General features: G+C 42.0%; 3 protein-coding genes across 3 annotated transcripts; 1 reads left to right on the top strand and 2 right to left on the bottom strand.

The window, feature by feature from the left end:
• Nucleotides 1-6,067: 6,067 nt before the first annotated feature.
• SPX (spexin hormone) lies at nt 6,068-11,144 on the top strand. Its single transcript, XM_086610767.1, has 6 exons — nt 6,068-6,073; nt 7,018-7,098; nt 7,230-7,287; nt 8,065-8,127; nt 8,782-8,868; nt 11,086-11,144. The coding sequence occupies exons 1-6, from the start codon at nt 6,068-6,070 to the stop codon at nt 11,142-11,144; spliced, it is 354 nt and encodes a 117-aa protein (XP_086466893.1).
• A 4,739-nt stretch (nt 11,145-15,883) lies between these two features.
• Nucleotides 15,884-63,046, bottom strand: GYS2 (glycogen synthase 2). Its single transcript, XM_009990865.2, has 16 exons — nt 62,907-63,046; nt 53,519-53,700; nt 50,532-50,723; nt 49,517-49,702; nt 38,255-38,399; nt 32,963-33,080; nt 32,430-32,550; nt 29,892-29,998; nt 26,568-26,627; nt 25,850-25,928; nt 25,076-25,189; nt 22,738-22,864; nt 20,816-20,911; nt 18,160-18,323; nt 17,175-17,255; nt 15,884-16,105 (listed from the first exon to the last, which is right to left on the bottom strand). The coding sequence occupies exons 1-16, from the start codon at nt 63,025-63,027 to the stop codon at nt 15,884-15,886; spliced, it is 2,115 nt and encodes a 704-aa protein (XP_009989167.1). The 5' UTR covers nt 63,028-63,046.
• Nucleotides 63,047-75,468: 12,422 nt separating this feature from the next.
• LDHB (lactate dehydrogenase B) lies at nt 75,469-90,205 on the bottom strand. The gene is made up of 8 exons (XM_086610554.1): nt 90,151-90,205; nt 89,098-89,229; nt 85,742-85,859; nt 85,034-85,207; nt 82,685-82,858; nt 77,507-77,624; nt 76,511-76,634; nt 75,469-75,811 (listed from the first exon to the last, which is right to left on the bottom strand). The coding sequence occupies exons 2-8, from the start codon at nt 89,221-89,223 to the stop codon at nt 75,644-75,646; spliced, it is 1,002 nt and encodes a 333-aa protein (XP_086466680.1). The 5' UTR covers nt 89,224-89,229; nt 90,151-90,205; the 3' UTR covers nt 75,469-75,643.
• Between the last annotated feature and the right edge of the window lie 53,974 nt (nt 90,206-144,179).

Here is a 144,179-nt window from a genome sequence, read left to right on the forward strand (position 1 = left end):
AGGCAGGTAAGCGTTGACAGACCTGGTTAAAGTGTTTGTGCACCCCCTTTGGGAATATCTGAAATGCCTGCCAGTTCTGATGACCTGGTGCATCAGGTAGAGCTATTTATTCTCCCCTAAACTGGACTTCTGCCTCTAGAACCAAGCTTTGTTTCAAATGATGACAGTGTTTGTTGTTACAACAGTGTAATACAAGAAAATACCCTTATTTTAGCAGGATTCCCGTTCTCTGCATGGTGGGATTAAAATATATGCTATTTAAGGGTAAAGCGTACCTCATGTTCAGTGTGCATAGGCAAATATTGAGGACAAATGTTTTCAAAGTTTAACAAATGTTAGTGCAGCAGACTTCCCAAGTTACTTGGTTTGCCTTGAAAATACTCCCCAGGGTTTCCTGTTTGGCCTCTAGCAACATTTTCCTTTACATAAGTTGTGTATTTTGTATATAAATATGTGTATTTCTATATAGATGTATCGACTCTTCCTCATCCTCACAGAGTGCATGGGTAAGGAACACCAGCCCAAGAGGCTGCACCATTTGTAGACCATACTCGCAAAGGTTGGGTGCTTTGTCTCTCAAGAACACGGAGCAGGCTGATCCAGTCTCTGACACCGGACTGCCTGGTTATCACGCAGTTTCTCAGCGTAACTTGCCTTTTTTCCTCTCTCACAATCCTGTCCGCTGTTTACAACAAAACGTTGGCATCCAGCTGCAGTGTGTATTTCTTGCCCAGCTCCATGGGTGAGACTGTGACAATCGTACTTCTCAGCCAAGAGGAGACGACTGCATGCATAATACTCAGCATAGTTTGTAGCCTGCTAGGTAGCTTCTTGACAAAGACAAAAATCCTCTTTGCCAAGTTCATGGGGGTGGAAGAAAAGGTCAGATGACTCGTTGGCCTTTGCTTCTTCTGTCATTACAGAAAGGTATGTTCCACAAGATACGTCCAGCAGTACTTGCCTGTCTGAAGAGCTGTACAGCTTCTGCTAACGTACTTTGTAAATGCTTATACTTAGATGGTCAGGTCTCTTTTCCAGCTTGCAAACTGAAGAAAACTGTTTTTCACCTGGTCTTTTTTACCTAGTGTTTGCCCAGACTTGTCCATTACTGAAAAAAGTGTCGTACCATCCTAGGGTTCACTGAACTTCAGAAGTACTACCTTTTTCTGTGATGTTTACACCTTTGAAATATTTGTGGATTTTTACCTCTTTCCTGATACTGTTAAACATCCCTCGCCCCACATAATGTATTTAACTTTTATTTATGATTATCCCTCGAAGTTTCTTCTCTTTCACCAATACGCTTCTGAGAACAGTAGTGCCTGGACCTGAATGTAGCATTGATCACACTGCAGATCTCAGCAAAGGCTCTATTATCTCTGTTGTGTGAGGCATTTACACAATCCCTAGCAGACTGGCTTTTCTACAGCTTGTTCTATACCTCAGCTAGTTTTTACTACAGTTCTCATACAGTCTAGAGAAGAGAAGAAAAGCAACGCTAGTAACTGCAGTAGAGCTGGAATCAGGCCCACAGACATTATGGTGCTGAATGAGGAGAGTAGTTAGGATAAATTCTGGGCCAGCAACTGTAATCATGCACCTGGCTTATATCAGAGAAGACCTCTTCCCTTCAGAGCTACACCATGAAAGTACAACTTCCTAGAGAATTAGGGCCTGTTCTGAAAAATAATACTGAAAACTTGTTCATCTGGCATAAAATGGCTGACATAAAATGTACTGATGGATTCCAGATAAGGTTTGCTCAGTCAACGGGTTTTACAAGGCAAATATGGAACTTGGACACAAAGCTCCCCCTAGTCTGCGTGGGATGAGTGGGGTTAAAGACCAGAGTCAGCTTTGAAAGATCACAGAAACACAAAAAACAGGCCAAAAAGATGTTAAGAGGTCATACGGTTCATCACCATGTTTCTGGGCAGGATCAGTTTACCAATGCGTCCTGAGAAGGAGTTGGCTAATCTGTTCTCTAAGTTTCTCAGTGATAATAGATCCACAGCCTTCCAAGGCAATTTATTTATATTTCACTGAGCTACTGTTAGAAAGCTTGTCTAACTGTATAAATTCAATCCCCTTGCTGCAAATTAGATATAAAATTGTTTGCCATTTCCTACTCTGCAGACTCTCCTGTGACAGTTCATAGCCTCTTAAGATGCTACGATTAGCATCTACAAGCCAGAACGACACTGTGCTAGGTGCTGTCCAGATGCCAGACAGAAGTGAGATGTATTTCCCAAAAAGTTAACAAACTAACAAGAAAGCACAAAGGAAATGAGAAGCACAAGAGACAAAGGTCATAAATCTTAGGAGATTTATACCCTGACATTGTCAGAATACCACATTTGCTGACGTACCTACTGGCCACCTACACACAACAGCTACACCTTTTACTCAAGAGCAAGCAACAGATCACCGATGTCCTTACCAGCAGTTTATAAATAGATAGGCACAATGATTGTAGCCTATATTTTTAGGGAAAGATTTGGGAAAGTACACGGTCATGACGCAAGTCTGATGTATGTTTGACCCCCCTAGGTAAAACTCCACCGCACGAGAACTCTTTCGCCCACCTCAGCACTGAACTTCAATGCCATAAATTGGCTTTTTATCATTTACAGTGTCAGCATAAGCAGACTCTGCCCTTTAGATTGTCTTTAAGAATAAGTATAGGTTATGTTCTTCCTAATAAGGGGCCCTGCTGCTACAGCAAGCTTCTCTCTACTTCCCTCACTTAGGGTATTGATTACATGCCAAAGCCACTTCCTCATTTGTGTGAATCAGCTGAGAAATGGCAGGACTGACAATGAGTGTTTCATGTACAGCTCATCGTCCCGAAGCGCTGTAGCTTTTTAGTGTGTTATGATCCATAACCCAATTACAGGCTACTTCATTTTTCAAGAGTACAAGCTTACATATGCCCATACATATCCACGTGGGTTTTTTTGTGAATGCAAACACTCTCAGTACATGCATTTCCTTCCCAAAGTATTATCTCCTGTTGCTGTTTGCAAATAAATTGTGTCCCGTACAACATCCTAGAAGCAGTTAGATTTCTGGGAAGAGTAAGATGACCATCTTCTCTCAGGATGATGACGAGAAAGAGCTATGAAGGGAGAAGATGACTCTTTTAAATTTTAATCACAAAAGTAGAATTGACAAACCTGGAGTTCTTCGTTCTGCATGCAGACTTCTTACAGATTTCCAGGGAGGTGTTTTTGAAAAATGGGTTTTTTTGAAACACCAGAGCAACTTAGAATAGCTGATCATAGTAAAAGTAAATTGATTTAGGGCCCTAAGTCACAAAGGCACAAAGAATTTAAGCGAAAAATAAAAACCTTTTGGAAAAAAAGTACACAAACATTATGGAAATTCAGTTTGGGATTGGGCTTGTTTCACCTGATGTTGTCTGTGTAAAATGCTGTTGGAAGCCCATGAAGAAACACAGACATCTCCAGAGGGAAATTCAGTCCTTCCCTCTTCATGCTCTAAATTCTGGGGCCAGAGGGTGCTCTCTGAAGTCCTGTTTCCCTCCACTCTGTAGGACTGACTCAGTTCCTAGTCAAAAGCAATTAGTGATGTTTTAAGTGCACTAAGGATCCTGCCTGCCCTTCAGCTGCTTCTCCACAAGTCTCAGGTCTCTTGCAGGCCCTGTGTCACAGCTGGCTGTCCCATCTGTGTATCTCAGGTGCCCTGGATGGTGTTCCAGCAAGGTAGCCTGTCTCTTGCTACTGGTTGAAACTAAACACTTCACTCTTGGACAGCCTGGTGCCATTGAAACATCTGATGGCACAGCATTAAAGCTACTTAATTGAAGAGGATGCTGTGAAGACCCTGCATTTTCTCCGGAGCTGATGGTCACCTGATCTCACAATAAGTCAGTTCAGGTTTTGACCTGCCCCTTTCAGCTCCCTGCGGCCCTCCAGGCAGCCTCAAACAAGCCCAGTCCCCACAAGCAGGCGAGTGGGACTCTGGCAATATAGCCAGGTTTGGAAGCAAGAGTGAGACTCCAGCAACACCAACTAGGAGCAGTTCAGACTTTGCAAAGTGATCAAAAGATAAAAAAAGCCAAAGTTGTTTTTCTACAGTGTGATGACAACATAAATCTTTCTCCATGCCTCCCATTCTCTTCCCCTTCTCCCCAGTTCCAACAGAAGGGGCAGAGCTGGTTGTCTTCACAGTTTATTTTGTGTTAACTTGTCTCATTCCAGCAGCAGGAGAACCAGGGCTTATTTTCAGTGCCAAACACGTTTGTTTTTTTTCTATCACAAGGAGAACCGTTGTGAAGAGAATATACTTTACATTGGCCAATACCAAAGGTGGAAGATTAATTTTCACAGACTCAGTTGTATGTTTTGATTATAGCCCAGTGGTCTGTGCAAAAAGAGAGACTCTGAAGTCACTACAGAAGGGAACAGGCACTAGCTTTATCTTTTCCAAGTCTCTGCTTGTTAAATGTCTTCTGAATGCAATGCATAGCCCCTTTCTAAGGCTAAGGGTTAAACATCATCAAGAAATGTCTCTGGTCTGTCAGAGCAAGAGGAAAAGAGCAGGGAAAATGTAAACTTCACATTGAAGTAGATGCAAGTAGAATCCTTCTGCTGGCTAGGGTGCATCATGGCATGGCCTTTTTAAAGGATAGAGGTATAATAGTAGCTCCCAGCCATCGTGAGAGCTGCATGAGGCCAAAACCTGAACTTCTCTCTCATTTCTTACATCTATACCAGAGTGAGCTTCAGCTAATGCCAGTTCTGTATATTCGATAAACAATTTTTTCTGGCAGAAGCACAGAACAGAGCAATATCCACCCCCCCAAAAGCAAAAGAGCAGTTGCACTTTCACTAACAGTGTGCTTCAGAGTAGTATCCACAGGCACATCATGTCAAGGAAAAGCTGCTAACAAGCCTTAGCAGTGCCTATCTGCACACTCCTCGCTCAGACTCCATACATACGAGCATGTGTTCGCCACACATATGGCTGACCTGTATTTTTGTTACACCACAGGCTGGTCTTGCTTATGAGGCTGCTGCAGTAAACTTTCTTTTGGCTGATCTTCTAATCAGCAAATTTCTAGCTCCCTGTTTGCTTTGCTTCCCCTTTTGCTTCCCTCTCCCATTTTATGAAGGAAAAAATGAAGGAGGAGAGATACAAACCCTAGCTACAGAACCAGCAAGCCTAGGCATCAAGCGTGATTAGCTCTTTGCCTGAGGACCAAACTACCAAACCAAACTACCACTACCCATGACTGCAATGAGTCCATCACTTAGAAGAAGCTTGTAGAAATGATTTCTCGGATTCCTGCTTCCTGCCTTTTTTCTATTTACTGCTCCACTGGTTGTCCTGTTCAATCCCATAATCTGGGTTTCTACTTCAACCAATCCATGAGACAGAAAAGTGTTCCTGAGTGTTAGGGGTTGGGTTTTTTTATTGGTATTGATTTATTCAGCTTTATTTTTTACTTCTGTGTAAGAAAACTAGATGCAAGAGATGGTTAGAGAATCAAACAAGAGACTGCATCCTCTAAATGTACCCTAGGAATAACCTCAAGTTAGTGACACTGGAAAAAATCACGTTTTTCTTGATGTTGGCATTACTGGATAGTAATTTACTAACTTTTCCAGCTCCCACAATGGACAGTAGTCTGATACATGTTAGATTATCCTAGGTAAACACTCATCATCCATATTAATACCTGCTTCTGGCTGTGGTTATCAATCATCTAGCAAGAAGATGACGTATTGCAAATGCACAGGACTGTTGCTGATGTATTCAGAAAGTATTCACCTGGCTAATGGGGTGCATCTCCAAGTGTATCCATCTTTCAATCATTTCTCTGACTTCCTGCAAGACTACAGGTTTCCCTCAGGAGTCATCAGACGTTCTACTCCTCCATCTACAGGGCTGACAAGAGATCCCTTTAGACTCCTCCGCCCTGCCACAGAAGGGGAGGATACCTTCACTCCGAAGATTTAAAAAGGGATCCTCAAACCTGTCAGAGATCTTGTGACACGTTAACCCAAGAAAAGAAGACTGAAGATTTGCCACTGAACTGAGTATGAAGGTGAGTGAGACTCTTTTGGTGTGTGGGAAACCTTTAGTTTGCAATTTATGCCTTTTCTTCTGAGTATAATATTTTGGAACTGCAGGGGCACTTAATAATTTTAACTTAAAAATAACTTGAGAGAAATATACACAGATATATTCAGTGTGCTTGAAACAAAAAAAAACATTAATAGCACTATGTGCTCTCAAAACCAGGATTAAATAAACCACTGTGAATCTTAATGTTAGATGCTCTCTGTTGCCTGTCACCGTGATCAATGCATGAACAACAACGCGCTCTGTGCGAACGGGCAGAGACGCAACTTGTTCGCAGAGGATTCATGCTCAACGCTTTCATTTGCATGTGCTGCATCAGCGAACAAACTCCAAGAATCGTACAAGTCTCTCTCGTGACATGTGTGTAATCACAGCTGATGCAAACAGGATGCTAAGTTTAAAAACTTTCTTTTCCTGAGGAGGTAGTCATCCACGCTCCTGGTTGGTTGGTTGGTTGGTTGGTTGGTTGGTTGGTTGGTTGGTTGGTTTGGAATGGCAAGCCCCCTACATTTACTTGTTGTCTAAACTCTGTCATTCAAAGTTTGGTAAAACCAAGATTTACTTTATATAGTCTTTTCCCCTTAGTTTGTACATTATTCTCATTTCTGGAGGATCTAATGTCCTTGTAAATAGAAGCACAAAAGGTGCTTGCCTCGATGGCAGTTCTCACTGGTATGGAACCTTTAAAATGAATATGAGTAAAGACAATAAAGTATGTTTGATCTAACAGTCATCCTCACATCAGATCGCTGTGAAGCTGAAATAGCCACTGAGCAAGAGGAGGTTGGGCAGAAAGACAGAGAGAAAGGAGGGACTGGAAATACCCTCACATATAAATTTGAAGTTGAGAGGATCTACAGATCTAAAAGGCTTTTCCTGTATGTCGTGGTTCTTTGTTGTGCACAGGGACTGCGCAAACTGACAGCGTCTGCAACGGCATTGTTCCTGGCAGTGTCCTTCCTATCTTTCTCCTGGAGCGCGCCTCAGGTAAACAGCTCGCTCAGGCTGAATGTGCAGCATCCATGAATCTCACAGGTTGGTGCCGTTCAAGTATTTGTATTAATTACTAATGGCATGCAATCTTGACATGTCTCTTTTGTCTTTTTTTTGGCATAAAGGCTCATTTCCAAAGGAGGAACTGGACTCCTCAGGCTATGCTCTATTTGAAGGGTGCACGTAAGTCCCAGGCTCTTTCTGTTTTGAGGAGGTAACTTTCTCTACCACTAGATTATTCCTAATCTGCTTGGCTCCACGCAAGCAGTAAATCCCCGAGATGCTGTGGATGTAGAAGTTCTGAGGCCTGCAGGGATGTGCTAATTATTATTTCTTCTTATCTCTGAAACAGTGACATTGCCAGTATTATTATTATTTTTTTAAAGAAATCAAATTGAAGAGAGCAAGTGTTGGAAGAAGAAACACAAAATAAAGTACTGAAAATTTAGAGTTTGAAGCTTGATTGTAAAACCTACTAGAAAAGAAGTTTCCTTATCTAAAATTATCTCAAAGGGGGTTTAAGATACACTGAACATAGTTATCGTTCCTTATTCTCACACAGGCTTTACGAAAACATCTTCTCAAGCAACATGAGAACACACATTCCTATTACAAGCCTCTTGCATTAAAGTTGGTATTAAGACCACAAGCAACCTCTTCTAAAGAGAACTTGGATGTCAGTGTTATCGATATGGTGGCGTTAAGGCTGTGCAAATGACCTTTTGAGTTTCTATTGTTAGTCCAAAGTTAAAGAAGCTTTAAGTATAAAGATAAAATTTAAAGCCAAAGAGAGATTTTGTCCTTTGATGCAACGACCCAGAGATGAACTTATGCCTCTCATTTTATGTTTCTGGTAGTGCTGTAATTTTGTATTTTGAAAAGATTACTTTAGGGATTGTAAAGTGGGAATTACAACAGATTTGGGAGGCTGTTTTCACCCTTTTCCCACTGCTTTTGTAGAGGGACGCCGATTCATCTCAGATGAAAGCCAGCGAAAGGATCTGTATGACAGAATGCAGCTTGGTAAGTACATGTGCACAGGTGTATGTAACACATCAGTCTTGTCTCTGATTATGTGAGCAATCTGTGGAAAGGAGGGGATTTGCTTTCCTGGAATTATATTCAAGGAAGCCATTAAACTCCCTTTTGTTAGTTCCTTCATTCGAAAAAGCACACGATAAAGACCCTCTCCTCCTCTCTTGTGTACTGTGTGACTCCATTTACGTAAGTGATGTTCCGGACTGGCCTGGCTGTTAAGTGGGATTATCATCAATATCTTTCACTTCCTTTTTCCACGGGGGAAAAAATCAAATCAAGTCATTAACTGTGTTGAACTGGCAAATGACAAAAGTAGATAACATTAATCCATGCTAGACAATATTTCTGGAGGAAAGAGAATGTTGTAGCAAAGTAAGGAACATATGAAGAAAGAAAATGTTCTTTTAACTTTCTAAGGGACTTTAAAACAGCCTCCTTTTTAAAAAGATTGCTAGTCTCTTTTCTGGGTTATATATTTATATCAGGCTGGCTTTGAGCAGAGAGTGTTACAGAGCGAAGGAGACAACAGTATCTTTTTCTGTTTGGGTTTCTAGTCATAGGGGTAAAAAAGCAAAGAACAGAATAAATAAATGCCAGTAAATATTAACAAACCATGCATCTCTAATTTTATAATTCTAGAAACACGCAGCCAAAACACAAATCCTTTACCTCTTTCTGAAGCTGCAGCACTGTTCTTTAGTTCCTTACGGAAAGTACAAGAAGAAGGTAAATGCATGTTTTGTCTTACCCTGACTTTTTAAAAAGAGGTTTATCAGTATTTCATTTACTAACAATTTAGTAAATTGATCTTAAAGGCCTGGTTTGAAGTGAGATAGTATTCCACAGAGTACATTGTAATAGAGTGTACATTTACAGAGTGTATTGTATTAGGATGTACATTTACACAGTTTAGAACAAGAATTAGATAAATGATAGTATATAAACTTTTGTATGTTCTGCTTTTAATTTGCTTTTCAGATTTTTATTGGTTTAGGTTCAAGGGAATGACAATTTTGAATTGAATTTTCCAAAACAAAACTCTACTGGGGCTCCTTTTTCTGCAGAATATTGTTTGCTTGTGAAGTTTTCATTCCTCCATTGGCTCCTGATGGAAATGCTTAAAAGAATCCCAAAAAGCCCCAGCAGAGGAGCTGTGGGATTCACATCTGGCTCCTGAGAGCTCTGTTGCTGGCACAGCTGACAAGGGGTCTCAATGACATTCAGAGGCAGAGCCCTGAAACATCCTGAAAAATCCTGTAATCCACTCATATGTTCCCAGCCTCCCAGAGATATCATCTAACCCTCTCAATCTCTGTTTCCTCACCACCTGCTACATGCCTCCATTTGTCACTTGAAAACCTCAGAACACACTTCTCCCTTCCATAACATCCCCCAGGAAAACCCAGCTACTGAGTCAGGCTTAAACAACTTGTGTTTCCTCATCTCCTTCACGCATATTGCACCCCCTTAGATGAGGACCCCTATCCTATGTTCCCCAGTTCCCTCATCCTGCTATAGTTCACCTTCCCTCCCCAGACCAGCTTTCCTGCAAAGCCATTATCCTGAACCCCTCATTGTCTGATGCATACATACATCTCACCATGCTGAGATCCTAAATCTATGCTCTCCTTGTCCTCTGTCTTTCTACCTTTCACCTCTTCAGGTACAGAGACTATTTTTTGGAAATGGATGTGAAGACAGAGAGGCTGTAATAGGAGAATTCACCCTACAGTGCTGTGGAGAGTCTGTGCTGTGCTCTGGCCTCTGGGTGCCGGGGAGGCTGTTGTAGCATATAGAAGCCCAGGAGTTTGTCTAAGTTGTGCTCTTCCCCTCTGGTTCAGGACAGGGAGGAACAGAAGGTGGCTAGAAGCTACCTTTGTTTCTTACTGTCCTGGTTGTGAGTTCCTTATTCAGACTCTTAATTTGTGTCATCATGACAGGAAGAAAAAGCACTTTACTTGAACTAGGAAATGTCAAGTAAAACCCTAGTAAAATATGAGGTAATTTTGTACCTTTCACATAGCTGAGTGGTAAGACAGGCCTGTTACTGCCTTTGACATCATCAACAGTGTATAACGCATTACGGCCCCACCATCACTGTGACATCACCTCTCTTTGGTTATCTAAAGTATGCAGCTTCCCTGAAAAGAAAAGAGGGTGTGAGAAACATCTGGCAGAATTTACCTGGTGTATGTGTAGATACGCTGGGATCACTCCTGTCTTCTCCACTTCCTAAAATCTCCCACTGTATGTCACGTAGCGCTGGGGCTCTGTGCTCAGCTCTTTCCTCCCTGCCCTGGCAGAATTCTGCTAACCAAAAAAATTCAGTGGCTTGTTGACTGAGAGAGAAAGACAGAATTAAAAATGAGCATAGTGCTTTGAACAAAAATATATGAGAAGTTCTAAAAATAAATCAGTGAAAGTGTCATTGGTGTGCTAACAAACAGAGAAAATCTCTGAAGTTCACAATTCATAAATTTTAGTGGCGTTTTCCTGCCTGCTGTTACTATTCCAGAGGAGACAGTGGAATACTATGCAGAATAACATTGTCATCATTGCAGTAGAGAATAAGAGCACAGTCAAACCTGGATAAGCCCTGCACTTCCAGAAGATCACTTTCCAGTGATTTTAGAATCCTCTTGACTGAGAGAAACGTACAGATAAAGAACAAATACATTATCTTCTTCTGCATGAAAATTTGTGCCTTGTACTAAGATATCCCTCTGGACGTGGTTTGTGTCTTTGCTTTTCAGCAAACTGAAAAGTTCCTAAATTTAAAATGAGAGAAGATACGACTATTTCTACAGATGCCTGCATCTCTTAGCTAAGCAGTTGCATTACACTAGACCTGTGCGTGAGGCATGTCTATCTCATGAGAACTTTGGCTGACTGAACTTTCCTTTATCTATAGCTCATTTTTCCCTATTGTGTCTTGTCTTACAGTTGAAGAAGAAAACAGTAATCACCCTGGCTACTTGACAGAGAATCTATCAAATTGGTGAAATATTTAAAATTTATTTAATATTCGTATTGCATATACCTTGGTGTCATGATTTGTGTAAAGAGAATATCTCATCCATCCTCACTTGGGTTCCCAAAGGGAAGTCATTGCAACATTTTGAACGCAAACTGATTAAAAGTTACTAGTTGAGATAAGGAAATTATTTATAAAGTTCTTGCCTTGTTTAGACCATTTTGTATGTCCCACCCAAAATTTTAAAAAAGCTATACTGTCTTACCTGGAAAGATGATTAAAACTGTGGGTTTGGACAACTACTTCATTAAAAATATTTTTTCAATAGTCTTCAGGAAACCTTTTACCACCTTCCACCCAGCTGTATATTGAAGCCTTCCTATTTCTGATAAAGGTAGATTCCTTCACCACTTCACTCCTGGCCCTATAAGTTGCTGACGGTCAATAAAATCAGTGAGATATTAAAACAACGCAATTATTTTTGACTGCAGAGCAAGTGATTTGTTTTGCAGATACCTGTCACCACAGAGAATAGGCAACAGCTCTTAACCTAGACCTCAGTGCTGCCCCAGTTACACGCATGCAGAAACGTAAACTCTGAGCAAGTCCCACCACATAAAGATAGTATGGGGATGGGTCTTACAGGACCACGGCCTCATTAATGACTACGGCATGCAGCCACTACTGCTGCCGGAGGTGCACTACGAGTCACAAATCCAGTGTCGTGCATTGCAACAGGCACACAGAATATTAATTGCATCATTATTGTACTTTTTTGTTGGCCTGGTTTTTAAGTTGCAAATCTGGAATTATGCATAAATCAGTTAATTATCATTCCACGACGATAAGGATACATCTAACGTTATTTATGTAGTGATGTGGTCTTACTGGAAAGCCTGCTGTAGTTCTCATGTAATTAAAAAGTAGCCACATGATTCTTGTGTCCAAGCAACTGTGTTTTATTTTTTTAACCTTTAACCCTAGTCGTGCTCTTCATCTTTTAGTGCTGCTTTCCTCTGATCTTTCTCACGACACTGCTAATTAATTTTGTTAACTTACACTGACTTTGATGCTGTTTCTCCTCCACACAAAGAAACACAGCTGAAGGAACAGAGGAATTTCTATCATGGGGCTATGGGCACTTTCAGTAATTGTTTATCATCTATATAATTTCACAGAATCACAGAATCACAGAATGTTAGGGATTGGAAGGGACCTCAAAGGATCATCTAGTCCAATCCCCCTGCCGCAGCAGGACCACCTAGATCAGATCACACGAGAACATGTCCAGGCGGGTTTTGAACATCTCCAGAGAAGGAGACTCCACAACCTCTCTGGGCAGCCTGTTCCAGTGTTCTGTTACCCTTACTGTGAAGAAGTTCTTCCTCATGTTCAAGCGGAACCTCCTATGTTCCAACTTATATCCATTTCCCCTTGTCCTATCATTGGATGCCACTGAGAAGAGCCTGGCTCCATCCTCATGACAGTCACTCTTTACATATTTATAAACATGAATGAGGTCCCCCCTCAGCCTCCTCTTCTCCAAGCTAAAGAGACCCAGCTCCCTCAGCCTTTCCTCATAAGGGAGATGCTCCACTCCCTTCATCATCTTTGTGGCCCTGCGCTGGACTCTCTCCAGCAGTTCCCCGTCCTTCCTGAACTGAGGGGCCATTTCATGGAGGAACATAACTGTTGAAATCAAAATGTTCTGTTTGTTCATTTTTAAGCACTAATGTATCTTTCAACAGCATTATATGTTGTATTCATGAGGAACTTCATCTAAAGACCAATGGTATCCACCAGAATCTTTTCTTTAACTGCTCTTTGTTTCAAGCATACTCTGAATATTTCCAGCGCATTCAAGTTATTTTTCAGCATATTTTGTAGTATGATCAACCACTGCTCAGACAAAAAGTAGGCGGCTTCTACACCCCTTGGTGTATTAGTATCATGAAATTCATATGCCTCTAAATGTCCCGGATATATAAAAACTGTCATAATCACACTCCCAGTTGACTGATTTTTGTATGTATTCCTGATCTAAACTCACTAGCTTAAACAATGCTTTACAAATATCATGAAACTTAATAAATGTTCTGCCTTGTTGGTGAGCTGTTTATGAAACTCTAGTATTTTCAATCTGGCAGATGACTGCTTATGTAATAGACAGCTGCCACCAAGCTTGTTAGATGTCAGTAACTGTTCGAAACGTGTGGCATTTAAGTTGGGCAATCTGTCGCCTTGACGGAGGGAAAAGCCATTCCCTCCAACACTGCACATTCCAAAGACAGAGATATTTTGCAGTAGCTAAATCACCTTGCTGCTGACAGCTAGTCCTAACATCCAAGGCAGAACTAAAATAAGCCTAGAGGCATAAGGCAGGGGTCAGTTTGGCCACTTCTGAGACGGGCCCATTCCTGAGAAGAACGGGCACAGCATTCACATTAGTCACACCTCAAGAGCTGGGCACTCCCTGCCACTGGGCAGCAGTTCAAAGCACGTAAGCACGCCGAAACACACGCAGCTGGATTTGTGCGAGATGTCACGCCAGCTCTCTGCTCTTCCCAGGGAACCCACGCACCGTAAGAACATCTAAGAGAACCTGCAACATGTATCATACATGTTGCATATTTTTCTCCTCTGGGACTTGTCCAGGAAGAACAAATTTAGCTGTCTTAATGCAACCCTAGCAAAACCTTTCCACTCTCCATACTGTCTACACTGCACCTCCACCATTTAGCAATACCTACAATATGTGTGTAGCGATAACATCTTTCACAACGGCAATGAAGCAGGGTCTGGAATGATGATGGACAAATGTTCTCCAGCCTGTGGCTACTAGAATATTTTTAGGGAGCAAAGGAAGTGCTGGATCACTCTCAGATGATGCTAATGCAATTTTGATGACAGGGAATTTGGGGTGAAATGCTTTTTCTTCAGTACAACAGTGCATTGAAATACAAGCAATAATATCAGATTTCCTAAAATTTCTTTTTTATTAAGAGATCACTAACTTTCAGTCAATATGCCCTTTAAATGTTCTTTTCTTGGGACTCAGTCATTATATTCTCCACTTAGTAAAATGTATGAAGGAAAATATTTGCAGTATCTTTGCTTTCACCACTTTCACATGAAAAATAACTACTCGTTGTTTTAATTACTTTTAAAATGGCTAAAAAATAGTGACTCCTTTTAAATCCAATTCAGTTTTTGCTAAAAAAGCCTGAACCTGTCTTCTCAGAATAGTTATTCTTTCAGATATCCAAATCAACTTAAGAATGAAAGTCCAATTTTAAAACTGACTTTAGGTGGCCAAAAATACAAATAGGCACCTGATCACTTTTACTCTATGTGGCCTGTAGTAAGAACCACATCACCAAATGTTGGTTAAGTGTTTAAAAGGCAGGTTTCTAACCAAAGCTGGACATCCACGCTCCCCCTGGGATTGACAGTGCAAGTAAATACCTTCAAAGGTTACATTGCCCTACCTGCAGAATAACAGGCTGAATCAATTCCTGGAAATGTCTTTTCTTGAACAGCATGAGAAATTCTTGATTTCACAAATTTCTAAAATAAAAGATGAATTTCCTTCTTAATATCTTCATGTCAAGATCTACGTCTGAAAAGCGTGTTCAGGCACTCTCTGCATCTCTAGGAACTGAAATATTTTTGAAAGCTTTCTGTAAGGCAAACGAAATGTCTAGTTCTCATTGTGAGGTTCAATTATTCCCCAAGCACTTTTGAAGTTTCAGGTGCTTCAAAATTATGTCTGTGGGGAAGATGTATTCTTGGAATTTTTAGCATTATCTGTTATGATTAGCTTCTTCTAGAAGAAGTGAAACAGGCCAGGGACTAATGGGGCAATTGGAAGAACGAGAGTTACTCATCTTTGAATGTTATCACATTGCTCTATGGCATGTAGCTTTGAGTGCAGGGGAAAGTGTTACTTAAGGAAATTTTGTCATGCTCTTTAGACAAGTCACATTAATTTCCACCCAAACTAGTTTGTTAACAAACTTAGAATCTAAGACAAGATGAAAACAATGAAACAGACACACCAGAGAAACTGGAAAATAAACGGTCTGCTGTTTATTGTGGGTCTAAATGACTGCAGAAAGACGACTTCATTTGTCTCTAAAATCCAAATGCCCACTGTGTAAGACTTTATATTGTTCCACAGGAAGTATGTTTTACCATTGGACCAAGACACTTCAGTGTGCTGTAAAAAATGTTTTAAATGATGTAAGCTTACAATAAACAGCATAAGGAAAAAGAAAGACCATTTTCTTTTCAGTGTATCTTTTATAACCCTGCCGAGGTTTCCCCAGTGTAACACTTTTTTCTCTAAATTTTTTGAGCTCTGGCTTACAGTTCATGTTAGTTTAGGAGGGGAAAAGGGGGAACATAAAGAAAGCAGGAATTCATTTGGGACATCCAAAATGGAGCTATCAGCCTAGACTATGATTAATATAGATGATTATGTAGACAAAGGTATAATCTGCAGTTTGTATAAGGTCCTGAGGGGACTGTCACATTCTCTAGGTTTATTAAGCTTGAGAAATCTCTCCTATCTCAAAGGGGCACAGAAGAATTGTCATTTAAACTACTTTCAAGGTGGCATAATATTAAGCTTTCCAATAGTGTAGCTCACGCAACATTTAAGATTCCCCTAATTATATCACACTGTCCTTAACACTAAGCTTGCCAAGCCTACAGCAGAAACTGTTGAAGTGATGGAAAGATCCTGCCAGGCTGAGAACAACGAATTCAGTTCCTATATTCTCCATGCAGCTTCTTTTTTCCTTGCGGCAATACTCCAAGGGAAAAGGGAGACTTGATGTTTTGCCTATCCCTTTCGGCTTCCTCATCCTCATCATATCTTTCATCCTCATCTTCATCTTCATCTTCGCTATGGTGAGGGCTGGAATGCTGAGAGACAGAAGGTGACGGTGGCACTGATGAAGGCCTGGGGTACCTGAAACCTTCCGTCTGGCAGGGAAAGAAGTAAGTTGTTTGTATTATCACTGTGTTCTTCAATTAGTTGTATACAGCAATGTAAAGTTATCAACACTTCAAAGAAAACCAGTGATGGGACGTAACGTAGAACTACTCTGCACTCTAAAATTAAAACCCCTTAAACCCAGATCTCCTCAGTCCTTCTCTGCCAGTAAGTACAAACTTGTATGGCAGTGATCTTTAGCCTGTGCCATAAACAATACGCTGCCCTTCCAGCACTGCTTTTTGCAAAATATGACTATATTTATTGAGCCTTAGAACCATCAACACAACACAAAATCCTTCTGTGCTCTGTAGCCAGAATGTGCTTATTGAAATTCAGAATTTACGCCGAAGTTTTAAACCAGTTTTCTAGTTATAATGTCAACACCTGCAAAAGCAGAACCAAGCAAGGGGGTTCAGCCTGAGCCTCCTTCCTCCTTCTTATTTAAAAAAATAAGTTGCTCTCTGGAGGTGTCTGGAGGTTTGTTTTTAAATAACATGGTTCTTACATTGGATCTGAGCAGACTCCCTTCTGAAATTGGTGCTAATAGGAACTATGCAAGAACTGTTTGAAGGTGTGCCTTTAAACTGACTCCTTCCAGTTCCAGCCACAGCCTCCTCCTCACATAGCATGTTTAGGTGAAGGCAATACTTCTCCACACTTTCCCTAACATCTTTTCCCAGCTCACCTTCTATTCGGTTTAAGCAGAACATCTCCATGGCATTTATCAGAAGCAAAATTAGAAGCTGCCACTCTTCCACTAGGAATTTCAAAGGCCAGTTCCTCAGCTGGTCTAAAGTGGCACAGTCACATCCAGGCCACTCTAAATGACCTGAAGAACTGTATTACACTTGGTACTCCTAATGTTTGCATCTGATACCATTACAACTCCTGACTGGAGCTTGGGTCTACAACTTGTTGAGCTTTTAACTATGAGTCCCTACTTCCCTTTGGTTAAAACAAAACTTGCTAACTCTCTTCTCTCTTTTTGTCACACACACACGCTGTTTGTAAAGTAGCTAAAACGTAGATGAACTGATCTCCAAAAGCCGTCTTTACCTTTGGTGGAGCACTTGGTTCCATCTCGAATTTATCTGGAAATGTTCTACTGAGGGCCAAGTGTCTGGCATGCATGTAATACTGCAACATAAAAGAGAAGCCTTTACAACTCCAGGAAGTCTTAGATAGATTTAAGCAGGGAAAAAAAAGGAACATAAACGGAGTATCTTCTGAAAGATGATGCTGAACAAAGGCTAAACATGTTTTCGGCTAAGGAGAATTCAACTGATATGGCTGCTTGTAATGAACACATTGCTGTGAAGTCGTGAGTCATTCACGTTACATTCCCACTGAAGCAGAGCCTGAAACAGGAGCTGAATAAAGTTTCTGTAAGACCAAGATGTGTCAAGATAGACACTAATGCGTGTCTCAGTCACTGTAGTTCTTATTGAGTGATGGGTATTCTTCATCCCTCAAGACAGAACTGGGTCTTCTTTAACCAGGAAAATTTATATCTTTAAGTGTGCACGTGTATACACATAAACTTTGGACTCATCCTCGCAAAGGAAGCATGTGTAACAGTTACAGAAAAGAAATGTTTATGAGTTTACTGGGGCCTGGTATTTAAGAATTTGGCAAAAATACTTATGGATCCACTATATTCCTGAATTTCCATCACATGCATGGCAAAAATAGCTGCTTGTGTCAGGGTCTTACGCTGTGTTGGGAACCATATAAACAGAAAGGTTCTCACACAGATATCAGACCAGGACAAGGTCCAAACTAGTTACAAAACTGTTATATGTGCAACCACTTTTTTGCTCCTGTGGACTTGAGAACACTGCTTTGCTACTGTCCTCTTAGTAGGTGGTGTGTTTTCTACGTCAAATTAAACCACTGTTCTACCTTTAAAGCACAGAGGTAGTTTAGGAGTGTTGAGGAGCTACAAGGCCCAATAGGATTTTAGGAAGAAGAGGTAGGATTTTTGAAAGAGTCCAGATGACTTTGGAGCACAAAACCTACTTAGTTACGTAGTTTCACGCACCCTGCCTAGGTATCTCCAGTCCAACAGATCTGAGAGCCTCTCAGTTCGGTTTCGTTGGATGATCCTCTGGCGACGGGACTGCTGACAAAATCCGTACAGGAACTGAGTCAGCTGGTTGCATGATTCATCAGGTGAGCGGAACCTCCTGTCAACTATATAGATGCCTGAAAGACACAAGAAAGGTGAGGATGAGTGGAACTGAAAACGCAATCTGACCTCTTACATTTCCATTCTACGTTCCGTCACATAGTCTTACAAACATTACATGTATTATATGCTCTTTTTAATGTTAGAAGGCAGATATTTCTTGGAATATTTGTTACTATTCTGATGGAATGGAAAACTGCAGAGAAATATGTATTTCTTATTTTAATTTTCTTTACATTTCAGGCTGAAACTCAGCAAATTCTTCAAAACTCAGAGGCTTTGTTGTTATTGTTATGGGTTATTGTGTCCAAAAGGATTCAAGAGTTTCTGGATGAAGACATAAAATTTTTATCCCACGTATTTTTTAAAATACTGACTGCTTTAAAAAAAAAATCTAGTGCTTTCCTAGTTTGCAGCAGAATTTAGAAGTGTGTATGGTCAGAATCAGCCTGTAGGACAGAGGCTGTATTTTCTGAAAAAATACAAGTGTTTCCACAGGGATGGCTAACTCACATACATTAGTTGATAGACAATCCCAGCAGAGAGAGTGCCGAGGTAAACTTTATCTCTATGTAGTTCGTTGAGATCATTCTTACCACCTTCCTCACACCAGGGTGTTGGGAAGAAGAGCGTACTAGATCTCAGCTACCTTAATGGACAAGACAGACGTACGAAGTGCCCAGTGTCCCCTAGGAATGTACCGTAAGTTATGTCAATGCTCACATCTATGTTTTGGCAGAGAAGAGCAAGTGACCCGTGCTCTTGATCAGCGACCTTTTTGAAGGATCTCAAAGACATGTCTACCCAGGCAAGCGTAACTATATTTTGCAACTGGCTCTAACCCTGCCCCTAGGTCAGGGCATTGTTGGTAGTAGTGTGGAGCTGTCGTTGCCTGATTGTGCAGATAAGCCAAGGTACTCAGAAAGAGGCCCCAGTTTGAGCACATTTTCAATATTGTCTTGACACACCAGGAGGTGGCTACCCTCCTCCTTACCACACTCCAATCTTGAACCATTTCTAAACCTTTATGAGCAGATTCTTATTTGTACGTAGGTTCCTTTTATTTTCACAGGTTTATTTTTTAATGTACATGATAGAATCATAGGATCACAGAACGGTTTGGGTTGGAAGCGACCTCAGAGATCATCTAGTTCCAATCCCCCTGCCATGGGCAGGAAACCCTCCACTACACCAGGCTGCCCAAAGCCTCATCCAACCTGGCTTTGAACACTTCCAGGGATGGGGCATCTACAACTTCTCTGGGCAACCTCTTCCAGTGCCTCACCACCGTCTGAGTGAAAAACTTCTTCCTTATCTCTGATCTAAATCTACCCTCTTTCAGTTTAAAGCCATTTTCCCTTGTCCTATCACTACACACCGTTGTAAATGTCCCTCTCCAGCTTTCCTGTAGGCCCCCTTTAAATACTGGAAGGCTGCAACAAGATCTCCCCGGAGCCTTCTCTTCTCCAAGCTGAACAGCCCCAACTCTCTCAGCCTGTCTTCATAGCAGAGGTGTTCCAGCCCTCGGATCATCTTCGTGGCCTTCCTCTGGACCCGCTCCAGCAGCTTCATGTCCTTCTTATGTTGGGGACTCCAGAGCTGAACACAGTATTCCAGGTGAGGTCTCACGAGAGCAGAGTAGAGAGGCAGAATCACCTCCCTCGACCTGCTGGCCACGCTTCTTTGGATGCAGCCCAGGATACGGTTGGCTTTCTGGGCTGCCAGCGCACATTGCTTGCTCATGTTGAGCTTCTCACCAACCAGCACCCCCAAGTCCTTCTCCTCAGGGCTGCTCTCAATCCATTCTCCGCCCAGCCTGTCCTTGTGCTTGGGATTGCCCTGACCCACGTACAGGACCTTGCACTTGGCCTTGTTGAACTTCATGAGGTTCTCCCAGGCCCACCTCTCCAGCCTGTCAAGGTCCCTCTGGATGGCATCCCTTCCCTCCAGTGTGTCCACAACACCACACAGTTGGTGTCGTCAGCAAACTTGCTGAGGGTGCACTCGATCCCACTGTCCATGTTGCCGACAAAGATGTTAATAAAATAATAATAATTTACTCTAATAAATAATAATTTACTCTTTGTTTGGTGGGAGCAAGTTTCGCTGGCCTTGAAGTCCCAGCACATTCTTCTTGGACTATTCGAAGAGAAGCAGATTTTCATTACTTCTTTTGAGGAGCAAAAAGTGTTACACCATAACCTGAGGCACTTAAGGGAAGTGCTAGGAGACTCTAGAGTACGTATGAGGCGCGCTGAGTTTGGAAGGATAAAGCAGACAAAAGGTTAAAGGGAGACAAAAGAGAGAGAACTTGGAAAGGGTTTGGATAAATATGAAAGCTTGAATGGCTTGTTCAACATAACGAGATATTCAGAGCTCTGAATATATTCCCCTACTGAACTCCATTGCATTAGTGAAAGCGCAAAATCGAGGAGTAACAGCATTGTTGCTGAACTGTTTGCTTTCCTAACGCAGAGGCAGTATTTTGATATGGCGTTAAAAATTTTACCATAAGCCGCTGGGTCAGCAACATGTTCCTGCATGAAACAGCCGAATCCAGAAAGGTTTGTGGTTACACTGGGAATACCCATCACGGTACATTCAGCTGCCAAAAGAAACAGACAAAAAGCGTTTCAGGGCAGTATGTTTTGAATGGTTTCACCTTGAGAGAATAAAGAAAAAGAAACAGGCAGACAAAGTCTCATAACACTAGAGCTGCTCTGAAAATGTTAAGTGAAAACTATTAGGCTTTGTTGTGGATTTGGAGAAGAAGAAAAAAGAAAGAAAGAAAAAGACATTTTAAAGAGAAGATTTCACACTGTTTTTTGGGAACATATGTTTGTGTTTCCTAGCAGCTAAACTGAAAATCTTCTGAGAGTCCAGTGTTGAAACAGAGAATGCCAATATATGGTCTGGACTATTTGCTTGGATTTTAAATTGAAGTCTGTTGTACATATATGTTAATTAGTTGCTCACAACTTTTACAAAACTGAATCTCTTAAGTGCAGGAGCATGTTAAACTTTGTATTTTGATATTCATTGTTTGTAAATCAGTCCTTACAGAAAAAAAACCAAACAATAAACCTTATCATTACCTCAGGACTGCATTCAAAGTAGATGTGGAGCTATTTTTATAAAATTAGAAAATGTATTCCTCTTTTGTAGTTATTGCTATCATTGCTGTGAACAAGGATAACTCTTTACTCAAGCTTAAAGAGTTTTTGCCAATGAACTTAAGCCTAACTTAAGACAGCATGCAGCAAAGACTCTAGTCTTTGAAATGCTGAAAGCCATCTACAGGGCCTTCATTCACATGACAATAAAACTGGTGTCTATAAAATAGAGCCATAAATCTACCTTTAAAATATCTCCTTTTGTTTCTGGGAGAATTAAAAGGGTATCAACAACAAGAATCACTTTTGCATTAGTAAAGAAAACCACCCTATTAACTACCGTAAATCACAGCTTTCCTCAAAACTGCTAAGTAACCATCTAAGTTTTCTGTCCAGGTTTACTTTAATGTTCACTTCAACATCATCCCTGGCTGTCACACCTTCTTTATACCTTAGCTGAGATTAGAAGAGAAAGAGAAATTGCTGGAATACAAGGCAGTTGTCTTACTTGGAATTGAATAGCTTTCTAACTTGGAGAGAAATAGCTCTGGGGAATGACTAGATTTGCAAAATTTCTATTCTGATTCATTGGCTTACAACCAATGCTCTTCAGGGGCGCACCCCAACTTTCAGATGTGTATCAAGACTACAGAAGGTATTTTGGAGGGCATGAAAAACCTGGGAACCTAGGCTTTGATCTTCATAGGTATTCCAGTTCATAGTTTGCACTGATTTCACCAGGTGTTAAGCACCTTTTGTAAACCTGGGCCACATGTCAGAAACGACATCCTCTCTGTACCTTTAGAAATTTCCATTCAATTCTGTGAGATTCTCTACCACTGCATGTATCTGTAGTAAATATCTTAGGTATGGTGATACATAATTCTATCAAACTTAATTGTTACCTTGAATTAAACCCACTGAAGTATGTCAGTTGGTAGCATCAGATTTCTTGCCCTACTTTTTTCAACATGTACATTACTCCAAATCTTCTTTTAAAATCCTTGAATCAAGTTAAGAATTAAGTTTTAAAATTATTTTTTATGTTCTAAAGCCACAGAAAATCAAAAGATTACACGTTAGTATGGAAAAGGGTCCAGCACAGGGACAAATGAGAGTAGTTGTCAGTCAGTAGATGCCATTTTATACCACCTGGCCCTCAAATTTTGCCAGCAGTAAGACCTTTACACTGCAGAGGAAAGAGAGCCAGAATAGTTTTTTCAGCACTCCAGAAGAAACTGGCTGCGAAGCTATTCTGCATTGAGAGAATGGGCATTCTTCTTTGGATATTAGTTAAGTGTACAGATAGATTGCTTACCTGGAGTGTAACCCCAGGGTTCATAGTATGATGGAAATACACCAAGGTGGCAGCCTCTAACAAACTCCTCATAGTCCAAGGGCAGCAACGGGCTTGTTGAAGAAAGAAACTCTGGATGTAGGATCACCTGGATATTCAAAACTTACATTAGAGGTGAACGAAAACCATCATCAATACATTTTAATTATCAGTAAACTTAGGCAATTTCTTCACTCTGGTCTTAGGTTCCTAAGTATCTAGACAACACTTTGCCTTTCTGTTATTTAATTCACTTCCCACACTGAAATGTATCCTGCCTGTGTGCAGTCTTGTCCTGGAAATAGTACTGATAATGAATCCTTTTTCTGGACAGGTCTTCAGTTTTATCCTTACTGATGAAGGAAGACCACGTGCATTGAGAATTATGCCTAAGGCATATGTGGCATTCAGCAATGCTAAGTTGGTTCTCTTTGTCTGTCGTACCAAGGTACAGAGTATCAAGGTGTCTTGTGCCACAGGAGGTCTCAGGAGGATACAGCACTTCTGAGCTTCGCAGCATCCAACTGAAATACAGAAACACTTAACCGAAATGCAGGAATACTTACTGTACTCAGTGGATCTCCCAAGAACCGAGAGAATGTTGAAACCAGACATGTTATAGCTTCACCATCACAATCCTGTGCCTAGGCTAACTAATCTTGTGGAAAGACAAAGCTTATTAACTCAGGCTAATGTCCCACTTTCAGGACCCAAGCTAATTTATGTGCATGACTCTGCAGTGCTTGGGGTCACTGCACCATATTACACTGCTAAGGAGACAAGCGCCTTGTGTATGCTGTCCAGTCAGCTTTGGGAGGAAGAAGTGTGAAGGAAGGTTTTAACCTTCTCTGGGCTTTTTCCCCCACATAAACATAATGTAGCCATTATTCCATGTCAAGGATATGCTTTTATTCTTTCTTAATAATATAGTCATGCTACTGACCTGAGTAAATCAACACATGAATGTATCCAACCAGTAAATAGGCTGTAAACTCATTATGCAAGCTTATTTGATCCCAGTGAATCAAACGAGATGTTCCATTAGCATCGCTGAGGCTACTTTTCAGATGCCAACTGCGTCTGCATGGGTATGTCATACATCTCTCAAAATTACTTTCCATTTGAAGTTCACAGACTTTTTGCCCATGACATTCAGCTCATTAAGTATTAAACCTGTTCATGCAGCCAGCAATTTTCCAGTGGTAATGAGTTCTGTACAAGCTTGACATGTAGCTAGCCAATCAAATCTGCTGAGAAGCAGGAAGAGTGTTTGCAGTCTTATATGCTATCTGCTTTCCAATTGCTTCAAGCAGTTAGTTCAGGGGAACGTTTTATTATATTTATACACAGTGTGTCCTTACACTGTACTTTTGTTACATCTTATTGTATATACTATATAATATACTAACACCTTATTGTTAGTATATTATTACCATACTGTGCTCTCAGAGCTCATTGGAGACACATGCTTAGCAGAGAATGCATTAAGCCAGGAAGAAGCAACTAGGAAGTTGAGGAAAATGTTTATTTACTCAGTCATGAGTTTAAAAGCGAAAACAGTGGGAACAGGTGATACGACATTGTCAGAGATACTATGAATCTGACATTAAAAAGAAGGTTTGGAAGAAAAACGATTCGCAATTTTAGGTGCTACTTTTAATAAACAGATGATGAGATAGTCATAGTTAACAAAGAGAATGCCAGTGATTGCCAGACCAAAAAAAGCTTTGGCAGACCTGTGAAAGTGGGAGCTGTTAATTTCTGTGGTCTGGCAAGATAGACATGGAAGTAAGGAAAGGATTTATTTATGTACATTTAGCTTCAACAGTTGATATAAACGTGAGCACAGCATGAACAGGAAGTATTTCTGCTCAGGATCAAAGCCCTGGTTACCTTCTACAGCAAATGCTGAGTGTCAGGGTGCTGTTCTTAAGAGATGAACCAATACTCCAGAAATGTCTGTGCTCAAACTCTGGACCTACAGTTTTAAGCAAATGAATCTATTACAGAGTTTTACAGCTGGGTGCAAACGGACTGTGGCACTTTCTGGATTTCAGGAGTAGTAGCTCTTCATTCAGTACAGGAGGTAGCAATGAAAACAATTTCCTAGCATCAGATTTCTAACTTGAAATTAACTTGGTCAAACAGCAACTGAGGATATCTGTGAAGTGACTAGTTGTTATTCCTGGAAAGGGAAGAAGTACTCTTAGCATAATACTGCCTATCAAGAATTTGACTGCACTCTCCATGCTAAAGACCCAGACTGAACCTGTGTAAAGAAATTCCATCTTATATCTAAAACGAAAATGAGAGGATGTACCTTTACTCTGTCTGTCCGGTTATTGAAAAGGCCAATGCGTCGGATGGTATTGAGGATTGGATCATTGCCATCGTCAATCATGTTGTGGGTGGTCACTGGAGGCAGGCAGTGTCGCTAAGGAGAGAAAAGGCAATCCATAAGCCAGACAAAACTGTTGGCAAAGAGTCCCAATACCATTTTCTAAGATTAGCGGAAGACAGTGGGAGATTTTGTCATCGATGTGGATAGGTTTTTATGATTTCATTTTAAGATAAGAAAGGAAAGTTATGATCATATAATGTTGTCTTCTATATAACTAAGGTGACAAATGAGACCATAAAATCAGTGACAAGACTTGTTTCATTCACCTAATAAATAAAAATAAATAAATGTGTACGTATCAACTTTTAGAAAGGTCTACCATTTAATTTTAAAGGTTTTTAGTCAATATGTTATGTCTTCTTAAAGAGATCGATTTTATATATTTAATAAAAATGGAAGAATGCAGGCTTCAGGAACAATGCAAAGTTCATACTTAGTGCAGAAGAAAAGAACTAGGAATTTTGGTGTCCTGCATGTCACTGGGGGAATATCCATGGATTCCCCAAAAGAATTAGTTTGGGTTGTACTCTCATTAAAAACCATCACAGCTGATCTTTAAATTTAGCAATGAGAAGTATATTTGCTGAAAACTTTTTCAGTGCATGCATATCACTATATGTCATACACGATCCTTGTACACAGCCATGTTTATTACTTATACTAGATGCTTGTGTAAATAATAAATTTTCTGACCTGAGTTGAAAAGATGGCTCTTTTCATAATGGTTATATCGTCTCGGTCAAGAATCTTGTTCAAGTCTGGAATTTCTCCTCTGCAGAGGCAACACAGAGCCTATTTTACCAAATGACTTATCATCAGTTGCATAAAGAAAACAAAGAAATGGCAAATAAGGTCTGATTTGAAGTCTGCTGATGTCAACATGAATCTTTCCTTTGTTTTCAGAGCCCTTCTATATTCCCTACATTTTCTTGTTCCGTACACTTGCTGACCTTCCAATTAGCTTCCAAAAAAGCTAGATAATTCTTTTTCTCTGTTTTTCAGACACACGTCGTTTTTGCTGAAGTTCCAGTCCTCTTATCTGCGCTTTGAGTCATTCACTTCCAACTGTCTTTTGAAAGGATATGACTAAAGCCAATAATACATACTACTTTGTCTCTGGTGCTTTTTAAAGCTGAGGTAGCTCATTTTTGACAGTGAGTGAGCCTTTGTGTTATTTAGACATCCCCCATGTCTCTTATGACTCTTTCCACGATGGGGTGCTAGTACTTTTAAATTTTTTCTCTGTCATTTATCTATTGAACAAGTAACCTGTATATGGAACAGAGGGTCTCATAACCTTCTCCTACAGCCTACCCATGGATGTAAAAACTTCTTACACAAAGAGTAGCATAGAAACACCACAGGTATGCTAGATAAATATATGGCTCTGCAAAGTAGCCTATACACTCACTTTAGCAGGGCATTGTAGAGTTTCTTTCCAAACTTTTCTTTCACAGATTGTGCAGTGTCCCTAGGAAAACAAATAAATGTATGTATAAAACAGGAGAATCCAGGACAAAGACAGAATAAAAAAAGATTTCTGCTGTTGGAAATTAAATTGTACTTTCATGTATACTGATGGAATCCACAGTGCAGCAGCAGACAGAGGTCTGGTTCTCAAAGTTCTTTTATACAGCCAGCAGCCACACTGACAGAGTTCAACACAACTGAGGATTTGACTTGTATCCAAAGACAAATGCATTGTGAAAGCCAGGAGCAGACCTCACTAGTGATTACTTCTAATATTTTGTTCTGATCAGTAGACAACACCTTCATCTCAGCTATGAAAAAGAGAGCGTATATATGAGTCTCCATAGAGAAACATGATCCTTAACATTGGACACTAATCAAGACTCAGAGGTCTTCAATTTACCTTGACCTAGTAGGAAGATTTAAGATAAAAGAGTTAAACAAATAGGGATTTTAAAGCAAGCTTCTCCCTTCACTTTCTGCCCTGTTTCCTAACTCAAAGACTTTTGAAAACAAGTGTTAAACTAAAAGGTAGTTTGTCATAAATTAGTTTGCAAACCAAAAAACTTTCCGGAAAGCTCAGGCCATGTTTTAAGCTAATAATAAAGCCTGTGTCACACAAATGCTGTATTTTAGCTAAGAAAGAACTCCAGTGAACAACTCCTCTAAATGCAAAGGGCTGTTTGTGTTATCCTGCCCCTAGTTGAAATAACTTGAATGTACAGCTGGAAGTGCTGTTGTCAAAATAGCAGATGCACCCTCAATTTAAGTGAAACACCCACCTCATGGAACATTTTCTGCCTTTCTGATTTCTAAAAATGACACTTTGGGCTGGGACAAAACTTGTTAAGTGAAATCCTAAACTTTACCAAGCTGAGAATCCACATATCTGTTAGTTGTTCTCTCCCAACTCACATAGACACAGTAGCCGATAAGTTAATTTTGGATGAGTTGTAAAGCAGCTAAATGTCAAACCAAAGTGATCCAAATCCCATCAAGCTAGTCCCTTCATCACTATATTTTCACAGACTCATGCCATAAGCTATATCCAAAACTTAGCCCAGATAGGATAGACTGCTTTTTGAGAAGCAGAGGAAACAAAGGATTTTTATATCCCAGATCAGCCATCATCTACTCCTTTGTAAGTTCCAGCCTCTTCTTGCATTTCATTTCTGTGGCATCCTTAAAATCATCTCATACTATTATGTAATACTGATATCAGGTTGTTTTATCCAGGAGCTCCATATTATGACCATGATAATGCTGCATATGATGATGCAGAGGGTCTTTTGCTTTTCACAGAGCACAGCGGGAAGAATAGCTGGAAGCAGCATTTTTTTCACGATTTCACATCTTTAGGTTTACCTTTACTGTTACTATCGTGCCTGCATTACTGGGTACCAGAGAAAAAACCATGTAGTAGAGATACAACAGGGAAAAAATCTTTGCATATTTCATTTAATTAAACTTTCCTAATATCCAAATATTGTTTATTTAATATGTACCTGTTGTATTATATTCAAACATCACGGACTTTGTATCAAAGACAAAGCAGAGACCAAAAGCACTTGTAGCAAGCATGGCTGTTTCCCACTGCACTCACATTATTTTCCTACAGTTCTTGCGTACAGAGTTGTCACTAAAAACTCTGGCTATGTTCCCCTGCTTTAGCCATCTACAGTTTAAGCTAGTTGTGCAGATCACCCACACATCCGCAGAGGGTGACACTCCATTTCAGATGATGATTCCCTTCGCTCATCTTAGACACTTCCTGAAGTGGTATAGGACAAAACATCATTTGGAGTGAACCACTCTCCACCGGCAGTGAAGTCAGCTCAGATGCATTACTTCTAGGAAGCCAGAGTTGGAAAATTAGTTCCAACCTCTACATTTGTGGTCCCTGTTTCCAGAATGGTAACCAGGTAGAATGTTTCCTGTAAGTCCCAAGAAGCTGCAGTGTGATGACTCCAGAGAAAATCTAGAGAGTAGATAGATTTCTCATATCTGTCTTTTCCAGATATGGCAAAAGCTAAATTATTTCAATGATCCATGTTAAACTATTTCTGTCACTTTTTTTTGTGCAGGTTTAGTATCTGTTAATCAAAGACTTCAACTTGATTACTGATATCCAGAAACTGAGCCAGAGACCACCTGCTGAAGGCGGTTAATGAGATAAGAAGAAAAATAGTATCCTTCTCTTACACAGTGCCTTTCATATACACGCCTCTAAGTCGTTTAGATTTCTATCATTTCGTAAATATAGAACTGGCATCAGAAAGAGGTTAAACACAGTGAGACACAGGCATAAAAGCCGAAGCTAGGTCTTGCGGGTTTCAGTCCCTCAGCTTTACGACGAGCTTCCTTACTTCTGCAGCAGAGTTTAGCTGCTCTAGATACCTGATAAGGTGCACGTTTCCATCTCCCTGCTTGGATAATTAATCTGTAAATATGTTGAGTGAAATGGCATATATCACTTTTAAACAAAACTCATCCCTGATAACCCACCATTGATTTTCTTTATGAACTTGAACCTTCAGTTTTGACATGTGTCTCAGTTCAGAAGTACCTCACAACACAGGTCTTTTCCTATTTGGAATCACACAGCAGTCAAAAGGAGGTGAAGATTAAGTCTGCCCCTGCTTTGCTTTTTTGTTTGGGAAGTTGTAAAATAGAAACTGTTAAACTAAGAAGGGCTGTGAATTTTCCCTTTCTAGCTGTAAGTTTCAATGCTTGAGTGTGACCATCACTTATTGTAGGCTGTATAGAAAATTACAGATAACTGTTATCAACTGTTATTCTGCTGGATTAGACAGTACAATTTCCATAACTGAAATAAAACAGGACATGTAATTAATTTCTTTATCCCACTGGTGGCAGAGAAGTTCCCTCTGATAAATTAGCAGGCCATCCTTATTTTGTGGGAGCTCAATGGCATGTCTAAAGCAAGTACCAGGAACAGTCAGAAGACATCCATAACACTGGATTTTCTAGAACTTTTGACTTTGTCACTGCAAAACAAGTACTATTTGCTAACTTGTTACAAAGAATGACACGGCAAGTTTACTAAATACAACCTAGGACAAAAAAAAGAGAAACATGTGCCCTTATTTACCATTCCCATCTCTTTCATCCCCACAAATACATTCTAGTTACCCACAATCCTCAGTTTTAGCAGAGCAAAAAGAAAGAGCATTATTCTTCATGAGAAACTTTTGCATGTATCCTCCATTTACCGTACAAGGCCCTCAGTGAGAATGGCAATTACCAGAGCTGCTTCCGGACTGCTTGTCCTTTCAGAGTTTCCACGTTGAAATTGTTTGTCTTTGCTGGCATGATGAAGAACACAACAACTGTAACATCAGTCTTATGGACCTACATGGACACAAGATGGAGAGGGGAAAAAAATGTCACTACAAGGTTATCACAGCCAACTTTAACACTAACAATTAAGTCACAGGAAAAGCCAATGCACCTTGATTGGTTGTCCAGGAAGGCTCTGATCTTATATCTCTCCCTTTAGCTATGAGGTTTTTGTCAAGTCAGAGATATAGCTGAGGGTACATACAGATAAACTGATGTCACCCAATTCCAAATTGGGCAACAGAGATGTTCCTGACTTCTCATGGTTTAGAGGCCATGGCTTAGGGTGTAAACATAAACTGCAAAAAATAAAAATCCTACACACACTTTTTCACCTGACGCAAACTATGTTGGCTCAAAGGAGTGTGCAATTTGTCTACTTGTTGAGGTATGCCCAGGCATGGGGTGAGGGATTCCGTACAGCAGCAAGCAGAACTACTTTCTACAGCAATAGTGCCCCAGATGTACGGGCAGAAAAGCTGCAAGCAACTTCTTGCTCATCTCTCACATTCATCTACTGCAAAGGCAAAAGCATTTGCTGTAAAATCTGACCCTTTACTTATAGATGGTTTCACTTGCTGGTTTCTCCTGTGCACTAACAAGGTTCAGAATAACAGGTCCCTGAGGGATTCCTTGTGTGGAGCAGAATGAGGTTGTACTCCTGTCAGCAATTATTTAAAGAAAAGCTAAGGGTGAACAATGTTCAGAGCTGTAAAATCTAAATTATTTTGAATTGCTTCCATTCTAAACTTCAGATACACAAACATGCTATTAGCATGAATTCCCTTAGATTGAGGTACAGGGAAATGTATAGTATAAAATAACCTATGGGAGTCATTTACCATTTAAAAATTCTTCCCTTCCTTCTCTTCGAGGCAGGTTCAAAGTCCATCATGCTACGATCTCAGTGTGTATTAACAATCTATCCCAACATTCATATTTTATTTCCAAAATGTTAGTACCATTTTCAAGTAGTGAAGGAAGAAAGACTCTATAAAATAAAATAATTCCATCCAATCTTATGTATTTTTTAGTTTCAGGTACATCACTGGGACTTGTTTAAGAAACACCATCATTCCTAGATTCACAAGTAGTACAGATATTCTGCTGTTCCCAATGGAATTACCTCTTGAAATAATTACAGAGCAACTGCTCTTTGAAGAACTAATCAGGTGCTGGCTTGTATGTCGGAACAGTAACGCAGTAAATTCAGGCTCAGTTTATGGGAGAAGCGAGTCCCAGTATGCTGTTCTAGAGAGCTTTAGAAAACAAGGCTGTTTCCTTTGACTTTCCATCAGCCTAGCTTGTCTTTGATGTCCTATAAATCATTAGATACAACATGGGATTGCTGCAATCATTGCTCAAGCAATTCTTTCCCTCTTATCACATAAGACCTTCCACATTATCAGCATTTATAGTTAATAGCTATCTAAATGACATTAACAAGTAGCTGATGTTGCACAGCATTGTCAAACAAGAAAAGTCAGTTGTTTAGCAAAGTTGTGGAGGAAATACTTAAGCTACGTGAGGTGACCTGTTGTGTGAGTGAATGGATTAAGTATTTCCAGAAAGTCCACAGACTCTAATGGTGTTTTATTAGAAGGTGGCAGTAGAACACGTGTACTTACGGCTTTGAAAATTAGTATTTGTTTCAGCCCTGCTGACAATATAGTATCAAGATTTTAATCCAGATTTTCCATATCATGTAAAGGACAGAGTACAAAAGAGAGAGTCTGGGACAACAGCCTATTGATTCTTGCTAGATTACTGAAAACTGATTCGCTTTTTTTTTTTTTTAATTTTAAATTTGTCAGTCTTAGGGACACATCTGGAACAATGTCAATGACCTCACTTGTAGGTGGTAAGTGCACTGGTATTATCTTCATTAAAGTACTCCATAAAGGCATTTAGAAACATTGCACTCATTTTTTACGTGAGGAAACAGAAGCATGGAGGAGTGAGTGGCTGCCCCGTGCTCAGTCATCAGGCCACTGCCCCAATGTGAATTTTAATGCAAGGTTTCTATCCAATTTGATAACAGTACTCAAAAATTTAAAAGCTCATCGTCAGGTCCTAACAAATTAAGCAATTTGCTTAAAATAATTTTTTTAATTGTATCATTAAAGGATTATTTTTATTTGCCTTCTAATATGTAAGCCTTCAGGGTAAATTCTTGAATCAAATTTTCAGTATTTGTATCTAAAACCAAGGGAGATAACTGTGGATTAACTTCTTGAACTACGTAATCAACTATTTTTAGACAACCTGAGATCGTTATATACTCTGATGATTGAGAGGCAGAGCTTTATGAAAACTGTGACTATCACATAATTGTTTTCCTATACATCAGAGTATAGTACGGAAATTCTTGCAGGTGTCTTCCATAGTACATTAAGCTTGAGCATAAGCTCTGAGTTATCTAGATGTGCAGAAGCTTTCTTACCCTCAGCAAAAAGTTTAATCTTGATAAGGCTTCTAGAAACATATCAGCTCCTTTGTTGGAAAACTCGTATCTCCCAGCAATGAAGAAAAATAAGGTATTGTCAAGATTGAAGTCAAGGTGGCTGAAACCAAGCAAACAAACAGACAAGCAGGAAGTATTTCTCAAGATATAATCAAACAAAACACACAACAGCTTTCTATTCTGGAAGAATATATTATCCCAAGAAAATAATGAAAGTGAGGCTTTTCTGCTGTTCTTTAAATTAAGATTATTATCTTAATCTGATAAACTGCATCTTGAGTAAACAATGAAAAAATCAAGACCTTCTGCCTGATCTCACAACCTGTTAAGCAGGGTTAGAATTGGTGTCTAAAATTCCTTCAGCTTCTGACTGATAAATGCCAGACAGATATTTGAATAAGTTGGTAACATTTCACCTCCTCTATGAAGTATCTGTTAGTCTTCCTGCTCTGGTTCTTAGCTTTAAAGAGTGTTGGACAATCATTGCTAGTTTTTGAAAAGTAAAAGCATACCCATAGAAATGACCTCGAATGAATTCTTGGATCCTAGCCTTGTACATGGAATGCAAATTCTGAAACTCATGCATTGCTGAAAATTTCTTAATGTTCAAGCCATTTGGGGTGACAACATCTGGAAAAGCAGAGAAAAGGCAGAGGTAGACATCTTCAGAGTCAGAGAAATCTTTAAGGAAAGAACGATGTGTCTTTCAGTTGTCAGTATGTGAACAGGTTATGTACTTTTACAACTCATGGATAGGAACAACACTGTCTAACACAATGGTCTCCACCAGCTTACTCCACCAAGCTGCTGCATGTGGCACTCTACTGGCTACAGCACTGAAGTGGCTTTGTGCCATTTTGACCTGTACTCAACATCAGCATAGACCCTGCTGAGTAGTGAGGTCTCCCCACGCCCTTTTGTCCTGTCAAGACTGAAGTAATGTCTCCATTTAGCCATAAGTTTTTTGTGCAATATGCCCTTTATCCCTTTATTCTTGATATCACTGTCGCCTGCTTTATCACTATAGATTGAAAGCTCTTGAAAGCAGCAACTCTGCTGTACTATGCACTTGTTTACTGCATGGCACAAGAGGGGTCTGTTCTGTCCAGACTTCTGAGGATTTACCAGGAAAGGAAGAATATAAGAAACCTTTTGAAAAAGACCACCTTTCCGAAATCTACTGGATTTCTCCTAAAAATAGTGACAGAACAGCATGCTTTACACTTTTATGGTTGCTCTCCTCCAACATTCCAGAGCATCTTACAATTAAAACGTGTTCATTTCCATTATCTTCTGTAGTAGCATTACAGGATACACACAGAGCTATAGGATAGACATGGCTTGTTCCAACCAACCCTGAAATTCAGTCACTCTTCACCTTTCTGGTAGAGCACAGCAGCTATTAACGGCTTGCCCTAAATCTAGTTGAAATAAATGGAAAGAATGCCATTTTTTTTTCTTTGAGTTGGCTTATGAAAGCCATGTATGGAAATGAAAAGAGAGGCCAGTTTCTCAGCAGATGTATTTCATAGTAATACAATTGACATCAATAGATCTGTATTAATTTATGATATCAGAAATTCTTCAAATATAAAGAATCTTCAAAGAAGCAAGAAGTACTAACTATTAGAGGATGCACTGGTGCCAATTTCATGCTTGTTCTCCTGACAAGTGTTATCAGGTGTCTAGTAACCACAGCCATTAACTGTAGTAATTTTAAAAGTTCTATGCATGATCCCAAGGACCTTCCATAAGATACCATTCCCTTCCACAAGTGGTTCATGCAAACAAAATAGCATCTTCTTTGATCTCAGTGCACATGGTTAACTCCTTCCATACATCAGGGTTACTGATGGGAGTACAATCTCTTGCTTGCCACCAACACAGGACTAGAACATTACTTCTGTCGTGGTCTTTCAGTCAAGGATGCCTGACGTTCAGGGTTTCCCGTCCCTTCCCCTAAAAGTAGAGGTTTGCATGTCTAGCATTAAGCATCTGACCTGATACGAAATGGTCTCTCATTTCTGGAGAGACTTATGAAGACATCTTTAAAACATCTATGGCTCCTTTGGTTGATTATGTATCAAGATGATCTTAAAAAAAGTACAACCAGTAGTCCAAACGCTGCCCAGTATACTCGCCTGACATTTTTCACACAAATGTCGTGGCCATTTTTAATGACTTCCTTGAAATACATTTACAGTCTACTCCAGCAGTATATGTATTTCCCTGCCAGGTGAGTGATCTCTGACTAAAGTGTTTTGAGACTCTCTAGGTTAAACAGCAGTAGATAAAAAAATAACCTTTATTAGTAGCCATGAAATACCAAAAATCTTGATGGATCTGTCTTGAAATACTACATTTGAAACTAAAGAGCAGCTTTTACCAGGAAATCTTTACTTGTTAAGTACTTAGGGTTTGGTTCTCAGTGACAAGAAAGGAGAGTCTTGGTGGACCTGACAAGAAAACTTGTATTCTTATTTTCTGCTGCCCAGCACTAGGAGCTGCTCTGAGCAAAGACCTATGTGGCCTCATATAAGTGGGGGGTCGACAGAGCAGAAACACCCTCCATTTCTCTTTGTCTTTACCAACAGTGTATCTTCTCCTTCCTCTGACCTACTTCTTGTTCAGCATGGAAGAACTGGCTCATGCAGGACACAGTTTTGAGACTGCAACCATTTCGATCTCTTCCCAACAAAGTAAGAATTTCTTGACTGGGTATTTCTGGCCAATTTCCATCCACTCTCTCGCATGTATGTATCAGGGAGTTTTGAACACTCTCTCTCATCATCATCAGCCTGTATATAACTTAATCTCACATTCTTTGATTCAACTGCAGCTTCCTTTACCTTTTCATCAGGATTGGCCTCAAACCATCTTTTATTTAAGCCTTTGAGATACAGAAGAGACATGGTGGCCCAAAGCACCCAGTTCACTACTTCTGCTCAACATACAATAATATTTCGAATACATATGAAGCAATATGCCCTTGCCCTAGGGAAGAAGTGATGAAAGAACATTTTGTTCCTATTCTAAGTGGTTTGGGGTTTTTTATTGTTTAATTAATTAATTATTTTTTTTAAAAAATTGTCCCAAGTAGGTCAAATCAGAATTATTTGACTTCTATATTTATTTAGAAGGCATTGATTTAAATAATAACAGCACAGTATGATGTTTTCTGTTAATAAGTCACTAAAATTCAGGGTTGACTCATACTTTTTCAGAGTTTGCTTCTATGATTTTGATAAAACATATACAGATATGAAGTCTAGATCTAGATCTAGATCTTAACTGATACCTAAGTCTCTTGGAATCTCGATTCAAAGTCTTCTCTACTGCTAATGAGAAATATGTTTCATGCCTGAATGAAAATACTAGAAATCCCATAACATCAGTTTTCGAATCACGGGAATATAACTTGGATCACTGACAGAATCTTGCACGATACGGCAAAGAAAACATGTTCAATACTAAAAACTCAAGCTTTTGACAAATACGGTTTGATAAATTATTGATCAAATAACAAGAGCAGCAAGTGAAATCAGCATAATGCGAGCAGTCATTCTGCCAGGTTTAGCCTGGCAAACCGGCCTTTGTCCTGGTGCGGAAGCTGTCTCTGTGATCATGTCTGCTGAATTGCAAAGGGGCTTTTCCAAGTGATGAGAGTTATAATTTAAATTAGAATCCAAGTTTAATGATAATGAGATGTAGCAGAGACTGCTTTACTTACCACATTTCCTCTGTTATTTTCAGTTGACAACTCTGTTATGAAGTTACTTCTCAATAAATTCAAATGCAAATAGAAGTTAATTGTGCCAATTCTGCATCTCCCTTTTACAAGTTTATTTTTAAAGCGGATCGAGAAGTGTACACATTCTTTCAATATTTACGTTCCTTTGCCGAATTCAAGCTTAATGATCTATTGAAGAACTGCTGACCTTTCTGAACAGCCAATGTCTACATTGATTTTGCAACTTGAGAGAGAACAAATAGTATGAGAATAGACTCCTACACAGTTTATTTGTGGCCTAAGATTCAAAGAAACTACTAAATTACTTATTCCCATCAGAACATATCTTCCACTTATAGCTTGTCTCCTAAGATTTGGGGTACCAATTCCTATTGAATTTCTTTTTAGCTCTGTCAACATAAAGCATGACATGTGTCAACATTTTTTTACCCAAACATTAAATATATTTACTTGATTTCATCAGTGTTGCAAGAATGATCAAAATAAGCTCAGGCCTGTGAATCAATGTGCATGGAGTTCTCTTCTTCAACTGACGTTCTATCTATGAGCAGTCTGCAGATTTTCTCTCCCAAATGAAACTGGATTCAGACTCATTTCAGTCTCCTAAAATCCCAAAACATAAACTATGATTTTTTAAGAGTAGCTGTTGTGGGGAGAAGCCTTGTGCCAATTCAAAACAGCTGTAAAAGTCTGATTTTCAGAGGTCAAGTGCTCTGCATCTGGTAAAAAACAAGACCTTTCAGGAGACCCCAGATTAGATGACTAAACACTTAAATCAGTTTTAAGACATGACTGTCATGATTAAAATAAAAATGAAAAGTCTTTTAAGTTCATCACACAATTGACAGTCAGGAATGAAGCAAAGGATCCAATGGACAACTCTTTTAACCTCATGCATGAACCACGATGTGCCTTGAAGCACTGAAGTTTACAGGGATAATGATCCTAAACTACGATTAGCACTGCAATTCAACTCAAAAAAATCCACAAAGAATAAGCAAACCAAAACAATCTAAAGTTATTTGAGCATCATTATACTTAAAATAACTAAGATGTGAATGCACTTGCTAAATAGTCTCAAAATTGTTGCACAGTTTTTCCCCCATGATGCTTACCTGCAGATGGAGTACTGAGGTTTGTCCTTATAAAGCACTGCTTTGATTTAAAGAGAACTTTAATAACACATCAAGCTGAGATCATGACCTTATTCAAACTCCATGCATGGAACACAACAAGGTTTGTTGGTAAGTTCCATATTTTATGAGACTGATACAAAGGGGAAAATCAGACAAACTGTTGGGCATATATCTCGGCCATTTTTTCAAACTCTACTGGTTGGTCTAACAGAAAATATTGTATCTATCTATGAAACTTATCATGATTAGGTCCTAAGATCATGATGACGACAACCACACTGCAATTCCTGGCTATGAGAGATACCGGGAAATGAACTGTATTGATTTACAGTTTGTTTTTTGCCTTCTCGTCTCTTTCAATATTGAGTAAAAAAAACCCAATGTTAGTACTGGAAAGCAAAACTCATCTAACATTCTGTTTTGCATATGAAACTTTTTGCTATGTTTCTAAAAGAATATATTATTCATCTCTAGCAACGCAACAAATCTCACACTGTAAAACCTGGTGAAATGTATTACAAAGGTTCCAGCTTCTGCTTTTATCAGTTGACCTGGATACATTACCATCACTGGAAACACTGCTATCGACAAAACTCCTGAAGCTGAGCCATCCTGGCAAAGAATGGCTAACATCCATGGAGTTAAACTAATGCTCTCCTGAAATGGTACTGAAAGCAGTTATTAAATAGTGCTGAACTTGATTTCTTCTGGATTACATATGCTACTAGAATGTGTTTCAAGTGACATTATCTGCACTTTTCTTTTGAAAATTGGTTATTCTCTGCAGTGTAGCCAGACATACCTATGCATGTATGCTTGCTCTTCATGTTTGTGTACCTGTCTCTATTATTTTCTTTCAGTCTGAGGGAATGTAGGTACTCAGAGGAAATATAATAAGGAAACAATTCGGGTCTTACCAGGACTTCTTTTCAGCATATGTTCCGCTTCTATAGCTGTTATCTGTGAGACTGTGGTGAACACATGGGCACAATGTACAGATGCCCGTTCCATACAGTACCGATGGTAAATCTGTCTCTCTCCTGCCTCCTTGTCAATGTCAAACTGTTAAATAATAAAACAAACAAAAAAGACACCTGTGTGATATGCTCATAAGAGTTATTAAGAAGGTCTCTCGTGTAGCTTGATTTCCCCAGGGAATAAGAATCGTGTGATTATGCTGTTAGTTTGTCTTTATGTTTTTTGGACCATTTTATCAACTTCAAAGAGTTTGAAGGAGCAAGAGAGGTCTCAGTTCCTGCATGTTCATCAAAAACTGGCAGCTCTGCAATGGAAGGAGATCTAGATTAATGATCCCATGAAAGGTAAGGATCTGTGCCCTTTGGCCTGCTGGCTGGAAATATGTTATGCTGCCCTTGCTCGAGCTTGTTGGAAAACCTGGGAGAGTAGGGAGGTTGTTGGTAACTGAAGGTATAGTGGAGAGAACTAAAAAGGAATGGGGATGAGGAGAGAACCTGGGGACTGTGTAGAATTGTAAGAATCACGGGTAGGAAAGAGAAAAATGGAGTTGTGGTGGAGAGGTAGGATGTTAGGACTCAGTCACAAATCCTGAGGGAACAATGAAAATAGAAAATGAGATATTTTCTGATACTCAGAGATGTTCTTCCTCCAACTCTATCACGGTTACTTGGTGCTCATTTTACTTCAATTTGAACTCCATTAATTTCTATAGGCAGATGTAAGTTAAACTGCTAGATAAGACCATCCCAAATACCAAAGTATTTCTAAATCACCTTCAAACCTTTCAGCTACCCTTAAACTGAGCTTATGTTATCCTGATAGGAAGAAAATGTACAATACCTATTGAGCCCATGCTTAACGGCTCGAATGTTCACTAATGATGTCCACTGCAAAGTCACTACAATGCAGTCTAAAAAAGAATAATGCTAATAGGGTGTCAATGATTACAATTAAATTACAATCCTCTTAGTCTCACATGACGTTTCACTTCTGGGAACAGAAGTGCTGACCTCCTAAGGTCAACAGCATGGGCACCCAATAGACTGTAGAGTTACATGGAGAGGGACAATGACTCTCAATGAGCTCTGTCATTGTCACCGCCTAATGGAAGGAGCACAGCCTGATTTTGATTGCATTTGACTCTCTAACTTCATTGACCATAATAGATTTAACCATTATTATGGGCTGGGCAGACAGCACTTTCTATACTTAGGACTATCTGACCTTACCCACAGCTAGTGGCTTTTAGTACTTTTGAACTCAGCTAGAAGTAAAGCTATTTAGAATGTGACTTTTCAAGTTGAGTACATGCTTAAGGTTGGCATAGAACATATTTTAAGAAATCTCAGCAAATGTGAACCATTTCAGGGAACAAGATTTAAGCAAATAATTTTTTTATTTTTACTTAGATAGGTATGGATATAGATGTAGATACAGATATCTTACAACTATTTTGCTAAGAAACTTCAGTGCTTTTATCCACTGAGTGCTCTAATTTTGCAGTGGTGCTACACTGCTGGTGGGAAAGTGACTTCCACAATATTAGTTGAAAACGCCACATTAACATGACCAAAAAAGGAGTGCCGAAAAATTTCAGCTGAAAAGTTCTAGAGAAACTAGATGCTTTCTTTTGATATCGATGATCCTGTACACCGAGTTTCTAATCTTGCCAAAAAGATTTTTTAGAAAAGCTAGGAAATATGCTTTACCACATATTATGCTGTATGTTATGATACCATTTTTCAGTTGTATCATCAGATATCGTATTTTCCACATTCCCCATGAGAATTTTGGTGCATGAAACACAACCATGTCACAAAAGATCTTTTCTCCAGAACATGCATCTCATTTGTCACAGAAGTTAGTGGCAGAAAATGCACAGGGCAGGAGGGTAGAGGAAGGGAAAAATAAAGGTGAATTAATTTGATTCCTTAGACTGGCACAGAGCTCTAGCATGATGCTTTGCTTACCCTAAACCAAATCTTTCACATGCAGTTCTTAACTGTGTGTTCCTCCTTTTCTGGGAGACTCCCTTGATATCTTTGAGTCTGATCTGTTGAAGTGTTGAGCATTCACACCTGTGTCTGAAATCCACTGGAGCTATGCTCTGTGGTTGTAAAGCACTTCATACTGCCAAGTCCAATAAAAGCTTTCCTAAGAAAATGTCAATTATATACCTACCTCCCCTCATACAGGTATAGTAAACTGATTAATTATTGTTTCTGAAGCATTCAGATACCACTGATGAATGCTGCAAGACAGCTTTTAAGAAAATCAGAGATGTTCTTCCGAGCAGAAATCTTAACTACACACCATAAATAAAGTAGGACGCTGCATATTGAACAAAGACAAAATCAAAAATCATTACGATTGTTCAATCATTCCGTGTACCAAAGATACAAAATGGGACAGTTCTTTAGCATGCTGGGCAAACACGCAAATGGGATGGGGTATCACTGCACAGTTGAAACTATGTGAGTTTTTTCAAATACATCTGACCTCGCATTAAAAATAATTTTAAAATTGCTAGCAAACAAATAGGTGGCCAAACCAAGAATGGGTTCTTTACAAAATGTAGTTAAAAACTAAATGTGGGGCATGTTCACTAATTGTAGATAAACACTCCCTCCAACACTCCTGGAAGAAAGATTCATAAAAGAATTGTTCAAAGCACTATGGCTTATTTCTTGCTAGTTGTTATTTCATTGATTGCATGAAAGCATTTAACACATTTAACACATATTGATGTTTATTTCTTCATTGCTATTCATTTTTTTTTCTCCTGGAAATAGGAAATATTTTATTTTATGCATGCTTGCATGATTTTTGGCAAGTTTTCTCTAAGGTACACAATTACATATCTATTAGCAAGTATAAAATGAGGTCACAGAATTCTCACATTTCTTTTGCTCTCACTCTCCAGCAGTTTCCTCCACCAATCAGTAAAGCAAGACCTTGACCTGTGACTTCACTTCTAGTGTGGAATACAAAACCTCACTGTGCACCTCTGAGGCCAGACAAGTGATTTCACAAAATAAGCCTCAGACAAGTTGAAGGGCAGGTTAAATGGAAGTTAATTGATGAGCCAGTGCAGGAGACAAATTTAGTCCATGCAGTACAGTGCAAAGACAGTTGAGCTTGCTGGGACAGTATTAGCTCCAGAATCAGAGGCAACATGGGGCATGGCACTGTATTGAGCCAACATTCCGAAATGAAGCAGAACATCAGTGCAGCTAGCTTGCTCTTCACCCCCAGACCAACGTTTCTGCTCAGCATTCAGCTCTCCTGTCTGAATGCTTCTCTGCGCTAGCTCAGGCACCTGGGAACTATGTTCCATGGCGAAGGCAAAGCTGAATATCTGTGAAATACATCATGCTTACTTTTGTTTGTTTGCTGTTATCAGCAAATGGAAACGCTAGCAAAGCCACAAATGAAAGCTGCATCAAGAGAAAAACTGATCCAAGTCAGATTAACTGTCTATAGAATCACTCAGGTTGGAAAAGACCCCTAAGATCGTAGAGTTCAACTGTTCCTTCCCTCAGTGATTTTTGAAGACTAAAGACCTCAACATTCATTTCCCTGTAAATATTCCACTGCTCACAGTGAGGATCCCCTATTACTCTGACTAATAGAAACCAAGCAGATTATCAGAATTTACATGATGGCAAGGATTAGAGGGGAAAACGCCTCCTTTATAAAGCCACTCTAATTTGAAGGTAAAACAGGAAGACGTTCCACAGGCATAATGGAGTAAAACTTGCATTTGATGCAATGCAATTCTGAGGAAAACTTTCAGCTGAATTCTGTCCTTTCTATGGATCCATGTGACAAGCATGACATTTCATTCATGTCTTAAAATTTAGCATGTTAGGGGGCACAGCAAGTATTCACTGAGCCTCCCAGCATGACATTCTGGTTAAAACAGCTAAGATGATCTTTGAATGCAAAAAGAAGAGATTATCAAGCAGTTATGGGATTCTGGCATTATGTTTCTCTTATAAACAGTGAACAATCACTGAAGTAATAAATCCAAATCAGACATTCCTACTTCAAAATAATAAAGACAAATTGCAAAGGATTTACAAAAGCCAAGAATGATTTGAGAGTGGAAAAGGAAGAAACACTATACTAGCTACGTAAATACTTTTCTGACAGACAGATAAATTATTTGTCACAGTCTGCATACTATCTCTAGATACTGATACTAGACTTTGCTTCCATAAAGAAAAAAAAAAAGTATGATGAAAGCCAATGGAAGTTAAACCAAGACAAATTCAAACTGGAATTAAAATATGTTGTTTTGATAATTGATAACTTTGTGACACCTTTGCATAAATAATATAGGTTCCCCTCACCACTTGAACCTTACCTCAAGGGTGGATAACGTTTTTGTAAGTAGTTTGCATCTCAAATAAAAGGCATAAATTTGATGCACGAATTTTTACCTGAGGATTTCAGGCAGAGAATGAAACAATCTCTCTGGACTTTAAAATCAGTGGCACACTCAAGTTCACAAGGTGACTCTGCAGTGGAATCAGGAACAGTCAGAGATGGGCCTAAGGTCAAATTCCTGATCTACCAAAGGTTACAATGGAGAGATCTTAACTTCTAGCATAATCTCACTGGCTACAATTGTCTGAATTACGTAAGAATTACTCTTTTTAAAATCCAGTTTACATCAAATTTAACTTCCGCTGATTGTTATCTTGTGCAAATAGAACTTCTACACTGCTATAGCTCTGCCATGCCAAAAAAGAATGAAATTTACACTTCCTGACTCAAGTCAGATTTCCATTACCTGCTCTACGACCAACGTGCATCAGCTTGGCATAACAGTGAGCTCAGTGACAGCCGTGACAGTACTGTACTAAGTGGAGTGACAGCTTGTGCTCCTATGTTGTCAGCATAAAAGCTGCTGACTATTCATTTTCATTGGGATTTTTAGTACTTTTCCTTTTAGACTTCTTGGGACAGAATCCTCCACCACTTTGCAAACTAGATTCAGCTGCACTTGTATGAGCTGAATGTAAAACATTGCTAGGTCTAAATAAAAGTGTTACACGTTGGCAGGGCAACCTCATATAAGGAAAAAGGCAATGAAGAATGAGACTAATCTTTTTTCTTCTCCTTAGAGCACTTTTTCCAATATAACTCAAGAGGATTTTTTTAGTAAGAAGCATCAGAGGCTGAAGCCTACAAACTCCTCCATTATGCCAGGCCAGTGGTCCACTAAGCCATTTCAGATGATCAACTCTCAGATGAAATTCCAGGTTAGATCATTTGCCAAAAAGACTGTTCCCAATACAGCTGTCTGTTCACCTATTAACTAGCCTGAATCAGCAGTGTCTCTCAGTCAATTTACAAAAGGTGTTGGTCTATTTAAAACCCAAGAGGGGTGAAATGGGACCAAAACACCCACCAACCAACCAAACCCCTAAATAAGCCAGTCCCCTTAAACAATGGAGAAAGCAATGAAATATTAACATTCTCGATCTTCAACTAAGAAGTCAGTTCCACCTGAAAAGAAAAAGGCTCCATAGACTTCCTGCCTATCTGGATTAGCCATTTGGGTTCAGTTTATCCTAGCAACAAACATAACCTTACCTTCATGTCTAGTGTAAAAGCTACACTGGACATGGGGGTAATGGGAAAAAACGCATTGCTGGTTGGACTAAGATCTGCAAAACTTCTTAGGCATAGTTAAATCTACGGTAATATCTCTGTTGGGAATCAAGCTCGTAACACACCCTGCTTGTTACTGAAATTTGAAAGTGTTGACTTTGGAGAGTTCAAGCCAGTGACCTGTAGGTAAGGTTAGTGATCTCTGACCCAGTCACTGACCCAAGGTTCTTCAGATGCTGAAAAGTAAATAAAAGTATCACACTCTACCAGTTACCTTGCAAGTCATCTTCTGCTTTGTTCTGTTTTCCCTCCCTCCCTTCCTTCCTCCAGAATCAGAGTGATTTAAATGTGAATCTAGGAACTAAAACGTACCCTGAATAGCTGCTATATGGTTATTGCCTCAGGGTTCCGTAGCTCAGACATAGCCCATCTCGTTTGTCACACGCTGCTGAGGACACAACACTTACTTCTGGTGTTCACTATGCTCCTGTGCACAGTGTTAAGGGTTTAAGATACAAGTTTCCACAGGAGCAGAGGCAGCTAAATTTCTCCCAGTCCAGACGAACTGAGTTAAGACTAGTAAGAATATAAGGGTTGTATAATCTCATACAGTAATGCTGTATAAGAACCAGGATCCTGTCTCTGATTGAGGCAAAGAGCAGATGGCTCAGGAAGAGCTCAGGAGTCAAGACAACAGTACAGTCATTACCTCCATAGTGCACGCTCCTATCTTCCAGCAAACTACAGCTCTAATCTGCTAGGCTGACTAGGTTTTCAGTCCCCCAGAAAACATATTCTTACAGCTCACAGGCTGACGTGTGCCCTCAGCTCACGAAACAAAGAGTTTTGGTAGCCTACAGTTCAGGCCTCTGTGATTCAGGCAGTCTGCAAAGAATCACACAACGCAGTGTGGCAACTAAGTCAGTCTTAAATTTTCTGCAAAAAGTAAGGCTGAAGGTCAAGTTTTCACAAGTCCAGTGTTTGTGAGGACTATCAGAAGACCACATGGAGCCTTCCCTTCCAGTTTTAGTGCCTGACAGGGGCTGGTGACTTGAGTTCTATGTTGATAGAAGCACTAGAGAAAATGTCAGCCACTCTGCACTGCATGGCCCTTTGCCTGATCATTCATACTGACATTCACTCCAAACGGGTTAGGACTTGGGCCAAAGTCTACTCTGGTCTAAAACTACTGACCTCACTGGCTTGCTTCAGAGTGTACATTTGTACCTTCTATACTTGTGCCAATTGGCACCTATTGAACTTTCCTAGGAAGCTGAATTAAAGTGGTATTTTCCACTACGGAATCCAGAGAAAGAAAGAAAATCTCAGTAATCCTTTATGTTTTTAAAAGAGATCTTTCAACTCATCTTGTATCTTCTGGTGCTGCTTATCTACAGAGGTGGTTTAAGTCTGAAGTGGATGAGGCTGCGCTGTGTGGGCATGTGCACGTGCGCGCGTGCATGTGTGCAGAGCAGGCAGGGCTGATGGACAGTGGAGGACAAACTGAGAGTGTGCTACAGTGTCAAGGTTAACAGGAGATATTACAGTGAGGAACAACACACTGGTCACACACCCACGGCACTGTGAAAGGAGAGAGAGAAAGGACTATGAAGATATCAGGTAAATATCTTTTATCAGCCATCAAACAACCATGTCATGGTTTTGCCTCTGGACCCCACTGTTAAATCCTTCAACGTTGCAGAAAAGCACTTTGTCGTGCTTTAACCCCAGCCGGTGACTGACCCCCACCCAGCCACTCGCTGACTCCCCCACCAGTGGGATGGGGGAGAAAACTGGAAGAGTAAAAGCGAGAAAACGCGTGAGTTGAGATAAAGACAGTTTAATAGGTAAAGGAAAAGCCACACACACAAGCAAAGCAAAAGAAGGAATTCATTCACTACTTCCCATTGGCAGGCTGGTGTTCAGCCATCTCCAGGAAAGCGGGGCTCCATCACACCTAATGGTTACTTGAGAAGATAAACACCATCACTCCAAATGCCCCCCTCTTCCTTCTTTTTCTCCCAGCTTTATGTTGCTGAGCATGATATCATGTAGTATGGAACACCCTTTTAGTCAGTTGGGGTCAGTTGTCCCAGATTTTTGTGCACCCCCAGCCTACTCATCAGCAGGGTAGTGTGAGAAGCAGAAAAGGCCTTGACTCTGTGTAAGCACTGCTCAGCAGTAACGAAAATATCCCTGTATTAGCAACACTGTTTTCAGCACAAATCCAAAATACAGCTCCATACTAGCTACTAAGAAGAAAATTATCCTAGCCAAAACCAGCACACACTTGGCCTGAGAGTGCTGAGTAGAGCTCTCTCTAGCAGGTGTTCTAAGCCAGCTTTTTGCGGACTGCACTGGGGACTAGAAATGGGAACATGAGGTTCCTCTTTTCTCTGCAGGAGCTGGGCAAGCCCGATTGTCTCTAGGCACAATTAAGCCATACCATTTTCATTTGTGCTGCAACTATTTTCCTGGGATATCTGGCACAGTACATACTACAGCTGCATCCTTCTCACCCATCTCAGCTGCTGTGCTTAAAGCCGGTGGAAATTGTGTTCTAACCATGAAACACTGATCAAAAGTGAGAACTTAAAGTCAATTTTATTATGCTTTAAAGAAAGAAAATTATGCAATAGCACTAAAACAGGAAAACCAGCTACTCTACTTTGGGATGGGAGGGCATGACACACCCTAAAAATATATTGTCTCATCCAAAGATTAAACATCAGGAAGCCCTGAATAATCTTCTCCACTGGACAAATTGCTTGTCTGACCTTAATAGTTCACTACTAGAAGACAGCAACAAGAATAGCCTCTGAAGACTTAGGTATCTGTATCATTTAATTACTGTACTTCAGATCAACCTCTCATGTTTCTCAACCGACTTTTGGGCCAGGTTGACCTTTTTACAGCCAAAGGAGCCCTCATTAAGACATCTGATCTCTTACTAAAAGTTAACTTTGTCAGGAAACGCTTTAGCACATTATAAGCATGTTAAACAGGGGTATAACAGCTTGGCATCATCTCCTCTGTTACTACCTTTAAATGTCAATCTCTCCACAGAGGGCATAAGCATGAAGGTCTAGAAATCCACAAGTTTCCTCCCTTAAATACTATTTACAGCAGTTTATAATAATACTTCAAACTGATACGTATGTTTCATTTAATATATTCTTAGAATAAAATCTGAATAGAAATTTCTGTATTTATCATGTGGCTCATAGTTACCAATGGGATTTGTGAAGCTTTGCAGAAGGATGGACAGTACCTTATCACATTAAGTTGGCCATGTCATGCATCAACAGTAAAAATGATATTAATACTGTGACTAGATGATAAATATATTAAAATTTGTAAGTCCGCTCAGACGTAAGATCATTATTTTTTGAGTACACAGACAAGGGTGAGGCTGAGGCCTCCAAAGCTATCATGAAGGGAAAAAAAGTTGCTTTTGAGAAAAGCAGAGTATTTTGCCAGACTACTTGTAGCTCACCAAATTAACCAGAATACAAAACAAATTTTTTTTAGAACTTCCTTTACAAAAGGAAAGCAAGGCTCTGACATAGTATTTTTACCATCAGTTTGTAAAACAATCAGCATTCTCTTTTTTTTAAAACTCTAATTTCTCATTTTAAATGCCCTTTCCCCCTTTCTTCCCCCTCCCCCCCCTTTTTTTTTTAAACTATGGTTTCCTCTAACAAATTATAAGTAAGAATGCAAGGCTGAATGAACAAAGTTACTGTTGAAAAGTCCCCACTTTCTCAAGTGCTAAACTTGAAACTGCATGGTTTTACTTCTTTCAATCCAGGTCTGTCCAGAGAAAAATAATTTAATGTGACTTTAAAGCTAGATTTTGCATATATACATAAGCAGAATATGAAGGAGTAGGAATATTTAGACCCTGAAACTTGGTCTGGCAGCATAACTGGGTTATTCATGCTGCCTCATTAATGCACCTAGCAAATGTATCTAATTTAGGAGACTAGTTTTCCTAGGTGATAGAATGGAGACAGATCTTTCCGACGGCAATTTGAGGATGTTTGCCTTACAGCGGTTGTGAAGAGGCCAGTGTAATTCCACTGATGATACAGAGAGCCTGGGAGGAGTAACCACCTATGTCAGTTACCTCGTAAAGGGCAGAGAGGATTCCCCCTAAACACTACCATGCTGCAACCTTTATGCATACAAATTAATGAGTGGACACGGTCTTTTCTGTGACCAGTAGACTCAGTAGTTGACTTTAGTGGGAAAGAAAAAAAAAAAAAAAGAGTAAGACGAATGATGGCTTCCTTGGAGTACAAGGGGATGTCAGACTATTCTGTGCTTCTGAATAAGGCCAGTAGCACACCAGTGCTTGAGCCTCGTCTTTGGAAAACACTGTTCCACAGTGTGTCAAGCTTCAAACATCCAACTGAAAATTGCCAGCTGAGTAGTTTTCTTCATTGATTTTAGCCAAGGAAATGCATGGACAGTGAACAAAGCAGTTGTTTTAGCCTTTTAACTACCTCTACCCTCAGTAAGTGCTGGAACGCAAAAATCTCTTTAACTGAGTTTGTCTATAACCGTATGAGAAACCCCAAATCACGTAATGTACCTCTGCTGAAGGCAGTGCCAAAGACATCTGGGTCCTTAAAATGTTGGTTTGTGCTGTGCTTTGAGTGGAAAGAGAACAGAGAAAAGCAAAACTACTAGATAGTTTACAAAAATTCCAAGAAACAGATGTGGCTCTTTTGAACTCAGAAAATACTTCCTACATTTGCCAGTTGCAAATTAAGCCCAACCTGAAAAGCTTGAAAGTAGAAGGACTTACTATGACTTGCAAGAATTAAGAAGTAGGCTGAGGAAAAATACATTTAGTGGCATTCCAGGTTAATTTCAGCAAGAGGAGGGCTACTGGCTATTTTTTCTACTGTCTTTCATTAAGAAAGGGTGTGCTGTGAGGCTGCACCTGAAGTGGCAGATGATGACTACAGCTGAATAGGTTTTACATTCACTGGTTACTCATGCTGCTAACAGTAACTCACAAACTATAGCAATCAACTCAAGCAATGGATGCCTTTCCTGAACAGAAAGGTGGAGACTTTCAAGGACACTTGACTTGCAGTGATGTCTGGACCCGTAACTCTCCCCTCGCGTTTGAAAAATGTGCCAAACCACTGAAAAGAAGGTAAGAATCTCTGTTGGCAATCCCATACTGCTGCAGTATTACTCCCTGTATCAGTGGATTGTACTAAGTCACTGACTTGCCTGGAGGATGAATGAGTTTCAGTACTCTGCAGTGCAAATTTGGTAAATCAAAGTCTACTGAAGGTAGTGCAAGTATTTTAGACTCCTCTGAGCTTTAGGACCCATCGGATGACCCCGAGACAAAGGCACTCATGCCTAGACACCTCATGGTGTTACAAATACCATTTCTTGTGCTCTGGAATTGACAACCTATCACTCAGCTACACGTCAATCATAAGTGATCACACAAGACAGAAAATACAATATATGGTGTAGCACAGTGAACAGAAAAGGAGCCAGGAGCTGATTAGCTGAAAAAAAAAAGAAGGAATTAGAAAAACATCTCTTACCTGGTCAAGATTGTTGTAAAAATCTATACTGGCTGCACAAAGGTATCTCCCAAGCAGAGTCGCATGGGTAGTAAAAATTGTGGCAACAGGAAGTTTCTGAGAGCGAGACAGTATTAAACCCACTCCTGCCTGCCACTCATGGAAGTGGGCAATTATGTTGGGCTTGTCATCAAACTGACAGGAAAGCTGAAAATAAGTAGAAAGAACATACATGAAACACACATTATCCTCTTCATCATCGCAGCCCCAGAAACCTCTCTTTTTCATGCCTTCTTCTGTGTGCTTGCTTTCTTTCATATGACAAAACAGTAGAGTGTTTTAAGTGGTCCTGTGTCTTGATTCCCATCAGCCCTACTCCTTAGCCCAGGAGCCCCTAGTGTCTCAGAACAGTATCCTTCCTATAGTGTTGGGGACCTCTGGTAAGCACAGTCACTCTCCTTTCTTTTAACTTGCTCTTCTGCTGTTGAAACTCTTCTTTGGATAAGCAAGTCAGGAGCACTATGGCAAACAGCTGATTCTGCAGATTAACAAAGCTTTCTCTTCAGGTAGGCTGTGGTAGAGTGACATGTGAAGTCACATTGCTAACATTAATTCTTTCTGTCTGTCTACACTCCCTGTGCAATGTAGTACCCAATCGCTGAGATTTGGCTTGACCGGCTTCAAGGACAGTTTGCGAGTGTAGCAACTTGGCTACCACAGGGGAGGAAAAGGGAGTTTGAGATCCTACTTGTAAGAGCATTCAGGGATAAATAAGAGAGTTGAGAAGAAACAGAGGGGGAGGTGACAGTAAAGACAGCACCTTTCACATAGGGCAGCCCTCACCCCACTATTGTCCCAGAAAGATACAGTTAAATGACCCCTTAAGGTTTAAGTTTTAAATACAAATTTGATCTACATCAGGTATCAACTTCCTTAAAATCATAGTTTTCAAACTGGAGAATAGGACCATATTCCAAAGCTTTTTGCCCTGCTGACAAGGCTGAGGTTTGAAAATCTCTAGATTTAAAAACTGTACCTCTTTTAAAAACCAGGCTGTTAGCGATCCAAAAATCACAGCATCATTAGCTTCTCGGTCATGAAAAGGGATTCCTATGTTACTGGCATCCCAAAATTCACCCTTCCACCTGTCCAGATTCCAAGCTGCTGATCCTATATCGAACAGTAAGACATATGGGCTGCCCTCTATCAGCCATCTTCCAAAAAAGACCTATGGGAAAGAGGCAAGGATATAAGCAGAAAATGTTAAAGTGAATGTAAAATCCAGTTAGCATAACTATTTTCATCCGTCAAATCTTAAGTATTTTACATAAGGAATATGTGATCATAGTCCTACATACTCAGGATTTGTGGTTTTCCTTGGAAAATACATGGAGTGCTACTGGACCAAAGGCAGGGGTAAAAGGAAACTACAATCTTTAACAACATTTTTTTTCAAGATATCATTTTAGACTTTCATTACAATGTTAACTTTTTTTCATGAAAAAAACTTAGGAAGACTATATTTGGTTGAATAATGACATCTTATGTTCTTACTGAAGCATCTATGTCATTTTTGGTTTTATTTCAAAATTATTAGTTTCTTTCAGTCCGATTTGTCACCAATCTTTTGTGTTTTATGGTAGGTTACTGGTGATAGATTTTGTAGGACAGGTGCTTGAGACCTGTAACTGCCACGACATCTCATTCTGCCCAAGCTGCGCTGCTGATGCCCTTTGGCAGAGTGGAAGGATCAGTCAGAAGATGTAATAATACCTAAAACCACATCAGCCTAAAAATGCAGCTCTCCTGCTTTATCTGCATTGGTATAGTTAAACATCTCTACAACTATTTAAAACTCCACTGATACAACCTACCTGCCCAACTAGGCGAGTAGGATGAACTGTCACAAGCCAACACAACACAGCTGGGCCCACACTACAGATTGTACCAGTCTGTACAGTCACATTATTTCATATTAATTCACCATCAAAATAGCTATAGCTGCAGAAACATATTAACTGGGAAGAACAAGGTACTAAAGTGAGGCTAATGCAGTTTATACACTATGCAGAAGAATCTTTCATGCCACTGTTCAACCTCTTTTTCTTTCACCAGGCCCTGGTACCTCAGGGGTTGAACCCAGCCCTGACGCTACAACGGGCTGAACAGAGGTCAAGTCTTGAAAACAATGAGGTGAAAGCTCTTAGACCTGCTTGCACAAAAACACAGGGGTAACAAAGACGTGTGAAGGAGGGTCAGCTCCTTATGTACTTATTTCAGGCTATCCAGCTTTTTATTCATGAAAATGAGATTAAAGAGCAGAGAGTTTGTGTGAACCCAGACTTCACCTAAATACAGAGCCAGGCTGCAGCAAGGAACGCACCTGACCTGAGAAGTTTGGAAGCATTCCTAGGTCCCCTGGTTTAAAGGGATCCATTGTGATGCATAAGCAAAACCCAGACATAAATGTTAATAGGATAAGCGCAGCTCCTGGAAACTAGAGCATCATTATTAGAGATCAAAGCTATACTTGACGTACCTGGGACAGATTTGCTGCTATATATGAATGCTCCAGCAGCACAATGCACACGTTAGGCTGGCAGAGTTGGCTGATTAAATTGAACGAAGTGTATAGATATAGCATTGGAATTAATCTGCCCCTCAGATCTTTAGCTGTTTTCCAAACAAAGGAGTGTTACACAGCTTGCAGAGACATCTCTTTGTAAGCAACAGAGGCAACATGGAAAACGTGATCAATCACTTAGGAAAATCTGATTAGAAATTAGAGATGGCACTTAGATTAGACCTTTTAGTTTGAACCTCAGCCTGAACAATGCAAGCATCACACAATGTTACTGTCTCCAAGAGAGACTTTCCCAGGCTGTGACACATATACACCCAGCGAAACACTTCTACATAATATGTCATAGGGCATCAGGTCCTCATAACAACAGCACTGCTGTTACAAAGGGAGACAACACATCGCCAGTGCCGCAGCTGGTGGCAGTCCAAGAAGTCTATGAATTTCTACAGTAAAGTGTGTCATGCCCGTCAGCAACAGAAGCTTGTAAGAATGCTTCCTTGATACTGCCTCTCAATGCTTTCCACACCTGTTTGGCACATATTATAAGCAGATCATTTTTCCTCCTGCCAACTAGCATCTCTGAGGGACTCAATGCTGAATCAGGGTGAAGATGAATTCTAGAGCTCTGATGAAGACTTTCAAGAAAGGAGGTCACATTTGCATGTGTTATCTTCCACTCATTTTCAGGTAATCAATTGTCATCAAGGCTGCAGCTGCTTGCAGCTTAGTAGCTTGCCTATCAAGACAGCAGGTTGTATTACTTTCAGCAGATCACCTTTATAGGAAGAAGTTTATTCCTAGCTTATTGTTGGAGAAACTGAGTCACAGAGAGGCTATGAGGTTTGACTGAGATCACACAGAAAATTTGGTTAAAATTTGGGTGGGAAACACATATGAACTCACTCCTTGTGCTGCAGTTCAACCCCTCTACCTAGGGAACACACAGCTAGTGGCGTTGATCTGAGGAAGCAGATTCTTTGTCGGTTGTGTGCTTTTCTTACGTCCACCTGTGCTTTGTCTCTTTCTGGCTTTCAACTCAATATAATGCTACACAAGAAAAATTGTGAGTGAGTGGAATGCTCTTCCCTCTTCAGCACAAGAACACCAAATGTAACATAAGGGTTCAGTCAAACTAAGGTCATATTATATCGACTAAAATCTCACTGTATTTAGAGACTGGATAAATAAGTCATTAATCCAATTAAGTAGACTTGCAGATAAATGACTGTTAAAACCTGTAATTGGATAAACTGGTTCTTCCTCAAAAATAACCTTTAATGAATTGACTCTGTTGTTCTAACAGTGGATTCTGAGCCTTTCCCATTGTGACATTGACCAGGACTGCTGTGTCAAGTGGAACGGCAAGAGCATTAACCAAAACTGTAATCTCCTCAGAGTCAGCTTTGTTGCCCTGGGAAGCAGTAGCACATCTTCTTTACCTGACACCCTTGGCTTTTCATGGTCTCCATTGCCTTCTTCACTGCAGGGTTTGGAGGCTCGCATGCTTCCACCTGGGTCTTCACATTGTGCTCAAAATAGGGACCAACCAGAAAATAGTTTTCACCCCATTCATCTGCCGTAATTTTGGTTTTTGTCTGGATCACAGTGTAAATGCCTCCCACTGCAAAAGAAGATCACAAAGAATAAAAAGTAGAAAGGGCCACAGGCCACAAAGCTCTGAAATAAGCCCCAACCCACCGGTGGATCAGATACACCTCTAGTTAAATCACTTTACATATCCAGATTTTAAGTGAAACCCAGAGTCTAGCAAATAAATAGAAGTTCAGTTTCTTAAATGGGATCAGAGCTTCACTATTCGATTTAGGAGTATGCACTGGCAGCAGACTGTGTAATTCTTAAATGACAATTTAATGCTTTTCTTACTCCTGGGTGACTGCAAGTGGCTTCCCTCACTTTCTCCTCTAATCTCAAATGGATGCTTTCTATCCTTAACTGTTATTTTTATCTAGTCTGTGATTTTTTTTTTTAATTTCTTTTAGGTGTTCAAAGTCACACCACAAATGTTCAACCAATATATTATTTCATTCTCATGTTATTCCCCTCTTTTTGGAACTTGAAATTTTTACATTCAGATTATGGGATTCAAATCCTAAGGCTCACACTTCAACTCTCCCATGCCTAATCTTGATTCTTCTGCATCCCAAGTATGGCCTTCTGCTTTTTTATTGCAGTAGTTATAATTTTCAAATGTATGTTTTGTGATGTGGAAATATATGTGGTGACAACTGAGCTAGCATTTCCAGCTTGTTTTATACAAATCTGAGGGACTGATTGATTTCATTGACTACCAACTATAAAAACAGATTTAAACCAACATCCTCAAAGCAAAAGGTGTCATCTTCCATCAGTATTCTAAAGAGCCGTTAAAGTTTGAAGGAATGTAGCCTACACTGCCAGTACAAATGTCTGTAGCACCTTCCACCAAAATATTGTCCATTTTAAAAATAAACACAATATAAAACGTGTAAGAGAATGTGACAACAACATCCCTGATGAGTCAGTACAGATCTATCTAGTCTTCCACATGGAATGCAAGTTCACTTGGCTGCTCTTCCTCATAGTTTTCCATAGCCAGCCCTGTAATCCATTCATTGGCGGAGCAGCCTGGCAAAGCCCCCTTTGTCAAAGGACCCGTGGTGCCAGTCAGTGGGCATTCCACCACCACAAATTCAGAGCAACATCGCATGCTTGAATCCAGCAAGTGGAAGGGAAGGCAAGGGAAAAGAAAATCAGAGGCTAGGTAACCGCTGTACACCACAGACAAGTTTAGCATAGCTCCAGTGATTTTAAAGCATGGTAAGATAAATGAAGCTCAACAGCCACAAGCAAACAACAATGGAAGCAACAGGAAGGGAATTAGTGTTTGTACTCAAAAATTTCATCCTCCACTCAATTTGAAAGTTCAGTAATACTCTAGGCAAGAAGGCTGTGCTATGCCTGCCAGCAGTGACATCAAAATTACATAAGAAGTCAGCACTGCAAGTTGCCAATGACTGATAGCAGATACTCTAGATTAACTTTTTAAAAGGTACTGAGGTATCCACAGCTGCCAATGCCCTGCATCCAACCGCATACAGCAATAATCTTCAGAATTACCTCATTCTCCTTAAAAATCTGGAGCAAATGACCACCATTTACAGTAGAGCAGCTGAAATTGCTCAGCACTTTGGGAGATTAGTTCCCAGATTAATTAAACTGCCTCACCAGACGACTGTAGAAAGCCTTCTCCCAAGCCTGGCACCCTGCAGCCCTGAGGAACTAAAGGACAGAGCTATGTTTTCAATTGTGCTCCTGGAAAAGAAATTGTGCACTTAAAACCCTTTTATTTAGAAATATCCCTTTTTTTTTGAATGCTTGAAGGGTCCCTAGCCTTGCTATTTTTATGTCAAGATGTCTCAGGATTCTAGGTATTTTACAAAGGAAGAACAAATGCAGTTCTAATCTCCCAACTTGCTAAGTAGAATTTTTACAATAAATCATTACCCTACATAGTAATTCAAGACCTAAGACGACAAGAATCTTGCAGCTATATGTTCCTAAATCAAGGTCACAGTTCAGGAGTTTCACATCATATAGACATGGAACTGCAGAAGGAAATCTATGCATAAAACTTTTTCTCCACTTCATCAGGACCAGAAAGCTAAGAAACTAACTTATAGTCACCATGTTCTACCATGGCTGCTCTGGACAGGGATTTAGAGAAATCTTAGGTAAGTGACACTACATATTTCCTCCAAGTTCCTCTGCTCACAAGCTGAGAGAAATTACTTGAATAGCTTGGTTTCAGATAAACATATATTTTTAATTATGTGAGACAAGTCAGAATGTTCAACCCATAAAGTGATGCAGTAGCAGTGACATATCTGTTTTTATGGGATGGTAAGCACATCATATGAGCATAAGGCACTGCAATCCAACATGGACAAATAAGGGGCTTGGTAGAAACCCTAGTCATAAACTAGTTGGTTTTAACTGGCAGAAATACTGAGCTTACAACAAAGGAAGATTTTTGTGCCATGCAGCCTAGCGACCCCAGGAAAACAAAAAATATCTACTTGCAAGATGAAAATACTCAATAACATGATAAAGCTGTATATGACCAGAGTGGTGCAAACTCCTTCCCCACTGTCACAAGAGTGGAGATCAGCCTCTTTCACACTGCAAGGCACTCAACATTGGGATCAGCAAGGTAGCTGTTTCCACAGCTATTAATTTTGAGATTAATAAGAAAGCTGCAGCTCACGAGCTGAACAGAGCCTGGAACTTTGTTTTGTATAAGCCAATAGCGACTGTTTCTTTTCACAAGGTTTTGCTTGGGATCACTGTGTGCCCTAAAGAGTTCCCTGCCAAAGGCGTACGGTAGGCCTGTTCTGAGGGAAAGAGTGGAGAGTATGCCATGCTCTGCCATCACAATCTGTTGCACAGCAAGGTAAAAAACATTTCAGGATACTGATTCACCTGAAATGCAATGAAAAGTACTTCGGATAAAACCAAAAGAGTACGTTTTATGAACTGTGAAAGCTCTGCAGAAGATAGCAGTGATAAAAGCTCTGGGTTACCTGGTCCCAAAATTTGCTTTTGTCTTTTCCATTACTGTGGAAATATGACTCACAAAGCATGCCTTCACATAAGGTTTAATTGACAGGGGAGGGAAAGTGTGCAAGTGAAACTATATATGTGGAAAGTGTTGGGCATAACTTGAAAAAGACATCTTGAGAAGAATGGAGCAATGTCTAGAATAATGTATTGATTTTTGAAATTAAACTCTTCCACAGCAAATTCAAGGAACACATTCTATATCATTAAGAGATAGCTTATATCTGCTCAGTAACTTTGAATTCCCTGGAAATACCTGTGCCAGAAAGCAATGCATTACATATCCTAATGAGTAACAGCGCAAGAGTTTACACATTCACTTGGAGCCTAACAGAATTCTCAAATTGCTTCCAACAATTTGGTAAACCTCCTTATTCTTCTCTAATATCATATTTTACGGTCATATTACAAACAGAAAACCTTTCCAAACAGTAGGGATGTACCAAAATCCCCTGACGTTGCAAGTTTCTGTATGCAGCCTCTGAAGTTTTGTACTTTGAAACAGGTTTTAAAACAAACAATAAAAGACAAAATGAGAAACAGATGCAGAATCTGGAGAGATCAGATTCAGAGAATTGGTTTGAGGAAAAAAAATCTATTATTTCTTTTTAAAACATGTTTTTAACTTTTCCACCAGAATAAAGGAAATCAAGTTAGAAGGGAAATCAACAACAAATCTTTTTGCCCATTTATTTCCTTTTCATTCTTCCTCTTTTTCGAAGGAAAAACAAGCTGGCTTGGAAAAGGCAACGAAAATTTTTAGGAAAGAAGGATTTTGTTCATTTAAGAGAAGTTTGACTTTTTTTAATGATTTTTTTTTAAAAAAGAAAAATATTTTCTGAAAAAAATATTTAATTTTTCACAGAATTAATTTTCAAAGTTTGAATGTTTTCATATACATTACCACTACTATGAATTTGTCTAAGAGAGTTATCTGCATCACTCCAGCCATTTTCTTCTTTCCTCATTTCAAGTCCTGGCGCATTATTTCTTTCATGTATTTAAAATCCAAGCAGCAATTAGAGCCCTTCAGGACAGACATCAGAACTATCTAAAGAAATAAAAAGTCTGGGAGTCAAGCACAGTTTCCTGACATTCTATCACTACTGAGGACCACTTGGGCAGAAGTGGAGCTCTAACCATGCAATTGCAGATATTTGTGCAAGATCTACTATGTAACATGCTCTGTCTGCTGCAAGCTGTTAATACAGAAAGCTGCATTGCTGATATTTTTTTTCACCTGATGAGGAAGGGTCCACAACTTCCAGGATTACCCAGGAATTGCACTGATGAAAAACATCTTCTGGAGGTGCAACCCTTTGAGAAAGGACCTGCCAAAACTTCTCAAAACTGCCAGATACCCACCATTCATCTTACTTGCTCTCCCACTCACTCAGCCCACGTTTCAGAAGGACAGAGGGAAGGAGCAGCAGCAATCAAAGAGGAAGGAGTGTGACAGGAAGCGAAGCCATGCAAGGGCGACATAGGTAAGTGGAGACTGTCACCGTTCCGGGCAGAAGCCCTTCCCCACCCACCTTTGCTACACAGAGACGGAGGATCAGGCTGCTCTTGGGGTTCTTCAGTTTCTTTGCTACGGCCTGACTGGGCCACTCTGAGAGCACTAAAGCTTTCTCGAGGACCATGGCTGCCATGGAATCCAAGAGAGCAGTGAGATTCCAGGTTCAGGATTCAAATTGACTTCATTGCCACAATTACTGGTTACATCAACTATCCTTTCACCCTTTCCCCTCAGTATGTATCTCTGATCTATACAGATGTGCTAAAATTTGGCTTGAACTTATTTTTTTCTAATGTCTCGTTGGAATTTTATTTATTGCCTGTTGAGATATCTGGGGACCATTTTTAGAGCAAGGTTGTAAAACGAGTCAGGTGAAAAAAAAAAAACAGCATCTTCAGACAGCAGATGTTTTTCATGTATTTTTGGCTACATTTGCGGCCAGGACTCATCAGAAGATAGAAGTTCTCTAAATTCTATGAAATTCTGGCATTTCAAACATGTTCTGAAATAATACTGAAACACTGAAATTTATGACAGATGTCCACAATACAGAAGCTATTTCTGTGTGCATCACCCTCAATGCACAAGATTTCATTTGAGATCGATATGACGTTGATACATCACCTCACTCTAGAAATGCACAGGGCTTTGATGCTGTGCTCATTTGTGCTGGGCACAACCTCTCTCCCCAAAGTGTGCTAGTTCAAGTATGTCACAGCTTACATCATTCACCTTCTTCCAAGGAATTTTCATCATGGAAGGACATTTAATGCAGAGGAGGTGAAACGCTAGTCCTACTCACTTCAGTGGATTCAGGATTTAATTTCCAAGAGCTCAGATTTTCACCAGAAAAACTGTACATAGAGCTCTGCTCCAGGGAGAACTGAACCAAGGTTTGTTTTTAGCAGAGCCTTCATTCCAGTAGGGATGCAAAAAAAATATTTAGGATTCATCTACCAGTGACTCTTGAGCTAATTGGTTCACAGCTGAATGATGACACAAACTGGCTGTTTGCCTAGCATTTTTAAGCATTCTTCTATTTTCTGTCTAAAAGCTGTTGGTATTACAGCAGGAGATACTAATCTAAATATTACTGGACTGATTTTAAAGACATCTTTACAGAGTGCAGACCAAATCTTGAACATTTTCAGCCGTTCTCATTAACGCATCAGAAAACCCACTAAACCACAGCTAACTGTTATTGTAACTTACAGAATTAGACTTCTCCTCCATACCCAGACTAAATACTTCAATTTTCAGTGGGAAAAAATGTCCAGGACTGCTGCCATTACTCCTGCAATGACCTTTGGCTGCTCCCTGTTGACAATTTCGATCTGTGGGGCTTCGACACAAGATCTACATAGCTTGTAGCCACTTGGTTTGTGTCCCTGTCCTTAAAGTTTTTATAGGTCTTCATGTTATGGGGGAAAGAACACCAGCTTTCCTTTCCAACATGCACAGAGATGTGACTAGACCTGGCTTTACTGGAGCACATGGCCAGGAGAGAAGGGGAAGGGTGAAAAAAGCTGAGCTTCCCCAGGATCACCCATGGCACTGCAGTGCACTGGGCCCCTGGCCTGCCTGCTTTTTTTTCCCCTTTCTGCCACAGGAACACAGTAGATCCACTTCACAGTATGGGTCTTGCCCATCAGTGGAGAGTCAAATAAAGTGAGGAAAATCTTGCAAAACAAACTACATTTTCTCATTTCTTTGGCAGGGGACTTTCGATGTTGTGCTCAGTTTAGGTGACAAGTTCCTTTTCACAGGGAGAGCGACACCAGCAAATGAGCCTTTTTTATTTTTCATTCTCTCCTTCAGCAACCTTGTCTTTCCTTGCTCCAGACAGAAAAAAGGATAAAAATGAGTTGCCGGTGCTTTCCAATACATATCTCAGGGCTTGCCACTTAGCACAGGCAGTGGTCAGGACGGAGAATATAAAAAGAAGTAGAAAGTTCTGCCTAGTTAGAGCATGTGTTAAAATGATTTAGATTATTTTAAAAATGAGAGACACCTCCACTGTGCCAGCTGCTGAGAAAGAAGTGATGAGACTCTGGAAATAATGGATACTTGTAGATCTCTGAGCACTGAATTCATACAACTGACTTGTCCTCCCCTATGGCTACATCTCATGCCTCAGTACCAACCAGCACCACCTTCTGCTCAGAGAAATCCCAGTAAACACTTGGTCTCCATGGGCAGCCTGGCACATGAAGATCCTCTCACAATATGTAATCAGAAGTGCTCCAATTTGCAGGACTCTATCATCCTCAGCCTCGGAAGGAGAATATATTTGAGAGGTTCAGAAAACAGTGCAGCACCTATAAAGTGCACTGTTCGCGGGTGTGGAAAGAGATAGTCATCTGTGAGCTCCAGTAGTATGTTCCTCACAGGGATGAAGACATTCAGCCTTCTTGTCACTGTCACAGGGAAATGGAAGAACCACTAAGAAGCAGCTCTGGTCACGGAGAAAATGAACCGATAGCCAAGCACCTAGTGATGCACACAGAGTTAATACAAAGACGAACTCCTGTGGGCAACAGCAGCTTTGCACCACTTTAGCAGTGCAAGGAAGCTTCATGCTGAACTACCCTGACTCACCTTTGCATTGCCAGAAAGGAAGAAAGAAACCTTCACATTAAATGCTCAAAATTAGCTTGTTGGACAATAAACCCAGCTAATGCTTATCTTTCCTTCTATATTAGGAATATATATAGCATTATTAAAACTAAAACACGTAGCAGTTCTAAATCTGTGGGGTCAGCCTAGTTAGTCAGATAAACATTTCTTCCTTCTGCTACAGGAGGCAGGAAAAATACAGTGTAAGCTATTATTTCTTAAACCTATCTATCTTCTATGATGACCCTCCCTGTATTTTGTTGGCTACTCTCTCTCCCAAGAAACACAGTGCCCTAACGTTTTCCAAGAACTGTTTATAAAAGTTAGGTCACCAGGGAACAGTATCTCACCACGTGACTTCGACATTCAATCGCCTGGAAGATATAGAAAAAAAACTTCAGTATCAAGAATTTACCAGAAAAAATAAGCTGAAATAGGCTTATTAAAGAGGTTTTGCACAAATGTTTCCAGTCAAGGTTGGTTAATGGAAACTTTGCACAGAGATCTGGTTCTAACGAAGAAATTGTTTGCCATGACTAGTTCAGTCAACCCCATTTGAATATATAGGTTTGGTAAGTGGTGTAATTAACAGCACCTTATTTTTAAACTAACTGAATAAATATTCACTCTCATAAATATTAATTCTCTCATAAAATGTGAGACAAATTTTAGCTGTGTCAGTTGATTTGGCTTCAGTGAAATCAGCAAGAGCTAGACGAATGGTTAAATGATTCACTGCGTTTTGTACATAGACAGAAAGACAGATAAACGCATTTATGTTTTACTTTTTCTTAAACATATTATGTTTATTCATATAACCAGTGACTCAGAAAATATATACACTATGAAGTTCAGAGATGTTAGTGAGAACACCTGAATTTGCCACACTTCTGCTGCCATCTGCTTGCCGGTGCCTTAGTTATCATGCACACTGCAAAACTAAATGCTGCATGCTCCAAGTTCTGACAACACTTAAATTCACTGAACAAGCTCGAGCGAAGATACTGAAAGATAAGCCCACAGAGATTTGAAGTGCAAAAGCTACTCTGTACTACCTCCTCACCACCCTAAAAAGAGCAATGTAAAATTGCACTGCAGTGCAGATTAAATACCAGAAGCTATCACAAAATAGCAGTTCGAGTCTCACCATAGAGATAAACCCCAGCACTATCTGTTCCTCTCTCACACATTTCCCCTTTAGAGTTACAATCTTAACAGATTAGAGATCCCCTCTCCTGACTAATCTATTTATCTGCCAGGACAATAAGACACATGAGGTCAATCATTTACTCGTACTAACTCACTTTTGTGGCAAAAACGGAGCCCGCTCCCCCTTGGTGAACTACACCTAGCTGAAAGGGGATGATTCGGTGAGTGAATTAGAAATGGAGGCAGAAAGATCGCTGCACAACAAGCAGTGTACACTTTGCATGACAAGCTGCGTGCAGTGCAGAGATTTTCAATCTGTACACATGCACAAAGCATGAAGCCCCTGTCTGGCACCACCTGTGTTTGCAAAGACCAGTCCAAAAGGGTTTCAGCTGGCATAAAGACTGCTGGTCATTGACATCTGGGTTTTGTTCAGCAGCTCCAATGCAGCTATGTTTATTTATACCTGTTTCATATTTGGCCTCTTTTCCACTCTGCTCTAGAAGGCTGAGGGAGACTGCTGAACCACTCTGCGTCTGATGTCTGTTTTACAGATCATTTTCATGCATTACATTCCCAGGTGAATATGCATGGAAGGTAAAATACAAATATGTACAAAGCAACACATCTGCACACCCAGGCATAACACTTAGATGTTTGTTTAAACAACCTATCCTGGTGGTAAAACATGTAAAGACACACAGACGTCCTGACTACATGCTCATCACACCCAAGCACAGGCAGATGCAGCCCACACGCAGCATGCACGATTACACACGGATGCCACATGCACTCCTTCCAACACAACAGCTCTGCAGCCCGCTTTTTCCCAACCTCCCCTTAATGCCTTTCTTGTCCAAGCCCTTCACGCCTCCCTTCACTCCCGTGAAAACAGCAATATTAACTCCTACAAGCATTGTACAAACCTTTGTTAGCAACTTCCCAAGCAACTTCAAAGAGTAGCAGATCCTCCACTGGTAGGTCTTCATCCTCCCACTGAGGAAGCCCGTTAAGAGAGGTTATGGACATTGATCTAGCCAGAGGCATTTTCTTCAGCCCTCGAACGCTCACCACTCAGGCCACAACAGTTAGCAAATGTCCAGTTAATGTCGTAGTTCTCCGCAGTTCTGGTTAGAGCAGTCTGCCGGCGTGCTGGACTCCAAGGAGAAAATTATTCAGATAGCTAGGAGCTAATGGGTTTAAACTGTCTGACCACCAGCATTAAATTGGCTCAGTGAAATCCTCAGGGCTTGAGAGACAGCTGCTGGTAGAGGTAAGAATTTAAGACTGACCTGAGAAAGGTCTCAACTGTTTTGGGACTAGGGGTCTTCCTTTTTCTTCAGTTGGAGGTAAAAAAAGGTTTTGAGCACCTCAGCCACAGCATTCAGTATCTACCACCTCAGGGACAACTGAAACTTGCTGGTTGTAAATTCAGCACTGCCCTGAGCAAACTCCAGCAGGGAGGACACTTCAAGTTCACCACCTGATTTGAGTCCAGCCCCTGAGTCCTCCCCTCGAGATACACCCTCCCATCCACACCCATGGACCTTCTCTATCTGCTGGCCACTTACCAATTGCGTTCGCAGACTTGTTCTACATGTCTCTTAGATTACTCGCCAAGTTAAATGCTGTTACCTGCTCTTGTTCAGTCCATCAGTCTGTAAGCACTAGTTTACCTCATATCCTTCCTCCAGCTGTGTTCCCAGGGTTCTGCACAAGCTGTTGGCTTCATTCTGCTCTTGAGCAGCCCCGAGAGGTTTTACAAACAGAGCTACAAAGGCTCTAGCTCTACTTTTGCACACACTTCGGCCCTCCTTTCAGTCCTGGTCCCTGATTTCCTATGCCATGGTCCCTCTTTTCCTATGCCATGGTTCTTTTCTGGCCTTCGGGACCATGTCCTTGGCCCAGGGAAACTAGTAAGTCAGGGAACAGTATGCTCCTGTCTTCCTCCAGCACAGAGCAGTAATGCTGCAAGAGGTACACACACCTCTGCAGAGGTGTTGGTCCCTAACTTGCAACCTGAGATCCTCAAAGCTCCACAGAGCAGCTGCCTGCTTGGAAGATTGTGCTTACATGTCTGGCTGAGAAGCCAGTGCTTCTGAACAGCTGTGTAAATTGAATCCGATTCTGAGCTTAGAGCACAACCTGCCCAAAATCTGCAGTTCAGCAGTGAGCAAATCTCTAGGTGAGATCCAGGGCATCTCTAGCACTGTGGAGAATAAAACTGCACCAGCAGTATCATAGAGGGAAAGGCTCTGAGCTCACTTAAGATGAAACAAGTCTGAGGCAATTGGTTTAGAAGACAGGCAGCCCATCTGCACAGAAATCTTTTAGACATAACATAATACAGCTGAGCCTACCTTAAAGGCTAACTACCCCCCGAAAGACTTGCTCCTCCACTTACACTTCCTACACCCTCTGCTTTTTTATGGCAGTCCGACCCATCCCTGAGCTGCTGGATACAGCTCACCAAACTAACCGAAGGATGCAAAAACTTTTTTGCCAAGTTAGGGACTAGAGCTGTCTCAGCATAGAGCCTGGCGAGAGAGACTAGAGCAGCACAGCTGGGAAGAGCAGGAGACGGAAAGGTGTGAGCGAACGCTGCCTCGCCTTTCCAGCCAGCGGAGCTGGTTAGGTTAACTGGAAGGCATTACAGCCTGCCCAGGGAAGGACTCAGGGTTTTCTTGGCTGGGTGTCGTTTTGTCTCCATGGTCCGAGTTGCCCTATTTGCCGCGTTATGAAAAAAAGCCTGGCCGAGAATCATGACGTTTGGAGCAGCTGTGGCTCTTGCTGCCTGGAGTAGGTAGGAAACCACATCATCCTACAGGTTAAAAATCGTGTTACTTAAAAGAACAAACAGTAATACTTTACCGCTTACTTCATTTCTGGACCACCAAACCTGCCCGGGTCGCGTTTTCACACTTTTCCCTGGAAGCCCTGAGGGCGAGGCCGAAAGCTGCCAGCCTCAGAGGCCCTCTCAGGCGGTGAGAGGAGAAGGGAAGAGCAAAGCAGCCCACGAGCCCGTCGGGATCCCGGAGCCTTTCGTCGGCCCTGCCTCAACGACTACACTGCAAACCCAGGCGTTCTGAACGGGACAGCCGGGCGCTCAGCCCGCCATCGCCCTCACTCACGGCGTTCCGCCGTCCCGCCGCGCAGCGCTGAGGGGCGGCTCCTTCCCGCCCCGCCGCCGCTCGCGCCGCGCCCCGCTGCTGCCGCCCTGCCCGCCGGCCGCCAGGGGGCGCCATGTCGGGCCGCGGCCCGTCACATCCGCTGCTCTGCTGACAGGGCGGTGATGGCGGGCTGGGCCGGCGGGGTGCCTCAGCGGGGAGGTGTCGGTGCGGGTGTTTGTAGCGTTAGGCCGTCCATTTGAACTGTTATCTGATAAAAACGAGATCCCCGCCAGAGGAACTGCCGCCCGCTGCAGCTTCCCGGAGGGAAACCAGACAGATGTGCCGGTGCGCGGGCCCTGTCAGTGATGCCAGACAAACGGTGGCACTGGCTCACTGACATGTCGCTGTCCTTAAGCATTCAAAAGCCTAAAAACCATGCAAATAATTTCAGAACAGTGAATTGAAGTGGTAATAAAAAGACCTTTAAACTCTTTATATAGTCTGTGTTTTCATGTTCTTGGCTGTTGCGTTTTTCCAGCTTTTGTAATAAGAGGATGCTCCTTTTGCCTTTGAATTCGACAAAAGACGATGTAACACCTCGAACCTTGGAGAATGGGTTTGAAAGAACTGTCAGATAACACAAGATCCTTTCACAAGCACTGGCAGCACCATCGCTGGGAGAACCTGGGCAACTCATCTTTCACAGGTTGGAGATAATCCTCATAGGGTTTCTTTTTCAGTGTTTCTGATCTGTCAAAAAGTGCTCAATAGCACTATGATTATTATTATACCGTCATATTCAGAGTACATTTCACTTTATCCAATCTGTATGTCTTAAAGAAGCTTTTTTTTCTCCACACAGTGCCATCCCAGATTCCTGCTTTTTTGTTACTAGTGAGGGAAGAGAATATGAAGTGCCTAGGAAAGGTTAGATCTAACAGACAGTCCAAAAACTTTCATCTCTGCGAATGCTCTTAATTGCTGGAGGGCAAAGGGCCCTATGCAGTATATTTATGACCTGCCAGGATTAAGCGTGGGATCTCTGTGACGGACATGGAGGTGTCTGTGTTTGCTTACTGCCATCAAGGAGGCAATGCCTGTAGCTGTGCACCCACAGCAAAATGAGGTCTCCAGGGGCAAAGCTATATTCTGACAGTAAGAACAGGCAAACTTAGCATGCACAGTGGAGGGGCAGTCACCAAGAGCAGAAAGGAACAGAAGAGCAGCCGCTTGCTGTCCTCCCATGTGAAGTGCAAGTGGTGAAAGGGATGCTCTGCTAGTACTAGAACATGTTTTTTTTTTTTCAGACAGACAGGGAAAGGTTGTGACTATGATTGTGGGAAGACAGAAACCTACCCAAACCAGTAGGTTTTAAAATATAACATTGATTAAAATATTTTTCAGAAATCTGGAAACCAGTGAAACTGGTTTTGAGTCTGGCCTGTCTAGGTTCTCATATTGCTCTTATCACTAAAGTACACAAATGCCCTCTGGTATTGTGTTATTCAATGATGTGACTCGATTCTGCCAGGCATCATTTGTTATCCCACCAAATTCTTTTCCAGCCCACAGAAGTGAAATAATGTCACTTGCAAGGACACTGGACAATGAGAAGGCTGAGTCTGCAAGATCTTTGAAGAGAAATCATGCAAAGTGTGTATTGCTTTTCCCAAATTTCCTACAGTTCTCTGAAGATAGCAATACAGGGACAGTGCCGTGCATTCTGCCCTACTAAAACTCTTCTTGAAACTGTTACCTCCCAGGATGTTGTCTTCTCTGCACGCTTTGATCTAACTCCGTCTATTTGGGTAGAGCAAAGTTTTCTGCAAACACTAACTCAGCACGTCACCCCAGGAAGTCAGTCATGGATGTTGTCTTCACACCACAGTCCCTCCAGAAAAAACACTTCAGACATCTTTTTTGTTGGAAAATCAACATCAGCCTCCCTGGCTACAAGTGAAAGAGTGCGTGTTAAGGGGAAGAAACGCTCTGAGTGTGTGGGAGTTTATGACGTAACTGTCTAGGTCTGGCTTGTTCTAAACGTAACTGCAGTTTCAAGGTTTGCCTGCATTAACTGTAGGGAAAGAAAGAAGAAATAGATGTTAAAAATATTCATACACATTGAGTCAAATTTTACAGGAAGGAAAGCTACGATGGTTTGTAGCTATTATTGATGTACACACACTGTGCTTCAGAAAGAGAGCAGTAGGTGGCACTGATGGAATTAACACGAGTTGTCTGGTGTCTCTTGTTTGACCAAAAGGCTGTTTTTATCCCTCTTACTAAGTCCTGGTTGATGACAAATCTTACATTATGAAGCCCGTGGAAACAGAATCACAACACAATCAGCAAAATGGGGGATCTCCTTCTAGAAGAAAAGCCCTTGCCTCAGGCTGAGAGACACAGGGAAGAAGAGAGGAAAAGAAGAGCAAAGACGAGATCCTTAATAATACAAGCTCATAATAATACAAGAATAAAATAAAACTCAGCAGTGTGGGCTGCCAAGGCTAGAGCAACCCTTGTGAGGAAACTTAAGGAACTTAGAGATAGAGGCTGAACTTTATTTTGTACCCCTACAAGTAATACCCACTCTTCTAAAGGGACACCTTACAGACATTTGTATGCTAAGGATGCTGTTGACTTAAAAAAAAGTAGTATGATAACTTTTTTTTTTTCCTTTTTACTCTGGGTTTTTGTTCCCTTCTTTCTTTTCCCCTTTTGGACTTCATTGTGGTATTTCCTATCTTCAGTTACCTAGCTTTTAAAGATGTTCCTTTGATCTCCATGTGACATAGGTGTCTTTTAACCCCACTGAAAGGCCTCACTGTTTATTACCTTTGCAATTTAGGTATACTGATGGACCTCCCTAGAAATATTTTAGAAGAAAAACCTCAGATTTTTACTTAATTTAAATAAAAAATCTTTTCCAGAATTTTAGTGTAGAAATGTCTGTTTTCTGTGGTTTAGTTTCATGTTATACAACCACAGTAAGATGTCAGCTGCACCGGGCTTTAACCCTTCCAAAGAGAAAAGGGTAAAGTCATACTATATTTTGCTTCGGAATCTAGTACACCTCATTATAAATCCCAAAGTAGTAGGGAAAATTGGAATAATAAAGCAAATCTAAGTGATGTGTCTAAATCATCAACCAGCATCCTCCTGCTTTTTTAAGGAGGCTTTGATCGGGCATCTTAGCTCTGCTGGCCAGCTGCCAAGCTGTCATATGGTCTGAAAGCCAATGGCAGAACTCGATTATGATGGATGGACAGATGTGCGCAAGACTGAGAAGCTGAGGTTCTTTAGTTACCCGAAAAGCACTTGGCACTCAGCCTATGGTCCAATTCTAGTCCAATTTATTGGAAAAGTGTCTGTGAAAAAATTCTGGTACAGAATGTCTGGTACCACAGACTGGTAGACGTCAGTTTATATCAGCACTACAAACTATTTTGTATGTATCTGTTAAAATAGTAATCAAAAATATCCAGGTCTTCCTGGCATTTAGGCTGCCATGAAAGGAGTAATTTAGTTTCAGAGAGAAAACTGCCTGTTCAAAACTGTAATTACTGATGAGAGGATAATAGCAGTTGTGTGGCATGACAAATAGCGAAACAATTTTATTTTCCTACCGCAGCAGAATACCTATGAAAGTAAAAGAAATTCATGCTTCAGAACAGTGTATAAACTCCCAGGAGCGCTGCTGACCACTGTTTTTGCAATGGTTGTCATCTTTAGGCCTGATCAGAAAGGCCTTAGCTGTTGGTGAACCAGACTCCGTCGGCTAGACTGTTCCTTTTTGCTGCCATGTACCTGTTCACTGTGTGGGCTCTCCCGAGCTGCTAGCCTTGCTGGGCAGAGGTCCTGACAAGTGAGGCTGCCTGAGCGGTCAGCTGAGGGTTCCCCGGCATTGTTAGCAGCATTCCAGAAAGCTGCTGGAGGACAAAGCTGTTTGCAGAGAGCTCATTGAGAGAATAGCTCGTTTTCTAGCACATTGGTCATTTAGGTTCATTGCAGAGCTCAGGGGAGATCAGGGAGCTGTTCAGAAATGTTGTAGGGCCAGCCTTAATGGTCTGCCTGAACTCAGCAAGTTCCAGTCATTCCAGCTGTGAAGTGTCAGCCTTCACTCCTGCTTTGTGTGAGCCAAAAAAATGCTCCAGATCTCAGACGAGTGGAGAATTGTTCCTTCCAGTTAGAAGATGGCTGTACAGCGACCCTGTGAGATGGCCAGGAGGAAGAAGAGGCTACGAAACATTTTAAGTTTTGGGGAGTGATGTGACACAATGGACTTTTCTCAGTGATGTCTGGTATATGTTTTGTCCCAAATAGGCACGGAGTGTGTGGACTCCGTGACAACACCAAACAAAAGACATTCCTACCAGGTGGTCCAAGAAGCTGGCTGATGTTCCCAGCTCTGCAGACCATCATGGCCTCTGCTGCTTCATCCAGGAGAGTGAGAATGAGAGTTAGCCATCCTGCAGATATCAAGGCAAATTTAATCTTAATCCTTTTGGACTTGGTTTGGAAAAGGACGCCAGAGTAGTTTGGCCACTAAGGTGGATCCTTATGGTGTGACTTGGATAAGCATCAGAATGCTACTGTCCTATTTAAAGTTTAAAATAAATGCTGTGATGACCAAGCATCTCTCTGAAGGACAGGACTGTTAAATGCATAAAGGCTGTGCTATAAATTACGTATGCCATTTTCCCAGGTGAGTAGAGATTTGGGAATGTTCTCATTTTTCAGTCACCTTACCCCAAGCACCTGAAGTGACCTCTTCACAAAGGATGGACATTCGGCCCATGTTCTCCAAAAGGGCAGTCTCCCCTTCTGTATCTCCAGCCAGGCATTACAGACTGAAAAAAATCCAGTAGTTCTTTTGGGAAATAAATGCACATGCAAACAATTTCTGATAAACACCAAGATTTGCTGTGTCTGATATGGCTGTAACTTGTAAAAATGAAATGCAAGACTAACACACTGTTTTGCCTGTCTTTTCTACTGTACAGTGCCATGCCCCACTTACAATTCAGACTCATGTACAAAGACACTCACAACCACTTTCATAGATACACACACACATATTTGCTTTGATATTTATTTGTTTTCTGTGGTCAGCACACTGTTTAAATCATAGTTAGCATGGGGATGTCAGTGTGTTAGTGCAGCTTGTGGTATTTTCTCCTTAACTGCAAGTGGTATTCACAGAGAGACTGAAGCCTCACGTGCCTAATACTGTGGGAGTTTCCCTTTTTCTCATGATCCTTTTCTCATAATAATTGTTCTTCCTTTCTGTTACATCAAAGGGGACTCTTAGGTTTGTTTTTCTTTTTTGTTTGAAATGTTGAAAAGCTCAGGCTAGATATGAATTCTTTGTACATCTCTCTTATCTCATGTGACCTTGGAGGAATTGTTATCAGGGCTGGCAGCTCAGCTTCACAGAGCTTATCTGCATCTCCTCAAGTGCCAGGACTGCATCATTTTACTTCTCTGGCTGCAAAGAAAGTTTTCTGTGCTTTGAAAGACTACGCTGCAAACTCAAAGGTGTAGTGCTGAAAGAGACATTTCCATTCACTGAGCTATGTAAGTACAGTATGGACTTTCAGTATAGTAAGACCTTAATAAAAAACAGGTTATCCCATGATCAGCACTAAGACTGAAATGTAATGTGTTGAAATTTAACCCCATTCAACAAGTGACTTAAGCATAAATCCTACTCGTACAAGCACTTGATCTAAGGTGACTGTGGTCTTAACTTCTTTTCTGTTTGAGAACCACTCTACTGACTTTGAATGCCCTTGAAGTGTGTCAAAAGAGATGTTTCTGTTTATTCTTCTGACTTTTATCTTTCAAAAAAAACCCCAGCCTGCAGCATTCAGGATCACCCCACTACAGAAGTAATTTAAAAAATATTTATTTCCCTCCACTGCACAACAATTTGCTATGAGAAAACAAACTCAGTAAAATGAACAGAAGGTCAACAAATACTCTTCTAGACTGATTTTCAGTCTGAGAGTATCAAAGACTACGCAATTGTCATATGTGGGTAGGAAAATGAGTTTGATGTGATTCTTAGACATGGCAATCATTCCTGATTCCCAGTGATACTGGGAGAGTATTCCAGTATCTACTACTGGTGGAGATTGCTGAATGAACAGAGACCTTGGAAATCATTGCATTTCTGTCTTATTGTCTGAAACACAGAATTAGCAGCAGAGAGGAAACTGTATCTCAAGCAAAATGTCTTTTTTCTTCTCTTTATGTTTTCATTTAGCACATCTCACAGAGCAAGAATTATGAATATTCCCTTCCAGAAATCAATGCTGGTAGGAATCCACCTTTATCCTATTTTGACAAATTTTCTGGATTTTTTTACCTCAGATATTGAATGTGCAAACACATCTAAATAATGTTGAAGAGCTATTAAAGAGGAGAGCATAAGGGAGAAAATATTTATTTGGAAATCTTACTTTGCATAGCCACGGCCTGGGCCAGGTTGTGCGTTGTTGCTTATGTTGGCAGGTAAATTATTCATTTCAGACACTGAGCAAATCCAGCCCTCCTGAGTCTGACCTCTCCAATAGACCAATCTAAGCTAATTATTTGCACAACTCCTTTGCTTGCACAGAATAACAACTCACCTAGCAGTGGTATCTCAGGAACGGTTTATAAAAATGTAGTATATGAAAGTGATTAGTGTGGATTTTAGGAAAACTCTGGGTACTGTAGTGTCTCAAAAGCTTTGAAAGTTTTGGCTTACATAAGGCTGGATCCACAGACGTGTATTAGAGGAGAACTGTTCATAGAAGAAAGAAATGCCCAAACTTAGGCATTGCCTCGAGACCCAGTTACACTGTGGCATTGTGTCATTCTGGACCACAATATAAGGATCTGACTCTTAAATGTTTTTGGGCTCCTGGTCACGCTGACATCAGTGAGAGCTCAGCATCTACATTCCACTGAGAATTTGTGGCTTAATTGTTTTGATTTATATCTGTAAATAAGGGAAAACAGCATTTCTTTGCAGCACAAGGCTGACATGAAGTACATAAACACAATGATAACAAGAACTCTGTGAGCAACTTAAGACACAAGTCACCTACTTACCAGAAAACGCAGTTCTAAGTCAGCTGGTATGAAAGTCATATAAGCACTACTAGTCTAGCAAAATGCATATATGAAACATTTCCATTGCTCTACACCTACATGTTCTTTTTAACACTATTTCACTGTTTAAACCTGCCTTCAATTCTCTGCCCCGTTTTTAACCTTTGAATACTAAAAAAAAAGCAGCTGATTTAACACTGCATCTGAGTCCAGAACAAGCCCACCCCTTGCTGGGGTGATGGCTGATTACCACTAACAGCACTGTTGTTTCACTAAGCCTGCAGACGGTTGCTGTGCAGACCGATAATAAGGTGAAGGATGCTACTCATTTATCTCAATGTTCTGGATGTGCAGGTCAAAAACTCGAGCTGTCTCCTTCACATAGACTTCTTTGGAAAGCCATGATACAAATACAGTGGTAATGCTATATATCCCAGGCTGACCATAACTCAGAGGACTGAGTATGACCGAGTATGCCAGTAGTATCCCTGTTGCCTGCATTATCTGCTTGTCTCTTGTCTGTTTGCAGAGCAGTGAGACTGACTTTCTGTTATGTAGCCTGTATCTATATATCTACAAATGCAAGGGGGTCTAGGTCCTTACAGCAATTAAAAATAAGATTACTGGTCTTACCACACATGAGTCAAGCAAGTTATCCTTTCTGAAGTGTTCTGCTGTGCTGCCTCTTTCTGGTGTACTACTCGGTCCAACAGCACCACAATATTTTCTGTTAGGTGAAGGAGTGACAAAAGTATCTCTTGACACATAGGAATGTGGTTAAAAACCTGTATAACCTTTCATGGGATAAAAGAAGAACAAAGTTCATGCATCAATGGGCTGTACAAACAAAGCATATACAAGATGGAGTCTATTATGTTCAGAAAAAACCTACAGCTATCTTTTAGAGATAAAGTACTACAGCAATATACTTATTAAGGAATTTATATGGTTGATAGAAGACTGTATTATGGATAGACTCCAAGTAACAGAAAGCTATAGCCCGGTGTTGCGTAAGCATACATAGAGAAGCTGTTCTACAGCCACGTGACCGCAATGAAGTTAAGATACAATACAAGATAGTGTGATAAGGCTCCTAAAAAAAAAAAAGCAATATAATCAATGTACTTGCATAGGGCTTACAAACATCAGTGAATGCAAAAAATAATCCGAAAAGCCTCTTCTTTATATCTCAAGATTTCCTAGACTGAGAGACTCCTTCCTATGTAACAATTTTGAACCAATCCCTGCAACACCTGAAATTTCTTAGAATTTTCCTTCATGATATCTCCCAAAAGTAGAAGCTGGTACAGTGAGGCTGCTGATGTGCTAAGAAAAGTGCTCATCATGCAAACCAATCTTTCCTCATTCCTTCAGCTCCCTGCTTCGTCTGTATCCACTCACACTTTTTTTGTCACAGACCACACTTTTGTGGTAGGGACTACTCCATCTCTGGTTGCTTAATGTCCAGGCACAAAAGATATTGTGCTGCTGTTGGGTTTATGATCACTACCAAAAAAGAACCTCAGCAGACTCAAAGGGGATTGAAGGAATGGTTGACAGACACCAGCTGACAGGAGCTTCCCAGCTCAGGCAGCAACCACCATGTTCCTTTCAAGATGTCCCAGCTTCCTTTGGGTCTGTTTGCTGACCACAGTACAAGGTATGACCATACACTTTAATAGGTGAGGAACATACACTGATGCAATCCAGGACAAAATCCATATTTTTTTTTGTAGCTGAGTGATCTTTAACAATCAAAATTCACTATCAGAAGGGAAAAGGGCCCACTCCCTGTCCTCAACAAACAACTGATGCCTCTTCATGCACATCAGTCTCAAGAATCTTGCAAAATAATTCAAAGTTATGTTGTGGGACTTTATTTCATTAACTGAGAACAGTGTAAGTAAAAACAAAGCCAGGAAAGAACTGTGCAAGGTAGCCAGCTAAATGTGCTCAGGTGAAAATTCCTAAAGGATGTGTCCTGCAGAGAGCAGCAGCTTATGCCTTTTACCTCATGACAGTTGATCATGAACAGTTCTTAGCAGGAACTTAAACTAATCTATCCAGGTATAGACTGCCTTCCAGTAAGATCACACTGAGTTATGAAAGCACAGGCTGTAACATTCCCTGTCCTATCAGTAGTCTGGCATGTAGCTTGCAACTGAGAATAAAACATCTCCTAAGGTCTCCCTGGGCTACCCCTTGTATTAGTCACAAATAATTAATGTTTATAATTGGATTAAAAAATTTAAAAATTATTTACAAAACAGATGCTGTCACCAGCATCCCATGCATGGTATTTTACTGACTGCATGATACTTCCCAAATCGAAGGACAGGCATCATCTTGCAATACAACAGGACTCACATAATCTTTTCTTTTAAAAGGAGCTACAAAAATTAAGCTACTTGCTTGTGAAAGTGTTTTAGTCCACTACTCAAAGCATTTTAATGGAGGTAGAAAAGGCCTTTAAGTTGCTCCAACTTAGTCTCAGACCATTTGTTATGAAACAAAGACTTGCAGATCCCTGGATTATGATACAGGATAGATGGATTTGATACTCTTTGTCCCCTGGAGCAGTTACAGGCATGCCAAGCAAATACTGGCTGTTTTATGGTTAATATCTACTCCATAATTGTAAGTGATTAAGAAATAAAACTTTTTTTTTTAAATCTGTTGTCCCCTCCAGTATATAAGCATTTGTGAAACAATTATGCTGAAATTTAGAGATTAAAGGCCCAATTTGACTTCTTCTATAAACAAGATTACCATTGGACTTCACTAACTCTAGAAAACTTGGATTTTGGTAATCACATAGGAAATAATCTTATTTGTTCTAAACATTATGAAAACTAGAAACCAATATCCAGCAAAGAATTGAATCCAGGAGAGAAGGATCTACAGAATCCTTTTTCTAGGCCAGAGGCATACAGAATCTTGACACTGACATATTTTTGGCAGAGAGGCAAATCTCTGTTCCATTTCTTCTACCCATCAGTAACAAACAGGAAGTACTGTAACAGAAACAAGTCTAGGAATGAACTACACTTAGTCAGCACCTGGATTGAATCTAAATGATACAGAAAAGGCTTCCAGTAAGATTGTATTACTGAAATCCCACCACAGAACATTACTGCATTGTTTCTATCCTTTTAAAAGGACAAGCATGCCTACACTTCTATGTAGTCTGTGGCAAACATTAAAGGAGAGCACTAGAGTAAGCTAGATAATTTAAATACTGAAAATAAGTCACTAGGACAACAAAACATGCCTGAAAGTTGCTTTATTTGTTCATAAGGTCTGTGCGTTACAGCAAGCATAAGTTTAGCTACTGTGGACAAAGCTCAATCTGGAAGAGCATTAAATGTTAACCATAGAGATGTATAGTGAGTAAAGCCCACATCTGCACACAATGCACTGTTTTTCTATTGCTGGAATCTAACATTCATGAGTTACAGATCTTTAAGATCTTTCTGGATGTTCCACAATGTATCTGCACTCTTCTTCAGCTGAGCCACCTCATCATCCTTCAGCTTTTGGTTGATGACACTTGTCAATCCAGAGGCACTTAGGACAGCAGGAAGGCTCAAGAAGACATCATTCTCAACGCCGTACATGCCCTGCCACAAACATGAGAGATCACTCAGACATAAGTCCATCACCCCAGATCTACTTTTAGTTTATTCAGCAGGAAGCCTTCTGAGAGCAGAGCTCAAGGCTATCATTTTGCAAGCTGCAGAAAATTTTCAGTCATCACGTATTTGAGAAAATAAAAATTAGAGCTGTTTTAGACAAAACGATTTGCAATAGAGATAGCTGACTTCAGAAACCTTCGAAACTCTCACTTTTATTTATATACAGCAAGTATCTGACAAAACTCAAAGACAGAGGGAGCTGTAAGTTCAGCCTGGTCAAAGTCCTTGCTGCACCAGAGGTTATACAGCTGGTACAGACTGGATGCAGTCAGCTCTCTTCCCTAGCACCTTTGCTAGGCAGTGGTTCATGGAATCACAGCTGGGTAACCATTAAGTCTTCCATTTTTGCACTGAAACTTCCTTTTAATGAATCTGCACGCCACACGTAACACACTTTACACAAGGATCGTACAACATTGGGTAAAGAGAACTCATTTCCAGCTCCGTACTTGTGAGAAGGGTAGGTTAAGAGGTCAGGCTAGAAAAAACTGCAGTAAGCTCCAGTTTTAAATTCAAAGTATTTTACAAAGCTTCCTTTGTTTCAGCATCTTGCTAATTAAGACTATTTAGCTTTTCCATAACAACAAAATGAACTAGAGCACCCAATTAGCCATCACTTCTTACCTTTACCAGTGTTGAGACTGAATGAACCCGGTACAAGTTCTTCAGCATGGTCTCACAGAGGTCAGCAACACTAAGGCCAATAGCCCAGTTTGTGTATCCCTTAAGTCTGATCACCTCATAGGCACTAAGGAAATATTGAAATACAATTGCATTAAGGTATCTTCAAGACACTGTGTGAACATCAAGTCTTAACATCAGTGAATGTTTCCAAACTCCTGTGACGTTGTAAATTTTGGAATTCAACCACCGAAGTGAGAGTTACATATTTCAGCATTACAGGATGAAGCATAAAGTCTGCATTATCCCATAAGTACAATAAAGAAGCCATATCGTTCTCACAGGATCAGCTGAAAAAAAACAGCTTCCATCTATGGACAATTCTTAGTGTTAAGTAGAAAAACAGATACCTACGAGTCAACAAGTTCTCTATTCAAGTCAGCAGCACAATCATTCTGAGTGCATTTGGAAAAGGTAAACATTTAGAGTCAAAACCATGCACTACTTACACACCCCTCTTAATTTTTTTTAACCAACATTTGGGTACACTTTGTATCAGTATAGCCCTTATTTCACAAGTGAGACAAGTAATCGGCAACACGTATAGTTACCTCTAGACAAGCTTTCCTAAATCAATGAAAAAATTTTCCCCAAACCAGCTCCAGCACTCTGCTCACAGAAATGTACTACCTTTTCCTAGAGACTTGTGCCCTTTGAACAAAGTTAACCCTTTACGAAGCCACTTGTGAGAAAACAAGTGCACAGGGCTCTAAGCACTGCAGTGGATATGCTATGCAACAGCTTGTCTCGCTGCAGGATAACAAAGCTTACCAGCTGAAATCCTGCATTTCAGTGTTTAAACCAGTATTGTGCAACGCAACCCTCTAAATAAAAGGGCATGAAAGCTGCAGCAGAACAGAGAGGCTGTGACAAGGAGGCAGTGTGCAGACTAGCTATTTTCAGCATCACATATCTACCTTATCCCTCAAGTCACTGTACCTTTCAACCACTTGCTTGTGGACATCCTTCCAGTTCTCGCTATCTTTATCAGTTCCCATGGCAGGATTCAGTTCCTGGAGGGAAACGCCTGCCACATTAACTCCACTCCAAACAGCCACTGTAAGAGAGACAAGATTTAAGTTTCAATAGCACTTAGTGACTCCTCCTCTTTTCCCAAGATAACTGGAAACAATGTAGTAGCAGGCAGAACCACAGTAATGTTTAAGGGTCATGGTTTAACCCCAACCAGTAAGCACCACACAGCTGCTCATTCATTCCCCTCCTCAGGAGGATCAGGGGAAGAGATTTAGAAGAATAAAAGTGAAAAAACTAACAACAAGGGGTTCCTACTGTAGTAATTTCCATAACATGCAATTCAAATCATGGATTATTTTCATCTAGGATTAAATCACCTTGAGGTACACATTGGACTCCTTTGTCCTTCTGCACTACTCACCAAGTACCCCCAGGTCCTTGAACCAAAACTGTCCCACAAATAGGTTTACCCTTTCCTGAGGAAGGAATAACCCAGACTGGTTTTCCCCCAACAAGCTCCTTACATGTACTATGGGGATCTTACTTCCCTCTGCCATGTGCAGGGGTTTTAACTGACAGGGCCAGGTCAACTGGCAGATCCTCTAGCATCAACTTCTGCTAAACGTGTACCCCAATGTTTGAATGTCTAAGCACCCATTGCTCTCGGTGTAGTTTTTAACAGCCCACTACATCATTCAATTTTCCCAGAGGCTGGCGCACGATAGGGAATGTGACACACCCAGTCAATGCTATGTTCATTGGCCCAGGTGTTCATGAGGTCGTTTCGCAAGCAAGTCCCATTTCCTGATTTGATTCTTTCAGAGGTGCCATGTCACCATAAAACTTGCTTTTCGAGGCCCAGGATAGTATTCTAGGCACTGGCATGGGTCACAGGGTACGTTTCCAACCATACAGTAGTTGCTTCCACCACTGTAAGCAGATGGTGCTTGCCATGGCACAGTAGTGCGATACCTAGTGTGATATAATCAATCTGCCAGGCTTCCCCATATTGATATTTCAGCCATCATCCTCTATACCATAAAGGCTTTAGCCACTTCACTTGTTTGATTATGGCACATCTTTGACATTCATGGATAACGTGAGCAATGGCATCAATAGTCAAGTCCACCCCTTGATCACGAGCCCATTTTATGTTGCATTCCTTCCTAAGCGTCCTGATGTGTCACAGGCCCATCAAGCTATAAATAGCTCACCCTTATGTTCCCAGTCCAGATCCACCTGAGCCACTCCAATTCTAGCAACCTAGTCTACCTGCTCATTGTTTCACTATTCTTCTATGGCACAACTCTTGGGTATGTGAGCATCTGTGACACGCTTTTACAACCAGGTTCTCTCAAGCAGCAACATCTTGACATAATTCAGCAGCCCAGATAGGTTTACCTCTGTGCTGCCAGTTGGTCTGCTTCCATTGCTATAGCCATCCCACAGAACATTTGCCACCATCCACAAATCAGTCTAAAGATACAGCACCATTTTTCTCCTTCAGCAATATCTAAAGCCAGCTGTATGGCTTTCACCTCTGCAAACTGACTCCATTCACCTTGTCCTTCAGCAGTTCCTGCTACTTGTCACATAGGACTTCACACAGCAGCTTTCCACCACCTTTGATGTTTTCCCACAATACAACAGGATCCATCTGTAACCAGGGCATATTGCTTTTCATTTTCTAGTAATTTATTACACAAAGGGGCCTCTTCAACATGAGTCACCTTCTCTGGTGACACTCTGAAGTTCCAGCCCTCTGGCCAGCCCATGATCACTTCCAGGATTTCTGGGCAGCCAGAGTCTCCCATTCGATCCCGCTGCATTTATCAGTGTGACTCACTTACTCTATGTAGCATCAGTTCCATGACACATAGAGGGAACCCTCCCTTTGGACATCCAGCCAAGTGCAGGCAATCAAGGTGTCAAAAGGAGCTGTGCTTCAGTACCAGCTACTTCTGAAGCAGCTCAAATTCCTTCATATGCTGCCGATATCTTTTTTTCAGTTGGAATGTAACAGGCTTCAGACCCCCTATAACCCCAGCTCCAAAAATCCTAGAGGTCAACCTCAAGTCTTTCTCCAGGTGCTTTCCACCAGAGGCTTGAGGCGGGATCCTTATCCCTGGCTGAGATATAAAGCATATTTGTCCTGTCTGGTCTGGCCAAAGCACTACTGCATAAAATCTCTCATTTAATTTGTTCAAAGGCTTGCTGCTGCTCAGGGCCCTATTCAAAGCTGTTCTGGGTCACTCAATAGGGAGGGCTTACAATCAGACTATAACCTGGAATACACATTCTCCAAAACTCCACACCACCTAAGAAAGCTTCTATTTCTTTTTTGTTGGTTGGTGGAGATATAGCTGTTATTTTATTGATCACATCCTTTGGGATATGACAATAACCATTTTATGCCTAAAAACTGGATTTCCTGTGCAGGTCCTTTGACCGCAATTTGTTTTATAGCAAAACCAGCTTCCAAAAGAATCTGGATTCTTCTTCCCCCTTCTCAAACATTTCCTCCACTGTGTTGTCCCACACAATGATGCCATCAATATACTGCAGGTGTTCAGAAGCTTCACCTTGTTCCAGTACAGTCTGTATCAATCCATGACAATTAGTAGGGCTGTGTTTCCATCCCTGGGGCAGTCAATTCCAGATGTACTCAAGGTCAATGTTTTAATAACAAATCTTCCAGACACAGCAGAGTAAGATGACAAACAGTACAGCAACACAGCAAGCAGCCACTAACGAGCACTAGACTAATGTACAGGAAGGCAAGCAAGCCCCCATGGCAAGCACATGACCATGCAATTAATAGCTATGAATTCGATCTAGCACATTCCAATCAAATCCATCATTATCTTAAACCTTTTAAGCCCCACACTTTCCCCACCAGAAAGGACTGTCATGGTTTAACCTCAGCCAGCAACTAAGCACAAAGGACTGTCATGGTTTAACCTCAGCCAGCAACTAAGCACCACGCAGCCACTCGCTCACTCCCCCCTCAGCAGGATGGGAGGGGAAGAGAATTGGAAGGGTAAAAGTGAGAAAGCTTGTGGGTCAAAATAACAACAGTTTAATAATTGAAATAAAAACAATAAAAAAATTGTAATGAAAAGGAAAATAGCAAAGTGAGAAATAAAACCCAAGACAGACAAGTGATGCAAATGAAAATAATTGCTCACCACCAACCAACTGATGCCAGCCAGTCCCTTGAGCAGCAGACCCCCAGCCCACCTTGCCCCCAGTTTACTGCTGAGCATGACATCATATGGTGTGGAATATCCCTTTGGTCAGTTGGGGTCAGCTGTCACAGCTGTTTCACCTCCCAACTTCGGTGCACCTCCAGTCTGCTCACTGGTGGGGTGGTGTGAGAAGCAGAACACACCTTGACTCTGTGTAAGCACTGCCCAGCAGTAACAAAGGCATCCCTGAATTAGCAACCCTTTCCAGCACAAATACGAAACACAGCTCCATACTAGCCACTAGGAAGAAAATTTACTCTCCCTCAGCCAAACCCAGCACATTCGCAAAGATTTTAAGTTTTCATTTAACTACAGTTAATTCGGAGTACTAACACCTTAAAAAAGGTCAACTGCAAAACATTAACAGAACTTTCAGTCCTTGAAAGGTGTAGACAGCTACTTTTAAAGTCAGAAACCTCAAATTCTAGCAAAAAGACACATCTTATCTGTTCAGCCTTTCAAAACTAATTTTACTCAAAAATTGCAGTAAGTATGTATTTGCTGTCCCAGTAATCAATATTAGGCTTAGTCTTCAAGAATCACAGAACAGTTTGGGTTGGAAGGGACCTTAAAGATCATCTGGTTCCAACCCCCCTGCCATGGGCAGGGACACCCTCCACTACACCAGGTTGACTAAAGCCTCATCCAGCCTGGCCTTAAACACTTCCAGGGATGGGGCATCTACAACTCTGGGCAACCTGTTCCAGTGCCTCACCACCCCCAGAGGGAAGAATTTCTTCCTTATATCTAATCTAAATCTCCCCTCTTTCAGTTTAAAGCCATTGCCCCTTGTCCTATCACTACACATCCTTGTAAAAAGTCCCTCTCCAGCTTTCCTGTAGGCTCCCTTTAAGTACTGGAAGGCTGCTATAAGATCACCCCGGAGCCTTCTCTTCTCCAGGCTGAACAACTCCAACTCCTTCAGCCTGTCTTCATAGCAGAGGTGTTCCAGGCCTTGGATCATCTTCATGGCCCTCCTCTGGACCTGTTCAACTGGTCCATGTCCAAGAATTCTACTCTTATTTCCCTGAATAACAGGATAACAATATGCAAACTTAGAATACCAAGACAGGTATTTGCACGTCTCCCTTCACATTGAAAGTTTACATGTAGGCTCATTGTCTGTTCCAGTAACTAGAAAATTTCTTTGTTACTTCAAAGCAAAAGCAGCTATAACTGAAGCAAGATGAGCTCTGTGTATGCTCAGCCAACTTCTGCTCTCATTACAGTGCAGGGCTGGCTTCAGTACTGTACTTTGATCAAACACAATGGGACATTGAAGAGGTGGCTCCCTTAGAAATACACAACACTAAAACAGCAAGCAGTACCCATCTACACAGATTTTCTGCTGCATTGTTTCAAACTTGAAATACATGAACTGAATTAAGACAAATAAGCTTCTTTGATCTCACATGGTTTTAAAAAACATCTTCTCTTAAACAGCATGGACAAAAGTCACAAAATAAGGTGAGGGATAATTTTGTTAGCCTGAATCTAGATTGCTAGCTTTTTCTATTACTTGCAACAAGCTCTGCCGTTGACCTAACAAGAGCTAACATTGCTTTCAGAGAAGTGCACTACAGGCTATGTTATTATACCCCAAAGACTCAGGATAAACAGAAGTAGCAAGCTATAGCCTTTAGGACACAGCTTTAGCTAATGAAATTGGCCTTTTCAGTTCAGGTTTTAATCATATAGCCACAATCACTTTTACTAAAAAAGCATGGCTAGATTTCCTGTACTTGTCTCAACTCCAATTTTGATAAAAATACAGCAGAGTGCTACTTATTCAAGCCCAGCTGCATCTGCTCTTCCAAAAATTTGTAACACCCCTTAGGCTTCAACCTCTAATATTATATTGCTTATTCCCAAGGAGGTCAGAACCGCTCCTTACCACTGGAATCACCATGTTCTCCCAAGATCCAGCCATGGCAGCTAGTTGGGTGGATACCAAGTTTCTCAGCCATCAGGTAGCGAAATCTAGCTGTGTCTAGATTGCAGCCACTTCCAATCACACGGTGTTTTGGCAGGCCACTCAGCTTCCATGTGACATAGGTTAATATATCCACTGAAAAGAAAAACATGCGCAGTAAATGACACCATTCACATACATCAAGAATGCTCCAACAATTACTTTACTGCAAGCAGTAGGGCAATCAGGACAACTCAAAACACAGTTGTGCTCGTAGGGCTGACTATCTGAAGGACTAAAATGCATGCACTGCTTGAGATTTAGGACCCATCAAGCTACTGTTCAAAGAAAATTGATGAAGGTCTTTGGAGATTAGTATCCTACCAGCTAAAGTTGGAGGCACTTTTTTGTCACAGCTAAACCCCAAGGGCATCCAGAATTGGGACTGAACTCAGGTGGCTGAAACATTCAAGCAATTTTGTGAAGTAATGTTACCTTTCACTTCACAGTAAGACATACAGCAGTTTACAATGAAACATGTTTGAGATTTGAATAGTCCATTTCTAGTTGGTAACTACTTCAGTTTAATTGAACAAGTTTGGGTGTTAAGCAGTTTCTGCACTGATTACCTCTGTAGCATGAAAAGCCAGATGAGCAATATGCTTTAGCTGCATGTGGCTCTAAAAATACAGTTTTAGGAAAAAAACAAACCTAGGTTGAGGCAGACAGAAAGAGGGATGTGAGCAAAGAGAAAGACCCCTAACCCACAGCTCAAAGCAACAATAATAAACAGGTTGCAATAACTAATTATGGCTCCAAAACTCAAAAGCCAGCCAGTTCCCAGGAGGGAATATATTTGGGTATACAGATCTGAAATAGATCATTTGCTCTGCTCAGGCACCAAAAACACGTCATCTCAGTAGAGCTGACACCTTGCTGTTTTAAGTGGCATGCTCACCAGGCATAGCTACCCTAGAGCTTCAGCTGGGGCAGTTCCTGCCAGGAGCACAGTAATCTGCACAGACTACAGAGCACCTCCCTATCAAACAGCTACAACTGCTCCAGACAGTCTGGCTTTCAAGTCAGGTGCTGAGACACACATTTGGACTTTCGAGCTCTGCTTTGTAATCTCATAGTTTGCCTACAGCAGGGCTTTCCACAGGCCAGGCTGCAGACAATGCTATCTGAGCTAGAGCCCAGTCAGATCCAAGGAATTTAAACAGGGAAGGACATCAAGGTCACACACCAACACGCATGCAGTGCACACCCCTGAAGTCCCTTCTAATGGGCTCACAGTAACTTCCACTATATAAGACTAGTGGACAAAACTCCACACATTGAGAAAACAAAGCATTATAAAAATAATTCTGAAAAAACAACATGCAAGTCTTTTTCTGCAGCTGCTCTACTGAAAAGAAGTCTATAGTTTGAATTCAGCCTTGCTACAACAAGAACAACTTTATCTTTAATTCAGTCTGATTTTTAGATAAGCGTTTAAAATTGCTGTAAGTTATTGTACTTGCACAGCAGCCACTTGCTCTGTACACTAGTATTCAGTAGCACTAATTGCACACCAGCTAATTACTCAACCACCAGCTCAGTTACTAGCTTTACATGCACTGTTTTGACTCTGCAAAGTTACTTTAAAAGCACTGTCACTTCATTGGCAGGGTTCTGCAGTACTGGCTTCACCCACATGTTGAATCAAGCCAAGAGAGTCCTACAGAGACACCCTATAAAGCATATCAGAATGTTCAGTCAGCTTCAGATATCCAAATATCCAAGCTGTCCCACTGAGATGCTTGCAAGTGAGCACACAATATGTGTGATCAGTTATAACTAAGTCTTTTCTAATCTAACTGAACTATGTAGTTCAGTTAACCTTTTGCTCACCACAGGTTTCAGCACGTAAATTATTTTTCTTGAAAATATAGCCAAGATTATAAGGTAAGTTCTTCATCCTGAAAAATGGCCATATCGTATCTAGATACAAAAGAAAGTTACTATTTATGAACAATTTAAAAGCAAAATGGATGTCTCCTTTAGAGATAAACATTTTAAACTAACTACTGCTTAAGCCCAAGTATGTAAAGAACTGAAGTATTTACCATGAGGCATGCTTTTAAAATATGGACACCATAAGTTCTGAATAAAGAGAGCACCAGAAAGTACACAATATTTGTTTGTATTCTACTGCTACAACTACATGGCAGATGTCCACACAAAGCTACTAACCTTCAATATTCAATTTGTATTTGAGAGGACTGATAAAATAAAACACTAGTTCGCCAAAAAATAGAATGTAAGTGTTTTAGGAAAAGATCGCTTTACCTGGGTTGGAAACCACGAGGATGGTGCAGTTGGGGCTGTATTTGATGATCTGAGGAATGATAAATTTGAAGACATTTACATTCCTCTGAACCAGGTTGAGACGACTCTCCCCCTCTTGCTGACGAACTCCTGCAGTTACTACCACAATCCTGGAGTTGGCTGTGACAGCATAATCTACAACAGAGCATGAGAGAGAAGACACAGAATGTGTTTAATAGACTTATCACTAATTTCAATAGCACTGCGTTCATATAGGTATTAAGAGTAGCTTCTCCACAGTGCATACAAACCCAAAAGCCATGAGACATCAATATTAAAGCCAGCACCATCTCTTAACATTGTCTTAACATTGTCTTAACATACCAATATGTGGGTCTTGAGAGTACATTCAAGCCCTCTGAATCTCAATTCCACTATCCAAACAACAACACTATTTCTTCTACACCAAAGAGGTACTAGAGTTTCATTAAAATCAATTTTACTCAACAAGCCCGAAACTGTAAAGTGGCCATTAGAGATGTAAGAGAAAGAAGAGAAAGCTCAGACTAAGAGCCACTCCCATTGGTATGATGTTCATCTGAACTCTCATCCCAATTCATATACTTCAACTTTTCAACACCAAATCCTTAGACTTCAAGATTACACAATTAATGCTCCGCTATTAAGCAAATTCACAGACTATCTGTATTAAAAGAAACTGAGGTCCACCTTTGTCTGCCACAATCTTGTGAGTGTGAAGGAACAAGCTCCCATGCTGTAGATCCATCATTTCTCCTTTTAGTTTGTCTTCCAAAACATCAACCAGAGCAAGCTCATCACAAAGATCCTGAAGAAAACAACCAAATTTGAAGGAGTCAATGAAGCAGTTAACTTGCATTTTGAAGTTATCCCTGAGTTGAGCTATATTACATTTTAAAGTAACACATTAGACACCTGAAAGCAGCTCTTTTCCAAAGGTAAACCAGTAAGACAGCACTGTCTTGGTGTTCTGATGTATCTCACAGTAACAAGGTCAGAAGCTAGTATAGCACAAGTTCATAAAACTCATTCAGACTTTCTAAAAAAAGGTATTATTTGTGGGGAGTTTGAGTGTACAGCTAACCCTCTGCTAGCAAGGCACTTGATGATTTAGTTATCATCTTAGGAAAAAAGTTTCATCTTTCAGAATCATAACAAACCTTCTAGATCTATCCAGCAAATAGGCCTATTTTAAATATTTAAATACCTAACACATAATTATGAAATAAGTATTCTCATATAACATTCCTTCAACCAATTCATTTCACAAAGATACAGAAAGGGAACAGACTTATTTTCCCCAATGCTAAAAACAGTATCAAGAGAAAACAGATTCTTTACCTAATTTCTCTCTACTAGAGCTACTATATGATATTTACTTTGCAGAACAGGTTTAGCCATGCACACTTGTTGTCCAGCCAGGTTAAGTTGGGAGATAATGTCATATAGTCTTAGAACAGGAAAATAATGAAATACAGAGGTGGAGGAAAAAGTCATTCTGCTCTAATGCCAAGTTTTACTGCTGTTTGACAAAAGTGTTTACTACTCTTGTAAATTCTGCTATACTTAAAGGCTCATCGTTCAGTAAATTATACTGAGATTCAAATTACTACTTCTATTTTTCTAGTTATCTACACCCCATTTGAAAGCCTTTAAGCCATTTTTACACTACTGAAAATATTAGTGTAAGCTGATTTGATCAACTGCTGAAGGAAAACCTTAAGAACCTCCATCTGCACTTGCTCGGTTCTCAAAATAGTCTGCAGTGTAAAATTGAAGTCTCAGTTGTTAAAACATTATGAAGAAGCATCTTTAACTGAAGTCACTGGTGTTAAGCTAAGGAGTTAATGTAATCAGAATTTGAAAAAAAAAGAACATGTGCACATATGCAATTAAGGATAGATCCATACGCACACATCCTGACAACATGGGACTTTCAGTTTAGACCTTGCAAACTATATTCACAAGATTCATTGGGTTCAAGGAGCTAGTTCTCATCAAAAGAGAAGATCACCTGGAATAACGGAATAACTCCAATGACTAATTTCATGAATTTGCATCAGTGTTGCCTAGAGAATTCAGCTCATTATTAGCACACTCAGGAATGAAGTCTACACAATCACCACATGCAGCTTAAAATATTCTCATTGAAAACAGCTGACTTGTGACCATGGAGATGTTTCCATTTCTAAAATGGTACAGCAACATCAGTGACTTGTCTCCGAGAGGGAGCTAAAAATAACCAACATGGAAGTTGTAGTGCCATTCAGACTTATATATTAAATACCACACCAGTAAACTGAAATTAGCATTATCACACTGTTTAATTTTATAAAATTCAAAGCCATCTAAAAGTCAACTGCATCTACATATTAAAGGATAGGAAATTAAGTACAAAATTTTATGCCATGGTTTAACAAAAAGACATCTTGAGGAGCCAACCATCTTGCACGAGATCAAAGTCACATCTAATTCAGTGAAAAGAATCGGACGTTTTTGTTATAAAAATGTTTTATACTGCAGCTTATACTTGTGAGAGACCAAGAGAGAGCAGAAGCCTGGTCGAAATAAACTCCATCATGCCATAATCCAAGCTTGAAAAATTTAAAGCCAGTTTTTACTCTGGGTTTGGTGCATACAACTCATTACTAGTAAAACTTTGTGCCTAAATTTCTGAAAGCATAAATAGATCTTGCTTACAGCAGCATATTAAACACAGACAAACGCTGGATTGTAGTCAAGTTTGTGGAAACTTCACCTGGCTCCCTCACTGCCAACCTTACAGGTTACTGTGCTCCTTCAAAACTAAATGAGTTCAGACCATGAGGCAAACATTTGCCTAAAAGGTATAAATATAAAACCCCACAATGAACCATCATTGGTTTTCCATTAAGTTTCTCCTTTAGCTATATGGTTTTAAACACTATTTGTTACTTTCACATCAGTACTTAGTTTCACTCTGGTCTTTTCTTACTGTCAGTTTTTCCCTGCTTTTACAAGGCTCATGAATATGAGCAACTGAAAGCCCTTAAAAAATATTTTAATTATTAAAAACCCAGTACTTTAAAACATGCATTCAAGGTAAGACTTCCAAATAAAATACAGCTGGTTTAGTAGTACATGCAAGATTTTTGGTATCACTGTGAGCTACTTGAGTTAAGATCTACTCCTGCAAGTAGGTAGGGCATATCTGTTTATGCTTTCTTTTAAGAAAGAAAAGGGAAAAAAAGGACATGGAGCCCCCATTTGCCTTTTCAAAAACAGCATGAGAGGAATCAAATTTAACTAATTCACAATATTCTTTAAAAACAAAGTGCAAAGTACAAGAGATCCTTATTGCATAATAAGCCTTTGCTTTGCTCAAAGACTGCAACATGAGATTTGCCAAAAAAAAAACCTGCAGAAACCAGTAACAGGAAAAAGTCAGAATAACCTTTAAGTCCAACCCTCTATTTTCAGTTTTTGGAAGACGAGCTAAAACCTCTCTGGAAACAATAAAGTCATATAACCAAGCAATAAGGGCTTAAGAGAAATAAAGAAGCCTACTGAAGGGGATAGCAGTATTTTCTGTTATTATGGCACATATGCATTAAAAGACTAAAAAGCAAACATGTATCGTTCTGATTCCTATCCCATATTTCACATGGATTCTATTCTATCTACATTCTTTGGCCAGTGGCACTCTCCCACAAGCAAACTTCAGCTTTGTTGTGGAAGAATACCAAAAATCAAAAAGAGAAAGAAGAGTTCGGCAGGAGTTCCAGAGCCACTGCTCATTACATTTTCCCTGCAGCCTGCAAAGTAACTCTGTCTAAGGAGAGATTTATTGCTAAGCACAGATGGAAAGGTGAAAGAACAAGGAGAAACTGAACAGCAGGTCAGCCTTGCATGAACACACGGTGTAGGTCACCGCTTGCTTACACAACCTGCAAATGATTCATTCCTGTACCGACCTACCGAACTTCCCACCACTCGCTAAGACAAACGGGCAGCGCAGAACACTGCGGCAGCTGGAATCTGAACAGCACGCTGTCCTTGGGCCGTACCTTTCCAAGGATGCTGATGGCGCAGGCCATCCCAACCTGTCCAACCCCCACGACAGTTATCTTGTTGTTCGGGACCGTGATTCCCGCAGCAACGGGGGTCATCAGCTTCTCCTTGAGGGTAGCCATGGCGTCCTGCAAGAAGAGACAGGAAGCTCTGCTTCAAAGCCCAGCGGGAGCCGAAACGCGTGCTCTGAATTTAAGAGGTCATCCGCCACCGCCGGAAACTTGCCGATGAAGCGCTGTGACGCCGGCTTACGTCAGGCAGCACGCGGGCACGCTGTCCTTGCTCACGGGACTCCTTCCACCCCCCGAGTTACCAGCCCACCCACGCAGCCACCCCTCCCCGGCCGCAGGGCTCCGGCTCCCATCCCTCCCCGCACCCGCTGGTGCCCTGCGGAGGGCTGAAGGCGGGTAGAAGTTATTTTAGCAGCACTCAACGGAACATCCCTCTGTTGGGAGAGCTGCCAGAGCCTCCCCGCGCAAGGCAGAAACACCTCCTGCGTTAATGGTTCTTCGGCATTCGCCTCCATTCGAGGCGCCCGTCAGGGCTCCGGGACTGGTGATAAAACCACAAACCAGTTTGGGAGCAGCAACCCTGCGGGGACTTCCCCGGCTCGGTTCCACGCGGCCCCGAGGCTCCCCTCGCCCAGCCCACGGAGCGCTGCGCGGTACCTCCGACCTTCCCCTTCCCGCACATCCCCCTTTTTTCCCTCCCTCTCCCGCCAGCGCCGGCACACGAGGCCACCCAGCGGATTTCTGCGCACGACGGGAGGCCGAGGCAGGAGCCGCCATCCCACCCAAACCCTCAGGACCCACAGCCTGGCTCCGGCCACCGGCCTGCGCATCCATCCCACCGGTGCCGGGACCGACCCGCCGCCAACGCCCCCCCCCGCCCCAGACACCATCCGACCGCCGCGCAGGGATGGTCGGCCGCGGAAGAAGGCGCCCGGGCGGACCGGACCGCCCGAGGAAGGGAGAGGAGGACCAGTCGACCCTCTAGCATCCCCCATCCCGGAGAGGGGACCTCGCCAGCTCCGCTCTCCCCGTACCCACCAGCAAGGTTCAGACTAGGGAGAGGCGGGAAAAGCACCACGGCGACCGTCCGGGGCTCGGGCAATGAGGGCTCCGCAGCGGAAGGGGCGGCCCGAAAAGGGGCGGCCGGGCCGGGCCGCCCCCCGCCGCGCCCTCCTGGGCGTTCCCCGGCGCCGCTGGGAGGCGGCGGCCTCCGCGCTCAATCCCCGCCAAGGACGGAGGCTCAAGGGTGCTGCCGCTCCGCCCCCGGCTCCCCCCTCCGGCCCCGCTTCGCCCGGCTCACCCCTCCCCGGCACCCCCGGCCCCCGGCGGGGGAGGGGAGCGCTGACTCGTGCCTTTTTTTTTGTGCCGATGGCGGGAGGGAGCGCAGGCGGGTGAAGCGATGCTGCCGGGAACCGGGAAATCCCGGCGGGACAACGGCCCGGCTGGGGTCACACACACACACGCTTCGGCGGGAGCAGGGAATGCAGCCTGATGCAGGGCCACAACCGCTCCTCCGCCCCTTCCCTCTGCTGCGGCCCTATCCTGACTATTCGCCATATCCCAGCAGAGCATCACTTTACAATCGCAATGTATAGGGCCAGTGGAGCGTGAACAGAGTTTTGTGCCTTGCTAAAGCGATAAGCACATCCATCACTGTAAGTAACAGCAAAATCAGAGATTATTTCCTTTCCTCTGACCTACGGAACAGAGAAACTGAAATTTTGGGGGTGCGATTTGCCGCTGTTGCTGAGAAGAGAAGAAGGAAGTGATTTGCTGAAATTCCTGCGGGACCGAGGCATGCAAAATAGGAAAGAATAGCAAAGATTATTTTTTCCTGATGCTGTAACATTACTTCTTTCTAGCTGTAAAGGAAGAAACTAGAGGCGAAACACTGAACTGTACACAGTTTCACTGGGGAAGAAAAGAAGGCTTTAGTTGCACGTGATTAACTCTTTCTCACAAGAGCGAAAACAGGAGGGTAAATTCCAGAGTCCTCCCAAATAAGTCACTGGGTTAAATATCTGTCCAAGGCTGTGGTTACCTTTTTCTCTGTTGTTGTGACCAGTTTAAGGTTTTATTGATTTTTTTTTTTGCCAAGTATTTTACCAGGTTTGTACTAACTGTATTACTTCCCTCTGGCTCACCAAGCAGCCAAACAAACGCTGGAGCCAGCGTGAGAGAGGTGGTGAGCACGAATGGCGAGGAAAGGGTGAAACCTGCTTTTCTGGGCAACGGTACAGATTCATGCTGTCTTTAAAATTACTATCTAACCATGACCTACTTTGCTTCTTTATGTTATTTGACATTGCCAAGGGTCCCCTGGAGGGAAAGGAATGAGTTAAGCCATCCACATGGCACTTCAGAAAATAAGAAAAAAAAAATTCAAGACTTTAGTAGCTACAGTTGAAATGGGAGCTGGAGATAAATAGTAACTACACGATGAAATGTAAGGGTCAGAAAGTCTATCCTGTATAATTGAAACGGGAACGTGCACAGCTAAACTTTAAGAAAGTAAGGAGGAAGGGAGAAGAAAAGGTACATGAGGCAGGAGGGGTTTGGGAAGGACCAGAGCAGAGGCAGAACCAAGGGGCTATGCTTGTCCTGCCAGGCCTGTTCTTGACAGGATCCTTCTCTCACCTTATGAGCATCCAACAATCAATTATCATAGTACCTTTTGTAATTCAATAGCAAGGAAAATGCCCCTTGCCTATTTGCAAGATCTTAAAGCTTTTAAAGGCATCCTAGACCACGTACCACAAGCTACAACAGCTCTCCTAGGCTCTCCTTTAGATCAGGCATCATTTTGCTTGCAGTGTTAAAGCACAGGGTATTTCATGCCCTCTCAGAAGCGCTTGCAATCTATACGGACAAGGCAAGTGCGGGACGGCCCAAGAAAGAAGATTATTCCCTCTTCCTGCTCTTAGTTATTTACTAATTTATTGTTCCAGACAATGGAGGATTGAGGCACACAGAGGTGAAAAGATCTCCCCAAGGGCACTCGGGAGATCTCTTGGTGACAGGTCACTGTTTCAAAGTTCAACTCTAGTTTGGCAACGTTGGCATTTTTGATGAAGCACAGTTTTCCAGAAAAACAAACCCTAGTGGTAAGGGACACAGTCTAAATAAATTTGCCTGGTAACCTTCATATCATTACAACATATTTTTTGTGTGTACATTTTAATCGCATTTAACTTTTGGTTTGTATACAAAGTCTGTAATTCTAAGTGTGTCCCATCATCTTCCCCAAACAGATGAAAGTTGGTATGATTTCCCTGCTGTTTCTTTCTTTTTTTCAAAACTGCAATTAAACCTCATTAGAAACAGAGATCTCGCATGAGAAACTCTATTAATGGAACCCTGTCCCACAGCAAAATGTTCCTGGTCTGATGGCCATGGTCTGATATGGCTGTAGTCCTAAGGTAGTAAACATTGTGAAGAATATAACCTAGGAAGGGAGAGAGCCAATTACATCACGAGAACATTGGATGTAGACCTGATGGCAGCACAATGTAAGGTAAGAGGTAACCTGGTAGATCAGGTCATCAGACTGCAGAATGGATATACTCTAAGCATTACTACACATGGCTGTAATGGAGAAAAAAGAATTAATTGTCTGGTTTTGCAAAATACGAAGAGCTGAATTCATCTGCTGGAATCATGAAATGCTGATGCACATAGAACGCTTGCAGATGCTGGATTAAAATTCTTGTCCACTTATATTTTAATTCTGTGCTTATTCATCTGGATTTTCCATAGGAAGGGGAAATATATCACATAATCAAGAAAAAAGATCTCGGAGTGGCAGTTCTGCAAGCTTTTATCCCACTTTCATTTGAAGGAATGATTCCTTATTTTTGGCATTGTGCCTACTTTCTGTTTAATTTTTGCTTAAAGATTGCACAGTGTTGTACAGATAGCACATTCGTAATAGCTAAATGGTTTATAACGTAGTTCATAAAACCAAACAAATGTCCATCACATGAATGTGTGCACAAGTTTGCACAGTGATAGCCTGCAGTTGAAGTTCCTACTGCTGGTGGAAGAGGTAACAGGATGGAAACCTTTTCCTCTTTAGATTATTCTTATTAACTCATCATAATAGCCCTCATTTTCAAAATAATCTTGATTTACTCTCTATTTTGGGGCACTTGAATGTGTAAGTAGCCCCAATATCTCCAAGTGCTTGCACAGACAGGCAGAGGCTGAGCAAGAAAGTGCATCTGGGAGCCATGGCAAGTGAACAAACGGGGCTTCTTCCTGCAAACCTGCATCATGGTGGAGTTGGGTCTGTGCTTCAGTGTTTGGGACCATAACGAAATGTGATGATCTTATTTAATGAATTTCTTTGATGTCAGAGTGTTGTGGTTTTAGGCCGATCCAGCAACTAAAACTCACACAGTCGCTCCTTCTCCAGTAAAGTGGAGAGGAGAAAAATATAATAAAGGGACTGAGGGTTGAGACAAGAACAGAGGGAGCACCCACCAACCATGGTCCCGGGCAAAACAGACTTGGCTTTCTTAAAAGCAAAACAATTTATTGATGGTTACTTAAAAGGACAAAGGGAAACAAAACTGGTTACTTGAGAGGATATACAGAAACAAAGCCAGATCTTAAAAAGGACACCTTCCTTCCCCCCCCGCCCCCCCCTTTTTTTCTTTTCCTCCTGGCTCTACCTCCTCCCCCCAGCGGCGCAGGGGACAGGGACTGGGGGAGTGCAGGTCAGTTCATTCCGTGCTGTTACTGCTGCTTCTTTCTCAAAGGAGGAGGAGTCCTTACGCCCTTTTCCCCTGCTCCAATGGATCCCCTACCTACGAGGAAAAAATCCACAAACTTCTCCAGCGTGAGTCCAGCCCACTGGAAACAATCCTTCCCCACAGATTGCTCCGGTGTGGGCTTTACCACAGTCTCGGGTACTTAGGGAGCTGTAGCCACTCGCTCCGGCGTGGGTCGTCACGCATACTCCAGATGCCTCTCTGCCTTGTCGTGCGTCCCAACACGACCATCCTCAGGCTCAGGCATCTTCTCCCCACGGGCTGCGAGTGGGTCTCTGCTCCACCGAGGCCGTCCTGGTTGCAGGGGGGCCGCCTGCTATCTCACCATCAGCCGCAGGGGAAAGTCGGCTCCGGCACCTCCTCCCGCTCCATCCTCACTGACCTGCTGTCGATGCGGCTGTTTCTCTCAGATCTCAGTCCTCTCCAGGTGAACTCAGCCCAGTGGGCACCCCAGGAGTTGGGTGCTCCCCGAGTTCCCCAGCTGGCTCCGCCGCCGCCATCCTCAGTGGGCGGCGCCGGCCCGACGCAGGCAGCTGCCCGGCCGGGAGCCAGGGAGAGGGGGCAGTGCCCTCCTCCCTTCTCTCCTCGCTCTTGGGCAAAGCACCTCTTCCACTTCCTTTGTCCCAACTTAAATAGGGCAATTCGCAGAGGCGCTGATTGGCTCAACCCCGAGGGGTTGGCAGTCGATCTGGTGGCCAGAACCAAGTCTAATCCGGTTCCAAAACCAGGGAGGTCACAGGGAGCAAAGCCCCTCTCCTGCCACCAGAACCCCCCCCCCGCCCCATCAAACCATGACACAGAGGAAATAAATGGTTATAAAATTTTGCAATTAGATGAGTAATAGCACTCAAGTTTGTAGCAACTAAACTGCGTTGATAACTGGCTCATTAAGAAGTGCAGCAGAAACAACTGCTAAATAAAGTTGTAAGACAGAAATGGGGCAATGCAGTACTTATATGATACACACATCTTGCTCTGGTGAAGGATCTGACTTGGAAAGGACCTTCCCTCCCCCTTGGGCCCTCTTCATATCCTTGAACTATGGTTCCCTCCTCCTCACTGTGCCAGCACAGCTCTTGGGAAGGCCTCGTGGGATCTCTGTCATCATCTCGTTGAAACATAGTCTTAAAGAAAAAGAAAAAAATGAAAGAACATCCTAAAGCATTTTTGTCAAAGATGCTTTCTAATTTCATCTTTAAATTATGGCAGAAATAGTACGAAACGTTTCCTGCTCCATTACAATCCAGTTTGTACACCATTCATGGATAAATAGAAGTCTGTCTTGCACAAAGATTGTTCAGCCTATGCCTTCCAAATACAAGCAAAAATATATAGAATTCATTGTTTATGTGACAAACAGACAGTGATTTTTATCAGTAGACGAATTTCCATACAATAAGGACAATTTATCTTCTTTGAACTGGTGAACTGTTCGGAACATTCAGTAGTCCTGAGATTTCTGTGTATAGATTTCTTTCATTGTATGTCCAAATCAGTGAATATGGCTTTGTCAACCTCACACCTCTCCACACATATGAGTGCAAGGCCACGTTCATGCTGGTGAGTTTTTTACATTAGTGCAATCACCCCTGTAATGACATACTGTAGCATTTCTGCCTGAAGAGTGACCTGTGCCACCACAATTTATCTTGGTACAAAGATTTTCATAGTAGTGCTTTATAGTGTAATGCATTACATTACAGTAGGTTTTTCAGTACCACTTCACGTAGAAACATATAATCTCTCTAATGACTTCTGAGGTAATTCCACAATTGCAGGACTTGTTACCTCTTTAGGAGTTGATTCCAGGTTTCACTGTCTGCATGTCGTGTTGGAGAAGGTACTGTACTATCTGAATCCCCCATGCCTGGACATTGCTTACACTGAATTTTGCTAAAGAACAGATTCATCTCTCCCACTATCTTCCGCCTACTCATTCGCTTACTTGATCCCACAATTTACCTTGTTAAAAATTGTCATAATTCTGAAGACAGACTGAATGCATTTTTGCCTGTTTTACAGAAACGCACTTCTGCCCATACTCTCCAGCACGATCACAGGCTTCCAGCTACTGCCTTTGAAGCCGATTGCTGATGTTAAGGGTCGAGGTTGATAAACTGTCCTCCTTTTTGGGAAGGTTCCACTGATATCTTAACTAACCTTTGCCATACTGCCCCCTGGACCCAACCTGCTCTGCAGTTCACAGAGCGAGCCTTGTGGAAAATACTGTGAATGCAACTGAGCTTCCAGTTGAGCGTCATCTAACAAGTTTCCCAGTACTGAGGAATGTTTGGCTCCATCTCTACAGCCAAGTCCCGTGTGAAGGCAAGGAAGGACACACTTTGCACTGAACCCACTGGGGACTCGTGGTGGTAGAGATTTGTTGATGGACGTTGGCAGAAAGCAATCAGGTGACGCAGAGGAGCATCCTACCCTTAATGGAGTTGGCTTTATGAGGAAGGGGAAGAGAAATGTTGGCAGATGCAGTGCGTCAGTGTATATCCAAATGCTGGGGAGGCTCCTGGAGTGTCCTCAGTCACAGCTTATTTCACCTGACTAGTATCTGTTCTGAGAGTTGACAAGTGGCAGCAACACAGCGGTTGCTCCCCGTAGAAGGCATGGTATGGAATTCGGTAATGTGTCCTGGAGAATTTCAATGCAAACTCATCGCTCCAAAGCTGGGTCAAAACAGCAGAGATCAGAAGATGTTGCTTTCTGACTGGCTGGCTCCATCTAAGTATCGTTATTTTGCACATCGATACCCCTCTCTTCTAAGCAAAGAAACCAAGACATAGAAACTATTCCTCAGTTCTGCAAGTCAGCCCCAAAGCAAGTTTAAGATGTAGCTCATGTTCTCATCGATCCTGCGATGATTCGTATCTGCATGCAATGCAGGCTCCCAGCTTTGGCCTTCTGGCTCACGCCTAAGCGAGATGCCCACAGAAGAGAGGACTTGCACCTCTCCTGTTATGGGGAATGAATAAATGAAGCGTTCTGAGGGGCCTGTTCCCAAATGCTGGTTCTTGCCCAGGGAAGCCATTTTCATCCCCCCACCATAGTCAGCAGAAGCTCTTCTCCAGAAGCTATTTAAGGCATAATGAGGTGCTGGCTTCAGAAGCTAAGCCAGCTTCTGGTGGTTTTGTCCCATGTTGGCAGATTCCAGTTCTGCATTGTTTGCCGCTGTCTTATCTGTATTGCTGCGATTGCACTGGCTCGAAAGCAAATCCCTGTTTTCAGGGAGATTGTTTCTATCAGTGTGTTATCCAGCCCCACGACAGTTCCAGCAGCATGAGAAGAGGAGTGGGAAATTACAGTGTGGGTGTAGGGACTCCTTTAAGCCACTTCCACCACAAAAGCTCTCTGTTTACCCAGCAGCCAAGGGTGAAGTTACCCATCAGAGCTGAGTCAAAGTATCCGCTCAGCACTGCAGAACGGGCAAGTGTCAGGGTGGTGCCCTCCACCCCTGCTCATTCCTCGCACCCACCAGCTTCGATGCTCCTCTCATCTCTTTCTGAGCGAGTTCAGCTCATTAAATCAGCTGAAGACTATTGCTTTTCTTTCCTTGAGGTAGTTTTCTGTTCCTTAGCCAACTGACCAGGTTCAGCGAAGTGCCCAGCGGACACCAGAGACAGCTGGAGAAGGTCCAGGATGGGCAGGCTCAAGGAGAGACCCTTCCCTTTGTTGTGGCTGAGAAACGCTCCATCAGCTCTCTGCCTCTCCTGCAGCTTCAGGCTGAATTAAGCTCGTGCTCTGAGCTGCCTTCTAGAGAAGCTTGCATTTCCACAGACTACAGAAGGAGCTGGGGATGGGAATTAGCTTCACTCAGCTAAATTTAGTCTACATGAATACCTCCTCCTGTACTTGGTGGTGTAATTCCCACGCTGCTTATTAATAATAACTCATGCACATAAACTATCGTAAACTGTCTTGAATAGCACAATCAGCCCCAGCAGCGATATTAGCTAACGCCGGCTAGATAAGTATGACTTTTTTTTTTCCTTGGCATGTGCCAGGGATTTACTGTGCGCATTTAGCTTGTACTCTTGAAAGCTCTGTGTCTCCTATGAACTCCCCAGCTAATGCTGAGACATATGCGTGTGGGCAGCAGGAGCTTTGGTAGGTTCTGAAAGTCACATGCTCCCTGTAATTTGTTGATTTACTTTTTAGTGCCCTAAGAAAAGTAGGTAGAAATTTGCCCCACCTGGATTTTAGTTCTACTGATCAAGACTTGGAATAGTAATTAAAATTAATAGATTTTAAAGGGTGCGTATTAAATGACAGGGGCTTTTGGCTTGCAAGGTACAACTAGAAGTGGTTTATCTTGAAAGCTTTGAAAAACAGGGAGGCATTTTGCATGAAAGCCATTCTGAAAGCAGGTGAAAACTGTATTTTGTGTGGCCATGAATTGCCTTATCCTTTTGTAACTTTCCTGTGACTGCTTTGCCTCCTTGGGCTGGCTCTGTGGCTGAAAGATGGACATCCTTACCCTGGCTGTTTTCCAAAGTGCATAGAACCAAAGACAAAAAATTAATGAACATTATGTGATAAATATCAAACCCTCGATTTTCTTCCAAATCGAGTCTGTAATTACAGGTCGGCACTCTACTCATTGCTGTCTTTAGTGAATGTCATTTTTTTTTTTTTTATTTCTTCTTCAGTGAGCAGATTAAAAACCCTTAAAACTGTGTGATACCCTAAACTTACTGTTTACTTTTCCACGGTAGAGCTGATGTGCCTTGTAGTCACTTGTAGTCACTCACTTTTGCAAACCTATTCCCATTTGAAATTGTTGAATATGTGATGCTACTTAATGCATTTCAAATGATATTGTATCTGCCTGCATTATTACACAAATGATGTTCGATACCGTTGCAGCTGCCATGTGTACTTGAGGATGTGGTGCTTACCTGTCAAATCAAATACATACACAGGAGTGATTACATTCCACTTTCTCTTCAGTTGTTTCATCATTGTGCAAAACATAGTTAAATTGTCTTGCCACATGATAGGAAGTACACTGAGAGGACATTTACAGCCCCGCATCCCTGATCGTTGCTCACGTAATAAAGGAACTTGACATCTGGCCCTGTTTGTACAAGGTGATTTTTTGATGTCATGAGTTCTAAGTAGCAACTGAACGAGCTGCGTGAGCATGGATGATTGTCTTCTTTGATCTTGCGGCAACCTGGTGTAGTGGAGGATTTCCCTGCCCATGGCAGGGGGGTTGGAACTAGATGATCTTTGAGGTCCCTTCCAACCCAAACCATTCTATGATTCTATGATCTATTGCTTGTTGCTGTTACTCCTTTCACTAACTGTTTTCTACTAGTTCTGCCAATGCTTAGACTTCATCAATGCAGGAAAGGATTTGGCAGTGCATTTAGACCGTGAAAGTGTGCCAGCCAGTTCTCTTGGTGGAGGCTCATCTCGTAGAGCAAATTCCTGTTTCTGGGACAGTTTATGTCACCTCTGCATATAAAACATGCTGTATCAACCAAACCACCTTTGATATCTAGTGTGTGTGTGGGTTTGGATAGTTAGAGAAGAGTTATACTATAGCATAATCACGTTATTCCGTATAGTAAGTTCTACTGGTACAGTGTAGTATTCTGACAGTCTTCAAACTGATTTTACTGTAGCAGCAGCACTTCTAAGAACAGATCAGAGCTCTACTTTATTTTTGGTGTAGTAAATGACAAAAAGATACGGTTGTGATTTCTGGGCAACTTTCCTATTGCCTTTTAATGTACCATTTGTGAGATATAATATTATCTAAATATTGATTATAAGCTTTCGTTATTAAAGGCATGCAGAAAAAGTACGCAGAAAGAGCCCAGCCCTCTTCCACTTGTCTTTGCCATGAAAAATGCCTGTGGGCTTTGGGCTTGAGCAACCTTTGCTTCCATGGACGCCTGAAGGAAGGTGGAGGAAGACATCTCACTGAAGGATGTGACTGGCATGAGGGTCCCACTGTGATCCTGAAATCTGACATGACAGAGGCCGTATTGGGCTCACTCAGTAGTAAACTGTTGACCTAGGGAATTTAATTGGAGAAAGTACAGATCCTTACGGAGATTAATGGCAGAACAGCAGCACCTGACACTTGATGCTGAGGGCAACTTGACTAATCCTAAAATACAGGCTAAGAGGATGAAGGGATGCCTGTAGGGGTGTGTACCTCTCACTAGGATTGTGAACGGTTCTGGTCCACTGGCTTAGAAAACTTCTCAGTGGTGAAATGTAGGAGAGAAGAACATGCACTTTAATGATGGGATTTTTCTCATCTACTTTTAGATAAACAGAGCATAGGCTTACAATTGTCCAGTCACCTTACAGCAAAAGGAAAAATAGAAGTTATTTTGATTCATCTGTTCTAATCCAGATGTCTGTTATCGGAAAAAATGTGTTGAATCCTAGAAGTGCATTTTTCCTTCCCTTCACTCTAAAAGTAGACTTTTAGGGTTGCGGGGAAAAGAAAAAGATTGATTTTCAGTCTGATCAGTGACACAATAAAAGTGGATAGGGACACGTAGCAGGGGAAAAGGAGGAGATGGGGTCACCGCTTTCAGTACAAGCCCTTCTTAGCTCAGCGTAAGCCTGTCATGAAGCTGCACCTTCAGAGCAAGGTGAAGGTCATTCATTCCAGCTGAGCGCTGGGCTGCAGGGGACGGCGGGCATGTGCTCCTGTTGTGCCCCTGCCAGTTTCAAAGGAGAATTATTTTAGCCAAAGCAACTGCCAAGGTCAAGTGACTGCCTGTGTATTTATAGCAGCAGGGCAGTGCTGTTAAGCAGCGTTCGGTGCCCGCACTAACAAAGGAAAACGAGCAGGTCTAGGAATGCCATCTCCAGCTCAGGTTCCCTCTGCTGCTCGTGTGCTGGAAGTCTGGATTACAGCTATAATTAATTCTGTCATGATCTCATTAGCAGACATAAAAAAAACAAGATCAGATTGGGTTACTGTATGAATGAGACGCAGTAGACTCCTGTAAAGAGGGCTCTGTAAAACTGGGGTCAGCCAGTCCTTAGGGAACAGATGGCACTTCAGGATGCAAAACGACATTAGCACTATCATCACAGAACTGGAAAAAGAGAAAATCTAAGCGCTTCTGGCTATTAAGGGCCTCAGAGATACTGGTTCTGGGAGTTTTATCCTGTTTAGACCAGTATGCTTCTTCACTAATAAAATGTCTTATAAGGTAGCGATAGGCACTGCAAAAGGTTGTGGGTATTTATTTCTATCTCAAGCAGGAAGGTGGTAGCAACATCTCTTATATAAGCAGTTGTGAAGTACACGTGTCTGTGGCCATGGAGGTTGTCTAATTATGTAACTAATCATGTCTGTATCTCTGATGTTTACATTGTGCTGCCCTCACTGATACCAGTGTAGCCCTCACCTGTGTCAGGTATCTGGGTCGGGAACTAAAGGGTGCTCTCCTACCAAGTTTTTTATAAGCCCTTTATTACTGCCACTCCCACACTGAGTGTGCAGAGTCTCCCAATTGCTCTGATCCCTTTCCAACTGGTCTGAAGATTGAAAACGGCAGTGGAGATGGCCCAGCTTGTACTGATTTATCGTTTCCTTCAGGTGGAAACTGAAGATCTGAGCCGTACAGTCGGATGGCTCTCTTGGCATCTGTCATCGATGACAACTTTGTAGTTTGTGCTTTGGAGGGATAAATTTGTTAGCTAGCTAGCTCAGGGAGTGCCAGGGTAATGCTTATCCTCCTGATTGGTATCTTTTGCTCTATGCTCTACTTGGAGCTTCAGCCTAATAGTCAGTGGAAACTCCAACTGGGACAAAAAATGTTACTGCTTTTATGGAGATTTAAAGGTTTAGGGGGTGTGGCGAATGCCTTTGAGTAGTTGGTGTGGCATTTTATGCTCTGGGATGACACAATCGGATTCAGATCTCCAGGCACAATCATAGCAATATTATGTCATGGTGTCTCACAGCATGTTGCATCTGTCCCTACCCTGTCTGTCTTCCTGTCTTAGTTGCCCATTTGCTTCAGCACGATTTCCTCCTCCAAAGTTATGTTTCAGCCCTACTCTCAGCAAAACCTACTCTGTCCTGAATTCCATGTCAGGATAATATTTGTGTGCTGTGTATGCCCAGCTCCGAAGTTCTTGTAATGATCACATCTCAGCTGAAAATTTCTTTTCATGGTCTTTTCTATTATCCAGGTACTCTTTTGATCATGGAGCAGTTTTATTTCAATCACAGTGTCAGTAATCTATATGAAAGCTTTGTTGTCTTTAATGACACCTGTAGTATCCAGACATAAGTTCCCTTCAGTCCTGCCTTCAAGGTCATTGCTTCTGTCATGGTTTAACCCCAGCCAGCAAGAAAGCACAGCGCAGCCGCTTGCTCACCCCCCCACTCCCCCCCATCCGCAGTGGGATGGGGGAGAGAATCTGAGAAAAAACGTAAGAAAACTTGTGGGTTGAGATGAGAACAGTTTAATGACTGAAATAAAATTAAATGCTAATGCTAATAATACTACTAATAAATCATAACGAGAAGGAAAAACAACAAAAAAAGAGAGAAGCAAAACCCAAGCAAAACGAGTGATGCAACCACTCACCGCCCGCTGCCCACCGCCCGGCCAGTCCCCCAGCAGCCATCGCTGGCCCCCCCGACTCCCCCTGCCTTATATACTCAGCATGACGTCTTATGGTATGGAATATCCCTTTGGCCAGTTGGGGTCAGCTGTCCTGGCTGTGTCCCCTCCCAGCTTCTTGTGGAGGGCAGGGGCAGTGGGAGAAGCTGGAAAAGTCCTTGGCTTCATGTAAGTGTTGCTTGGCAACGACTGAAACAGCAGTGCTATGCCAATGTTGTTCTCATCCTACATCCGAAACACTGCACTGTACCAGCTACTAGAAGGAAAATTAACTCTGTCCCAGCCAAAACCATGACAGCTTCTCAGCTTCTCAGCCTGAGAAATCTTGCTCAAGCACTCACTGATCTTTCATTTTCCTCTTGGCTCCAAATATTTTTCTTAGCATATATAAGTACTTTCTGAAAATGCTTTTTTTTTTTCCAATTGTGTCCATCCGCTAGGCGCAGAAGACCATAAACCCAGAAACAAATGGTTTTACTGAGTCTGTAGTCCAAAAGCACAAACTTACAGTTGGAGTTTGAGACTTTTTATGGAGGGAATACAGCATTTTACAGCAAACATGTAAGGCAACAGCAAATAGACAGCTCCAGGTAGGGTTAGCTATCTGGGAGGCAGCAGTATCAGGAGACGATGCAAAAGGGGCTGTAAAAGTTATGTCAAGGCCCAGGGGTTTATAATTTATATGTAATTGAATTTGCTGTCAAATGAGGAAGAAAGCAAGACTGCAATCATGAAACACACCTCAGGACCTCTAAAGAACTTAATGCATAGTTAGTACAGTGAGTGACAGCCTCTGTTATTATTCATTTCCACTGCATTTCATGTTATAGCAAGACAGACAAATAAATAAGGGAAGAGAAGGGTGGTGACCATAGAATCAGAGCACAGATAAAGCCAAGAAAGCATGCTAGGGATTGCAGGGGGGTTGAATTTACCAGAACGACTGAGACAGCAGCTTACGAACACCACCACCAAAACTGTAAACTAGGGGCATTATGAGAGCCAAATTAGGAATAGCTACAGAAGAGAAAGAAACACCACAAATGAACTAAGGAGGTCTGTGTGCTTTTCCTGAGTGCTAGCAGTCAAGCATGCCAGATACTGCTGGCAAGTCCTTTCGCTTCTCCAAGACACACTTCTGCATCTGTGCTCCTTGTAAAGTGCTTTGAGACTTGCAGAGAACAAGCAGGCTGCTGCACTGCATGGTTTTTAAGGACTGCTGGTATCAAGTCAGAGCAATGGGTCATTTAGTCCAGTATCCTGAGCCTGTTGTAGTGAAAAAGGAGTACAAGATGCGTGACAAGCGCTGAGAGAAGTTACTTCTGGTATGTCCTCCCAGCTTTCAGCAACCAACTAGGGATGGAGTTTGCTGCTAAATCTGTCAGTTGTTGGAATTCACAAAGTTGAAGTCCCAACAACACCCTGGCAAGGAGTCCGGGGAGTGACAGCAGCGGTGGGAGGGGACAGTGGTTAAGCCTTGGGGACATCTGGCCAGGGTTGTTTCAGAATGAGCTCTGGTACAGAACCCAGATCTAAACCAGCCATGTTCAGAGCACCTCAGTTCTGGAGTCCCAGCGTGGAAAGTGCCGGAGACATTCAATCTAAGCTTATTACTTGGTAGAAAGATTTTCAGCCCATGGCTATGTCTGCTTCGTAGTAATTTTACGATACAGGTAAAGAGAGTTGTACGAAACATGCTCGTTTTAACTTTCCTTAACAAGGCATCTCCAGTAAGGCATGTTTGGAAGTAACTATTAGGCAAAGCCAAAAGCCCCGCTGTGATACTACGAATGATGGGAAGCGATCATCTCAGGCATTTTAAAGTGCTCACTAACACAAGCAAGCAATGCCACCGCCTGCGTAACCTAGCCCTTCTGGAGGGCAAATGTGTCTTCCTCGGCTCACATGACCCCTTGCAAGGACAAAGGTCCTGTTTCTGCAACCTTGTTGTCTCAAGGGCTTGTAAACTTCTTTACCTTGTACTTTCTTTACATTCATCTTGCTCTTTATTTAGTTCCATTGACCTCAGTAGGATTGCTTGCAAAGAAGTCAGGGCTGATATGAGCATTGTAAGTTGGCTGAAACAAGGGAGTCTTTTGACCCCCCCATGGAAGCTGACAATGTGGAGAGGAACTATTAATGTTGGCAGTGCTTCTGACAGTTTTCCCCTTAAATGAATACACAGAAATTTCTCTAACAGATAAAAACCATTTCATATCTAGTTACACTTACGTTTTCTTCTTTAAAGCAGTTACAGTGTTGTTTAGACAGGTGTTTGCTTGTTTTCACTGTTAAAATAACTTGGCCCTGAGCAGAATGTCAGATATTTATGTTTTACCAGGGACCATTCATTTAGATATTCTGCCAGTCAGGCAGAAGTAAGCTCTGAGGCATTTAAGCAAGGAGATTCAAAAGAAAAAGCAACTGCACAAAGCTCTTCCTCTTCAGAGTCTGGATTCACTGAATCCAGTGAAAGGCTTTCAGAGCAGCATCCCAAGAAGGAATAGAAATGATCAGCAGTGTTTAGAGGATAGCACTGTGTATTCACGTATTGTGTTAGTAAAACAGAGTATCCGCAAAGTATTAGTAATCCAGAAATATGTAACCCCAATTATTAAGTGCTTACGATCGACATTTATTTTTAATAGGTTGCTCCACGTACACAGCCACACAGGAATCGTACACAGACTCAGCCTTTTGTAACTGCGTCTTTTTCAGGGCAGACTGAGAGCCTAACATACCAATGAAAGACAATAGTAGAGGAAAAAAGATAAAGCATGGAATTTGATCAGGTTTTAGTTTCTCTGTACACATAAACCATCTCCCAGTTAGACCTGCTGGGGTTGGATTTGTTTCTCCCCCTGTGCAAAGTGAAAGCTGGGTAAAAAAATAATATGTATATTTCAAAGTTTCTTCTTGAAATTTCTGTTTCTTTCTTCACATAGATACACATAGATTTTTCTCTGAAAGCAAACAGTTGGAGTAAGGTTAGGTTAAAGTTTTACTCAGCGCACAAAATCCCAAGTGCCTTCGTGTTTCCCCAAAGTCTGTAGTGAGGTTGCTGAGTTATTCCTCTCTGCTTTGTGAACAAGAGCTCCTAGCCAGAAACATCAGCACCCTTTATGCTTGTTGACTCCAGTTATACTGGAGATAATCTCCAGCACTTCAGAGGCCGGCTGTAACTGGTATACTTATTTGGAGCCAACAAGAAACCAGTCCTCTGGATCAGAGCTGGACAGAAACAAAGCTCCAGTACTTTCTTCCTCCTCTCCTAGAGTGCTTGGGGTTGTGTTTTAACCCCTAGGCAGTTTTAATAACACATGAGAGACGAATTGGGTTCTCAAAGCCACTAACTTTCTACACGCTTAGTGAAAGAGGACAAGAAGAGGAGAGAATTCTTCGTGCTTTCTTCCTACATGGAAAGTTAGTGAGTGTGCTTTTTTCGTAGCTGTTAAAGAATCCATGCGATAGAGACATTTTGGAATACAGAGTTCATTCCTTCTACAGCCGGTGGCATTGTTTAACATGCACGGTCATCAGAACAAGCTGGAATGAAAGAATCAGCAGATTTTGTCACTCCTGTCGCCGCGGGACAGCGATGGTGCCATCACAGGAACGGGACAAAGAGGAGGTGTGGGCCGGCATGCACACGCAGGCAAAAAGCATGTGGTGGAAACAGAAATGGAGCGGCTGGGAAATACAAAGGAAACTGTGAAAAAAAAATCTAGGTTGTTAATTAGTCAAAAAAGCATTGCCCACACAGCTTGTTTTCTTTGTTCTTTAGCTGGGACAGGGCTCTGATGGAACAGGACAGGCAATTGTGTGATGTCAGTGCTGCACAGAAGGGTGGTTGGGGCGATGGTAGAACAAAACCTTGAGGACAAGAACCAGGAGGTAAGGCTGATTTATGAAGACACATCACCAATTAGTGCACCGGCAGTGGTGGCTGGAGGCCAAGTGAGTCTGAAAGAGAAGTGCAAGTGCTCTACGAGAAATGATGCCGAAAGAGCCGGCGGTGGGGATTGTGGCTCCATCGCTGGCACATGTGCTGATACAGACCATTGCTCGCTGGGCTCGGGTCCTGCTGAATTCAAGTGCTGCCTTCAAGCCACCTTCCTCGTAGCTGCTCCCTCTGCCAGCTAACACTAAAGTTAACGGGGAATGTGGGCAGATGGCAATTACCGGGGTGTGCTTGGGACGTGCTGGTTTCAGTTTTGGATGGATTCCTGTTTGCATCATTTCTACTCTCATTAAATCTTGAAGGGTCTTTTCTTCCCCCGTCTATTCAAAAACCAGCAGTGACGACAAAACCAGAAAGAATCGTGCGACAGGAAGAATGCACAGGGGATGATTTAACTCACACAGTTTCTGGGGACCAACCTAGTGTAGATTTTGCTACCAGTTACTCTCCTGCTCCCTGAAAAAAAATTATGACCCTGAGGGGGTTTTTGTTCCTCCTGAGAAGGAAGATTTCCACTTTGCATTTCAATGAAAGACATTCACCCTCCTTTCCCCGCCCCCGGGCCGTTTCCTGTGCAAACCCTCTGACTCGCATTTTCTTTTTGAACCAGCCAAATTTGCATTTCCCTGAGTCCTCTCAAGCTCTTCTTTCTCAGCATGTGAGGGAGGACGTGCTGAGGTGCACATCTGGCTCCGGGAGATTGCAGCACGACCCCAGAGACAGCTTTTCTCCCAGCCAGTGGTTCCCGAACAGCTGTGTATGGCCATGTATGGATGGAGGCAGGTGGCCACATCACGGTATATAAGCTGTGACACCCACCTGTGAGAGATAACCTCATTGGAGAACTAGAGCTTGCAGTGCCATTTTCTGTGTGGAGGAGATGGTTCTTGGAGCTTTTTAACATCCATACCACCTAAACTCAGTTAGGATGTAGGGATCCCAAACCAACTGGACTGCCTGAGGGACCTGAGCCTGAATGTGATGGCCTCCAGCATGAATGTATATTTAGCAAAGCAAATTCCAACCAGCATCCTTGCTTCATGTTTTCACACTGACACACTGTCCACCTGTGCGCAGTGGATAAGGAGATTTGCTGTCCCTCATTCAGCTCTAAGATGGATTGGCTTCCAGAAGTAAATTGGGAAAAAATAGCTTCTGCCCCTGGGCACGATGAAGTTTAGTGAGGTGAAATTGTGTCCATGACTACTTGTGGCTGGGGGAAATACCTAAGTGATACAGGGGAGCAAGGATCAAGAGGTGGCAAAACAGAGTATATCTAAGTGTGTTATACTCCATAGTCAGGATGTGTCCAGGCAGATCACACAGAAGATGAAAGATTTTGCAAGATATTGGGCATAATAATAATTGAATGGTTTTGGATATAGATACTTAATTCACACCCACTGCATCTTGTTCTTGCTGGGAGCGGTAGGAGCCTAGAGCTGTCTCAGTCTCAGCAGGACGACCTTGTCCCATCTTGTTCTACTGTGGCTGCAGGACACAGTGGGCTCTCAGGCTAGCATGTGTTTAAGTGGCACTGGTATTTAAGCCACCAAATACTACAGGACCTTCCTGCTGCCTGGGCTAAGTCGTGCTGCCCTCCGTCCCGCCATCTGCCCTGTCTGGTGCAGCATGCCCCAGGGAACAAGTGGTGGGAGCTCGGCTGGGGACTTTCTTCCAGGACCTCCCATGGATGAGGATAAGGGCTCTGCAGCCCTTGGGCTGGGAGATGGGATTTTGGAGACGCTGAGTTGAGTGGTATTCCCTTGTACTCCAGCAGCTGCAAAGCACAGAAAATACGACCTGCGTAAAGCACTTAGGAAAATGTACACCTCCAAAACAAACCCTCTAGTGCAAAGTTTTCCACAGAAGACATTTAAACCAAAAGGATCCAGTCTGACATAGAAGGAACCAGCAGCTGGTCATCGTAAAGAGTGAGACTTCTACTAATTATTGAGGGATATACAGGGTGCTGGGTACCAGGAGAACCAGGGAGGTAGCCAGCAAGCAAGGATAAGCCTGGTTGGTCCTCTGGTTGTAGTGACACCTTTCCACAAAATCAATGTCTTTCGTTGGAGTATGAGAACTCCAGTAAACCTGTGAGGCACTGGAAAATTTCTAATACTGCTAATCTCTGAATCCAAGACATTAGCAAATAGACACAGTTTTTCATTCATCAGCTTTATGTTCAGTAAGTGCGTCTATGGTGGATGTACAAGCCAAATGTGAAAGATGCCCTTTGTTATTTGAGCACTTTAATTATTTTTTTTTTCAGACATCTGTAATTCTCAAGGAAATACTGCATGAGGTTTTGCATTGTGGATTTTCAAAATTAATTCTTCTTTATCTTAATGAGGATGAAATGAAAGAGCTAATAGTGTGAGAGTGTATTTTAATTTTTGACTGTTTGTTTCTGTGACTCAGTTCCTGATCAGAAGCCCAGATGGCCTAGAGAGACTGGTGAATGAGATACAGTCTTTTACTTTTAAATCAGCTGGAATCCTACTTTAGCTGCAAATGGCCAAATTCAGTTAGTTATCATCCCAAACCTATGGCTGTCCTTTTCCATAAGAATCGGTGGTCCCTGCCCAAGTTACCAAACTGGAGGTCAGTGTTTGGCAGTCAGGGGCTTGTTCTGGATTTGTGCAGCGCACAGAGATGATAAAGAAGCCAACATGGGAAAGCAGAATAAAATCTCAGTAGCAAGAGACAGAATTAATTCCACTACTCAGTAACATCACATCATGTGTGTTTCACTTGTGTAGTGGTAAAGACCTAGAAGAATAATTTTTAATGATTTCTGGGATCAGACATAAGGGTGGACTACTGCATACTGAGCCGGCTGTACTGTACAGGTAGGCACAGCTTAGAAATCTGTAGCCGTTGACAGCTCTGGTTAAAATATGTTAATAAATCCACGTGATGGGGACTGTGCTTCAAGAAAAAACAAGTTCTTCCAGGAATGGGAGAAGTAACAGGTTTCACTTCTAATGACTCTGTCATCTGTGGTTTCTCTGAGGTCTAGTACAGGGTGAGTTAATCAGCCTTTCCATCGCTCGCGGCATTACAAGATCTCTCTGCTCTACCCAGTCCTTGTCTTATGAAAATTCTGGGAACCCCATCTGTGTCTTCTGTCAAGTTGGTTGAAATTGGTCAAGTGGTTCAACATTTATGGAAGAGGAGGAAGGAAAAGATTAAGACAGGATGGGATAGACAGCATGATCCTCCTTAGCTTTCCTTCCCCAAGGAAACAAGCTGAAAAGCCTCATTAGTGGGATTTAAAGCTGGATATTTCAATTAGTATTTTAGGGTTTAGTTTCCAGTGCTTTGTTGTTTATGCTATGATGCTTATTACAACACTGGCAAAAAATATCCAACCCCAAACCCCACTGGTTTTAAGCTGAAGCAACTTGAGCTTTTGATTTAATATGTCTGGCTGGCACATGCTGACATTGCAAAAAGCTCATTAAGAATTTATATTTGTCCTTTAATGGTTTTATCTTTACTCCCTTTGATTTTGATGTTACTGTGCCAGTTCCAGGTAGATGATTAAGCCTGACAAGTGTGAAAAAATAACCGGGAGGATCAACGCCATAGCAACCCGGTGTGCATCACAGCAGCAGCAGATGACACCTTCCAAGTGACCCACTTAGCATTGTTAAGAATAACAGACTTGCCTTCCACTGGGGGAGATGATTTTAGACACCAGCCCGGTACCAGCACCTGTGGCAGGAGGAATGAGTGAGAACCTATTTTGGAGGCAGATGCGGGCTAAAGTGAATGGCAAAGCTGCCAGTTCAGATGCAGGTGATGCTGAGGGAGATCTAAGATTGGTGTGTGGCTGACTGGTGAGGCAGATCTTTGGTCAGTGGACTGATGCTACATTTGAAGTCTGGACGGTGTTGATGCCCTTCCTCAGTTCCCTCTTTGCAGCGTCTGAAGGTGGTTAGCACTTCAGTTACGGCTCAGGCCAGACTGGAGAGGAAGGGCTGTGTAAGGCAGGGCTGTGTACCTGACAGAGCCTGGAGAAAACGAAGATGAACTCAGCAAAGCCCTTGCACCCACTTGGCTCCACAAACCACCCGAGCTGCCCGGGGGACAGCCCATGCCTGGCATCAGACCCACGTGCAGAGCGGCTTATGAGTCAGGGTATGCACCATCCCACCATCAGCCGTGTGACGCCCATCTTTAATACAGGAGAAAGAGTATGGGGCTGGGAGCCAGCTTCTGTCCGAATAAAGGGACTGAAAACAAGATGATACAAGACAAACCCCGGAGATGCAATCACATACTGCGATGAATGATGAATGACAAGTTCTGTGATGGGGCAGTGGTTCCTGATGGCCTCTTGCTGTGGCTTGAGCATGCCTGAGTACTGTTTGGCAGGGCTGTCCCCCTTGGCAGCCTCGCTGTTGTTTCCCTGGGGGCTTTCAAATGCTCCTGCAAAAGTACAGCGATGCTTCTCCTCTGAGACTGCAGGATTCCACTCTCTGAATCACTTTATTCCAGCCAGGCTGTTGTCCAGTGTCCCTTAGTAGACAAAGTTTGAAGTTGTGGAGTAAAAAAAAAAAACAACAAAAAACCACCAAAGAAACCACTTGATATCCAATATTATTGCAGCCAGACATTTTGGGAAAGAATATTTTTTGTTAGTCCTTGGCAGGCAGGGGATCGGTACCCTGCCTGAGGTCAGCGTGGCGTTTGAATGCCAGATGGAGCAACGCTGGACATATTGCCCAGACCTTGTTTACATTTGGCCACGGAGCTTGACTTGGTGCTTTTCAAAACATTTGTTATACACCCTGGGAGTCATGTCCTTTGATTTCACGACAGAGCGTGTTTTTCATGTTCTAGCCTTTTGATTTGCTTCGCACTTAACATGTTTTTCACACTAATTTTTGTTAGATTTAACACAGTGAGGACAGGAAGAAAAAAAAAAAGGAGAGACTATGGAAAGTATGACTGGTTCTGTTGATAGGTAAAATATTTTCTGTGAATGCATATAGAGTGGGCTTTTCTTTGTTTAGCCCAGCCAAACTTAATTTAAGGATGAGGAGCTGCCTGGGCTAAGCAGTGTAAAACACAGGATACAAGGCTCTTCCTTGGAGAGGAGACTTGTTTCTCTGGCAATGCTGCTTGATTACAGATGCTAATAACAGCTTCTCCTCTTACTGAGATCCTCTCCCGGGAGGGAATTAGGGTTTCCAGAAAGTGCAAAACAAAGCCAAACTGTTTAATCACCTCATTGTTCTTCTTGCACTCTGCAAAAGGGCAATTCCTGGCTGAGGAATGCTGGGGTAGAAATCCCATGGGAAAGATTGACCTTTGGCAGCTTCCACTTCAGCTTTGTTACCGCCGGAATTGTGGCTATTTCAAATGGCAGAGCTAACTCTGGGCTGAACCTCGGGAGACGAACCTCAAATTTTGGTTCTGCTTTGTAGTGGTGTGCAACGGTGCGTCAGAGCTGAAATGACAGTACCTCCAGAAGTTATATTCCTGGCTTTGAAAAAATGTTTTCACCCCAAGCACTGAAGCAGCTGTGGATACTCATCCTGCTACGTGTTTTTGTGCTCTGACGCTACGCAGAATCAAAGTACAGCAGAGTGTCTGGAAGGATGCCTGAGGATTTCTTTCCTCACCCTCTGGTATCTAGTATCTGAGCTAAAAAAGAGCGATGCTGTTATCTGGGAACAAAAGCAGACTGTTCTGAGAGGCAGAAGCAGTGCTTGTGTTTTGCAAATTTCTAGGAGAAACGTAACATTTCCATACCTAGAGGCACACACCAGGCGAGTGAAATGGAAAAAAAAACAAACACAGACATGTTTCTGTGGAAGTGTATAATTTTCACAATAGAGATGTATGAGATTTAGAAACCTGTAACTTTTTAGGAAGGAGGTTGGAAAGCACTCACTTGAGTTTGCTGTGCAAGTGTTATACATTCTTTCACGTCAATAACCTGAATTGTCATTGCGCGTGTAATTAACAGAGTGGAAATCCTATTTTGCAGATGATTGGGATGTATATGTTAAGCAGGAAAAGAGCCTGGTTTAGGCTAACACGCTTCTTTTTTCCCGGTGAAGAATTAGTTTAGCACTTCGATCTCCTATTCATGCATTATAAAGGCTGGAAGCACAGATGGTACAAAAAGGGATTGTAGGAGCTCATGAATGGTTCTTACTCTTTACTGAAAACACTCAATTTACTTTGTTATTTCAGGGAAAAAAATGCATGTTAGAGCATGGTGTAAAGTGCTAATACTTTTCCATATGTTTTTAAGCTTTTTGGAGCATTTTTTAACTTTCAGGTTCCAAAAGTGAAGATCTTATTTTGTCTCATCTTTTTTATTTTTCTTTAGCCTTAATGAAGTCTTGCATTTCTATAACCTTCATTTAACTCTGTCATTCTTATTCACACCTTGTTGTACCTTACACCAAGACCTTGATAAATTACCACTTAAGTCATGTATTTTGATTTCAGCAGATTTTGTACTAATTCCTGGAATATTTGCCTACTAGGCAGACAGTGCAGAATTAGTTTCTTGTCAAAGGAACAGATTATCATACTATTCCCGTTTTCCAAAAGGGAAGATGTGATGTGATAGTTTGAGAAGCAGAGTGAGAAGTAAACAGTAAAGGCAGTCCTTGCTTACAGCACAAACATGTCTAGACTGCCTCTTGCTGAAGTTTCTTAGAGATCATTTATATTCATAGTGTGTTATTTTGATTCCTGTTGCTGCAACTTTCTAATTGTGCCATCATGAATTAGTTTACCCATCTAATGGCCATATGTTTTACTCACCTTAGAATATATCTTAGAAAATCTTCCTGAAAATTCTGCTTGTGACTGTAATTATTTGATAGAGGATGGAGCTTACTTTGATTATAGACTACATAGAACATTTTCTCAAAGTGCAGGCAATGAAATGTAGACCAAGTTGTTGCTCTGGTGGTTTTAACAGTTGACATTTGTTGGGTGGACCTAAGAGAAATTCTCTGAGTTGGGAGAAAATCCATGGGACTCTCCTGATTAAAGCCCCTCCCTAACCCCCCCCCATTAGCTGACTTCTATGAAGCATTGTGTCACTTTAAACAGTTTCTATGTTATTAGAGAGTGATAAACACATCCCTGTGTTTAACTTAGTATTCCTGGAAGGCCTTTGTGAGTTGCAAAATATCCTAACTGTTACTGGAAACTTTTGTGCCTAGTGTTAGTTGCTCACTTCCACGTAGAAAGACAAGAAAACTGAAAGAAAGGAAATGTCAGTAAAAAAAAATCAGATTCTGGCGTAGGAAAGCAGGCTGTGGGAGAGCACCAGGAGGCAGGCCAGGCTTCAGTGGGAAGAGAAAGGGGCAAATCACTTCAGGAGCAGGAATGTGGCTGCTGCAGCATAGGGACTGGTTTGAAGGCTTTCCAAGCCCAGGGCCATCACACTCCAAGTTTCCTTCAGTGTCAGGGTGGGACAGCCCTGCCCAGAAGTGCCCTCAGCTCCTCCTTCTCTTGCCCCAGCAATCTGTCTGTCCTCAGTTAATGTGGAGCAGCGGCAGTGCTGCTTTTCTGAGCACCCAAGAGATGTGGGAGATATTTTGTTAAGCAAGATACACAAATATGCGTCCTTCTCACAATCTCAAAGTGGCGTTGCAGGTAAGAGAGGCCTTGGAAGGACATACATTTGCTAATGATACCCTCATCAAACAAAAATCGGTACCAGTCGCATGGCTCTCTTTATTCAATGGTTAAATATTAGCGAAATTACAGATAGGAAAGAGTGACTGTCTAGACCAGCAAGCCTCAGTCCAAACTCTTGTCCCCCTTGAACCTTCCTTCTCTCCTCAGGCAGCCAAGGAAAATTCTGGTGAGTTCCACCCCGCCATCACTTTGGCTAACATCAAGGGAAGAAACCATGGGAAAGTTTGAGGGTTGTCACCTGGAGCTGCTCCTAGATGAGGAGGCTGCTGGGTGCATGCTGGGAGAGGGGAGACCTGATACATTTAGTAGCCTCTTCTTGCAGAACAGATGTGCACGATATTTGACAGCATATTCTGTAAGACTTCAAGTCCCAGGGTTAGCAACATGGCATGGGATGAAGAACTGTTGTCTCTTGCCTGACCAGGTTCATTTGCCACTGACTTGAAGGGCTATGTCCTACCCTGCCTTTTCCTTTACTCCCAGTTTCTTAACAGAGAAAATAGCAATCAGTCAATTTAGTTGTAAGTACGGCACCTCCTGAGGCACGCTGTATTTCCTGTTGTCAGATAAGCAATGACACAAACAGGAAAAAAATATAGCTGATACTATTAGCTGCCTCTCTTCTGATGAGCTGCAGTCATGGCATTCACGTTTCAGGCTGCTGTGGAGCTGAAGAATTGACCGACTGGTTCCCATTGCAGACTGTCGTTTCCCCTGCCTGAAAAGAGTACTGAATGAGTCACTCATCTAAAATATCCTTTCTTGCTGATCTTTCTTTTGTATTGATGCCGGTCTCGGAAGTATGATCAGTTCCTGCCCAGGCTCCTGTTTCACCCACAGTTAAACTTGTCATTTCTTTGTCGTTTGCTGAACACTTTGTTCCATAACTTCTCCACTTTATATTCCAGTAGTAGTTGTCTTTTAATGGTCACAGTTTTTGCCCACCAGTGTACCAATGACACTCATAATATAAAGTTATTCAGAATAATTATGCTGGTGGAACAGTAGAGAGTGTTGTTGCTATGCCAGTGGCAAGTGTGGTGACCTTGTCCTTGGAAGCTTGTCTTTGTGTTTCCTTCTCCGTGACGTGTTAGTCTTGATGGTATAAATTGCAAGGAAGTAACTCCAGTGGCCTGTTGAAGCCAACCCAGCCTGGGCTTTCTGCCAGGGCACTGTGCCGTTCCTTATCAGTGCTTTGGAAGCAGATTCTGGAGACGTGTCAACTGTGGCGGCTACTGTGGGGATGCTGTCATCTCCTCCTGAGAGCCGCTGGAGCAGGGCAGGTGCAAGCTTGGCCTTTCTGGCTCAGTAAGAACTGTTCTGGATGTGACCATCCTCAGTTCTGCAGGAGTTTTAAAAGGGCTTAGGAGAGCATTTCTTTTCTTTCCAGAAACTGCTGTAGCTCCAGCCATGAACTATGAAATTAGCTCCATGAAATATCTGCACCAAGAGTCATTATTGAAATATCAGCTCAGCGTTACCCATGCCAGTAAAGTACAATGGGACAAGTGGTAGGAATTTAAAAGATCGAAAAGAGGAATACTTTTATTTTAACCAGCCAATTTACACTGGTTTTGTCTCCTTTTATCATCATACATTTCTATGGCATAATGTGCATATATAGAGACACGTAATTCCATTGGTACTACTCAGAATGGGAGAGCAGATGTTGTAGTATAAAACTATCTGGTATCAGCTGAGTTTCTAAGGTGCAAAAAAGACTCACGCATACCATGGCAAGCATCTCTTCACAGGCGTGACTGCAATGGCTTTAACTGTATCTCTAATTAAACTTTAACTGTCTCTAAACTTCTCTAAACTTTATCTCTAACTATGTCTCTAACTAAAACAGATTAACTAGGGCCTTACGTGAAATTCACACACTGAGCTGGAGATGCAGACACTAGGAATGTGTCCATTACGAGGATGTTGGCCCCAGCTTGTCCCATCTGAGTTGCAACTTCTTTCCTAGGAGGAGCTCCTCTCTCTCCATTGCCTGTGCTCCTAATTGGGCACAGATCTGCATCTCCGTGCCCTCAATAACTACCTGTCTTCTAATCTTTAATGTACCTTGATAATCTGCCCCAACAAGGTACTCTTTGATTCTCCTAAGGGAGCAGTAGCCACTTTAACTCTTCTTAATTAAGTGCTTTTCTGGATAACTTTCTTTAGTAGTCTTTTTTTTTTTTTTTTTTTTAATTCCCAGCTGGCTTGTGACTCGTGGGCTATTGCTATTGAGTTTGTTGTCAAAGGCTCTATTCTGATGCTCCTAATGGCATTCGTGATGGAAAATACATGCTTAACATTTCTGCTACGCTGCTATCCCAAGGATGATGAGGTTTGACAGCAGGTATTCAAATACCACCAGAGCAGAGGTCTCCAGTCTTTTCCAGTCTTTTCCCCATGGCACGGACTGCATTTTTAAGCTTTTGGTGAACTGATTTTAAGAGCCAAGATCTCATTTGTGAACTGACTCAGCTCCTTTCAATGAAAATAAAGGACATGCTGAACTCCATGGAGCTATGACTATTCACTTCTGTGACCAACACAGAAGTAATTATGTTTGGAGTGAAATCAAAGAGAAGGTGCATAAAGCTTTGTCCTCACATGAAAAAGAGTCCAGGTACTCCAAGGGCCAGTGATACCAAATCTTGTGATTTTGCCACAAGTTTCAGAATATAAATATGTATATATACACTGTTATTTTTAAAATCCATGGCACCTGAGATCACACAACTGTATGAGAAAATTGCCTCTTGTAACTTAAAGTTTGAGGAAAGAAAATGTACTCTAAAGGTACTGTACTCTAAAGGAGCCAAGCCAGAAGGTGAATAGCAGTTCAACATTTAAAATTAAGAGATAAAGACTTACTATTAATTTTTCACGGCAGAGTGAGAATGGAGCAATCCACCCAGACTTCCAGCCTGGGTCACAGTACTGGAAATAGCTTCCATTCCTGTAAGGGAACTGTTGCTTTTGCTATCGCTGTTGCCCCAGGTACCCCCAGGCCAGCAGATGCATCTTCCACCTCAAAGTGGTTCTTTCCCCACTTGTCAAGCTGACAGCTGTGTCCTCCTCATGTGCACACAAGATTTAAGAAAAAGGAAATGGTTCAGACGTTTATTCTTGGTCTTCAAGGAGCTCTTGTTTCCAGAAATGCCTGTAGAGCCTTTGGGTATCTTCAGTTTGTGAAGCGAATTCATCTCTGCCTGGATTTGTAGAAAAGGTGGGAGCTGAAGGGAGGGCGATAATTCCGGAGCCGAGAAGCAGGCTGCGAAGGCAGTTAGACAAGCCAGATAGCAAGGACAGGCAGAGAATGGACTGTGGATAGTGACAAGAGAGTGACATTTTCAGAAGTGTGTCACTTGACCACTAGCAGACTCGGTGTGACAGTGCCTGTGGATTTTGGACCTGATCTGGTGACAGAATTGACAGCCTTAAGCTTGGCTCCGGGACTGGCTGTAGGACTTGCAGGAAGACTGAAGTGGATCTGTGGGTGCCAGCAATCAGAATGGGAAGTCGAGACGAGTAACTAACTTCTGGAGTACCAAATCCCCCTGCTCCTTTAGACTTCCTGTGCTTGCTCAGGGGACCCTTGGTTTCATCCAGGGTTCTCAGCCTCGATGCAAATTTTAGTCTTTGTGCAAGAGTTCAAATCTCTCTGTAAATTGAGGAAGATCAAGATGCCAAATGTTTTGCAGAGAACTTTTTGGATAAAATACTTGTACGTGTTCTGTAATCCTGCTTCCTCCTTCTTACACCCAGTGAGAGCCCGAATCACTAGTCCAGGGGATGGGTTTTACTCCCTCTCTCCATTCTCTTTCTCTCTAAAATACCAGACATGCGGCATGACCCAAATTTCATCCAAACTCTCAGAACACATCTCATGTGCTCATTACTTGAAAAATTTTGATAAATATATAGCTGGTGTTTGTAACAAACTCGAAAGAGAGCTGCAGTTAATAGAGACACTTTCCTGTCGGGGGCGTGGGAGGCTTCAGTTTAAAGCAGAATGATGCTTTTCTTACATGCTGCCTATTGCAGAACAGTTCTGACTTTCCTAGTTGCAAAGTTTCCATGGTAATTAGCCAATTTATGAAGCAGAATTGAATTTCTTTGTCTTCTTAATTGACATGTTCTAACCCACTGCAGTAGAACTGGTCTGTTACGAAACCAACCTACTAAATAGTGAATGGCTTTGCATAATTACCCAAAAAAGAGTATTTTGTGACATGTAATGAATTTTCTTCCCTCACCCACTAGTGTGTATATATATGTATATATTTTCCTTTTAAATTATACTTTCCTTTTGAAGTATTAAGTGTTTATACACATGCAACTTAAAGATCACAGAGAGCAGTGTCTGTACAGGAACATGGCACATTGGCTCATATCTGTCATGTTTTAGTCTGATGTAGAAACCCATTTCAGTCCTAATGAATGTTGTCATCATTTTGTCATACAAAGAAAGGCTAATTCTGATCTTCTGTATGCCAGCTACATACAATAAAGGTGTGCTAAATTAAATAACAAGTTAAACTTCTGCAGTCTCTTCATGTTATTCGAATGACGTTTCGCTTTGCGAAGGAGGCTCTGCCTGATGGAGGCTAAGCACTCCAGACTGCTGACACACGTCCCAGATTTCCGTCATCAGTCCGACACAGGGCAGGAGGGAGCCACTCGGCCGGGCACTCGCAATAAGGCCAGCGGCAGCGAGTTTGCTTGCTTGAAGAGTCTTGGGTGGGCTTTGTGCCTGCTTTAAGGTCTCGCTTGTGGGGAAGAAATAAATGAAGGAGACACTAAGTGCTGGGGTGAACTGAAGAGCTCGCTCTGATGAGCCGCTCTGATGTAATGTGTGGTACTTTTTAAAAGCATGCTGCTGTTCTCAGGGGACTACTCAACAAGACACAAAGACATATTTTTATTCAAGACTTAAGTGAACTTAATTTTGCATCTGCTTCCAAAAACTCCCAAGTTCAGACCAAGAGTGAGAAAGCAGAACAATTGTTTGTGTGGTTTTTTAATCCTCCCAGAAAGTGTCAAACATCTAAGAAAAGGTAAATGATATCAGCTTTACCCGTCTTGGGTTGAAGAGTGTCCTCTGTGCACCCTGCCTCTGCCCAAGCATACGCTGTTCTGTGGTTCAAGCACAGAGCCAATATTCAGCAACTGCAAGCTGTCTTCTTTTGAGGGAAAAACAGATGTCAGAGTCAAATATTTCTTTGATACAGTTCAGTTCATTTATAGAGACCATATAGCAGAGAGCCGTTTGCCTGCATGGGGGAGAAACTGGGGTGAAATATACCACTTTTTCCCCTCATTGTTTTGAACCTTAGCTTAAAAGTCTCCCGGGGTTATCCAGCAAGTGTCATCTAGTATTTTTGCTGTACTTTGTGGCTTTTCTGTCACTTCCCCTCTCGTGGTCAAAGACCGTCTAGCTGCTTGTAGCTCCATTCAGCCAGAACAGCAGCCATGTGCTGTACTCCCCAGCTTCAATGCGAGGTGTGCAAATGACTAAGGAACATTTCAGAGAAATGTATCATTCCCCCCTTCCCATTCCACTATTGCATCTGACCTCAGCAGTATTTTATTGCGGTAATGCCAGCAAAAACTTGGAAAATGGTTAAGGCTGCAGGATGACATAACTTTTACCATCTGATACTATCTCCTTGTTTCCTTCTATTTTCCATATGACCTGCTCTCATTTGTTGCCTCCTGTTTGAGATAACAAGCTGCCTGGGCCACCACCGTCTCTTTGTTCTGCCTGCGGATGGTTCCTGACACAATGGGGTCCTGAGCTGCACAGGGACTTAGAGATGCTCTGGGCATGTATGGAAATAACTGGGGGTATTTAAGATCCATTTTGGATCTTAAATCCAGAGGTGAGCCCTCAGATTGACTGCTTCTGACGTTTTCAGAGTGGAAGGTTGCGCTCTCACTGGGACACCTGCTGCTCCGTGCAGCCCATTACTGCTGATAAAGCCTCTGTGCACAAAGGTGTCATATTACCACTCCAAAGAGTGCTTTATAGTGCTGGGTCCTCTGAGGTATAACAAGCGACTATTGGCATGTCATTACACAGAAATTACTGCTTCCAGAGCCAAGCTGTTGTGTAGATCCTAGCTTTGCTGGTAGCCAGGGGTGACGCTTTTCTACCGGCTTCCACTCAAGTGCCTTGGAGTGCTTTGCAAACAAAGATTACTTGTGCCTCACGGCACCTCCTGAGGCACGCTGTATTACCTGTTGCCAGATAAGCGATGACACAAACAGGAGGAAAAAAAAAATAGCTAACAGCTAATAGTATCAGCTGCCCAACTCAGAGTGGGAAAAGTCTAGTTTTCACTGCTGTGCTGAATTTGTTTGGGTTGGGGCTGCTCACCACATCTACGGTGTTCCCCAAACAGAGGCATCACAACTGAGCAGCTGTTTCTGCAAGAGCTAGGGCTCTTGCCTCGTTCTACCTAAAGTCAATCACCCACTGAAAAAAGAGCCCAAAGCCCTTGCTCAGCTCTCAGCCTCCACCGAGTTTCTGCACTGTGCCTGGATAGGATGTTCTCGTAGTTCCATGTGGGTGCCGAGACATCTGTTACAATTTATTTCTGTAGCAACAAAGCTAGGCCAATTTCCAGCAAACAAGAAAAAGGAAAAAATGTTTCTTTCTTAAACTTTTAGCATGACTGTCAAAAGAGAATAAGATACATATAACCTACATTCTTTTATAGGAAATTTTTTGTTAAGATTTCAGATGTCAGCAGTAGGTAAGGAAGGGCTCAGACGAGAAAGGTAATGGGCCGAAAGCTTGTCTGGAAACGGGAGTGAACAAAGAAGTGAGTGAGCGCAAGTTTATTTCCATAGTTACATGGAGAATTATATGCGAACCAAAGCTGGACAACCTTTATCTCGTTATATTTATGACAGGGTCTGATGTTTCCATCTGCCTGGACTCCAGGAGGGTCATTTCCCCTTGATGCCATTTGGTGCCTGGGTTAGTGTCTGGGAGAGTCTTGTTTAGAGCAGGTTTTGTGGGCCTGAACAGAGCAGGACAACTCGCTCCCCCAGGGAGGGCAGCCTCACCCGTGGTTATGGCAGAGGCTCCTGTCGCTTAAGCATCCTCCTTTCCATACCCCAGCAGGTCATCCTCTTCCTCCTACACCTTTGCACATGTTGCAAGAAGGGTTCTGCAGATGTAACTTAAGCAACGCTCTCTCCCCAGAAAGGTTTGGACCAGCACCAACTGAAGTGCCTAGACATGTCCCACTGTACCCTGGAGTGTGGAGAGCTACACTGGATAAGCACAAGGCCTACTGTTTGCAGCCTTATCTCCTTCGTAGTGAACACCAGAAAAATCTAGCCCAAAGGCAGCCATCAGTTGAAACTGGCTGCTACCAGCTCTGACTTCAAAGGTGGTAATCTTGGAAGACGGCGCAAGTCTTTGCAATACGGTATCAGATGAGGATTTGGCAAAGCGTTGTTCTTCCCACTATCATGATCCATCCATCTCCCAGACGGCAAGATATTTATCTACCAAAAAAGACATAAGTTGCATATTTTTTTCTCTGTCTGCTCATTCTGCCTTGTTTTGGAGGGGGTGGAATACTCAACAAAACACCACAGGAAATAACATAATATTTCGAAAACGTTTTGTGTTGGCCTCTATTTAGTCCCTCAGTCCTTCGCACAAGCAGGTAACCATTCCCGTGATCATGGTGAATGACTCTGCTTGGTCTGAATGCCATAATCACAAACGGACCGGGGCATTCACAGCAAATTTAGCCACTCAGGCCTGAGGAACGCACATGCTTTATAACAATTCAGTCATCCATGTGCAGAAAGAAAACAAAATTCATTATCCCCATGGCTGATTGCACAGCATAAATAGCAAAGGGCAAATGTGAAAAAAAAAGCTGCAGTATATGTACCATTGGTATGGCACTATCAGCATAGAAATGCTTACAAAGTTAGCTAGCTTACGAACAGTGTTGAGGACAAAAAGTTCGGATTAATTGCTGTTGCAATTAGCTGCATCAGGCAAACGCAACATTAATCATAAAGGTAAAACACTGCAGGAGTTGAGTACTTTGGAGGGAAAAAAAGCCATGCCTTTCAATTTGATGGGTCTGTTTTGCTAACAGCAAAGATCCTGATCCCTTATCTTCTATTCAGCGTTATACAATTGGTACGGAATATCTGAAAAAAATACTCAAGAGAGGCAGAACATCTATAGTAGTAGAACAAGCAGTTTCCAGAAAAGGTTTCTGTTTCTATTTTTTGTTTGCTTTCCTGTTTTGTCCTCTTTTCTGCACCCTCAGTTGCACAAGAGTTACTCAGAAACAACAAGAAAATGCTCTCTAAACGCTTCAAGTGATGAAGTAATATACTGGGGGGAAAGTGCAGCAGTAATTCAATCCTGTATTTTAAACACACTAAGCAATCATCTTGTCTTGTGCCCTCCTCGCCCTCAACACCTGCGTGGGCTAGGCAAAAATACATGACATACATGAACCTCAGGTTACTGTCCTGGAGTTATAAAATCACAGAGACTGGAAAGAAAAGGGGAATCCACTTAAGATGAAGCCATTGCAAATCCGCACAAGGGGATAAGGATTTTTGTAGAACTCCCTTTTTTAAAAAAAATAAAATTTCTTTTGAATTATCCAAATAAGAGACAATCCAGCTTTCATTTTGAAGAGGCTGTTTCCGACCTGAGAGTCACTCTCTCCCTCTGTAAGGGAGAGGAAACCAAACTAACAAATGCCCAAATAACTCTTGTCAAGAGTCAAACCAAGGGAGACAACAGAAAACAGCCTTAACAAAATTGCACTATTTCAAGAACTGCAGAGTGCTTAACGACTTCAAACACCAGGAGCTGATCATACTACGAAGAAGATTAAAAATAAGAAAGTCCTGCTGGGTTGTTACACGCCAATTTACAGCACCGTCCCTGCTCATACACCAATTGTTTCGTAACCTTGCTGAAAACACTCCTCAACCTTATTTTCCTTAAAAACAATACCTCCTTTTATACCTTTTATACCTGCGTGTCCTTTGGGATGCTTGCAGTTCTGCAAGACTGCTGCTTTAATTTGGGTGCCATGAGAAGAAATGCCATTAAAAAGGAAAAATTCCCATAAATCAAGTGGTTAGAAAAAAGTGCTTCACCTTGTTGGTCTGTGCTATAGTTAGAAAGCAAGATAGGAGGCTTTAGAGAGGCCAACTCTTAAAAAAAGCCAGGGGAGTAGGCTTGAACTCTGCAGAGAGCTTGCAGCGTGAGAGCTTCCCCTTACTCCTCATCTCTGTGCATTCCTTTTGCAGTTTAACAGATTTGTTTTCTTTCTTCTAAAGGAAGCATTTCCAAGGTGTTTCCGAGGTAGGTGCTCAAACGGAGAAGCAGGCAAACAAAAACTCATAGAAAGGACTACTGCCAGCCTGTGGGGTGCTGCTTTTTGATACTACTGTGTTTAAAAGAGGCCAGGATGCAAGAAAAGGACTTGACATGCTTGACTGATAACTATCTTTACACTATACCAGATAGAGGATTATGAGAAATACACACTCTTATTTGTACGAATGAGTCATTTTCTAACTGCCTCAGATGAGTAAGAAGCTTCCTCGATTGACATGTGTCTTCAAAGTCACCTTTTTTATACTCCTGAAATGTTTGGCAATGACTGCCTTCAGAGAAAACCTTCAGAAAAATCGTTTTTCAAACTGGGATCTGTGGCTCTGCGTCTGGATGTGCACATATGTATGTGGGTGTATCAGCAACTAAAACCAGCAAGCACAGGAACGCTGTTTTGTTGGCTTACTCACGGAAAAGATTCAATACTTGCACTGACTCTTTTTACTTGTTTGCATATTGAACAAGTTTGGAAGTTGTAAGGTCTCTAAGCCAATCTAATCTTCCTTCAGTGTTCTCGGGTGGATAGGATTTTAGAAAAAAATTGCAAAGACAATTAATTTGTGGAAAGGTCCCCTAGGAATAAAGCCAGAGCAGGAAGAGCTAGTGGAGATGTATATAGACAGGAAGTCTGTCTATATACGAAGCTGGCAGCATAGCGGCTTCGTATTCTGCTCGTCAGATGTTCAGTGCCGAGCTCAAGGGTTTTAAAGTACCTTTAATTCCTAGCCAGGCATCTGCACGGTGCCAGTTCATAATTGTGTTTTCCCTCTGATGCCAATTTCTCCCATGGTGCCAAACTGTAAACACACATGCTTCCTATGAGGGGTACTCAGACTGTTAAGGAACTTAAGGAAGAGCGTGAGTCATGCGTGAAAGGCAAAGACAAAACAAGAAACGAATTTTGCACTTACATAGCAGCTTTGCATCAATTTTTTCTTTCCTCTTGATTAGCATATTCATAGCTTGGAAGTATTCAACACAAAAGCAGGGGAAATGAATTGGTGGTAATCCCCTGCATAGCATGGGAGGCCTTTTGTATAGTTCAATGCTGACACTAGAAATACTCTATGGAGCACCACTTTGCGTACAGGCTTGCAGTGAGGGGTCCTGTCTTTTATTAAATTACCGGGGGAAATAAAGAAAAGTTTTCAGGCACAAGGGCTTCAACAGCAATTGCTGGGTAAAATTCATGTTAATAACTCTCTCTCTGGGATTTGTGTGCTTTATATAATTAACAGGCGTAGTTATCTGGAACACAGGTGGCCAGTGTAGTCATACAGAAAAGATGTGGAACAATTCCTGGAAGCAAATATAAATTTACAGTGGATCATAATAAAATATGTGTTACAGGTGCTGTACTCAGCTCGCTGCATTCAGCCAGCCCTGCTAAATCTGCGTGGTCACACCAGGGCACTCACAGGAGCTAAACTGATTTTAATTTGTGCTTCTGCCATGTGTATCACATCAGGAAGATGTGGTTAGAGGTGCAGCAATCACGTCCCCATCTAAAATTGGGGTGGGACCTACAACTCAGTTTTAGGCCAAAGGCAGTTTAAATAGTGATTATCTCACAAACTTCCTTTGTGTTGACCAGATTAAACCCTCTCACCTTCTAATAATTCCCTCTTTGATTTACATATTTACATGCATTGTACTTTTATTCATAATGCACGGTTTCCCCCTTACTATCTTCATTTGCTGGAAGCCTTTGCCCAAGAGTTCCCAATCTCGGGCCTGGGTCTCTCTCAGTTTCAGCTCAAAATGCTTCTACCTCCGTTTCTTGGAAGCACAAGAGAGGAGCACGTCTGGGTACAGAGAAGGGTTTCGGAGCTGATGGACTTGCAGCTGCGGTGGTCGGGGAGGTGAGGGCGCCCAGCGACCTGTCAACGCTTTAACGTTTGGCACGTTCATTGGCATCCGGTGCTTCGCTTCGCACAAAAGGGGATGTCAAATGATTCATCCAGGACTTTCGGGGCTGGCCTGCTGATTTTTGGAGAGTTCTGCAGTACCATGTAGCAGCGCAGCAAGCTGTGAAGCTCTGAAGATTCTGGAGGCTTGAAAAGGCACATTGCGTTTTTTCCTGAATGAGATGTTCAGTTTTGCCTGCCTGATTTACTATGCTAGCAAAATCAACCAGGCTATTAATAAACTGTGCTATAAACTGGGCTGAAATGTAATGAGTCAATCCTTTTAAATGTTTTTCAGTAGAGAGAGGTTTAGGATTAGCCTGACGACTTAAACACAGTATACTTTCTAACCGTATAGCCATGTGAGGGGCACTAGTCTGAAAAGGGAAGGCAATAATGCGTGTTTTCACAAAGAATGAATGAAAGCTTTCCAGAATTCAGACTGAAATTACATTATGTCACCTCTGAAATCACCACTACCCAGTTTTGCTGTTCCATCATATTCACAGGTAGGACACAGGAATCTCAAATGTTCCTCGGGAACGTTTTTCCTCTGAAATACGTTCATCACTTCTCTGTTCCAGCCACTGCATCTGGACACCAGAGAGAAAAAAGGGTGCCGTCTTTATTTCTTGAAGCCGCCTGGTTTCAAAATTTGTCCATGTGTGAGTGTGCATGTGTATCACTGACATCTACTGACCAAGTTAAAAAACACAGCCTTGTCAGAAGGGAACTGCGTTCAGCTGTGTATTTTAATGGTAAAAGCAACAGTTGATAGCAAAATTTGGAGCTTCGTCTCGTTCAATGACCCTGAATCCAGATCTGCTGTGTGCTGTTAGGGCATTTCTCCCAAGAAAGCCAAGCAGAAAGTCCACCACCAGCATCACCTTGCACGGCTATACAGTAAAAAAATATACTCTGTTTAAGTCCTTAGGCTTACCCTAAACGTTTCTCTACTCAAAAACGTTTAAAAGGACTGAATCATCACATTTCAGCCCAGTTTATAGTACAATTTATTAACAGTATGGTTTATTTTTAATGTTCATCCCAGTACATGTGTACGTTTTTTTCCCGACCTTTGAGGCTATGGGTCCCTGTAGATGAGCTGTGCTCGCTGCAGGGGTGCAAGTTCATGCCAGGGACCGCGTGGAGAGCCCGGCTGTGCCCCTGCGGAAAGAGCTGTGCGGGAGCAGGTGTGACCTGGGAGGAAATTCAGTCCCAGGGCCACACTGGGTAAAAACTTGCATGAGCAAATCTTATATGAGCTGATACCAGCAGGCTGAGTATCCGATCCAGTTTTAGCCAGATACACATCTCTCGTTCTTAAGTGTTGGTACACAAACAGGTTGTGGAGGAAGTTGGATATGCAGATAACAAAGCTCTCTCCCAGGTTCCCTGGTTAAAGATCTGTGAAAGTCAACAGTATCATAACATTGGTCATCAAAGCCCATTAACCCTTCTCTGACTATAGAATGTACCAAACATTTCAGAAGGAGAGTGAAGAAAACATGCAGTAAACCAGCAGGCCTGTAACGTGCGTACCTGTAAATGGGTCTCAGCTGCTCCAAAGCACAAGTGTTTAAGATCTTTCTTTTAAAGCCTCTCTGGGAGTTGTGAAAGTTCCTCCAGGTGTCTAATACATTGTTTATTTATCTGCTCAGTAGATAATTAAACAAGGTATTAGACAACTGTAAAAACATCTTTTTATCATTTTAAGTCTACTGCCTGCCACTTCATTGCACAATAAGAAACAAGAAAAACAAGCACCCAACCCACCTTTTCTATATCACCTATAATTCTGAATAGCTTGAATTGTCTGATTCCTCTTTCTGTCGAGAGTCTGGCAGACCTCTCTCTATTCATTGCTATTGCTTGCTATTCATTTATTACTTCTATTATCTTCGAGGCAAGTCCTGGAGTAATAAAGAAATAATTGAATAAATTATAGTCCTTAAAATTGATGGGCAGATATGCTTATGCCGGGCTCTGCCAAGGCACTTTCCACAGCACAAAGACTGCAAGCAATAAAGACCCATCCCTAGGTACACAGTGCAGAAGAGCTAAGTCCTCTTTGCTGCGGGTTTTCTCTGTTGCAGAGACGCAGGGCTGCTCTGCAGCTGGTGCTGGCGTTTGAGACAGAAGCAAGGCATCGGTCAGCCTGAGAGGAGCACACACCGAAAAATGCCCTTGGGCCCTGAGCTTCCTGGGATTCAGTGAGGGAGACAGGCCCAAGGGAGAATAAAGAGACTGTATGCCTGTATACCTATTTTGAAACGAACAAGTTTAGGTCAAAGAATAAATACTTTGTGCTACACTATCAGACTACCCCAGCAAAAAAAAAAAAAACCCAATGACTTCCATGATACTCTGGTTTTGACTGCTTTTAATATTTAGAGGTACGATCGTCAGACCAAAAACATCTGTAAAGATGAGGGAAAATGTTTGTGCCATTATGAGACGTCATATTTTCGTTTCTAGATGCAATTTATTTAGTATAAGCAGTACCATTTAGTTCGCCTTTTATGACTTTTATTGCACAGTGCTTTGTTGTTCTTGACCTTGGAGAAAGGCAAGGAAGGACTGAACATTTCAAACACAGCTCCCAGAGAGGAGGAAGGAAAGCACCGTACTTGGGAAAATGGCTCCAGGTAGGGATGAGAAACCCTCTTGTCAGTGAGGTCCAGATCGATGATGCCATGCTTCTGTGGATATCACAGAGCAATCTTAAACTCCAGACATGTGTTTCCCATTGAATTTCCACGGTAAAGGTACGGTTTGTATCCTCCATGACGTTCTACCAGTGGGAAAAAGGGAGAGCTGCTGACTAAGTGATGAGTGACCCCAACCCCTGACCAACGGCCTCTGGACTGACCTTCTCCCCTTATTTAAAAGGATTTCGGTCCCATCTGTGTTCACCACGACTGATTTGCTTCCATCCTTGTTCGGGGTCAGGAGATGCCCAGGACTTTCCCCTTTAATTTAGAATAGTTAGGAAGAGCTGGCATTTAGGAGGTGTGCGCTGACCTCTGCTGGCAAAAATACCCGCATAACTCTACATACACTACATGTTAGAAACCCAGGCGTTTCTCTTACACGGAGATGACAGCAAACCAGCAGGACAAGGAGCAGAGAGAGCTGGGCAGAAATTTCTGCTTCAAACAATTTCTAAAAAGGGGACTTGATAATTTGTTTGTGGAAGGCTGGCCGGCCACTATGAAGAAAAATACAACGAGTAGTTCTATATGTAGCAATTCCCCTACCAAACCTTAGTTTTTGTCATCCTTAAAGTGATGGCAATGGATTCTAATGATGTCACCTACATTAAAACACAACCGTGGATGTAATTATTGGAGATACTGAATTACAAGAGTTCTTGGTCAATGTCCTCATCATTATCGGAAGTAGGTGCTGACACATTGACTTGTCTCTTGCCCAAAAGCTTGACTGTGAGACATTTTGAGACAAAGGACTGAACCTAGAGTCTTTCACGGGGGGACTGCTCTCCGCCATGGCTCTATCAGTCTATGATATGACACAACACAACAGCATGCCAATGAACTGGGTTTCAAGGAAGCGAGTGCCTGTACCCTGCCAACACGTTCATCCTGTGCGCTGCGCCAGTGCTCATCCCCTGGTGCGCGTCCCCTGTCCTGCTGACCATAGGGTACTGGTCCCAGACTTCTCTGACTATAGGCTACTGGTCCCAGACTTCTAGTCTCCGTAGCTGAATTTTCATTTGCTTGTATGTATGTATGTGCAGATTATGTTTAAATTATGTAATTACCTTAGTTCACTTGTAATAAAATTTTATTAATTTAATATTTAGTATCGTAAAGAAATCAGGGCATGAGCAGGTTCGTGGAATAAAAGAGATGAGAATGCTTTCCCTTGGATTTCCTGGTACCCAGTTTCCAGTCAGAGCAGACTCCTCTGCTGCAGGTTGCGCTGGGAGAGGGCACGGAGCAGGGACAGCACATCCCTTGGCTCCCTTTGCTCCAGGGGCTGCTGTGGCAGACATGGCTGGCCAGGGGCTACCGGGAGGCACAGCCCAAGCAAGCCAGCACTGAGGACAGGACATCACAGGTAGCAGCAGAGCATTTCCTGCCCACTTTCCCAGGTCTTTGGAGAAGCTGAGACCACAAGGAGAGGTTGGAGTAGATGGACTGTCTAAAGCAGAGACAGGTGGGCTGTCTGTCCCACCTCTGGTCTGGATAGTGAATGCAATCAGATTTTACCAGTGTGTGACAATAGTCACATACGATATCAGATGCCATTCTCTGGAGTCCTTGACACCAGATCGCTCCAGTACACTATAGCCCCTCACTTTCTGGCTGCAGGTGTGGGAGCACGTGCAGCAGCACTCCTGCCAGGCTCAGGTCTGCTGCAGTCAATGATCAGGGCCAGCTCTTTCACAGGCTGCCAGCTTCTGTGCTGCTGAAAGCTGATCATGATATTATGACCACTGACCATGCTTACTTAATGGACTTCATTATGTGCTTACCTTATCCTCAAAATTCTCAGTAATCCTCAGCGAACAGTTTTCAGGCTCTACCTGCCCATATGCCTTGCCCTATGTTTGAAGCTGTGCAAGCTTCTCCTCTAAACATGGTGTAGACTTCACACCTACCTGGAGGGGATCTGAGGAGTCTGCTGCAAAACTGAAAAACAAACATTTCCTACAAATCTATTCTTTGGCTGCGTGCTGCGTGCTCTTTACTCCTAACTCCGATTCCGGAGTCCCGCTGTATCCCAACCTGGTGGATGGGCTGAGCCTGTGCTTGCTCTCCTGGAAGTTACCAGAAGGATGCTGATAATAAATGAGGTCAGGACAGTTTCTAGGAGACTCAGGACAGTGGTCAGCTTCCTCCACATGGAGAAAATTATTTCTATTTGCTGGGACTTACAAATGATTTGGCTCTTGGTCTTTGAGACTCTCTTCATTTTCATCAAGGGTGTGCTGGCTACTGAAAGGGGCAGACATTATAGCATGTGGTAATGACTGTGGGAGTCCGTGCACTGTCAGCTGGCTTATTAACATCTTCAGCTTTAAATTGTTCAAAAGATGCTTATAAGTAATTTACGGTGAACTTGTCAGCATCCTGAGTCATTAAGAACAAGTTAAAAGCAGCATAAGAGGAAAAATGAATAAGCCTTCTGTATCCACACCAAAGAGCCAGGAATCTAAAGAAAGGTTGTGTAAACCATGTGCACGTAGCCTTTTCCTGAAGCAGTTTTATGAAAGAAAAATGCTTGCTGCAAGTCTACAGAGACCACCACCAGGTGGTGGTAACAACCCCAGTTCTTGGTTAGTTGGGATTCTTTTTCTTTGAAAAAAAGATTGACAATTAAATATGTTCATGACACCGCGTGAACAGTTTGTTAGATGACGATGAAACACCCGTCAGGCTTCGGACATGAAACGGAAACCACAGGCTTATAGTCCAGCAGTGGGAAAGAATGTGGCTCCCCCAGAAACAGCCACAAAAAGCCCCCTTACAGAATCTGGAGATAGAGTAGATACTGCTAATTACAGAGCAGCTGGTTGTAAAGGGAAGGGGCTGTTTTCCTTCCTCTCTACAGATTCACTTTTAAAATATCTTCTGTATTTAAAGGCTGCAAAGTTTAGATTCATGCACTAGTACCCACTTTCACACCCAGGTGTTGCAAGAGTCATGCTGCAGCAGCTTCGGCTGGTGTAAGGTTTAAAACCTGAAAACCCAACCAAATTCCTTTTTTTAAAAAATGCACTTAAACAAAAAATACTATAGAGGATAAGATAAGGATCTCTCTTACTGTCTGCCTGAGTATTTCTTTGTCTGCAGCTTTGGGCCATAAGACTGCTGCTAGGCATTGGTTCAGTTCCACAAAATGTAAGCTAATGAATGTTCAGATGTATCTTGACCAATCCCCTGCTCTTGCCTTCCCTAATAGTTAAGGTTGTTCAAACAGAAAATGCACCAAATCAAGAAGATAAATCTGTGTTCATTAGACCAATGTCCAAACATTGTACTGCACAAGTATTTTCTTCAGCTTTGCAGCCAAGCCCTTGCCTAGGCAGTACACTAACAGCCATAGTGCAACTGAGGTTTACGTACACAAAAAATCATACTGGGATGTAAAATTTTAATTCCTTCTGTGTCTAAACTAGCAGATATATCTGCTGGTATAAGCACTTCAGCTGGTGTCACTACTTATATTTTCATTATACTTAACAGTGAATTTGATGTTGTAGCCTAAAATACATGAAAAAAAAAAGAGAATTACACTGATATATGCTTGGTTGCAACCTGTGATGAAGACTTACTTGATTATTGCACTTACAAATTGACTCTTGGTGAAAGAACCACTTCCACATTCTGCAATCTTTACCACTCCAGTTCTTAAATGAAGCCCTCCAAGACTCCCTTGGTAAAGTGAGTGCATTCCTCCCACAGAATAAAAGCTGTATTCTACTTTATGGTATCAGATAAAATATCTGACAAAAGAAATAACCTCATATAACAAATAGAGTTTTAAAAAGAAAGAAGGTTTGTTTTCCAGTTTGAGACAAATTGTTCCATGCCCCACGCACTTCATATTCTCGTAATCGTAGGATGTGTTGCATTAGTACTCAATTGTTTTATTATCATGAATCTTACATTACTGTGTGTGCAGTGATTACTCAGTGCTGTGATTTATTGGACCCAGGTGGCCTGCCACCACAGCTAATCACCAACTAGACAAAAGTTATGTGCTGTGAAAACAGTCGTCTTCTCAGGTGTTCTCTTCTTGCTGTTTTACTCCATCTTTTCTCCAGCCTGTTTCCAGTGAAATCAAGCTTAAGAAAAAAATGAGCATAAGTCAGGGCTGAGTTTGAGACCCAAAAAATCTGAGCTGCTGGTCAGAAATGGAGTTGAAGCAGCAATGAGTCAGGCCCGTATTTTGTGTGCTCCACAGCAAAGCCCAAGCAGCCACACTGTTCGGAGTCATGACTAAGAACAGCTGTGCAAATCGGTCACTGTGTTGCGCTGAGACACCAGGATGTTCCATTTAATCCTTCCCATTAGTAAAAAAAATCTACCCAGAAGAGGTCAAGAAGCTGTAAAAGACGCAAAGCCTCTCCTCTCTGGTGCATTCCTTGTGGTCTATTTTTACAGAAATCTCTCTTAGTTCAAACTGTCCTGAGATTAATGGTTGAGGGAGGGTTAGCCAGCCTTCCCGGCCATGGAAAAGTAATCACACCACTCAGTCAGCACAACGGATTGATAAGGTGCTGTGCAAAGTGCTCTTTCGTCTTCTGGCAGCCTGGGCCCCAAGCCTGTGTCGAATGCGTTTGGAGGACGCCACAGGAATTCAGCCGAGTGTAAATATCTGCCACAAAACATCTCCCAATAACGTCAAAGCAAACTCACTCAAGGGAAATGAGCCCTTCCTGCAAATACCGCTGAGAAAGCCATTTTATTAGCTGATAGTGGTATTAAATGTTGTTTTCCTAGAATGTTTACACCACTAGGAACCAATAAGCCAGAGTACACTGAAGCTTTATCATTTATCATTGCATTTGCCAGGTAAATTAGAGTTTTGCTCAACAGCAGCAGCTCTACAAGCTGACAGAGAGTTCGCAGGTTCAACAACCATGGAGGGCCATCCCTATGCTGCAAGTCCGTGGGAGATGAGAGTTTGTGAGGGCACAGCACCTGGGTATGGGTGGGCAGCGTGGGACTCCTTAGCAGAGTCCCTGCACCCCTTGTGGGGATGCAGTCGGGCAGCGCAGCTGGGCGGGCGCCCGCTTGCTTGTGACGATCCTGCTCTGTTGTGCCCATCCTGCAGCTGCTCAGGCTGAAAAACTGGGCAGAAAAGTCCCCCTCTCTCCGGCTCTTTTAGAGAATTTCTCCCTTCCACTTTTAGCTCACTGCACTGTTGCATGAGCTGATGCAGAAAGCGACTCATTCAACTCCAACCACTTTGCCCTGACTCGGACTATCATGGGAAGTAGAAAGCATGGGTTTGATTACCTTGTCTCTGTAGATGTCATTCAAAACCCTCAGATCCAGGCTTTAACTCTTTGAGCACCTAATGATGTTCATAGGCAAGTAGTCAGGGTTTGAAAACCCCAAATCTGTCTCACAGCTTTACGAGGGAATCTGAACCTGAACTCAGGTTTTCAAAGATAAATGAGAGAGAGTTTGAATTTCCTGTTAAGGAGTTCACACAGCTGCCACTCAAACTGTCCATGGAAAAGGATAATTTTTACTTGCAAAATCCTCAGCCCCTTGTTTCTGGCATTTCAGGAACACAGATTGCATCATCCTTTCTGGAGAATTCTGCTTCAGATGCTCCATGGCACCTGAATGTTGGGAACCATTAAGAAAAGAAAACTAAAGAAAACCACATCAGGATGTCTCCGTATTAGTCCACGGTGTACCTTCAATACTGTGTACAGTTCTGGTCCTCTCAGTTCAGAAAAGGCACGGCAGAACTGAAAGGGTCAGAAACACAACAGGATGATCAATAACTTGGAACAAAAAAATGAGGTAGGACCCCATAGCCTGAAAAAGCGGTATCTGAAGGGAGCGTATGACGGATGTTTAAAAGATGTGTGTTGGCTGGGTAAGAAGCCGCTTCTCACCATCTTTAATGCAATCTAATGGACATCACCTTGAACTGTCAGAGGAGGTTCAGAACAAACAAACAGATTGAGAAAGGCTGAGAGAGCTGGGGCTGTTCATCAAAGAAGGCTCGGCAGGGAGGATCTTATCCATGTATATAAATACCTGAAGGCATGGTGCAAAGAGGATGGAATCAGGCTCTTTTCAGTGGTGCCCAGTGACAGGACCAGGGCAGCGTGCCCAAACTGAAATGCAGGAGGTTCTATATGAACATCACGAAACACTTTTTCACTGTGAGAGTGACCGAGTGCTAGAACGGGTTGCCCAGAGAGGTTGTGGAGTCACTGTCCTTGGAGAGGTTCAAAAGCCTTCCAGACTCGACCCTGGGCAACTGGCTCTAGCTGGCCCTGCTTGAGCAGCAGGGTTGGATAAGATGACTTCCAAAGGTCACTTTCAATCTCAACCATTCTGTGATTATGTGATCCTTCACAAAAAATGTACTTAAGCTGTCATTCCTTGCTGCAGTGTCCGATGGACGCTATCAATGTACACATATTCAAAAAGTGATTTGACAAATTCAGAGAACAAAAATCCCTCAAAGGCTGGGATTGTGAGACCTCACTTCTACCTCAGAAGGCCTTTGGACAGTAAAATGTAGATGCTGGTAGAACTTCCTGGAGGAGTGTACCATTACCTGCTCGCTACACACCCTTTATTGTCCATTTCAGGACATTTTTCTGTGGAAATGGGCCAGTGTACTACTGGGTAATAAATAGACAGTGTGGATCCATCTCCCAGCTCAATAAAACCTTTTTATGGCAAGTCCTCACAACAAGCATGTGTTGTATCAAGTCATTAAGAAGAGATGCCACATTCGATCATAACCAAATCTCCTCTAATCTGTCAAGTTAGAGGAACATTTGGTCTGATTGAGTACATATGCCCTTTTGTTCTTATACGGTGTCCTTATGTTTTGTTACTCAAAGCTGCCCAAGCAGTGTCCAAACTCATAGCAGGAAAGGATAAACAGAAAAGCAGACTGAGGAGACACTGCAAGCCCTTGCCAAATGCTGAGGCCAGTGGGGGTAAAACCTGAATGCCATCTGACGCCACGGTAAAAGGACAAAAAATGATCCACAGGCATAAGGATAGGGGTGCAGTTAAGGAGCAGCTAGGAGCTACAGTTGTATAGGTATGTGACAGTCGTGAGGCTAACAGGGGAGTAAGTCAGATTTGCAGTGTTTGCTCTTTAAAAAGAAAGTTGAAAAAATGGGGTGACTGAGCCAGCGTCACGAAAACTGACACGGTGCTAAAGAAAATGAGGAGCCTAAGGAGAAGTTCAATCTGTTCGGTTTATTGGGGTGTGACTTTAAAAGGCATGCAAGTAGTTTCTGGGAGAAAAACAGTCAAAGATTACATTACAGTGCTCCTTAACTTGACAAAGTCAGAACAAGAGCTGGCAGCTAGCATGTTTCTCAAAAACGGTAACAATCTAGATTATTACAATCTCTGATCACGTCAAGAAGTCTTTTTCTACGTACTTGTTCATATTTGATGAATATATAAAAATAGCTCTTCTGTAAAGTGATAGAGTGCATGGCTTTCTGACTAAGTGTGAATTTTTACATACTTTATCCTAAACCCCATGCCTTTATAAGCAGATTTGTTGACTAGAACTTCTGCAAGGTTTTCTGCTTCCCAACCAGAAGAATAGACTTTCTAGTTCCCTTTCTTTGTGGCAAAGGACTCAAGCAATGCAAAAGCATCCTCAAAGCCCAAGAACCGCCTGCACTGGGTTCTATGTGGTGCAGGAGGCAAGGGGAGCAGTCTCTTACCGGCATGTTTGATTTGCCAGTTGAACCAGCTTAGGGCCTGGTGTCTGTGAAAAGGTCAGCTACTGAGCCTATGCATGGCTTAGGCTAAACTGAGTCTTTTCCTTAATAAGGGGAATCTGCACTTACAAGATCAAAGAATTGCACACAGCTGTGCAGTCTTAACTCTTTTTTTATAGGATCTGAATGGGGCAGTTGAAACATACCACAAAAATTCTTTGTACCAGGTTGAATGATAATTTTTTTAAATGAGTATCTATCTCCCCTTCCCTGGGATGCTCCACTGCAGACTGCTCGCCAATTTCTGTCCAAGAAGTGTCACTGGTTTTGATCTAGTGGTTTACCCCCTCCAACTTCTGTTTTCCTGGGGTTATAGGTCATACAAGAACTGGTCCGTCAGGACTGGCTAGGGCAGCTCCAGAGAGCCCCCTCCCTCAGCCCCATCCATCATGCATGCTGCAGAGCCCATTTTCAGAGAGACTCCTCTAGCATGGTATGACTTGGAAGAAAATATTTTTGTATATATTATGAATTAGTTAAAGTTGGCACATAAAGTGCTTTTCGAACACTAGATTGTGATTACCATTGCTTTTTAAAATTTTAAAGCATTCTTTCTGTCTTTCTTTTTCTTTCTTTCTTTCTGTCTTTCTTTTTCTTTTTCTTTCTTTCTTTCTTTCTTTCTTTCTTTCTTTCTTTCTTTCTTTCTTTCTTTCTTTCTTTCTTTCTTTCTTTCTTTCTTTCTTTCTTTCTTTCTTTCTTTCTTTCTTTCTTTCTTTCTTTCTTTCTTTCTTTCTTTCAACCTGGATATGTTTAACAGGCTTGTCAACTTTGAAAATGCACTTAGCAACGTTATCTTTTTGTTGTTTGGAAATAACTGTGTCTCCATCCTGAATAGAAGTAAAACCGTGTTTTCTTTTACGTTCTCCCTGTCTCCACCGCTCTTTAAACAAACTGTGGCCAAATGATTATGCTAGTGCAGTGTTTCATAACAAAATAGAGCTTTTCACATGATGTTGGCTATTTCTAAGGCAACACGTGAGAAATCACGCCTTTCCTTTTATTTCTGTTGGAATCAGATTAAGCCTCTATTACCAAATGACTTCATACCTCCAGTACCAGGAATATGAGTAGCCATAAAAAATAACACAGATTTGGGTTGATTAAGCTTAGGGCAGGTACTAGGAAGTTGCTTAATTCTCAACCAGATCCTTCATTTTTTCACCCATTTTTTAAAGATTCACTAGTTTCTATCTAACACAAATAACTAGTGGACCTGATTTAGAAAGACAAGTGATCCAAACAAAAAAACGTAGACATGTTGCATTTAATCTGTCCTTGTTAAGAAAAAGTTCTGCATCATTTCTATAAGGAAGGTAAAAAGAAATAGAAAGTTTGTTTAGTTGATGTTTTGATGACAAAGACAAATTTATGGCTTTATCACTTCAGCCAGTAGCTTTGGAGTGCAGAGAATCATTTTTGTTCACAGACGTACACAGCAAAGCTCATAAAAAAACTTGAAGCTTTAGTGGTGCAACAGAAGGGGAAAGGGAGATGTGTCAAGACACTGAAGTTGTAGATTTCAAGTCTAAATACTCTCAAATATAGAGAGGCTCTATTGCTGTGTTATTTCTCTATCTTGATTAAAGAGCTTCAGTCTGACCATGAACTTCCAGTTCATGAATACAATCTCTGGGACTCAGATCCAACATTATAACTGGATTGATCATGGTCATTGTCTCCAGCTTTAATTTGCTGAAATGAGGACTATTGGCTTGGACCTTCTATCTCTTTTTTCTTCCCTTTCCCTTTCCATTTCCGTTTCCGTTTCCGTTTCCGTTTCCGTTTCCCTTTCCCTTTCCCTTTCCCTTTCCCTTTCCCTTTCCCTTTCCGTTTCCCTTTCCCTTTCCCTTCCCCTTCTCCTTCCCCTTCCCCTTCCCTTTTCCCTTTCCCTTTCTCTTTCCCTTCCAGGTGTAACAGTTTTTCAACCAGATCAGTGCACATTGTGTTATCATTTGTGTGATTTGTGAAATCTTCCCACACACGTTTACCTCACCACTTTCTTGAGTAGATGGAGCCACCAGGAGAAAAACGAGCTTCAGCATCTGCCAGGTTACAATTTTTCTTTCTTCCAGTCCTATTTTCTTGTTAATGGTTTGGCCTATTCCTTGATATGTTTTAAAACTCTCAAGGATCCAGCTGTTGAAATGCATGTTAGCTTAATCAAAAAAAAAATAAACAGCAAAGATGTGTGGGAAAGGAACCAACTGTACTCACTGTGAACACAGCAGTGTGCAGGATGGACATCTTTTTCCTCTAGTTCCTCTTGTGATTCAAAGTTTTTTTACCCATGAACCACAGAGTAACGTTTGATCTCAGTTTGACTTCTGAAATAGGTCACTGTCTGATTGGGGAGCAGAGATACGCAGAGATGATGCGTCTACTCGGAGATCAGACTCTTGTGGCTAAGTGCAGCAGATAGGAAAGCATAAATCAAAATAAATATCTTTGTCCCTACTGTGGCTGAAATGGGCTCCTGTGGTATCCAGGGACAGCAGAAGATTTGGAAAGAAAGGTTGCATTGTGATAGTATTTTTCCATTTGTGGGTTCCTCAGAATCTTGCATGGGAAGATGAGGAATGGCTCTGAGCACAGGCTAATTGAGATGAATCAGTGTTTCTAATTCCACGTAGAGTAACCTTTGTGAGAACTGGAAATAATTTATTTCCAATAATATTATTGGAAATAATAAATTATAATAGATTCTGTTTTACTTTCAATTGCAAAAGTCCCCATGAAGATTCAAAGGATCAAAGACTGAACTGAACATACCATACCCAACGAAGTCCATATTTCAGATACTATTGCACTCCAGATGAAAATTTTCCCCTTGGCATTGAAAAGTAGTGGGAATTGTTTGAATTCTCAGAAGACAGAGGGTTATACATACTTCAAGTGTTTTCTTTCCTCTTAATTACTAAAAAAAAATTAAAAAATTCTAGAAAAGTTGAAGCAGAACAAATGTAAGGAAAATGACTCTGCAAAACAGCACTGTGGGATTTTTTCTCTCAGCGTAAACTATACCAAGCTCACAGGAAAAGAAGGGAATTCTTCAGTAATTGCCCTTGCAGTAAACCCAGCCTGAGCTGCAGTAACCAGACTGATATTTTATGTCTGTCCTACCATGGGAAACAATACTAAAAAACGTTGAATTGCAGTGTGGTTTGTTTGATTTTTTAGCACAACAATTTCAGATCTTCAGTAGATGTCCATCTGCTCCAGTTTTGGGGTGCTCGTAGTCCTCTGTTCCTCCGCTGCCTCACCAGCTGCTGCCCCAGGAGAGGTGGGATGACTGCCCACCTCTCAGCACTTTCCAGCTCTTGTCTGGCATGAGATCCACCACGGTGCAAACCAGGTAGCTCTGTGCTGCCGGGAAGGTTGGCACCAGTGTGTCCCAGAAGAGTGGGAGCACGTTAGCCTGCGCCCATGCCCCTGTAGGCAGCTGGCTGAGAACATGCTGCCTTCTCCATGTCTAGGGGGAAGCTGGGTAGCTCTGGACTACAGTGAGCTGAACGATGGGGATATCTGCAAGACCAGGTGCTTAGGAAAAAATAGAAAGTGAGGCAAACTGAAAGTAGTATGTAGTTTGCACTCGATGGGGATATCTGCAAGACCAGGTGCTTAGGGAAAAATAGAAAGTGAGGCAAACTGAGAGGACTAGGAATGCACCCATACTTTTGTACTTGTGCGAACGCTTGCCTGGCCTTCTGAAGTCAGGAACAGCTGGAAACCTCTTGCAGCACCAAAAGGGTTTAGAAGAACTTAGACTTTGGTTGCCTCATGGTGGTTGGTCAGTCAGTCAATCACACGTCTGTGGTACTCTCAGCCATGAGACAGCTGTAGCATGTTCATTGCAAAACTGTAGTAAGAAAGATGTCTCACTGCCCCAAGTGTTCTATGGCTTCACTCCCTTTTCTGAGGATTAATGGGGTTTCTCTCAGTCCTAGCTAGAAAAAAAAATGACAGGGATTTTTTTTTCTGGTTTCTGCTGCATCAGTGAGTGGCCTGGCACATCTGAACATGGGAAGGACATTTTAATGGTTGGAAAAAAAACAGTAGTCATGTGGGATGCCTCTCAGAAGGCTCTACTAGAAGGTAACTGGCCAGCACCCTCTGGCGGATGGGGGAGCAGGGAACAAGTGTGTGACAGAAAAGCCCCTTGCCACACAGATAGGTGAGGAGATGCTGGTCTCTGGAGATTGCTCCATGTCATCCTGGAGGAAGAAGCAGCTGAGATGCAGAAGGAGGCTGCGAGCCAGACCACAGGTGTACAATGAGTCTGCAGCTGTGCAAACAGCATCAACCTGTGTTCACTGCCTTTCATGAGCATGGTCTGCATAGATACACAAAAGCTTTGATTCAAGGCTTCAGGCCAGGCAGGATGTGATATGGTTTTTGTTTGACCAGGGCCAGATTCAGAGCTGGTGTAAGCAGAGATAATCCATGGGCTAAGGCAGGCCAACTTGCACGATCTGAAGAACCAGGCTCTGCTAAATAAAAATTAAATCAGGTCTGGTCATGTTTTTCCGTAGGTTTGTCTGGCTTCCCATCTTAAAGTAGTCTACAAGTTCTGTGTTAATAAACTCCATGATTTCAGTCATGCAGTTCAAGCCGAGTCCTTTCAAGTATGATGGGGACAGAGATTTTTCCATACCTGCCATCAGAAAGTGTCATGGATTGACTTCAGAAGTACAGTTCTTCCCTGGCCCTTTCCTGGCACTCCTCGTGTGAATCCCATTGCCAGACGAGACTCCTGTGTGTGTTCACCTGCACGACAGACCAGCCGCTGCAGAGGCTGCCATCGGCCTGGCTTGGCACTGGTTCAAATCCAGAATAATTCTGGTAACTTCAGCAGAGTTGCTCAGGAGACACACATGTAGTCAAGGCCAGGACCTGTTCCGCTTAACTAAATAAATGAAGGTTAAATATCCTGGAAGATCTATTTTCCAGTGTCCTTAACCTTGACTTTGCTGGTGACCTCCTTATTTATTTATTTACTTATTTTCAAACTGAGCTTTTCATGGCCATTGACATAAATTTTCCAGCTTTTCTAATATGGAACATCTGTGGTCCCTATGCAGTGTCCTCTATAGGTCATGGGAAAGCTTTATCTTACTAATAAGCTCCTTTCCTCTATATATTCAAGCCCAATTGACGGGGCCAAGTGTGTTTATAAATAAATATCATCTTGTAATGACCATTTCCATATGCCCCAGAGGAATAGAGACTTAGTCCTTTTGAGCTGGCCAGCTGCCTCCTTTGTAACAGTGAGAACGGTTTTACCCTGTCTGGTTAACGTTTGGTTTGTGTGGAAATGAATTCCCCAAGGTGACAGACCAGTGGTACTGAAGAATGTAGTGCTCCCAGCTCGCCCTCAATAGTCAAGGAAGTTTATTCATCCATTCACCATTTTTCTCTTCATCAAACAAAATGATGGGGGTGTTGATTGAATATCTCAATGATGGGAATATTGATCAAATATCTCTTTTTGTCCCTGACCAGCTCTGTCTGCCTCAGCTAAAACCGGCACAAAAGCATGAGGAAGGCAACTGAGTTTCATTTGAATGCTATCCCATATCTTTTAGAGAGAGAAATGACCATTGATGTAGGACATTGCTAAGTTATGGAACAATCCATTTGCTAGGAAATTCAGAGAGTGGATTGCAAAAATATCTGGCGACTGATTGGCCCTTCTTACTGATGAGTGCAACAAGAAATAGGCTGCAATATACCTTCTCTTCTGAATGAAGCACGTTCTAATAGCTCCTTATCAATGAAGGACGACATACTGTCTCAGTGGCCTATTTCTTAACACTGTTCTATCAGGGACAATATATTGTATTTCTTCCATGAATCTTGATCTTCTCTGCATCCTCTTCTATCCAGGCAGCGGTGCAGCAGAGGTCAGGATCCATCTTTTAAAGGCTTTCAGAAGAAATCCTTTGCAGTTTTCAGAAGATCAACATACAGGACTAATGTAGTGTATCTGTTAATCTTCATTGCTTAAACTGTTCCTTCAGCTACATATATGCATGTGTTTATGCAGATATATACACACAGAGTAAGGAATGTTTATTCTAATTTTGCACTCTTTCATAGTGAATGTCTGTAGATTTCTATAGTTTGGATTCTTGTAAAGCCAGTCTGATAAACAGCCTCCAGCCTTGATCACTAACAAGAACTGATTCCTATGGCTATATTTTGGCTGTTTCTGTTGGTGTGATAAACATATTTCCATCAAGATTTGGAATGAATCCAATGAAAGATGCCATTAAGAAAAAGACAAATATAAAATATCTCTGTCTCAACTTCTGTGATTCCTTGATTTCAGACAGAAACAAAACTATGAAATGCTTACCAGTAGTGTCTTACCATGATGTTAAAATCTGGATTAAGTCTTTAGATTAAAAAAAAAGTCTGCCATCTTCAGTCAAATTTCAGGACACAAATATTTAAGAATGAACAGCATTTTGGGAGTGATCAGACATTCCTATCCCAGAGAGAAATAAATCCAAAACCCCCTGATCTTGGCAACCTGACCAGTGAAAGAGATAAGACATGGAATTTAAATCTTACCTCCTCTGTCTTCTCACAGCCTATGGCTTTTCAATAGTATTTTATTTTCAATATTTCTGGAATTCAATTACATTTCCGATTTTTTCTGCCAGGCTGATCACCAGGGAAGTCTGCTAGTGCTGGGTCGCCATGTGGCACCATGTTCACGTTGAACTGAGTCAGGCTGTGGCTCCAGACCAGGAGCTCCATGCTGACACCGAGTTGCCCCCATGGGGACAAGAAGCCGGAGAGGACAGGGCCAATGATAGTCAGAGGAAAAGAGAGGATGTGCATGTGTATGAGGGGGTAACAAAAACTTAGGACTAGACTGAGGAAAGGAAAGTAATTTTCCAGGACTTCATTTTGCTATACAGAGGAAACAAAGAATTATCCTTCTCCTTAGCATGTTGGGGTTTGACACTCAGTAAAGAAAGATTATATTAAAGCAGGGCATCTACTTTGAGTGTCTAGGTGTTTCTCTGTTTTTGTGACAAATCCAATTTTGGCTGATGCACGAAGGACAAGAAAAAGCCTCCCTTTCCTGTACTCTGGGACATGTTCTAGGGGAGAATTCAGCAGTAAACCAACTCCTGTGAAGTAAGTTATTACAACCTTATCATGTTTCCCAATTCCTTTCATGTAATACAGCAATGCATGTTCGGAGGGGATGTGTGCACTGCAGTCTAGTTTTCACACGGGTGAGATTTTGCATTGCAATCCTGGCTCTTCTGTTTTAAATGGCAAAGAGAAAGCCATATTGCCAGGAAAATAACACAAAATACTGTTTGTAGATATTTAATTTTGGATTTATGAACTAGATAAAAACCAAACCAAAACAATCACACCCAAAACCCCCTCAATTGATCTGTTACTACTGGGATCTGTACAATTTTTTGTTATGTAAACTGCGTGATGGCCTTGTTTTCTGCTGGTGGGAAAATCTCCTGAGAAGAAATGCGTCTCTTGCTTCCTCTGGGAATGCTCAGTACCCTGGAGATGCTTCTGGCTTGACATTTTGTTTCTCAAGTGATTACTGGGCCTCTGCTCAGATGGGAGAAGTAATTTTTCTTTCCCTGACTTCAAGCAGTACATGTAATTACGTAATTGTAGGGCTCTTGCCTTTATGCTTAAGGCTAAGCTGGCCTGTGACTGTGGATATTACAGGGGTTTGTCCTCCCAGTGCTTTTCTGAGCAAGACAGAGCTGGGCTACTTTGGCTACGTTTCAGTGGCAGGTAGCACGGCAAGCTCAGGAAATCCCAGTTCAGTACTGGGCCATTGTCTGTCCCTGCTTTCACGCTTTCTCTCACAGGGAATTTGGGGGCCAGAGCCAACAGACGTGAGTGCAAAGGAGGGCAGCACCCATGGCATAAGGGGTCAGTGATGATCTGTACCTGGTGTAACTACGGTGTACTCACTACTTCGCTGAACCAGAAACAAAGTCTGCTTTGTTTGTAAAATAAAAAACACATATTTGTCCTATCTCCTGGAAATACAACATAGTTAGAGTGAATGATGCTTGTAAATTGTGTTGGAATTGCATCCGGAAAACCTGAAGTCCTCCGCAGAAGACCACATTGCACCAGTTAGGAGTCAGGATCCGAAAGATTCAGATTATGTTCAGATTATATTAGAACTAATCACGAATTTCAGCTAATCTGAACCTCTGCTTTCTACCTGATACTGTTTT

This window comes from Tauraco erythrolophus, chromosome 4 (assembly GCF_009769465.1).
Source record: "Tauraco erythrolophus isolate bTauEry1 chromosome 4, bTauEry1.pri, whole genome shotgun sequence".
Taxonomy (NCBI): domain Eukaryota; kingdom Metazoa; phylum Chordata; class Aves; order Musophagiformes; family Musophagidae; genus Tauraco; species Tauraco erythrolophus.

Bases quoted from the DNA above. Each gene is read 5' to 3' on its own strand.
- SPX (XM_086610767.1), top strand. The intron at 7,288-8,064 runs GTAAGTCCCAGG...CTGCTTTTGTAG, and splicing joins GCTCTATTTGAAGGGTGCAC to AGGGACGCCGATTCATCTCA. The intron at 8,869-11,085 runs GTAAATGCATGT...CTTGTCTTACAG, and splicing joins ACGGAAAGTACAAGAAGAAG to TTGAAGAAGAAAACAGTAAT.
- GYS2 (XM_009990865.2), bottom strand. From the start codon at position 63,027: ATGCCTCTGGCTAGATCAATGTCCATAACCTCTCTTAACGGGCTTCCT. The intron at 33,081-38,254 runs GTAAGACCCGAA...CTGCTTTTCCAG, and splicing joins TATGCTGAAAAGAAGTCCTG to ATGTTGTCACCCCAAATGGC. The intron at 26,628-29,891 runs GTAATTGCCATT...TTGTTTTCCTAG, and splicing joins GCAGTCCGGAAGCAGCTCTG to GGACACTGCACAATCTGTGA.
- LDHB (XM_086610554.1), bottom strand. From the start codon at position 89,223: ATGGCTACCCTCAAGGAGAAGCTGATGACCCCCGTTGCTGCGGGAATC. The intron at 85,860-89,097 runs GTACGGCCCAAG...TGTTTTCTTCAG, and splicing joins CCATCAGCATCCTTGGAAAG to GATCTTTGTGATGAGCTTGC. The intron at 77,625-82,684 runs GTAAGGAGCGGT...TCTCTCTTACAG, and splicing joins AGAACATGGTGATTCCAGTG to TGGCTGTTTGGAGTGGAGTT.